A 124,718-nucleotide genomic window follows, 5' to 3' on the forward strand; every position below is an offset into this window, starting at 1 on the left:
CGTTGGTCGACTTTTGAACACACATACCCTTGAACTCTTGCACAAAACTCAAACGCAAGAGGTCCGATGGAACACGTAGGCGGGTCTAACCAGCGCTGTCGTTCATTGCCACCAGTCCGCCATGAGTGTGTGTATTTTGTTTCCCCCTTTGAAAACAAACACCTACTCGTTTGCAAACAGCTGAGTGATAACTTGATAACCAAATCGGGACCCTGAACGAAATCGTTGCGCTGAAACCCGGGCAGCCTTAAAGGTGTCATTGACACCGTATGGAAGCAAAAAAAAAAAAAAAGGAAACAAGAAAATGCCTGAGCTTTCAGTGTTCGTTAGCTTGAGGTAAAGAAGGTAAAATCCAATCACGTGACCTAAAGTTGTCTGTTTTCTAGTGTTGCCACGGCTACTCAATGTGACCGTTTTTCTTGTGTAATCACCGACAGCTGAAGAACCATGGACATTAGGTTCACGCTTCCTGCTTCGTAATTGGCTCACGGGCGTTCTAATTGGCTAATGCGGCGATCTGATTGGACACATAGCGATATAAAGATGGCCGCGACTCGCCGCATCTTCAGTTTCAACGTTACTAGAACCCTCAGTTGGGAAACTCACCGTTGAAACCTGGGCCGCTGACGTCCACCGAGACCGAGCTAAATACGATAACAGCGCCAACCTTTAGCGACAAGTTGAAACATCAAAGTTGGCTTATAGGGACTGCCAGAGTCACTGAGTGTTCCCAAACCCCGAAACTCCCAGGCTCGAGGTGCCAAGATGGCGGCTCAATCTCTTTTTCTTTACTGTAGTCCCCATGAGCTTATAGAAAGCATGTTTTTGCGTAAAAACAAACGGAAAAAAACTCTTTTTGTAGGAACTTTCATTGGAGATTAATACAAAATAACAGGCGAGTGATGTTTTCTAAAATCTTTGGTTTACAAGGTTTTGCGGGAAAATTAATATTGCTTTTATACAACCATGTCTCACCAGCGCGTTCCGACCTAGGCTTATCCTAACCTTCGTAGTAATTCGCGGCGCGTCCGCTTGGGAGACTGGGGTCGGTATCCCTGAAACCCCTTCCACCGTATGTTTCGGCGCCAAAATGATCGATTAAAGTGAAAATAAACAGTCACAGCGGACGCTGTCGAATGCGATACTTCCGAACCAGTACAAGCAGCCGTGCAGTTCCCCGAGTGGCCGCTGAGGGAAAAACGGCGGCGTTGCGATCGCCACTAGCTCGGTTTTCAAGTATTGATTGGCGCAACTTCTTCAGACCAGGCTCTATGGCAGTTTCCCAACTGAGTTGTTCTAGTGACGTTGCTGAGGATTTTAAGCTCTCATTCAATTCATTTTGAATTGGTTTCTGTCGACGATATTGGGAAGGCCCAGTTGCGTACATCTAAAATCGACGCTCTACACCAAAGACATTTTCGAAACTTTTATACGTCTTGAAGCGCTCGTTACAAACTTATATAAAAACCTTTAAAAAGTTTTTCTTTTTTTTTGGTCTAAACTATTAAACCTGTGTGGTCAATAAAACAAAACAAAAATGTACATAGCACTGCTAACACGTAAAATGTGCCGGTGTTGTTTTTTTTTGTTTTTGTTTTTTTGTTCTGTTTCTTTATAAGACACAATAAATTAATAGATGCATCACAGTGCAGAATGAAACTATATGAAGGATAAAAGTAATTGCATAAACTGTGCACACAAATTTCCACTTCGGGTAAATTTTCGAATTTCCCCCAAAACCCAAGTATCTGTTTCCAAAATAATAGCACAAAACTAAATAGCGTATTCCCGCAAATCGGAAGCAGGTTTATATTTTATATGTGCATTAATGCACTGCGCTTATCCTACACTCTAAGAAATGCCTGCGCGTCTACTTACCCGCAAAACACTCGAAGAGCCGATCTCCGCGATTTACGAAATCAGCTCAGCGAATGATGAGGCGGAACATGGGTTAAAGCGCCGTTCACACATTTTTCGACCGAGTAAAACGACGTCTTCGGACCAGCTCCGCAGCAGCGCATCCGGTCCTACTCCTAAGACGCCGCAAGAGGCTTAAAAACCAGTGTTTTTTTCCCTCGGTCTTACTCGGTTGCAGGTGTGTGAGCAGCGCTTTAAGGCTCGTCGTAATTTAGGCACCTTGAAAATTATGTCATAAGTTTTATTTTCATTTTATTAGTAGGAGCCTTGTAATAGCCAATTAAAATTTCGACGTAAACCCGCCCATTGCGGCGCGCCGACGGCAGGAAAGAACGAGAAGGGAAAGAAAAAACTAGCAAATGTGTCGTCATCACCGGTGTCAGATGATCCTCGCTCGCCACTAGCGCGGGGATGGCGTGAATGATATCTCACGACGCTCTAGGCAGATAACAGGTGGCGGAGATGATTGCAGTTTGCCCGGCGGCTGCACGTATTTTTTAAAAATAAATTTGGTTTACGTTTACTTTCGCCCAAGGTTAGTGCGATAACTGAATTCACAGGACAAAAAAGGTACAGAAGTTCGCTCACAACTCTGAAAGGCGGGTAAATACGTTTAGCCACGTATCGGCTTGAGTGGAGGATGACGTGTTATCGGGCCGATTGCTTTTTGTTTGTCTCGTTTCAAGTCTACTTGCTGAATGGCGCAGCAGTAAATATTTCAGTTGTAAGTCAGCGCTGTGTCTGTGTGTTTCCTTTTACTGGTCCTTCGTCTTTTTTGCGCTGTTTTAACCCACTCAATATGATCATAACTTTGATTTTTTTAAAGTGTTACAGCTTCCCTTTAACAGCCAATAACAAAGAAGTTACCCGAAAGCATTCAAACAATAATACTAAGTAGCTGTTTTCATATTTCGACTCTGTGTGAAAGATAAGAATATTTGGAAGCATAGGCTACAGTTGCAGTCCCTCTTTGGAGATGTGATTTGACCTCACAAAAACAAACTGCGTTAAAGACAAAAAAAAAAAAAACGCTTGCTTTGTTTATTGCGGTTTTGTTAAGCGAAGAGATCATCAAAACCTCGCTGCTTTGTTCTGCGGGCTCCTGATTTCACTTATACAATCACGCTGTGCACGCTCAAAACGTGTCTCACAGCCCAGTAGACAAAGATGCCAGCGCACAGGAGTCGTTGGAATGGTCCTATCACCTTCAGTCAGAGCGCAGTAGACGATACACGAGCCGATAAGGCCAATCAAGCATCGCGATAGGTACTACGTCACGGAGATCGGTGTTTTCTCGTGAGGGTGTTATCCCCGGCTAAACCAAATCAGAAACTCAAGGCCCGCACGGCCGCTCCGAGACGTCACGGGAACTAGTCCAGCGTGCGGAAAAGCGACAGAGCCGGCTGGGCTTCCCGGAGCCGGCGCGCTGGCTAGGCGGATTGTAGCTTCGAATGGACGTGCTTGCGAAATTTGTATTTACGCGTGAATGGCATAGGACCTAATTAGTGAGGTTCGCAATTATAACATTTAGAAGTTTAAAAAAAAAAGCTTTGATTCTTAGGCGTTGTGTGTCGAATACGAGCGAGTGAAAAGAAGAGCTTGTACTGTAGAAGAATCGGGGTAAATGTCCTCGGGGAAGCACTTGCCGCGATGTACAAATTGCCTTTCTAAAACCGCAGAAATTACTGGTGTGCAATCTCAATTACATTGATTCGAAACACCTTCTGTGCTATCTTCGGTCCTGTCATCTCGATAATTGGTTTTCTGGATCATGAAAGACTCCTGAAAATGCTACGCACGTATTAAAATATAAAAATAAAAAAAGCTTAAAAATTGGCGCAATCGTGCCACTTTTTCAACTAAGTTAAGTAAAGGCTATTGTGAGGGTAAGAAGGAATGATTAATGGCCTCTGCATAAAACATATTATGATATTACATAACAAGAAAGCATACACTGAAGAGTTTTCTTCGACAGACATTAAACGTGTTTGCTTCATTCGCAACGAAATGAGCCACAAAAATTGAATACAGTAAGACAAAAAAATTCATTGACGATGCAATAGAACTTCAACCAATTCTGTCTACAGATGCCCACAAGTGCTCGGATATTCAGTTTATGCACATTTGTACGATATACAGTTCACAGTGATGTGATAGGTGTTTTTTTTTTTTTCTAAAATTCGAACATAAATATTATGGACATATACAACTAACTACACTAAATCAATACCGATTTTAAAGAAAACCTATAGTGCTTTAGCATGCGTTGCTTCTAAAATACAAGGAAGAAATGTCGCATCAACAAAATGTTTTAAAACATTTCAGAAGTTGTAGCTCGTCCTACAAATACTTATTATGCTTCCCAGGAGATGGCAAAATGGTTGAGCATTACATACCTTAGCGAAACAAAGTGTCAATATGCAAGTGCGGGGATTCAGAAGAAAGCTGCGAAGCCGCTTGACATACCTTCGAAGAGCTCGCAACTTGAATGCCTTTCTGCGGTTGTGCCTAAATCCATTCGTCGCATCGTTGCTCGCCCGTTTGTATGAAAGAATATGAAGCTTCCGTTCCCCGGCATAATCTCTCCAAAGAACGCCCCCCCCCCCCCCTCCCCGCCCTCCCGGCACACAGTACTCATAAGACATGGACCCTCAAATTTGCACACTCAAAGACAACCTGTGTAGATTCTTGCCGCCGAGAAACGCAGTGAAAACCGGCCACACGTGTCTCGTCTCCGCACCTCCAGCGACCTTTCTACCGTTCTAAGTCGCAGACACAGCGTCGCTCTTCTCATTGCTCACGAGCTTTTTGGCGTCTGATAAAGATGCGTCGTCATGTCGCGGAATCTTATTTTTCACTTTTTTTTTTATTTAGTTGTTACAACCTACAACGCACTCCTGTTTTCGCCCGCTTCGAAAAAGCAAAACGAAGATGACGATGCATAAAATAAATAATATTACTCCCGCGATACAGTAAGCATGGTCAGCGTCGTTGCAGGTGGTCGGCGAAGGCCAGAGCCTCCACTATACGCACAAAGCCTGGCAGTTTGACGACGGGAATATAAGGTGCCCGGTCGCAGATTTGGAGTGCGAGGATCTCGTAGCACAGAGCATCAAAGAGTCATTTCTCGGGGAACCTGGACGTCGGCGCACAGCTTAATTTGCAGCGGCGAGGACCCGAAACGCACTTGTTCGCTCGGGAAAAGTGTGTTTTGGCGTCGTCGCCGCGACGTGGCGCCAGTCACGTGGCTCTCCTCTCGTCCGTTGTCTGCCGCTCCGTCTTCTCCATTTCGGCGGCCGCTTCTCGTGGCGATCTGCCAGGCTTTGTCAGTATATAGGAGGCTATGTGAAGGCTCTCTGCAGGCTGTCCACGCGTTACCTAGGAGCAGTGGCTTTTCTGATGTCATTTAACGAAGAGCGCGGGCCTCGATCCTTAAGAAGGTGTTGATGCATCCGCCATGACAAGCGTTACTGCTGAGTCACTTAACAATTCAGATAAGAAATTTACATTTATTAGTCAATTTGACAAGTTTTCGACGGTAAAAGCATGTTCTCACTCGTTTTGATATTTTGTTCGTTTCTCTTTATTTATTTGTATTCACGACTTTCAGCGATGATGGCACCGCACGCGGTGTGAGAATCGCTCACCCTAGCTCCTGAGTGATCGGCTTCCGAACGAAGGTGCTTTCTTACCTCTTCCTAGCGTTGTATGTCTCTTATATCGCTCGTATTTCGCAAAACAGTATTACTCACGAGTCGAAGACCCAACCTCGTATACTCCAGTTCTACGACGATCATCCAGATGACAGTCATCTTGATAGAAACTAGCGCGCCTCCTATTCCTAATCTCATGTTTACAAACAAACCGGAGCGCCCCTAGCGGATGCCACCGGCGCCGCGCATGTGCGATGGGGTGTGGGCAAGAAGTTCGCCGTCGCCCATAAACAAAGCATTGACATGCGATAATGTCGGCGTCAGTGTGAGTCCCCCTGCCATTTTTCACGTTCGAATTGTTGATTATACGTCTTCCTGGGGGCAATGTCTGACTACTTGAGCCGCCTCAGCGAAATCACCGAGGCTCGTTACACCGCAAAACTTCGCGTGAATAATGTGACATGCGGCGATTCATTCGCCGTGGACGCCGCAGAATGTACGCTAAAGACTGATTCGCATGAGAGATTTTGCTCGCTATTTTCAGTCGCGACGTCGCTCGGGCTGCAAAAGCGTGAACCGTAGCTGAGATGGTCGACGTCCATATTGAAAATCGTAAGCAAAATCGGACCAAGTGAATCAGACATAGCAAAGTCGGTGATGGCCACTGGTAACAATGATCAAGATCTCGCTCTATCTACTGTTTACATCAAGCCTGCTTACCAACCTTCAAACTTAAGTCTTTTGAGGCCTGCACTTACTTCTTATCGCAAGTACCGGGCCAACATTGGTTCCACGGGCCGGTGTCGTCAAAAAGAGCAGACGACAAGCAGAAACGTTACAAAAGCAGACGACAGTTCGAACGATCAGGCGGCCGTTTGAACTTGAAGACGCACTGAATGTAGTCCGCAGGTTGTCCGTAGAACTTGACGGTTTTCCGGCGTTCATGTGTCCGTAAGTATCCGTGATATCAACCCAAAGTGCTTAGCGCCCAAGCAATCGTGGTCCGACGGTGTTGATTTTTCCTTTTCACGGCACATATCATTCTTATCCAGCTCGCGTGCACCTTTGCATTAAATTGCATTCTAATTATAACCTTAAATTTCAAGCTTCACCCTTGTTGGTGTTAGACTGGTGGCAGCAGATAAAACCCGTTTGCTCTACTGACGTCTAACTCCTGGTTAGCTCAGTTGGTAGAGCGCTCCACCTGTAATGGAGAGGTCCCGGGTTCAATACCCGGACCAGGCGGATTTTTTCAGACGTCACCAGTCACCTAGCTGTGTTTGGAGATTTATGTTTGTCCTTTGTCCCTCTTGTTCCCCTTCTCCAGGGATTATTGTCGTCATTCTTGTCCAGCTCGCTTGCACTTTTGCATTTAATTGCATTATAATTATATCCATGTTCTCGGGCGAACCGAGCAGATAAAAACTGACCTTCAAACCTTTCTCGACTCTTTCGGTGCAGCCCCAGTCGCGGCATTTTGATGAGACGGCAGGTTTTTGTTTGGTTCCATTCAAAGCAACGCAGGAATACACGTCTCACGTGGGGACTTCCGCCCACAGCCCCAGACCGGAAGTGCGCTCGTGTATAGTCCACGAAAGTTGCGAAATTTTAGAGTAAGAGACAATGACTGTTGCGATAGGCAGCGCTGTGTGCTTAATCCTTCGAATGGTCTTAACATGCATTTTCCGCTGTTTTGCCTAATTCCGTTTTCTGTTTTTTTTTTGTTTTTTTTTTTTTTGTTTTTGTTTTTTAGAGTGCGTTTTGACTTACTGTGAAAGAGACTACGAAGTTTCTAATACGACCTGGGGAGCCCTTTGAGGAAGAAATCCGGCGCTTTAAGTCAACACCATCTAGGGTATTAAAATTCACAAAAGTGATGAGCGGCGTGGCGATGCAATTTTGATGCTGCTTATTGATTTGCTCCATCAGATCCTAGTGTTGCCTGCGGTCGGTATAACTCTTATTGCTTATTTGTCTTTTTGTTTTGTTTTTGTTTGTGTTTTCTCACAAGGTTAAGTTTTATTCCAGTCTCTCCACTAACGCTGTACGTGTTATAATTTAAGTTCTCGGAATATTAAATCGTTTCCCAGAACTTGCTCTATATTCGAATGTTCGTCGCAACTGTGTATCAACCCAATACAAAGTCCGCCCTCCAGTCCCCACGTCACCACAAGAAATATTTCACATTGTATCGTTTTTTTTTTCTTCTTTTTTTTTCTTTTTTTTTTCTCTCTGCGAGGGGCTAGTCTGTTGTTTTGCGGTGTGTGGAAGTAACTACCGAGCAATATTGACATAGCTATATGACCACACGAATGACAAAAGCAGATAAGAAGAAACCAGACGATAGGATTGTTCGCTTCTCCCATATAAAAGTTTGAACATTTACGAAGGTCTTCAGAGGGCGCATGCGGACCTTTCCCAGCAAATCGTAAGTACACAATTTTGCAATCTCTGTCATGAACACCGCATGCGCATACATTGACGCGTGTACCAAGTATGTTTCAAATACAAGGTCTCCCCGAGGATAACTTTAGCGTTATTTTCGCTGCAAAAAATAAAAAAATAAATAAAGTACGCATTTCCAAACGCCTCTACTCTTCATCCAAATGTGGCACTATAGAGCTTCGAACCAGATGCCGAAGTATCAGAACCAAGAGCTTTGCTAATCAAAAGTTAAAAGTGATTTGCTTAAGTTTTCCATGGAAACTTGGGGGCCCGTTCTTCGTAGCAGACACCATTCATCCCCACGTGTTCGTAGGCTTCGTCAGCCGCCATTTTCCGATTAAAAGTTTGGGAAAATCACTCATAACTTCTGTACAAGATAACGCTTAGTTCTGGAACTTTGGCATCTATAGTCCGAGCCGCTAGCGCTACATTCTGGTCGAAAACTGAGCGTTAGGCAATGCGTAACTCATTTTTACAAAAAAAAACAAAAAAATTAAAGTATATATATATTTTCTTCTTCTTCTTCTTCTTCTTTTTTTTTTTTTTTGAGGGGGGGGGTGGGTAGCACGACACCCTGTGTTGTTTGAAAGGTTGCAGTTTGGCCTTTTTGGCTAACAAATGACGTCACATGGTTAGCGCCACCGTCAAGAACCTCTGCCTTAAGCGCCGTTCACACTCTTGCGACCGAGTAAGACCGAGAGAGACCAGACCGGTTTTTAGGCCTCTTGTGATCTCTTAGAACTAGCTCCGCTGCAGCGCATCCGGTCCTAAGAAGTCGCAAAAGCTTAAAAACCGTTCTGGTCTCTATCGGTCTTACTCGGTAGCAAGAGTGTGAACGGCGCTTTACAACTCGTTGCTTCGGACATCCTTGCGGTAGGTCCGCAAATAAACCTGTCATCGTCACCACCGCAACTCACGCCGCGTCTTTTGTGTGATATATAAACAGCGTGCCTGCGGCTTACGAATGTTTAACCAACACGAAATTCCGTTTTCTTCTGTTTTGTTTTTCTCTACAGTCATATCGCTTTTGCCGTTTAGCGAGGAATAAAACGAGTTCCCGCTCCTGTTCGTAAAGCTCCAATCTCGTTTTCCCCAGGCCTCGGAAACCATGAAGTCTGCCTGTGCACTCATTGCGTTTCTGTCCGCGGTCCTCGTGGAGTCGCAATCATCGAAATGCAGCAGAGTGCAGACAACAAATCGTAAGCATTCGGAAGGAACGAATAAAATAAACTTGAGTCAACGACAACTTAAGGAACGCAGGGCGAGCCTCTCAGCTACCAGTCAATTTACAAATTATTATTTTTTTTTTCAAGTGCCCCCCATTTAGTTGTTGCAGCGTCTACTACCCGAGTCAGCCATTATTCGGAAGCACGTACTCTGATCACGTATTGGGCACGGGGACTACGTCAGCGCTCGGCGAGGACTCGGATCCAATCAGAGGCTCCGTGCCCAATGGTTGGACGGATGGATGGATGCTAACGGATCTGCCCTTTATAACGGGCGGTAGCTTGCGCCACCTAGCGCGATGGGGATCTTGAAAAAGGTATAGCCAGAAAGGAGATCCGGAGAACACACTACGGAGCAAGACGCGTGAACATGATAATCCGCGCACTGCATTTCTTGTGTTCTCAGTGATTATCATTGATTTCTACGATCAAAGGGTGTCTACCACAATCTGGTTTGTGAAAGTCAAAATCGGGCACGAAACACGTGCAAAAATAAAAAAAAAAGTCTAAGTGAAAGACAACAGTAATTCAAAACAACAAAAAAAATGACGAACTTTCTTTTTTTTTCGCATACGAATATCGTATTATAAACGTTTTCTAAGCTAGTGTTATCTCTTAAGAATATCAGTACAAAATAACAATAATTAACATGGAACCTTTCGTGTTGTCGGTTTTCGTAGTTATCGTGTCTCGACGTGCTTTCGCTCAAGGACTTTGAAGATCGATCGAACTATGAGACCTATAAGGCTTTCACTTTAATGAGATAAAAATACTGAATGTCAAATAAATTAATGCATCGAGCACTACTTGTGTAGACTTTTCGCCGGTCAGGAATCATAATATTCGGCTGTATCGTATCAATCATTTAAAAACTGTATTTTTTTTATGAACTTACGACTTCATTATTTCGGCAACAACCTCGTTTCCGTGGGGTGCTTTCTTTGTTGTAAGTCGATGATACTTATTGACAAAACCCCTAATCACAAAAAAAAAAAAGCATTTCCGTCCGTCTGTTTGTTCGTCCGTACACATTGACGTCACGTGAACTGACGTTACATGACCTATACATCGATTTAGTTTCCCGACAAAATTTGGCGGAAAATTGACGCCAGGTGACTTATGCACCAAGTTCGTTTCTCCCCTAGATTTAGCGAGGAAAATGATAAAAAAAAAAGGTTTTCTTCACTGCCCAAAACGACTGGTGAATGACTTCTAAAGAAATTTAAAGGATCGCTACTTAGATAGGGCATTTTATGCTTTCTGGGATTTTACAAGTGAAGGTCGCTGTCAATATTTCTTTCTCTCTTTCTTCACAGCACCGCGGGAAAAGCTTTTTCTCTGCTACTGGGGAGCGTGGTCCTACTACCGGGAAGGAGACGGCAAGTTCTCAGTGGAACACATCGACCCCTTTCTCTGCACGCACCTCGTCTACACGTTCGCCATTCTGGAGAACGACCTGATCACCGCGTACGACCCCTACCTCGATCTCACGGATAACTGGGGCTTGGGTGAGCGCTTGAAGGAGGTGCTACTACTGCACGTTTGTCTAGAGTGAACAGGAAATTAGCCAGCCCCAGAGGGCGCCAGATGTCTCTTCGCTGTTGAGCCACCACCTGTCGGTAGCGGGCCTCGATTTCAGAGTGTATCCCATCATTCGACCGGCGTCACGTGGTCTAATAATAATGATAATAAGAACAACAGTAACAAGATTCTTCATTTTCATTGACTACACTGAGAGACCCAAGGTGAAAAAAAAACTGTAAAGTACAGCTCGACGAGCCCTCAGGTGCCCACACTGGTCAACAGAAAGCGGGAAAAAGACAGAAAAATACCTAGAATTAGACCAAACTAAAATTTGGAAAATCAAGAATGATACGCCTAGAAAAACGGAAAACCCTAAAACAAAATCAAATACTTTGCTAACCTCATGTACAAAAAGAAACCTTTAAGTGTTTAAATGGTAGACCCTCTAAATTGACACAATTTATAAGAAAAAAAAATTTAATAAAAGTGGTGGTGTGAAATTTAACATATGGGAGTCGTAACTTGTTTGCGTAGTGAACATTCTCCATTTCTTTGTATTACGGGCTGTCTTGGGTAGTATCGCGATACTGTAATTCGTTACTTTTTTTTAAAGCTCTTATACTGTAACTCGATACATTTTTTTTTCTAAACACCTGTAACGATAACTTAAATACTTTTTTGAAAAAGTAACTAAAAAGTGTGTGCAAAAATATGTATACTTTTCGCAACAAAGAAAAATGTCCTTATTGCGGAGGTTGGGCTCCACATTAGTCCTCACAGAGTCAAATAAGAACTCGAAACTTTTTCGTCGGAGCAAAGTGCAGGCACAGAGGGCAGACGTTTTTCTACTTCTGTTTTCCCTTCTTTTATCGCGCGGAAAAGCGCATTTATCATTTGCTTTATTTGAACCTTTTTCTGCGTGGCTCTCTCACCCCGTCTTCACCCTTTCCGGCATCATCGAACAGCCCCGCCCCTGGATGGATGGATCGATGAATCCGGCTGAGCAGATCGGGCGGTAGCTTACGCCACCTAGCCATTTTGTTTTACCATTTAAGCTTAGAATATTTAAATGTGAAAACTATATTCACTTCGCACTGAAAAGAAAGTGAGGCTATAAAACTCCCTTGCCATTAGTCAAGCCTTCGGCCAAGCGACAGAGCTACCTCGCGGAAACACGCGACGCGTAGACACCCTAACGGTGGACTGTTTAAAGGGGCACTGACACATCAAAATCATATTTTTTTTTTATTATCCGAAACGATTGAAAACGATGCCGGGACATTACCCTCAAAATTTGAAATTTGGGAATTCAGTATTTGTGAAGTAAGAAAACAATTTCCAAATGCCGAATTCGAAGTTCCCGCGCGATCGGCGCCGGTGCCTTGACGTCAAAAATTGCGGAGACCTGAGAGTCCCCTTTCTTTCACCACTCCCTGCTGTTGCCATGGCGACCCAAAGCGAGGAGGAAAGGAGTGAGTGGCGGCGTTGCGGCGGACCGGTTTTGAGCGGTGTCGCCTGTTTTCCGTTGGAGGATACAAATCCAGGAGACGGCACCACAACGAACTCCCGATTTTTGGTATTTCAAAAAGAAGGGCCGTAGTGCGTTCGCAATTGCGTTAAAAAACATGTTTTAGGATTGCCGTAATTAAATGTTATAGAGATGTCGCCTACAAAGCTTCTAAATTTCCTGATTTTTGACGTCACCGATCAAAAGAAGCGAGGAGGCGAGAGGCGGGAAAATCAAACGCCAAAAATAAAAAGGCGCGCGCGCGCGCGGGAAAATTTTTTTTCGCGGTGCGGTTTTTTTTTGCGTGTCGATGACTGCAACTTGCATCGTTTTAGACAATAAAAATAAATACGACCTTCGGGGTGTCAGTGCCCCTTTAAAGGGATGCTGAACCGAAATCTGGATTCCTCAAAACCACTCTGCAAAAGCTTGCAACGGGATGCTACAAACACCAAAACATTACTCATACAGCGATATCTCGAACGGATGACCGTATTTTTAAAAAAAATTAGGCGCATTTGGCAAGAATGTTGACGTCGTGTTTCTCCAAGAAGGAAAGGGAATGGCCTCGCGTTTTCTCCGCCTCGCGGCCTTGAGGGAGCGAAGCGAAGAGTGGAGGAAACTAGGTATCTTGACGGTCACGCGCCTCGTCGGCCTGGTTCAATCTCGACTGCTTTTCCCAAAAATACGGCCGTCCATTTGAGATATCGCCTTACTATACTCCGTTTCACCTTATGTTGTACCGCAGAGAAGGCTCGAAGCGCGAGCTCATAGCGTTGGGAGCTGCTCTTAACGCACGAGAGCTAGTGCCGCCGAGATGTGCCCTAGAGCAAGGAGCTCGCGCTTGTAGCCTTTTCTGCGGTACATCATAAGGTGAAACAGACTATAGTAGTGTTGTAGGGATTGTAGCGTCCCGCCTACATCTCCAGCATAGTTTTTTTGAAATCCAAATTTCGGTTCAGGGCGGGACGCTACAATCCCTACAACACTACTAGTAAGGCGATATCTCAAATGGACGGCCGTATTTGTGGAAAAAGAAGTCGAGATTGAACCAGGCCGACGAGGCGCGTGACCGTCAAGGTACCGAATTTCCTCCTCTCTTCGCTTCGCTCCCTCAAGGCCGCGAGGCAGAGAAGACGCGAGGCCGTTCCCTCTCCTTCTCGGAGAAACATGACGTCAAAGTTCCTGCCAAATGCGCCTCTTTTTTGAAAAATACGGTCATCCGTTCGAGATATCGCTGTATGAGTGATGTTTTGGTGTTTGTAGCATGCCGTTGCACGCTTTCGCCGCATGTTTTGGGGAATCCAGATTTCGGTTCAGCATCCCTTTAACGCAGAACGTCTTGTGAGGGGTGATAACGTAAATCTCAACAAGTGAAATGAAAGTCTTCTGAAGGTTTCAAAGAAATATAAATCGTAGTCTTTGTCTGTTGTCATAAGTGTCGTCATAGTTCTTTTTTTTTAAACAAAAGTATCTTGAAAGTAACCAAGTTACTATGACGAAGTAGCCGTAACTGTAACTTAACTACATATTTTACAAACTACCTGTACCTTTAACTAATTACTTTTTTTAAAAGTAACTCACCCAAGACTGGTAACGGGCAGGGTATAGAGGTGAGTTTACCTTCAGCAACGCGAGGTTTTTCACGAGCACCAAAAGGAAGAAAGAACATAGATCTTTGAAATTTCTAGGTTTAAAAAATGTACATAGTCTGTATGGGCCGCCAACATATGCTTCATAATTTATTTTAGTCACGCCTACGAAGCTCAGAAGCCACGCACCCTCTCTCCCTCTCCCTATTTGCGACAAAACAAAAAAAAAAGTTTTTGGTGTAAACATTTTGTTGCCGTAAAACGAAGCCTCCGACATTGTTAAAAAACACTGCGTGTGCACGCAAAAAAAAAAAAAGAAATCCTCCTTTTGTTTAGCAGGCGGTGTGCAAATCAACCAGACGTATACAATCTTCAAGACGAACAAGTCGTGGAAATATCAAACAAAAGAACATGCGCCGACAAAAAAGTTTAGTAATAAAATTCGAAATATTCTTGCGAATCATTTTAGAACTAACTTCGCGCGCCGCAGTTACACAATGTTTCAGTCACGTTGTAGAAGATGCAGGGTGAACTCCATTCATATATATTTTTTTTTATTCTAAAATCCGTTCCAGCAGTTTAATTTATACGAACCGATGAATCCGTGTCCCAGAATACAAACATAGTGCCGCAAGCTCGAATTTCAAAATAACACGTTTTGTCGGCTTCGGGGGGCAGTAACTAGAGAAATAAAATATTAATAGAATAACAGAAACTTTAGTGCTATAAACTGTAGAAGCGCTCCTTGTTTTCAATAAATATTTCAACTCAAGTCCTGCATACTAAATTGCCTCTGATTCAACCTTGCTAGCATTATTGTACAAGCTTTCTTTTCACAAATGTACAATCCCATCCAATTCGAGCTCCTCTTCCTCTCGCCCCCCCCCCCCCCCCAAAAAAAAAAAAAAGGCATGTACAAGAAGTTTAACGATCTTAAGCGGCGAAACCGCGACCTGAAGACAATCATTGCCATCGGTGGCTGGAACGAAGGATCCGAAAAGTACTCCAACATGTCGAAGACGGCGGAGGGGAGGAAGCGCTTTGTGGACAGCGTCCTGGAATTCCTCGACCGCCACGGCTTCGACGGGCTCGACCTGAACTGGGAGTACCCGTCACGGAGGGGAGGGTACCCTGAGGACCGCGAGAACCACGCCCTACTGCTCAAGGTAAACACTCCGCGGGCATTTTTACAACACCGTTTTCCAGGGACCGATTCAGACGTAGGCACTGATACACGATCTCTGGACGACGTCAGTATTCGGAAGAACCTATTCGCAGTGACCCCCCCTCTTACGTCGTAGTGATTTCCATAGCCGGTTTTAGAGCGCAGCTCTTAGGCGCCCGTCTCGGGATTGAGCGGCGTCGGCATCGGCGTCGCCGTCGCCGTCGGCGTAACCGCGCGGTGCATTATGGGAAAATTTTCCCGACCTCGGGATAACCTCGGGTTCCTTCGGGAGGACCTCAGGTTCCTTCGGAAGGACCTCGGAGGACCTCAGGTTCATTCGGGAGAACCTCGGGAGGACCTCGGGTTCCTTCGGGTGAAGAAGAGATAGCTGAATATAAGCGGCGAATAGCCATATGCCCACAAAAGGCTGGAGGTCTCACTGAACCGCGGTACTCTTGATTATCGTTCCGAACTCTCGATAAACTGATATTACGACTGCGAACAAGAATTTAAACGCAATAGTCTATTTTAAAAGAAAAAACATCATGACTTATTTTATTTCGTGAAGTTGGATGACCAGCGAAGTTGTTTAGCACACGACGCAGACCCACCCCAAGGAAACTAGACACGCGCGACGGGACCGCCACCCAGCGGAAAGTAGACACGCGCGACGGGACCGCCACCCCGAGAGAGCGGAAGGAAAGGTAACTAGGCGCGCAAGTGGCTTGGAACGACGACAGAGAGAGCGATGCGAGAGTAGACATGGCCGACGCGGGTCGCACAGCGGCAAAATCTTAGAGAAAGCTCTAGTATCTACCTGAGAGTCTACTGATCTTGAAAATGGTGCCTATTGATAACTAATCTACTGAAAATCCATATCCAAGTGATGACCGTATAAGGTTTTGCACAGAATGAAGCGGTTGTGCATCAAATTCGGGACCTGAGTTTTCGTTGACGCACACGAACATCCCACGGGACCCTAACCATAACCAGCCCCCCCCCCCCCCTCCCCGCCCCCCATCCCTCTTCGCTGTAAAAAAAAGAAAACTATTACACGAAGTTTTGCGAGTCACCAATACGTAAATGGCCCTACCTAAACGTCGCCTTAGAGTCGTGGTTATACAGCTAATTCATCGTGCTTGAAGCTTGTTCGCAAATCATTCTGCCATCATATCTGCAGCGATCGCACTGTTTTTTTTTTTTGTTTTTTTTTTTTTTTGCATGATGTACGAGCAGCATGGCTGCGGCTTTACACTATTTTGTGAAGATTATTATTATTTCTTTTTTTTTTGCGATTTGTTCTTCGACTAATGAAGGATCCGTGAAGAGAAGTAACGGAGTTCGACCGGCCAAAGCACGAAATGAACAGGAGTCCCGGTCGAATGCTGACGCAGGGCCTCGTATCCAATCTGGGCCACGCGCTGGCCTCCGATAGATGACGTAGCAAATCCAGTGCGGATTTGTTCGTATTTTTGTAGAGCAACCCGTGTTTGCACATCGTTTACGTACATACAGCAATTTCGTTCAAATCTCTAATATCGCGGATGTTTAGAATGTTGAGAAAAAACCAAACTCGCCGGTTCAACATTTCTTTTCTTTTTTTTTTCTTTCTTAACTGAGGAAACAAAAAAGTACTAAAAAGAAGAAATTGGCTGCCGCTTTAGCTGCGAGACCTACTCCTTCGCGCTCGAAAATGTTCAGTTTAGCGTTACTCTCTATGCTAGGCCATCCACGAAGCAGAATCGTTTACTCTTGCACCATTTTCAGGAGCTCAGAGCAGCCCTGGACCAGAAAAACCGCATGCTGATCGCCTCCGTATCTATGGGAATCGAAACCGTAAACGTGTCCTACAACGTGCCCGAAGTTATGAAGTAAGTACACGCCGCTGTTCCATAGGTCGAGCCTCACCAGTCACACGATTCGCACATCGCATACAAAAGACACCGTGGTCGCTGTAGTCATGACAACATGTGCGGACAGGCCTCAAGAATGTTCCAAGCATGTTTGCCCCATACATGTCAAGATTGGAACATGTCTACAAACAGTTCTTGCATGACCAATCTGACAGAACGGTCATGCGAGAGAAGAAAAAAAAATGCTTTAGACAGTGTTTGCGGACTCGAGACAGACATATACGCGACGACAGTGATGCCAGACTTCGTGCCCGCTGGATAACGTGTATTTCTGCGATGCAGTCACAGAAATAAGTGCACAGTGGGACAAACGAATGAAAAAGCATCGATAAATTAAGTTGCTCTCTGCCTGCTGATTTCGTACAACTGCAGTCGATTAGAGCTGTCACAAAAGAGCTTAGATCTATGTGTATAAGCTATGATTTCTGATTTTGATTGAAGGGCTGTTTGAGTCGCAATCAGTGTGTTTGTTTGCTTGTTGTTGTTGTTTTTTTTTTTTTTTCGTGCGTACGCTTTTTAATGTTTGTATGTGTTCATTTTTTTTTTGTATTGTAAAATTCAGTAGCATCTTTTCTGGTTATGTCCCCAGCACAAGCATCTGCAGGCTTTTGCGGACCTGTACGTAATTCTGTATATACATATACATATATACATAATTAAAAGCACACATACAATATACACAGTAAAATAAATAAAATATATACATATATATTAAATTTATTTTACTGTGCAATACATTTTGTTGTTATTTTTGTTGTCGAAATGTTCACAGCCAGGACGAAATCGGAGATTCTTCAATGTTTGCTACGAGACTACGTCATCCCCTTTGGAGGTCACACTAAACCAGTGTTGCGCAGTTGCCACTCCAGATTTCGAATGCTTACAGAATCATTCCGCACTTTTGCGACCCCAGAACGAAATGGGAATAGAATGGCGGCAGTGTTGGGAGGGATGAAATGGATTGAGATCAGGTGCCTCTTGCCCGGAGTGGATTGGGAATAGAATGGGCTCGGTTCTTATGCGAGCTGTGTCGATCTTTAGCTATAATCTGGTCTGCTCGTGCAAAGCTATCCCGCACTCAGAGTGACCCTTGAAACAGCATCGTTGCACCTTAGGTGAGTGACGGCTTGATTGTCTGATCGGCTCATGCTTTTACGAGGATAAAAGTGGCGCGTCCAGAGTGAAACAACGGGAACTGAAAAGCTGTAGAGGAACAAGATGTTGTTTCAGGCGCCGCGAGACGTGACAGAGTGGCTGTTGTAACCATGCGCAATTAGCAGGTAGCTGTAACGTAAAACTATCCGCTTTCAGGCGGGTTCTATCACGTGATCCTACAGTCATTTTTGCCGGCACTGGCAGCACCATAGTGACTGCACTTTGTCAGCTGTTTCGTGTGCTTGCAGCAGTGCATGGAGATTTGTGGCAGGTATACGCGGCATCGCTTCTGACAGATCACTAGCGGTACTGTTGTGCAGGAATTTGAAGCAGAGAGCAAGATAGCTTCTTCGTGCGCCACGCATGAACTAAACATTTTTAATGCCTCGTGAAACATACAGCACGCTGACCATGTATGTGTGGAGGGTACGCGATTCGTTTGCGAAGAAAATGGGTAGTTTTAATTTCTGGTGTCTGTAGCGATACTTTTACGCTTGATCGCGCGATCAATGTCTGCAGCGACACAAGATGCCACGAAGCGATTAATGCGGCCATCGCTCGGGCTTAGTAGAATTAGTGCCTTGGGGAAGCATTTCTCATACTTTTTCAGTTGTCTGCGTTTAAAAACGTCAGCTTTATGCCGCTTTTTCTTTCTTTCGGTAACACAATGTAGCTAAAAAGTTCCACTTTTTTTTTTTTCTTTTTGTGGGTGTGTGTGTTTAGGAATTATCAGAACGGAATGGCAGCGTTCGGCCATTCCACGAATGAGAAGGGGTCCAGTGACTCCATTCCTAGATGTTGAAAGGAATGGAATTGTCGGAAACTCTGATTCTCCAGAATGGAGTTGGAATGGAATGTGGCTGTCTATTCCGCAAGACTGCACTAAACCACGGCTGTTCTTAATTGTAGTCTTAATATTCAGTGTTGCATTGGCTCAATCAATGTAAACAAAACACAGAACGGCACGATTTTACTCAATCTACTCTTTCCTGAGAAAAATATTGCAATGTAAGAAAACAGTTCGATAGATAAAATTTAGAAGCCAAGTGAAATCACGCTATCTAACAGCAATCGTCTGAGAGAACAAATCCTATTCCCAAAACGGTGACCATTTTGTATACACTTGCGCTAAACTCTGTCGCAGGTTAAAAGGCTGACGACCAGACTCGAATTTCTGCGAGGCAGACGATCCTCCTCGCCATCGGGGCGAAGGAAACAGGCAACTGTGGACAGGGTAGAAGGGAGTAGAGAAGGAAGCGAGGGAAAAGTGGGAAGCGCCAACTGGTCGTCGGTCTTTAAGAGAAGCAGGACAAGCTCTTCTCGCCAAGGCCCACCACTATTTCCACTTTACCAGAGCGAACGCTGGAGAGGACGCGAGGGGAATCGCGCTTTGACTCGCGTCTTCTCTCTCATCTCCAGCATTTGCGCTACTAACGTGGAAAGAGTGGAGGACTTTACGGCAGGAGCCTTTCCTGGTATTCTTAACCTGCCAACAGAGTATATAGCTCCCATTATCCGCGCAGTTAAATTCCATCTCATTGGTGACCCCCAGACCTGGACAGGGGTTCACACTTCAGTTGGCCCTGCTCTTCATTCGAAGAGCCATGGGGGAATAATAAACTAAACAGAATAAAGTGGAAAGAGGTGGGAGGAGCTTCCCCTGAACTGTTAACCTGACCCCGATTTAAAATAGATTTAGCTTGGTGGCATCTGTCCCGTTCTAGAACTCCCTGACTTGCCGCCTGTTTATTCAACAGGTCCGTTCACCTGCTCAACGTGATGGGCTACGACTTCTTCGGCGCCTGGGAGAACTACACCGGACACAACTCTCCCCTCCGTGCGAGGAAGGGCGGCAACGAACTGGAGCAGACATTCAACGTGGTACGTGTTTGAACCGGGGACGAACGAATTTTTAAGTGACACCCGACCGCACAAAGACGATCCGAAACTGCGCATAAAGCGAACACCCTCGAACCCGCTTGAACCCATCGAAGCCGACTTGCGCCGCCTAACCGCGGCTCGCGTTAATAGAGAAACGGGAGAGGCCTTGTTCCGGGTGTATCGGGCGAAAGTGACACCGCCTGCAAACATGTTCGAAACATACATACGTACGAAGCCAACATATACCTCGAACGAGCGTGAGGCGTGTTCGCAGGTAATGCATGCCATCACGTCTGCCCCGCTTGTTTGTTCGTCTGGTGTGGCCCAGAGAAAAAGGGGATTGCCAAGAGAAACGCCACATCTTTTGCATGGCGTATGGACAGCGTGTCAGATTCCTGATTGAGAAAACACGCCCCCCCCCCCCCCCCCCCGCCCTAAACATTTACACATACGAAATCCGAGGGAGGCGACATGACCATCCTGACCCCCCCCCCCCCCCCCCTCCTCTAAATTTGCCATCGAGCGCGGCATACTGCCCAAGTCTAGCAACTAGAGTGACAAACAGAAACAACACACACCGACCCACCACTAGCACGTGCAGCACCCAGCGAAGGTCAAGCTTTCAGTCTCGGTGTTTGTGAAGCAGGCACTCGAGTGTTTGCCAGCCTGCCATGATACCTTCGCGTGCCTGCTGCACATGTTTGAGGCTTGTCGGTGTCGGCTGTTTCTGTCTGCCGCGCTAGTGGGACTCGGATTGTGACAGCTTAATGGCATAAAGCGGCGACAGTCTACCGTATTGGCAGACAAGTCGCATGGAGAGTACGCTGTGGTTCGTCTACAAAGCATTTCGTTAAGGCGCGTGTGAGAAAAGAGTGAGCTCAATTCTGGTATGGTAAAACTCGATCGTAAAGCACCGTGAGCAATCAAAATCATAAATTGTAACATTGATGCAAACCGAAAAGCTCTTGCCATGACAACTTTCGCTAAATTAAAGGGACTGCTTGTTCTGCCAATTCATTTAGATAATTCTTACTCCTCAGGCTATTACAGAACATTAGTTTCCTCCACCACTACATAATATTGTGATATCGCACTTTATTTAACCCTAAGTTGTTTATGTTCTTTTTTAGAGCGCAGCTCTTAGGGGCCCGTTCCCGGCTTGAGCGGCGTCGCCGTCGGCGTCGCCGTCGGCGTAACCAAGGTCATCCCAAGGTCACGTGACCCCCAAGGTCATGTGACCCCTCCCAAGGTCATCTCAAGGTCACGTGACCCCGCGTGACTCCCAAGGTCACGTGACCCCTCGAGGTCACGTGACCCCTCCCAAGGTCATCTCAAGGTCACGTGACCCCAAGACCCCACGTGACCCTTTGAAGGTCACGTGACCCCCAAGTCACGTGACCCCCGAGGTCACGTGGTCTCCTCCCCAAGGTCACGTGACCCCCAAGATCACGTGACCCCTCCCAAGGTCATCTCAAGGTCACGTGACCCCAAGGTGACCCCCAGGTCACGTGACCCCTCTGAGGTCACGTGACCCCCCTCCCCGAAGTCACGTGACACCCCCCCCCCCCCCCCGAGGTCACGTGACCGCCCCCCCGGAGCATATTAAAGAATGAGGGGAGGAGGAGGGGTCTACCCTCCCCTCAGTACCCTTCACTCCTCCTCCTCAAGAGCTGCGCTCCAATTCGGCGTTACAGGGATTTGTAAACGGCTTTCACTTTTTTTTTTCACGATAGCTGCAGGTGTAACCTTGCGGTAAGGTTAACTTTGTATACTACTGCTACTGCACTATACATCTGTTTTTTCCGTCACTATATGTAACTCCCCGAATGGGCCTTTTTAGTGAAATCAGATCAATTAAATCAAACGAAGCAGAATTTAAGCTCTACGTTAATGGGACTTCGCATATGCTGTTCTTTAAAGGGGCGATGCAACGATCTTTGTACTTTGCGCAAATACAGGTTAGAACGAGTCCCTGACGTTAATGACCACATTCGTTTTTCACCACATGGAATGGAAGTAGCAGAAAAAATAAAAGGAAAAGGAGCAAAGTTCACCGCCTCAGTTGGCTGCCAGAACAAACGACCACGTGATCTAGAGCTAATTATATGTCGCCAATGTTGATCGTAGCCACGCGCTGGGGTTGGCGAAGCACAGGACACGCGCTGGCTGATTCCCAAACATTGTTATGGTGCGGATATTGTCACCATTGCAGCGATTGGACACGGGCCACTGCCCGAACGCTTGGCGAGCTATTGGCTATTGGCGACGTGCGCGACTGAAAGCGTCGCTGTGGTCGGCCTTCCACGATTGGCCGAACGCTGACTATGACGTCAGAAAAGGATTTATCATCGACGGAAATAAGAGGAATGAAAGAACTTTAATTTTGACGGTGTTGGCAGTGTTCCTTTGAGAGCGCAATGATTTCAGGCTTCCACCATGCTATTTACAAACACCATCGAACTTGTTGTTGGCAAGGTAATGACGTCACAAGGGGGAACCATAGGCGGGCGCCACCATAACATCTCGCCGCTAATCACGAGCCCAAATCGAGTGCTCACGCAATGCTCAGGTCCAGTCTGAGTCGCATTTAAATACCGTCACTGGGGATACTGCGACTCCCCACGCTACGTCATCAAGTTTAGCGGAGGAGAGATTAATGAAAACGCTCGTTTTTGTCCTTCGAATTACCCCGCAACAAAGGAGCTCCTTGGTTAGTGGCGTTGCGTGCGAGTACACTTGGGTTCCACTAGTGCTAAGCTCGTGTAAAGTGAAAAAACATTCCAAGCGAATATCGTTGTGCGGCCTCTTTAATGTTCCGAAGAATAAAAAGGACCTTAAAGCGTTTCAATCCAGCAACTTATCAATTAGTAAATACATTTATTAGACAGTTTGTAGAGCGTATGCTGTAGAATAAAAGCACAATCCGACTTCAGGATTTCGCTTAATCGCCGACACTCTTTTGATTTCTGTCAGCGTTAGTACGTTTTAATGTGGAATGGAGTGAAACGACCGTTTTTTGAAATTCTCTGAGGGTTACGCTTTGGTAGGGTCAGAAGCATTTTACAACACAATTTAAAAGGGCAAATGTTTCTAAGGGTGGCGCAAGCACCACCAACTTTATTTTACTTTTATATGGAGTTAGTCGTGGGCGTAAGTACCACCAGATAGAAAGGCTATCGCCACTACAATCCATCCATCCACCGCAGGAAACCGGCCTCCAGTTCTGGATCGACAAGGGAGCCAACGTCAGCAAGATGGTGTTAGGACTGCCGCTCTATGGACGAACCTTCACCCTGGACGACCCCAAGAACTCGGGTTACTTGGCCCTTGCCACTCAGCCAGGCCAAGCGGGAAACCACACCAAATTCGCCGGGTACCTTGGCTACAATGAGGTACACTATCTTAGTATATGGAATTACTATATACGGGCACTGTGCAAAGTATTTACAAGATAAAATAAATTCTATCTTAAATAAAGTAGTAAAAAACTTGTATGTAGATGAAAATAGACCTTTACATTACATTTACAATTGAAAACGAGCGTGTTGGTTAATAGATACAAAACTTGAAAGTATAAAACAGAGAGGACGAGGACGAGAACAGGACATCTTTCATTTAGCAACAACATAGAATGGCACAACGATAAAAAACCGCCCCCAAGGGTCTCAACGTTCTCAAAGAGGGAAAGGAGATACTAGCTATGAAGGAAAGGGAATACACTAAAAGAAAAGTTTGAAAAGCGCATCAGTAATCAAGTTATTTTCGATTAGTTAGAATTAACCTTGGTCATTGTCAGTGATAATGCAGAATTATTCTTGTTTGCAGTCCAAAAAGTGGTACAATTCCCTTTTTGGACTGCAAACAAGAATAATTCTGCATTATCACTGACAATGACCAAGGTTAATTCTAACTAATCGAAAATAACTTGATTACTGATGCGCTTTTCAAACTTTTCTTTTAGTGTATTCCCTTTCCTTCATAACTAGTATCTCCTTTCCCTCTTTGAGAACGCTGAGACCCTTGGGGGCGGTTTTTTATCGTTGTGCCATTCTATGTTGTTGCTAAATGAAAGATGTCCTGTTCTCGTCCTCGTCCTCTTTGTTTTATACTTTCAAGTTTTGTTACATTACATGTATCAACATTTGGATATTCAAAAACTTAGTGACTTACTGGAATTAAATATTATAATTCAACATCAGTTCAGCGATAAATATAAAACAAAGTATATCCCGATAAGAAACCTAAGGCCTAAAAATTTATTCCAAGAACCAAAGGTTAAGACGAAATATGGAAAAGCAGTCAGAGCATCATATGTAGCTAGAGTGTTCAATAAGCTACCACCAAGAATAATAGAAATTACAAAAATAAGCGAGTTAAAACGTGAGTTAAAACAATGGTTTATCAACAGAAAAGAGCTGCAATAAGCAGAAGAGAAGTCTACCAGGGGTTGGAATCTAAATTGTGTAGTATTGTGTGTGTTATTTTGTAGAGAGTTATGGAGTAAAGGTGTATATATGTCTTGTTTTCATTTTTTTTTTCGTTTGTTTGTTTGCAAAGAACTGAACAAGTGTAAAAAAGGGTTGTTATAAGTGACTAGAGCTCTGTCGCTGCCCTACGCACAAGCCGCTTAGGCTTATGTGGGGTATGAATCTCTGTAAAATTGTATGTGGAAAAAGATGAAATAAAGATTATTATTATTATTATTATTATAAGAAAAAAAATGGTCTCAAAGGACTAACGGCAGCATTTGGTCCTCTGAACTCTCGTTTGTTCCTTGAAGAGACCATCTGTTTCGAGCTAGGTACCGTGCACAAACGCTGAGGACTTACTGCGCTCGACCGGGGCTAACCGAGAGGCGTGCGCAAGCAGAAGCAGCTATTGGTCCTTCTGAGACAGGGCGCATCTGTCCAAACGCGTGGACAAGATGGCGGCGCCTGCTGCACCACCGATGGCCAGCGTTAACGACGCACTTACTGTTTCCGAATGCAGGGGAAATATTCACAGACAATCGCAGCATCACATATTGCAGGAGGGGCATATGTTTAAGGGTTTACGGCTGGTTCACACCTTTGCGTTTGACTGTGACCGAGTGCATTGCGGTCTCTCCGCTCAACACACTGCACGCTGGCGCCATGTATCGGATAGACCTAGAAGTATGGCCAGTACTCCGAGCTCAAGTATTTGAAATACGCATTTAAAATACTTTCAGTATTTTGTATTTCGTATTCAATTACATATTGGGGAATGTCTTTGTCAATTGAATTAGGTTGGCGATTCAGCCTACTTAATAACATAATAATTAGGGCACAAAATAACGAAGACGGAGCTTGCCTTGTGTACACCCGTCTACCTCGTCTTGTTTATTTTAGTTTTTTTGTGTGTGTTCTATTGTTATGCGCGTCGCCGAGCGAGTGCGTGCGTGGCCGAGTGGTTACAGTGCCCGCAACGCACAACCGCCCTGGAAAGAAAGATTATAGAAAGAGGGTGGGACCAAGTGTTCTGTTGTTTGTTTGTTTGTCTTTTTCTCTTTGTCGGCTCGAAATTTTTCGTGTATTATTTTAGTAGTGTGCATGCCTAGTAGTGTATGCAATCACTGACCTGGCCATGTGGCCGGTATGTACCAAATGTATACTTCTATAAAAAAAAAAAAAAAAAAAAAAAAAAAAAAGCCGAGTGGTTACAGTGCTTGGCTTTCGTGCGGAGGCCCCGGGTTCGATTTCTGGGAGCGGAGGTGTCTTTTATTTGTTCTTTCAATTTAGCGCTTTCGTAAGTTCGAGAAACCTTGCCGCCTTTTCGAGGTCAAAATGTTCTACGCCGACTGTTCCAGAAGCCCACGCGTGTAGAAAAAGGGGTGTACGTGGCGAGCCGGAGTCAGTTTCACCCCAGCGCTCGATCCTGCTGTTTAGCCGACATTGACGCCTGCGACGCAAGCGTTCTTCTATTTTATTTCGGGCACAAGTTCGCCCTATTTGATGTTTAGTTTCTCCAGTTAACCCATCGCCTTATCCTTTGTCATTCGTGACAATATTTACTGTTTAAGTACTTAAAATTGAATATTACAAATACAGCCCCCAATAACAATTTTTGGACACTGCTATTAGCAACCAAGTCTGGTAGTCGACACTCTTCGCGAAAGAAGCAGTATGCAATGAGCATGACTCTTGCTGCGCTTTGCTTAAAATAAACGTCGACGAAAAAAAGGAAAAAAGTAAAACAGGAAAATGGTGGGATGATTACAATTATTGCCTTTTTGGTTCTGTCATTTAATGTTTTTAATTTGTAAAATTAACGGTTTTTCTTTTCTTAGTGGATTTTATGCATTACCTAAGCCCTTTAAGTTAGGGTTACAGTTAACACATTCTTTTTTATGTTTTATTCACCTATAAAGTTGTGACAAATATTTCTTGTTTATCTTTAGAGCTGCAACATTCTTTCTAAGCACTTGATCCTTACTGTATGCAAACTCCGCTTTTTATTTGGGCATGGTCTTTTTTTACCTCTGTTAAATTGAAATCTAAGATGTTAACCTTTGAAAACAAAATGTATTTGAAACAGTGTTTAAAGTTGATCAAATACGCTCGTTGTATGTGTTTCTTCTATTGAAATACTTTTCTTAGAAGTGTAATACACTTTGTAATTAAATACATTTTTGTATTTAATTACAAAAAACCTTCCTTCAGTCCATAGAAGGTTGGAAGCCTTTCAGGTGGACCCGACAAATGGCGGCAGCGCGCGCCAGTTCTTTAGGCGGTCTCCAAAAACTCCAAAGCACTTGGTCACAGTCCAACGCAAACGTGTAAACAGACCTTATTAAAAGCAAGTAGTTCAAGGCTATATAGACTACGAGGAATTCCGCTCGTCCCTGCAGTCGGCACATTCGTGAGAATGAGGTTCAGCTGCTAGAAACAAGGGCCGTGTTCCAAAATTTACTCGATCTTACTCCATGGTAAGGGTTTTGTACCCTTTTGGCGTTCTAAGACCTACCCGTGTCCAGCGTTTTTCAATCTGTGCTGTCACGTGACACGATCCGCTGGAGTAACTCGGATCCATTTGGGTAAGATTTGGAACACAGCCAAGATCAATTCTGAGTCCCCCGCACAGTCATGCTCCGCAGTTCACGTCAGATTTCCGATCTCAGCCGACACTAAAACCCGATGGAGCCAATAAAAAAAACTGCGAAAGTGCATCGTCACAGCGCTGATCGTCTTTGTGCGTTTGCTATCGGAGCGCAATTTCGTCTGTTTCTCTTGTAGGGGTTGTGGTGGCGTTAGAACGCCGATCTCTGATTGGTTTTGAATGAAGGATAGTGGGTAGACCTCGAGACAGCTTGCTTTGAGGTCTCCCCGCTATACCCCAACAAGAGCCAATCAGAGCTCAGCGTCTTTCTGACGTCACTGCAACTCCTGCGCAACAAGCAGACGACTTGCTTTCCGCGTAGATTCCACAGGGTGGCCCTCTTGACTAGCTCTGCTGAGATTATTTCTTGCGACACAGATCTGCGTGTTGCGCCGCCCTGGTGGCTGGAAGGAGACTCGCGACCCCGACGTCGGCGCACCGGTGATCGTCAAGGGAGACCAGTGGATTGGCTATGACGACGTCGAGAGTTTGAAAAAGAAGGTGAGATTTCACAAGACCGATCGTGAAAGCGCCCCAGAAATAGAGAGATCGCTCCACTAACATCCGCTTATCTGAGAAGCTTCAGTCCCAAAGCCGCAGATGACTGCTGCTGTCTGTCGTCATGCAGCTCCCCACTCCAAATGGTAGATACAAAATTAGTATTCGTGCGCTTGGCTTGAGAATGCGACACTTGTTTTCAACTGTCGTAAAGCACAATCGCATAAAATTATGCAGGCAGTTTGAACACAGGCGGTTTCTACAGATGCAGCACCTAAAGGGCTGTTTTAGCAGGACACGTTTCCTGCTGAGCGCAGCAAAACAATCGTGCCCGCCACTCAAAAAAAAAACAAAAAAAAAGTTTAGCTTTTTTTTTTTATTTTGGGGAAGAAGGAAGAGCAGCGGAGCTGCAGCTTCTTTTCTCGGCGGTGGCTTTCCAGGCGAGCGATCTGCTCTTCTTTCGCAAGGGACTCTGAAGCGCTCGGCGCAGTGGAACTTGAGGCGATAGCAGCCTCGCGCCAGTTCCGGAACCATTCGTGCTGCTGCGCACATTGCCGCTCGTTCCGTTCCCGCTCTTCGTCCTCCGAAGAAATGTTGCCGCCATCTATGAGCGACGGCGGCAAGCAGACAACCGGCAAACACAACACTCTGGACAGCTACCGCCACCTATGAGCGACGGCGGCAACCAGAGTGTTGTGTCGACATTTGTTTGGTACCGGACACGATCCTGAGGGCACTATAGCCCTTAACAGCTCCGCTGTAAAAAAAAAAAGTGAACGTTTAGGCGCACGGGTACGTTTTCAGCGAGAATATAAACCACACAAACTGCACGGTTTTCCTTATCGCCTCTTTTTCGGTGTCGCCTCCTTCCCTTTCTTATTTTCGGAAGGTTAAGGATTGACAACAAAAGCAGAGGCCGCTTTCGTCCTGCAAACGCTCTGCACACCAGAAAGCGTGTCTTGTTTCAACAGCCTTTAAAAACAAGTTTACTCCCGAACCCAGACAAGGGCAAAGTACAAGGAACATATCGGAGGGAGCATCAGATGTGTAAATCGAAGGTGGTCTATTTGTGTGTAGCTTTTGCCAGCGCAATCGTTAAACCCTCGTGTTTTTTTGTTTTTTTTTGTTTGTTTTTTTTTTGTTTTTTTTTAATTAGTGTATCTACGACTTTCACTAATTTAGTGTACTAATATTCTTGTCTTTTGCTTTTTTGTTAGTTTGTAATTCTAATGGCCGGGTTAGTGTGCAGCTATCCTCCATTTCACCTTACGATGTACCGAGGGGGAGGTTGCGAGCCACCAGAGCCAGTCCATAGCTCGGAGTATGTCACGTGACCCTCCGGTTGGACGTACAGCACCCGTGAAGCACTGGATCGGCTAAGACGATTCGTCGGCCTAGTTGCGGTCACGGTGGTTGCGGTACATCATAGTGTGAAACGGACCACAACTTACGTGCTGCCAACTCCCAAAAACTCGGGGGATTGGTGGCCGAGTGGGCTAGCGCACACCAGCTCGGAGCACGTGGAGCTCGCGCTGCAGAACCCAGGGATCCTGGGCTCAATCCCCACCCCTGCCCGTTTCGATCGGTCGTGTATCACTACTGCGTGTTGCACGTTAAAGACCCCAGACTAGCGGTTGTACTGCACTGGTACAGGGGAAGTCGAAAAAGCGTTGACGGCGCCCCATCGGCCGTGTGAAGCCAGAAGTGTAGACTGCCGCGAATGGCGCTGTTGTCGAAATTCGGAGGACGTGGCTACTGTAGCATGGGATATGGGCTTGCGTACGTTTTCAGATGGTTTCTGTTGTGCCTATAGTCGTTTTCGCAATTTGTTTTCGTGAATGTCGAGTGCTTGGCATTGTGATTACATAGGTTCGAGTCTTGTCGCTAAGCAATGAAAACGAAGAGAAAAAAGGCAGATGCGCACCGCTACGCGCCAGCATGCAAGACTGGTTACCCCGGTTTTCACAACATTGCTCAAGTAAGCTTTAAACATTAATTCATAGACGTTGAAACACTCATAAAGCATACACAGGCCACACTAATGAACCGTTAAGATCAAAAACAGCTACGTTTGGCGCGAACTTCGCTGGCAGGAGTACTCCGGAATCGAACACCAGCGCTACCTGGTAGGTTCAACACGAAGCGCCTCACCTGGGGGCCGGCTATTTTTCCACTCCTATTCTAGTTCAATGCAGCACTGGCTAAATTGCTCATGTACAGCGAGTGACTCGTCGCAACTTTGAAATGGCTGACCAACTACACGCTGTCTAAATATCCACACAACCCCAATTATTCTTCCGAAAACTCCCGAGCAAGATCAACTGCCTTTTCACAGCGGCTGAGCTTCGGTTCAAGCAGTACAAACTGAAAGTGCGTTCATCTGCACGGCAATATTCGGGGCTTGAATTATTGCGTTCATGCTTCTCGCTCGTGATTGGTCCTTTGGCGATGTTATCAGCTGGTGCTGCAACCTCATTGGCTGCGATAATAAGATTCCCGAGACTCGACACGCCCTTCGTTTTTTAAGTTGTCAGTGACGCTAGGCAGAAACGGTGATAGGACACCAGACGCTCGTACTAAGCGGGTTGTCGGCACAGTATTTACGGTCACTCTCGCAACGCAGGTCGCATTCGCCTTGTCCAAGGGTCTTGCGGGAGCTATGGTCTGGTCCATCGAAACAGACGACTTCAGAGGACACTGTGGGGATACCAAGAATCCACTCCAGAGTGCCATCAAGGAAGCACTGTGTCTTACGCCGGTTCCGCCTGACCCGTGTGTCTCAGGTCGCCGATGTGTCCCGTGTGACCCAGACGACTTCGGAGGAGACTGTGGGCGCACTGAGAATCCACTGCAAAGCGCCATCAAGGAGACACAGCGCCCTACGCCTGTCCCGCCTAACCCATGTGTCCCAAGTGGCCGATGTGTGCCAGACGACTTCGGAGGAGAGTGTGGCCGTACCAAGAATCCCCTGCAAAGCGCCATCAAGAAGACACAGCGTCCTACGCCTGTCCCGCATGACCCATGTGTCTCAGGTGGCCGATGTGTCCCAGGTGTCCCGCCACTCACCACCAAGGCTCCGGTGGTGACCCGACCCAGTCGAAAAGTGACTCTACCCACTCAAATGGTGACCCGACCGACTCCAAGGATGACCCAACCCTTCGAGTGTACAAAAAGCGGTATCTTCGCCCACCCAAAATCGGACAAGATGTATATACAATGTGTCCTTAGGTACGATGCTTATCAGCGCCCGTGTCCTCCAGGCACCACCTTTAGCCCCGAGGAACGGCGGTGTATACACGAAGCGAAAAGTAAGCGGGCGAGGGGGTTATGAAGCATCATAATCTAAACCCTGAGACACGGATAAATAAAATAACGGGCAAGAGGACTCAATATCTCGAGCGCAGCTGGGTTTATTCGCAAAAGAACAGCCATTTATGGCCCTCCACACAGACAGAAAAGACAAAGAAACATGCTGCCGCAGAGGTTTGACACACCTGAGCCATAGACTGACCTCCAGGCACCGCACCACCAGCAGACACCCGCCATCAAACTACCCGACATGATAATGTCCGTCAAGGCTGTGTAAACCGAGCGAAAAACTGCATACCTACCCTCCGACTACCTCACCCCTCGACAAAAACAAAACCTCACAACAGTAGGAACTTTTTTCACGCGTTCGTTTATCAGTTTTCGTGGTATCTTATACTCAAGGTTTCCTTTAAGCTTATTTTACATTAATCTCTTTCTTTGCACAAGATTGAAGTTTCTTCCTATAATGGCGAGCGCGCATTACATTCAGAAATATGCTTGGCTAGATCAGATAATGTAAATCACAGCCGTATATGTAGAGAGTTTGGCCACTTATTAAGAAGTATAGGAGACAAATGAGGACGCGTCATTGGCCGAAAGCAGGCTGGCCGTGTTCCAGGTGTCTTCACAAATTCGAATGTGGCCAACCAGGAGCCGTAAATAATACCCTTGCGGTGGTCGCGAGAAACAAACTTAGTAAGTGCATCGGCCTAACTCTCTGTGACTGAAAATGTGGTGCACGTTATGTTTCAATAAGAGTCATTTAGAATCATGGTGGAAGAGTGCAACTAGCGGAACGATCGACATAATCCGTACGCCAGGCGCGGAGGGCCGGAAATCTGCTGGTCGAGCGGTCAAACTTTGTCCGAGCAAAACAGAGCTCGAGTGGTACATTCGTTACATCTTTCTGCATGATCATGATCGAAACATCACTTGCAGTCTATTTTCAACCATGAAGGGTTATTACACTTAACTCTTACGCGCTTATTAAAGCGATTAAAACGGTTTCTTACTACCACCGCTAGGGGATTTTTTTTATCGGCTTCTGCTTGGCCAAGAGAAGATGCCAAGCCCCCTTTCTGCGTCTGGTGCACTCCCTGGCTCTGCCCGCGCCTCCCATTGGCCAAAATCTCTGTACACACGGCTCTCATGTAGACATTTTGGACACTTCTTTTGTGTTCCAAGAGGCGGTCATTAAAACCGGGGTCACACTACTCATGAGTAGTGCAGAAGACAGTAGTACATGAGTAGTACAGAGACTCCGCACAAAAAGTCGACGCTATAGAAATGGCTGATATCGGTTTAGGGGGTCACAATGCGGTCATACCCAAAATATCCCGGCAAACCGACGCCGCATTCCCGATTAATACCAATATTAAAAATTTTCTAGCGGCTGGGTTAGCTGCCCGAAAGCGGGTGAGCAACGCTGCACCAGGTGAGCTAGTCAAGCAACACTGGGCAATGACGTAGGTTTCGTCCTATGCTCTCGTACGGACACCACGGACGCTTCGTTTTCCGTGGCATTATGCGATTCTGCTTACGGCAAGAGGTGCTTACCGCGTTCTCCTGTGTTTTCCTATTCTTGCTTGCGTCCTGGGAGTTCATTTAACTTCAGCATAGCTTCCGCGACCGAGCGAAAGAGAGCGAAGCGGTGCTGCTCGCTCACGCGCGTGTCGTGGAGCCCGAGAGTCTCGCCGGACTCGCGCTGGGCAATGCCCAGCACGATTTGTAGTGCTGTGGGTTGCCCCAACAATGCGGTGCGAAACCCGGAGCTGCGGTTCCACCAGTTCCCAAGGGACCGGAAAAGGCATAGGGTGTGGGTCAGTGCCGTTCGCCGGATAGACTTCGGAAGACCGTCGACTCCGAGCTCCAACGCGAAGCTCTGCTCCCAGCACTTTACGCCAGACACCTACACACGGGATCTACGGCTGCTGACTGCTGTAAGTTTCTCCACGAAACGCGCGTATTTAAAAAACAATCTGGTGCCGTTGCTGTTCGCGTACTGTCCGTCGGCTCCTTCAGAACAAGCGGCCGGTCGCAGCATCTCTAACTAGCGTACACATGAAGGCACCTTAGCTTTAACAACTTAGACCGCTTGCGGATACCATCTGTCCATGTGTCTCCCGTTATTCCTTTTTTTCTTGGTCCGCGAGCAAGAAACAAATTCAGACACGCTGCACCGGTACTGACCGCGTCATATTATTTATAGCAATCGGATTCGCTTTTCGGCCGACAAATTTCTTAATAAACACTAAAACTTACTATATTTGGTGCATGCTTACAAAGTGCAGCGGTAAAAAAGAAAATGTGCAACTGGCCTTGTTTTGAAACTCCGCGTGCGACTGAGCCGGCCGTGTCGTTGCGTCAACTCAGGAGCGCGGAACGAGATCTACGTCATGCCGTCGACGCGCCACTGATTATCAGTGTTGCCAAGCTACTTGAGTCGATAGTTTCGGTTTCGCCGTGCCGCTGAAACGAAACTTGGATAAGCGATATCTAAAAAACTATACACGCTACCGAAAAACAAATTATATCTCTCTAATTAGGCTCGCCGACTTAAACTAAACAGATCATACCCCCAAAATCAAAAATGAAGTGGAGTTGCCCTTTAATTAAGATTAGCAGTGCTTGTGGTGAAGATGGTATAAAAGCCCAGCCTGTAAAATCAGTTGCTCACTTAATTAGTACGCCAATCTCACATATATGTAATCTAGTTCTGAGTACCGGCATATTTCCCGATAAATTAAAGATAGCAAGAGTGTCGGTGATTCACAAAGGAGGTGATAAAAATGACGTAAACAACTACCCAGGCCAATCTTCGTTCTCCCCATTTTTTCCGAACCCATAGAGCAAGCTATTGGTGCGTGACTAATAAATTTCTTTAAACAAAATAATGTTATAGCGGAGCAACAGTACGACTTTCAGAAGCAAAAATCGTCTGAATGGGCGCTGCTAAATATTAAAAAGAAAATAATTGACAATTTTGGGCATAAGCTACATACAGTAGGAGTGTTTCTCAACTTCAAAAAGTTTTTGATTCAATCAAGCCCATTATTCGTTTCGGGAAATTCCCCATATATGGAATTAGGGGAATTTCACGTAGTTTAATAAAAAGCTATTTATCAAATCGTTTACAATATACAGACATTAATAACGCGAGGTCAAATAAAATACGGTGTCCCGCGAGGGTTCATTCTCGGCCCGCTCTTATTTTTAATTTACATAAATGACATCAGAGTACCTCAAACACCAGATATAATTTCATATGCTGATGACACAAACATTCGTTGTTGTTGTTGTTGTTGTTTTTTGTTTCAGAAAAAGCCTAGAAGTCCTGAGCGCGAAGCCAACGCATGTCTTGAAAATTTATCATCGTGGCTTGGAGTAAACAAAATTCAATTAAACACACAAAAAAGTATATTTTATTTCGATCCCGGAATAAATGTATTTATTAGGAAATTCAAATTCAGTTTCAAAGCGAAATCATCGAACATGTTATATCACGTAAGTTCAGTTCTGTTTCATGAAACTCTAAATTGGTCTTTCCATGTGCAGAGAGTAAGAACGGAAATGTAACGATCGATCGGAATTATCTGTAGGCTTAAAATGTAGTACCTCACTGGGGAAAAAAACAGCTATATTATACGGCTAGGGTTCTGAGTTTTCGGTTAAAACCGATAAAAGTACGCCGAATCCACTTTCGGAAATTCAGTTTTAACCGAAAAAGGTCAGTTTTTAGGTTCGGCATTTTCGATTTAAACCGATAAAAACCGACAAAACTACGTCGAATCCATTTTCTAAATTCAGTTTTAACCGGAAAAGGTCACTCTGACCTTCCAGTTGTACCGCAGAGCCGTGGCGAAAAAGTGGAACGACAGTGTTTATCGAAACGTGTCTGAACCTATGGGTTACAAGGGTGACATGACGATGTTTTGGTTTAATGTGCGCATCGTCGATCGGAACGTGAAGTCCGAAATGCCCCATGACTTCGCCATGTACGAGCATATTCCAAACTCGGAAGACTAACTTGATGCTAGGTCTGCATCTTGTGTTGTGCTTTAAAACGTCGCACCGTGTCTCTTTTGGCGGTCACTATTGGTTGATAGGACGATTTTGGCTCTGGCAGCGCTTCATATCCTCAGCCTGCCAGTGTCCAGTGTTTGAGAGGGCATTCTCGAAGCTCAGGGTCATATTAACGGGAAAGAAAGAGTGCGGATCAACGAGGAGAACCTGGGAAAGTACATGTGTGTCTACTAATAAGATCACGTAATCCTGATGCACAGAAGGTGAAGTTCCATGTTTTTTGGGCATAGGCTTCATATCAGACCTGTTTGTACTTCTGCGTTTTTTTTTTGTTGTTTTTTACAGTTGCACACATTTGCCAAATAAAGTGTCCATTTCTTTTTCAATGTATCTGTGCCGTTATTCTTTGAGTGATCACGAATATCAGAGCTACAAGGATCATCTGATTCGGTGTCCGTTGGTGTTTATTTTATATTCATCGAAAAAAGCCGATAAACTTCTGTGGGCATAACCATACGTCGAAAAAAAAAAACGAAAATTGAATTTTAAAATAAACACCAAAAAAATGACGCCGAATTTTGAAAAAGTAGAAACCGAAAACGCGGAACCCTACCTATGACGGCACGGCGTACCACAGCGATCACAAGGCCATGGTCACTGTGATTCCGAAATAAATAGCAACCCCGGATCGTTATATATGCATGTCTGATTCGTGTATCGTTCAAATAACCAATTTGAACGATACACAAATCCTTGAAACCTCTTACGAGAGGACACACTGGCACCATCTATTGGGTAGCGGTGTAAGCTTGGCGGTCCGGCATTATTTATATTTCTCTCGCGCATTATCCTTTCTTTCTTGGCTCGAAAAACTTTTATCAACGTTATAAACGAGCCTTTCTTATAGGTATTACGCACATTCGACCCCGGGAATACAGCAAACCCTTCGCTCTTGTGCAATGCAGTTCCAGGGTCACCACGCATGGTCGTACTCGGTTGCAAGTGTGTGAACGGGCCGTGAAAAAGCTCAAAGTTTTTTGTTTTCGTTTTTTTATATTTTAGAGTGCAGCTTTTAGGCGCCCGTTTTCGAGTTGAGCGGTATCGGCGTCGCCATCGGCGTAACCGCGCGCGTTGCAATATGGGACGTTTCCCCGCTAAAATTAGCGGGGAAATTTGACGTCACGTGACCTCCACACCAATTCAGTTTCTGCGCTAAATTTACCGGGTAAATGACGCCACGACTTCGCGTCACGTCCCCCATGAACAAATTCAGCGGCAGGAGGAGGAGGGGCATATCCTCCCCTCCTCAAGAGCTGCGCTGTAGCCTCGGATTAGAGATTTGTAGACGGCTTTATTCATTTTCTTTTTCCTAGGGGATTTAAAATCGTGTCAGAAGACTACCGGACAGTGTTGTACGGAACGGCGTTCCTGGAACGCATTCCTTTTAGAAGGAACGCCGCCGTTCCATTTCGCATTGGTGGAACTGGAACGGGAACTCGTTCTATTTTTACTGAAACGGAAAAAGGAATGGCGTTCTTTTTTTTTTTTTCGTCCAGTGGGGTACTTTGTATTTTATTTCTAAGAGGGAAATTCTAAAAGTATAAAAACAATATCTATAAGAAAGTGCCGGATCTCGTTAACTTTTTGGTTACTATCACATGGTTTATTTTGTGTTGTCCTTTCTTGGTAACAGTTGGGTGAAGGAGAGCTGGTGGACATTTGTATATATATATATATTTGTTTATTTTTTCTTTGCAAGCCTGCAGTATAACAAGCCAAACTTTTAGTCGAAGGAAAAAACACAAACGAAGGGACGTCTCAAACTCAGCTATTTTCTTTGCTTCCACGAATCCTCATACATCCAGAAATACGAGGCCGACTACAGCCATCCCTGAACTTCCACAAAAAAAGACAACCTAGTTACAGCAAAAGTACAGGTTACCCGACATCGAACGTATCCTTGTATCCCAAATATTAATCACTTAAAATAAACCCCCCAAAAAAAAAATTTGTTTCTTCTCCTTTTGTCCCCCACCTTCAACCTGAACGAATCCAACCTTGAGGAAGGACTTGTAGTTTTCGAGACTGACCTTCCAAAAGCCCCCTCTTCTTCACTTGCTCGTCTTGCAGACAGCAACATCGAGAAGCAACAGTTGTTAAGTTCGAACAAGGGTCTCTATTAGATGGAAACGTGCGAGGTTGTTGTAAAACGCCCGTGCAATGTGGAGTAACAGTACATTTGGCTCATCTGAATCGCCCACCACAAAATGTGCTTGAAAGCTGAGATTTTTAAAGGTAAATATATCAACAAATGAAACCGTTTCTGCTTGTCTTCTCCTGGTGCCCTTCCATCACTGCATTCAAATTCGTACGTTGCCATTTAATGGGACACATTAAAAAAAAAAAAAAAAAAACTTTGCTTGATCTAACTATGGTAATCAGCAAAATACAAATGTAATGTAAATGTAACGATGTAACTAACGGGAATGCGTTCCAAAAACAAAACGAACAACTTTCATTCCTTTTTTTTTTTTTTTGAGGAACGTGTACAACACTGCTACCCAATCAATACTTTGCTACAGAAAGCTAAAAAGAAAACAAAAAAAACACGCAACTGCTCGAAAAGGAAACTGGACTGGAAAGGGTCGTGTGGCTGTGTTTTTTATATATATATATATTTTTTTTTAGACAGTGTATTTGGAGCTTTTTAGAAACTACAAAAAATTGGCATTCTATGTTTTGTTTCTATTTTTAATATTGAGTGTGTGCCTTCGATGACCCACGTCTTCGATTATATTTGATGTATGTGACGGCACATGGCTCACGGAGTAGAGTGTGAGCGTGACTCAAACCGGCAAGTTCTTGATCGGCAATCTTTGGGCAGAAAAGAAAAAAAAAAAAAAAAAAATTTTGAGTCACAAATTATGTTCAGGATAGTTGGGCTCTCATGTGTCATGTACAAATAAAAACCTTCGCGAGCATAAATACCCTGTCAGTGTCCCTTTTTCTTTCGCATTGTTATCAATGATCGGACGGATTGGTCGATCAATCTGCAGGGTTCAAAAATGCATGAGGCGATAAAAAAATTGCTATATTATAGCTTCAGTGATTGAAATAAAGTATGAATTAAATCAAATAAATTTGATAAATTTAATTTTTCTAATCGTGATTTTGTTTCCACCCTGGTCAGTGCAGAGGTGCCAAAACTCGGTGGACAAGGCGAGTGAATGATTAAAAATACATTTATTGAGGGGAGAAAAAAATGTGGTTGAGCTATGGCATGGCCTAGTCTAGACACACTCTTGCAACCGAGTGCGACCGAGAGAGACCAAACCGGTTTTTAAGCCTCTTGCGATCTCTTAGGACCAGCTCCGCTCAGTGCATCCGGTCCCAAGAAGTCTTTCTCGGTCGTACTCAATTGCAAGAGTGTGAACGCGCCTTAAAGGCGCGTTCACACTCTTGTGAAGCGTTGACTGCACCACATGAGGTGGCCATGTTGGCTGGCGTTCAATCTCTGTAGAAGGTGCGTTCTGATGCTTCTTGCGTGAATTTAGGAAGAGCCAGCGCCGCTCTCAGTGCCTCGCCAGCCAAGTGAGGCGACCGCGTTGAACTGAGTGTTCGCTCTAGGAAATTTTCTATCCCACGCCCGCAGAGCCCGAGTATCGACATCCTTTCGAAGACCGTTGCCTGACAATCCATGTTTGCGCCAACACAAGATAAAAAAGAAAATGGTGTGCATGCCAGAAGAATAGGAAAAATGTGTTGCCTTACTCAGAGGACCTACCTTTTGGTTTACCTGTAATCGCTCTTGCGAAGACCGCTCGTATGTCCAACTGACTTGTGCGGTTCGATTTACCCTGCAGTTACAAATGTCAGAGGCGCATCGCCAAAGGGGACCACAAGAACTGTGGAAATGTTCGAAGATTTAACTAAATTGGATATCTTATTCTCTCTTTTTTTTTTTTTAGCTCTGCGATAAGGGCTACAAATCGTGCAACTGTATTTCTTCCCTGTTACGTGCAAGTGTTCTGACCACTTGGCAACAAGCAACTAACCAGTGACGTCATTGAGCCATGCCGGTGATCATTTGTACTTGTTCTTGCCAAGTAAGCAAATTCGATGGCGTATGAGGAGGTTCGCGCTCGGCAACCAGGCCACCAGAATGACTGGTGATGAGGCGTCACTGCAAGCCATGCATACGGTACTACTAATAGAGCAGTACTATGCTGGGCAAATGAATGAGCCCCACTCTGCAGGAGATTGGGTGCAGTACTTTAAGAACATAGGAGTTCAGCCTATGCCTTCTATGCTGCATGCTTTTAGCAGTCACATCTTGACTAATAGGGCTGAACCAACTAGTTTTTCACAAGAAAGCAGCAGACACAACATATGCTGGAATTCATACGATAAGCTGTATATTTAAATCTCTTCATGTATACATTGCTTTGTTCCTCTGACATTCATTATTCACATGGTGTCAAAAAGCACACACAACTGAAATTTTTGAAGAGTTAATTTGAAGAAAAAAAAAAACAAATAAACAAAAATGTGTTTGACTAGAAACCTGAATTGTTCCAAACACCAACGGCGAAGGGGATAATTCGGAACTATTTCGCGCAGACCAAGTGTCCTTGCATAGTTCACAGTGCTGTATGTAGAGTCCACGGTGGCTTGGAACACTGCAGCCCTGCTTCAGGCACACTTCCACAGCAAGCAAGCATTCGCACACCATAGTGCGCAATAAAAACTGTGCTCTAGCAGGAAGGACAATAACTTCCAAAATACACTACTAATCACCAAACCTAGAAATAGTCGCCTTTAATGAGTGAGGACACGTAAGTATGAGCAATGTAAAAAGACTGGTTCTAACCTTGGTTCGGCCACATTGTGACCTTTCACAGATGCGTAATAGGGTGGTGGCAAACTTCACAAAAATCACAGCATTTAAAGTCGCCATGGATAGAAGTAAAAATGTATGTTTCAAGGTTTGATTTCAGTTTAGTTGCCAATGACAAAAGTCACATTCTGTTGCAGTCAACAGGTGGCTCTATCAGCTTAAGGATCGGATGCTTTTGTCCGCTAAAAGAAGTGTGATAGCAGATGACAACTGGTGTTGACATGGAAGGATAAGAAACCAATGTTCTTTTCCTTCTGCTAGTCACCCGCGAAAGCTTGTTCACATCAAAATTTCTGGAATGTTGCCTGGTGCCTGAATATGCCTCCATGCAAACTTACAACCTGTGCCGTTATAAAACTAATAGTATGAGCACACCATCCCATCTGTTCAAAAATGAGGTGACCCACCCCATTGATTGCTCTTGTGGCCTTGAGAATGAAAGCATAAAGGTGTTTCGAAGAATCTAACAATTTCAAATCCTTGAAGGCATCGCACAAGCCCGTCACACTGCACGTGCCAAATTCCAGCAATGACACCCACTCATGATACAATCACACTATAGTACACTGGAATGCAATCTTTGCACAACTCTGTCGATTATACAACTGCCCCAAGATTTGCAATACCTACAAAAATAGCGTCCTCTACTTTGTGGAAGGTCAACCTCCGAGCGCACGAGGACAATTCACTCGCCACTCCCAAGTTCTTCGCAATGCCGCGGAAAAATTACTTGGTGGAGGAAAACAAAAGAAGACAAGTCATCCCCGCTCATCGTAACTCTAGAAGCACGACTCTATCGGGGAGCTTTGAAAGCGAATACCACCGTCTCAATCACGAGCTGCAAGCAATGTGCGTGGTTAAAAGCATTGCCGATACAAGGGCGCAATAAAAATGCAAGTGTGTAAAGCATCGTCGGTTTGATTCGAGTCTGGTAAAACAAATATCCGGTTGGAGCTACATACACTACTCTAATATATTTATGCAAGATGCCGCCAAACTTAACAATGAGTTGGATACAACGATTGCTGCTTTCGAAGAAGTAGGTAGCTCACTTCATGCTTGAACGTATAGGCAGTGTGAGGAACCGAAAAAAGGAGTATTCACATCGAACAATACTGGGACCGCAGTGTTACAATAAAAACATAGATCGGAAGGAATCACAAGTGCACATCGTTGTCAGGATAAACAGTCCATGCATTAAAGGGCCAACGTATTAAAAGAAAAAAAAAACTTAAGCAACTTTTTCTCTCTTTTTTTTTTCGTTTTGGCACTTTGTAAGTCACTTCTGTTGCACAATCTAGCTAGAAAAAATAATGAAGACCAAGATATAGCAATGTAAAGAAAAAAACTAAGAACTTGATGGCAACGGAAAAGGTTGTTCTATAGACCGATTTCACCGGCTTCACCATACACTGCTCAAGGAGCTCGTGGCATTTTGAATGCTGAAACACAAGTACAAAAGTGTGGAATTTCATAATGGTCCAAGATGACTACCTACTTACCTTAGCATATTAAAATAATCTTTCAACTCTTTTATGCCACCTGAAATATGATGGTGCAGCAGCTTGCTTACAAAGCCAACCGCACACACAAAGGCCGGTGAAATCGGTCTAGTATTCCGCACTCCAGCAATGCCATTAAAGCTAACCGATATTACAACTACTACTACTAAATGGAAATATTCCCGAGTAATGCCAACAGAGCATGAATAAAAAAAAAAGACAAAACAAACTGACAAAAAAAGCCCTAGCTGTCGTCACAACAAGAATCGCTACTCGTAGAGAAAATGATTAATACGTCGGCTGTCGGACGAGCGAATGGCTGACATCCCGCCGGTTTTCCGTGTCTCGCCGCACGAGCAGTCAATTTTTCGTCGGCGGCAAGACGTCGAACGACGGTGAGTCAGACGCCTTTTTTTTTGCACCCTGCCGACCAGCCAGCGCGTTCCTAGACAGGCCCTGACACCACCACTTAGCATGGCACACCCTCGAAGCGCAGTTCTCACTGGTTAGGACCTGAAGATGAGGAGAAAACACACCAAGATCGTTCAGGGATGCCAACCCCCAAGAACCTGATCCGCCATCGAAGCAGCTTTAGCTCATTGTCCATGTCTGCGCCTACTCTGTACTCAGATGAAAGTTAAGATTAGAAATATGTCATATTGTGTTTCAGATTAGTAAAATATAGAATTAACTATTGTGTAAATACTTCATAATTAGATTTTATTTCAGGTTGTGCACGTCGTCTGCCGCATTCAAAATTCTAATTTTTTGTTGGACCCATGAACTAGCCCTTGGCTATGGGTCCAAACACCGATTGTATAATATTGTGACATATTGTAAATAAAAATAAAGTCAATAAAAAAAATTTTAAGAACATACATACACACACCAGTTGGAGATTCATTTAGGGCAGTATAGTAATATACCATCATTACCACGACAAAGAGGAGCCTCACCTCGCCATCGTCCAGAGGGAAGAGCCCAATTGTTTCGCAGCTGCCCGCTGCTTCCCCGTCGTTAGGTCACCTTGTGGAAGATCTCCTCGTCCTCCTCGTCCTCTTCCTCGTCCTCCCGCGTCAGCGCCACCTTCTCTGCCTCCACCTCGAACCGGGCTCTGTCTGAAGCCGTCCGCTTGGCCCCGGGAAGCCGAGAGTAACCGTTGTTCCCGTTTCCGCGCAGCCAGTCTGCCAGGCGCACCTTCTTGCCGAGGATGCTCCCACCCTTCAAATCAAAGCAATTTTATTCGCTGTCACATAGCCACAAAAAAAGAATGGCGACGGGGATTGGGACAAAAAGTTGTTCAACAGCGATTGGATGAAGGTCTCAGCCCCCATGCAGATTGTAATGGCATTTAAAGTGTATAAAAGATACAGGAAGAAAGAGAATGCAATCATCAAATAACGAAAACAAAGATGTACACATATACCAAGCGTTTCTGCAAAGACTTTCAGAAATTTCTGCCAATTAGGTGGTTGAGAGAAAAAAAAGAGAAACTTTTTGGGAACAAACTGCCAGCCACAGCAGACGTTGAGAATTTAAAAAAAAATAATACGAAAATTTACAAGTTAATGTTTTGTTTAGTAAAAGCAAACATACTGCAATATCCTGAGTCACTGCCCTCCCCCCCCCCCCCCTTCTCCTGCCACCTGAAATTCATAAAAAAAAAAAGAAAGAATGGGTGGGCTATTTCTCAGTGGGTAAGCACAAAAAAAAAAAAAAAAAAAAAAAAAAAAAGCCTATTTCTTTGTACGTATCTAGCGTGGCTGCGCAGGAGATACATTAAACTCAAAGCTCGAATTAGTTTCATCGTTTTATGCAAGAAATGCTCATGAAAGAATGTTTTACTATCGCGAAGTTCATTGCTTGCATACGTGCAATGAACACCGCTGACCGGCACACAGCGCGAGTGTGTTTTGTGAAAGCACATTTCTAACACTGCTGTGTTCTCTTCGCTAGTGAGAAAGAGAAAAAAAGTCCACAAAAAAATAGGAAATTTAACCAGATGCAATGAGCAAGTGAGCGGGCGATCGCGTTGGCAAATATTTTTGTCGTCGGGCCAAGTCGCACATCTTGTCAATCGCAAGGTCAAGATTGCGACTCTTGCGTTACTTCCTTGTTTGGTGCATACATGCATGTATCTGTGCGCGACGTGCTGTAAATGCTGGTTGAGGCAGCGTTGCTGCGTGGTGTGGACGGCACCACAAACACGGAGCTAGAAATAGGACGCTCCACAAACGTCTGTGTGTGGCATTCCAGCAAATCTTTATTCACCCGTTGGCCTTGTCTTAAACTTTGCACAACCTTACCAACCGCGGTTGGAACATTCCAAGAAATGGAGCGGGTTCACGGTGGCTTACTTCGGTGGAGACAAACTTCGACCTTACTCTCTTGGGTTACATTCCATGACATAAATGTTCGCTGACCTCACGATTTCTGAATGGGTTACTGCTTGTGTTACCTTTTACTTTGTTTTTTTGTCCAAACAAACTTTTTTGTAAGCAAAACAAAGTTTCATTCTATTATCGCTATTGTTTTCTTTTTACATGCATGTACCATGACTTCAGAGTTGAGGAAATTGGGGAGGAAATGCGGAAACAAAGTGAAGTGTCTTTCCCTCCTTGGTTTACCTTGTCACGGACGTCCTCCAATTGTAAGGTCCGCGGTCGCGTCATTCGGGTAGGATGAATGTTCATGGGTCGCAGAGTCTGCTCTCTGGTATTTGTAGGGGTCTGCGATCACTCCGTGTGTTTTAGAGCGCAGCTCTTAGGGGCCCGTTCCCGGCTTGAGCGGCGTCGGCGTCGCCGTCGGCGTCGCCATCGCCGTCGCCGTCGGCGTCGCCGTCGCCGTCGCCGTCGGCGTCGGCGTTGGCGTCGGCGTAACCAAGGTCATCCCAAGGTCACGTGGCCCCCAAGGTCATCCCAAGGTCACCCCAAGGTCACGTGACCCCCTGAAGTCACGTGACCCCCAGAGGTCACGTGACCCCCCCCCCCCGAGGTCACGTGACACCCCCAGGTCACGTGACCACCCGGAGGGTCACGTGACCCCCGCCGAGGTCACGTGACCTCCCCGATGACGTCACCGGCATCCGCATCGTCATCGTCATCATCACTGATGACGTCATCAGTGACGTCACTGATGACGTCATCAGTGATGATGACGATGACGATGCGGATGCCGGTGACGTCACTGATGACGTCATCAGTGATGACGATGACGATGCGGATGCCGGTGACGTCATCAGTGACGTCACTGATGACGTCATCAGTGATGATGACGATGACGATGCGGATGCCGGTGAGGTCATCAGTGACGTCACTGATGACGTCATCAGTGATGATGACGATGACGATGCGGATGCCGGTGACGTCATCAGTGACGATGACGTCATCGGGGAGGTCACGTGACCTGGGGGTGTCACGTGACTTCGGGGGGGCATCCGCATCGTCATCGTCATCATCACAGATGACGTCACCGGCATCCGCATCGTCATCGTCATCATCGCTGATGACGTCATCGGAGTCCGCATCGTCATCGTCACTGATGACGTCATCAGTGACGTCACTGATGACATCATCGGCATGGTCACGTGACTCCCCAAGGTCACGTGACCCCCCAGGTCACTTCACCCCCCAGTACCCTTCCCTCCTCCTCCTCAAGAGCTGCGCTCTAATTCGGTGTTACAGGGAGTTGTAAACGGCTTTCACTTTTTTTAGAAACTGATATGCGCCTAAAAAGTGGGGTGGGCAATGACTTGGGGACAGGTGACGACTCGGGATATTAAGGTAGAGTTCCAATTAAAAACTTGCCAAGCGTTATCGAAAACCGCTAAATCAGTAAATGTTAGGAAGGTTAAAGCACATGTGAAGCGTGATGGTGTGTTAAAGTTACCCCCTGTGCAGCAGGCACAACATAGAAGATTCCAAAATGAGGACGATAATTCAAATGTGTACCAGCAAATTTTAGTTAATCATTCAGCTAACGACTAGGTTTCGTGCAATCCCGGACGACCACCGTGGCTGCTAGTTTGTTCCCGAAAAGAGTCTTTTTTCCTCAACCATCCATTAGCAGCAAAAATATTTTTGGTCTTTGCTGAAACACCGAACATAACAGAAAAGCGGGCGAATTCACCGCATCGATCGAATTAAACAGTTGTTACGAAGCCGTCAAAAGACAAAGGCTTTTGCGGTGCCGGGACTCGAGCTCCCGAGTTTCCCGACCGCAGGCCCAGAAATCCCAATCGCCGTGCACGTACCCCGGTGGACGACGACCACTCGAGCAGGCCGAAGAGGAGGAAGAACATGGCCACCGCGCCCGCGCAGATGCCCACCACCGTCATTGCCACCCGCTGCACCGAGAGGTCGTAGGTCCCCGTGGCACTGTCATGCACCAGCCACGACGTACTCCGCTGGTGCTCCGTGCCGGTCACGCACTCGTCTGCGAAGGGACGCAAACAGGTTCTTGTAATCGGTGCTTGGTAAACGCAGAGAATTTATACTACGGTCGAATCTCGTTAATTCAAACTCGAGGGAAATCGAAAATTTGTTTGAATTACCGGGAGTTTCCTCCCATACAGACGCGTAAGATGGAGCCTGCATGTTAGCTTGAATTATCCGCAAGTTTGAATTAAGTGAGTTTGAACTAACGAGATTCGACTGCATACGTCATGCCCAGGTATGGAACGTGTCTCCGACTAGTGCGTGGAAAGCTTCAGCAACCAGGAGTATGGACTCCACGAAGAAGGCGATGCTCACGGCCGCTTACACTCTGTGCCAGGGCTTCTAGCACCGACAGCCACAGCCGCGAGATTTGACAACACAAGGGTGGTCCAGCCAGTTTTAAGTATGGAGCAGTTTTTGGGGCAGAAACATACTCGTCATGAAACACCTCTGTACGAGAAAAAGAATCACTCTTTGGAGCAGCTTTGGAGCAGCACATATGCAAGTTTGGTGCAATTCGATGCAGTTCCCAATTAGTGATGCCGGCATGCGTTTGTGCGATCAGTTGCTTGGTGGCCATTAAAAGCCCAAAATTGGCAGTTATACCGTACTAAAATTGGCGACGGGTTAGGAGTCAAGTGGAAGCTCCTCCCAGCTCTTTCAATTTTAGCAGAGCGAACGCTGGAGGCACCCTCCTCTCCAGCATTTGTTCTGCTGAAGTGGAAAGAGGTCAGAGGAGCTTCCCCTTTAATCTTGCCCTTTGCCCTTTGAATGCTGTGAAGCTGTGCCATAAACATAGTCAAATTCGTGTTTTGTTTGTCTGTGCTAGTAGACAAAGGTTAGCCGGATTGATGTAAGTGTGCTAATATAACCTTTCAGAAGTCGATGTAGCCTACCAATTTAACCTTCCAGACTAGGCGTCCCTAAATGTTTTGGCTAAGGAGCCGGATTGGGGATCTGTCCCGGTCTCCACGGCCGGAAAATAGACAACATTGCATAAATGAGGAAATACTAAATAAATAAGCCTAAATAATGATTTAAATACAAAAATTTCAACTAGAGCAAAACTATAAGAAAATGTAAGAGGGTTGAATACATATACTTTATTTTTAAATGCAACATGTTGCTAATGATAACATTACAAAATAATTGTGACCCAGAGAACTGACCAAATATAAATCAAAGCTAACTTTGGCATATTAATACAGGGCAGAAGATGACTAATGAGTATGCTAGATCTGATGGTGAGAATATGCGAGAGTTACGACGCAGAGCATAGTTACACAGACATGAAACAGGGAACTATGAATAGCAATGCCAGTGATGACAATTTACAACAAATACTATAGCGAGAGAACCCACGTTTTGATGCAGATTTTCTCTCATTCTTTTTTATACCTTCGCCTGCACTTTTAAAACGCGTCGCGGCGGTAATTTCTTTTTTTGTTTAATGCGCGTTTATTTCTTTTTGTTTGTAGCAGTGGACAGTGGGGCCAGGCATTGCTGGAAAGACCGCAGCCATCTGCAGGCCGGATGGAGTGACTTCGCAGGCTAGGGTTTCGAGATTCCTGCTCTAGATAGAGAGGTAAATCGGAACTATACAAAGTCTTCTCACATGGAACAGACAAATAATCAATAAAAATATTCTTGGTTTTTTTTAACGTGTAGACATTTTAATGAGTAGTATGTACGATCCAGGATTCACATTTTTCAACGTGAAAAAAGGCCACAATTCGTAGCAAAGCAGTCCCGTCCGAGCATGCTAACAAAATGGGAATCATGTGCGAGCACATTGCTATAAAACAGTGTCAAGCTACTGAGCACGGACAAGTAGAAAAAAAAAAAGAAAAGAACCTGCGCTTCCTAACCTTCGGTAGTGCACTTTGAAATGCAACTGAAACTGTTAAAACTGCACTGCATTGGGGATGTCGGTAAAATTGATGCGAAACCCGTGAAACAATGCCTCGGAGGCAAAAATCTGGATTGGACTGTGATGGCCAAATCCCACTGGATCCCCACAGTTGGCAGGTGAAAGCGAAAACTCATCTTAAAACCAATTCGTCTACAGAATTGTTCATTTTGTCCCAGTTTGGCGCAATTTTTCCCTTTGGGCGCAGCAAGGTGCAGGCAAGCGGGAATTTAGCAAAATGGCGCAAATGGCACAACTGGACCACCCCTGACAACAAGACAGACCGGCTTCTAGGACGTCATTTGTTGCCACTTCGGAACCACTTTTGGTGTAGGGGCAAGACAGGACGCTAAGCGCACCAGTCAAAGACGCGTTCCAGGCACTTATACGTTAGGATCTTGTAGTCTGCCTCTGCAAACACAACACAGCAGTATTTTAACTAACATCACTCCTCGTTAAACACGCAGAAAAAAAGGACTGGTGCATTGGGTTTCTGTATCCTTCGAACTTCACCCAAAAATAAGCCAGAAGTGTTAGACCTAAAAAAATATAGATGCATAGCACCAAAAAGAGTCCCACTAAGTGAGAAACACAAACAGATGAAGGGCCACTCACTGGTCTCCCTATTGCAGACGCAGCAAGTGCCCGGAGTGGCTCGGGTCGCATCGCTCGGGCAACACGGCAGGCACCGCCACGTTAGCGGATCCAGACTGAGTCCGTCGACGCACGAGAGGCAGCGGTCCTCGCCGGGACCGGTGCACGACCTGCACGGGTGGCTGCACTTCTGGCAGCGCTGTTGGCACAAGTACACCGTGCGACGCCAGTGTCAGAAACAACCTTCGGCGAGAAGAGCGTTTTGCTTCAGCCGCATTGGCTGCTATTTCAATGCTGCAATACTTCGGCCACCTCCTAGGGTGGGATTAGTGTCCAACCTGCCGTATTAATTCGAATATAGGTAACACGTCGCTTCTGTTTTCATTGTTTTAAGGCAGAAGCTTTATGAGGCAAACCAACCTCCGGAGCCGCGTAAGTGCGAGATGTGTGGGTCAATCAGTTCATAAGCGCAAAACTATCTTGAAAAAAAACAAAAAAAAAACAGCAATTGGTGCCAGGGATTAAACCGCGGTCACCAGCACAGAAGTCGAGTGCGCCGCTGACTGAGCTACGGACAGAACACGCAGGAACGGGAGGAGCGAAGCAGGTGGAGTGAGAAAGCGTGCAGAGGGAAGGGGGTGGAAGGCGAGAAAAAGAGGAGCAGAAACAGGTTGTGTAGAAAGAGTGCTAAACGAGGAGGAGTGGAAAGGGCAAGAAAGCAAGCTTCCTGGTGACCCAGAAAATTCAGCACAAAGGCTTTGTATCCGGGTGGTGCTGCAGGGAAGACATTGCAGCGTTACAAAGAGACAATGGTGTGGCGTAATCTGTTTCCATACAAAACCCTGCCCTAGGCACCACCTAAACCAACAGTGCCACCCACCCCAGGCACTGAAACACTAAGCATCATCCTGTCCTAGGCACAACCCAAACCAAGAGCACCACCCACCTTGTAAAGCAACCGCATTTGAACGCATTTGACAGAATGACCGAACATGCAGCCAATTTTTTGTGACTATAATTCCCTGCAACGTGAGAAACTTAAGAGAGGCCACTTTCCATAAGACCCTCCATTCTTTTCACTTTAGCGGGTCGGAGAGGACGAAGCCACCAGTCATGGCGAGCAGAGAGCTTTGTGGGAGGGCTTCTCTTTCTCTTCTTACATGACAACATCATACTTAGGGGTCACCCTATAATCGTGACCAAAGAAGGCCGCCCTATAATCGCGAGCAAACTTGCCAATCCGTCGAGGTAAGCAAAGTGCTCCGTTGAATCAGTCACTTCTCCAAGCACACCAGTGCGATGCGGTGAAGCTCGACATGAAAGCACCGGTCCGAAGCAGTGAAGCCTGATGCGAGCGGTACAGGGCGAGTGCCGCAGCATTAAGGAACAGACCGTTTGGAGCGGTACAGGGCGAGTGCCGCAGCATTAAGGAACAGACCGTTTGGCAAGTTCGGACGATGATGTGGTCGGCGCGGCCGAGGAGGGGACTTCGGCTAAAGTGACTAGGAATGCTGTGAAATAAAGGTTTGCACAAATCTCCCTCCCTTCCACTTCTTGAAGAAATAGAGTGAACCTATATCTGAATATTTTGTTTATTGCCTCGGCATACTACACGGGTGGAGCTATCCTATGTTCGAAATCGACCTGCATTCCAGTAAATATTAAAGTTCTCGCAATGCCTTGGCATTGGTTTCTTGCATTTCTATAAAACAGATCAAAGGCTGTTGTTAGAACTACCGAGGCAGTCGAATCCACCTCTGCAGCACACGCGTAGAAGTGAAGTTTGGTGCTCGGCAAAAACCTGCACGAGTGAAGTGACCGCAAGCACCGACACTATAGGCCAAACCAAATGGTTTTTACAGAAGGTGCCTCGCCTTCTATTTACATTGGCAGTCAGCATTTCTCCAGCTCAATTGGGCAGGCTGCGGACTGACAGTGTCACGATGCATCAAGGCGTAACAGCCGCTATCATAAGAGGATCTGGTGAACCACGTGGGACCATTTGCAATATCCGGTGTGCCCAGCGCCGCAAGCTGATAAAGCCAAGTGCCTACCTTTTTGCTAGGAGAGAGGAACTCGTCAGCCAGGCAGGGCACGCAGGTGTTTTGAAACAGCAGGGCCTTCTTGGAGCACGCCGTGCACGATCCAATACCGGGGCCTGAGCCAGCAACGCGAAGGTACCACAGTTGCTTCTTTGCACAAAACGTAACCTCAAGGTGGGACACTACAATTTCGCCAATATGTTTTCAGTGAGGGCTCACTGGCCCGAGCCAACATTAACGGGTCGCTTTGGCTAACCGCATGCATCTAACGACATGACTGTGGATAGGATGCGTTTATATTTGCATATACTAGGTTAGGTGCGAGTGACTAAAAGAAAAGTAGCTGGAGACAAGAGATCAGAAGCCTACAATAATTCAAACTCGGACATTTCAAACTTCTGGTTACTGCAAACAAATTTAAAAATTTCGGTTGCCCCGCTATGTCTTTAATGCATTTATAAGCCACACTCAATTCGAACGGCATGTTCGTGTAATTCATCCTCTTCGTTCTCGGCGCACCATTGAGCGCGCTTCCGTATGAGCATGGGTGCATTGTGGAGAAGCAACACCAGCAGAGCTCGCTTCCGCGACAGTTGCTTCTCCGCAGTGCACCGGTGCTCGGTAAGAAGCGCGCTCAACGGGGCTAAAGCAGGGGACACACAGGTGACGAGAATGGGGACGCCGCGCAGCAGTTTTTATGGCAAGTTGCGCAGACGCTGCGACGTGGCTGCATGGCATAGTTGCATGTCGCAGCGTCCGTGCAAGCTGCTAGGGAAGCTGCCGTGCGGCGCCCGTTTGCATCGCTCATGCGTCCCCCACAAAATTGTCCACAATAGACAACTTCTTTTACGGCGTGAACAAACTTAAATTTGTCTTGAGGTGTCATGCCTAAACAGTCCACGACAAACCAAATTTTTGAGGGATGAATGTCACACATTTCACAAATGTATTATGTGTGGCATACCTGCTTATCATTAGTAGGCTACACCTTTGTATGTGTAGCCATCCATACAGCAAATCACCATTTTATCTCGAGTCATACTTAGGTTAATTTCTGATAATTCAAACTTTCAATAATTCAAACAAAATTCGTAGATTCCTGGATTTTTAATTAATGAGAGCCTACTGTAGTAGGTTAAATGCACTTGCTAGCAGTAAACACCTTAGGATGTCAGGAATTTTTATGTTAGGTGTTGACGTTGCAGCTGAATCTCAATTTAATCAAGTCGTGTCTTGAGCCGAAAACTTTGTTAAATTGTGGGTTTCATTGAACCAAGGTTTCTGTTGGTTAGCACTCCAATTTATCTCCCAGGTTCCCAAAACCCTCCAATTGCCTCACATTTTGCAAGTGAACATTTACAAAGAAGATTCCACCACAAACTGCAGCAGTAATACAAGAATGAAGTTCAACGACTCTCATTTTGTATGGTTATGGGACCAGTGCCTAGCACTGCAGGAAAGTATGCAGCTGAGAAAGCAAAACAAAACTGCTGCACCACCTTGGACATGGGCCACGCCTAGTGCTCGACCAAACTTTCCTTATGCGCGGTGCACCACTCATTGTCCCAAGTATAAAGCACAACCACTTCAAGCACAACACTTGAGACACAAAAATATTTTTGACGTTGCAGACGCAATGCACGTGTAGGAGCTTTTTTCACTCGGCATATGCAGAAGTTCATTGGCCAATAGTTATGGCGGACTCCCCCCCCACTTTTCTTTTCTAAAAGCTATTTTTGTTATTATCATCATCATCAGTGTGTCTCTTTTTATCTTGCAAAAGATATGTTAAGTTTAAGGCAATAAAGTTTATTTCTGTCAAATATTTCGTTTTTATTTTTCACCGAGGCTGCCGATATGTATACTACATACGATTTTCAAAAACTGAGTTAAATCGAAACTGCGGCGCAAAAGTACTTCACTAAATCGAGTAAAGAAATACATGGTCTTCAATGGAAGCAAGAGAGAGGGACAAAAAAAATTGTATTCTGGTTACGTTAGATTGAGGTTCAACTGTATACCTAATATGCAAGCAGTGCAACAGCTGGTAAAATGCATGGAAGTGCCTAGATGCGTTCAGATCATGTAAGTAATCAAAGGTGGAAGGAAGAAGGTGAAAAGAAACCCATTCAGTTAAATATGTAATTAGATGTCTTTTTTTGTATATTTTAATGTGGTTAGCTGTACGATTTGTTACGTGAATTGTATCTCCCAAGCTCAGAAAAGCTCAAAAACACCCGGTGTAGTTGAAAACACGCAGCACATCCTATGTCTCCAGACTAAATCCAAGGGATTAAGATGCGTTCACTTTTGCATTCACTTTTCCGATGAAGATCCCCAAGGCAAGCATGTGTGATCAGCTGCATCAAATCAGACGCACATCTAACCACACGACATCTGGTTAGATATAAGCGAGGAGACAATTCTAACTTGAAGGACAGGACACAGAAAGAAAGAGTGAGGTGGGATTAAGTAACAAAGGAGTCTCTGCACTCCTCCCACTTCGGCGGCACATCCGTGACAAGCCACACGACGCGCACCTGTGCAGCTGGAGCAGGCTGGATGACACTGGATGCACTGTGCTCCCAGGGCCCCGGAGAAGCGGAGGAAAGTTCCGCCGGGACAGAACTGCACGCACGTGGACCCGTGGAGCGCCCGCCCAGATGGGCACGACAAGCACCCCGTCGCCGACACGTTGATGCATGTGGCGCACGTGCCGTGGCAGGGCAGGCAGCGGCGGTTGTCGCCGCTTCCGCCCGGGTGGAAGCTGAGACGGAAATTGCCACCAATGAGCCGCGGAAAAACCTGCAGCCTTGAGTTGGACGCTCGGCGAGAAAGTCGCCAACCGTCGCGATTGGCCAGCATTGATTGGCCAACATCGCACCACGATCGTCCAGAAGCGTAGCATTGGCCAATCGGCGGTGGTCGGCATTGTCGCCGGCTTTGTCCGCAAGTGTCCAAATTGGAGCCCTCGAGCTCGAAGACTCGCGTCACGAAGGTAGACAACTGTCCCTTACTTACCGGTTATGAGTAATACCACACCGTAGTTAAAGAGTCTATCCAAAGTTGGGTCTCAAAATTTTCCACCTTTTCTGTATTTTCTCGTCTTATACTGCACCAGCCTGTTTCGATCTGGACGAGCGTTGTGCCAGTGTGCAGTTGCGTACCACTACCGCGCGATGCACATTAGAGAACCTCGGTCTAGAAGTAGCCCCGCACCGACTAAATTTCTCACCTACAACAAAAAGAACCAGCTAGCCTGCCCCTCGAGACAGGCTAGCTTCCCGACCTCTAAACGTCCGTACAACGAACTACCACCAAACTTTCCTCTCCAATTAATTCAGCGAAGCAAAGGTACCCTTTGTATAGTCAAAGCGAGCGGTTCCACAATAATTCTGTCGTTTAGCCGGCTGCAGTTCTTTCAGCCAGTCGCCTCTCTCGTGGTGCAGTTGCTCCGTGCGGCAAAGCGAGATTAAGGGCAATTTCAAAAGCACTGTTGTCTTTCGCACGCCGAGACGACGCTCGCAAGGACGTCTTCTCTAGCCGTTGGTCAACAATTCGATCGTGGCATCACCAGCCAAGAGCACGCCTGTAGTCAGCAACACAAGGAGAACAGCGAGGACTCTCCTTGCGACGCCGATCCTCCGGCCCGCGCCCATTTCCTTCAGTTGTGCTTTTGACCGCACGTGCAAGCTCAAGCTTTGGGGGACGCCTAAGCGTCCTCAAACGTGCGGAGCTGGCGCCAAAGGTGGGACAACCCGACCTCCACCCCGCCGTCCTCGTCCTGTCGGTCGCCGCAGTTGGAGACCGCAACTCAATCCGGACACCGCTATTTCTGCGCCCTTCCGTCGAAACCCGCGGCGGCGAGACTCACCCAACGGGGCACTCGTGGATGCACTGCCCGTTATGCAGAATGAGGTCGTGCATGCAGGCGGTGCAGGCCCCGAGTTCCTCGCCCGTGCACTTGCGGCAGTTTCCGCGGCACTGCACGCACGTCCTCTCTGCGTCGCTGTAGAAACCCAGCAGGCATTCGCTGACGCACCGACCGTTGCTCCACACCCTGCGAGGAACGACCGGTGACTGAATTCTTGCTCGTGGCACGAGAACGTGCTGCGGGGCACTGCGACACGGCAATATTATAAATTTATGTTAAAAGAAACCATGTTATCGTTGATTCTTTTAGCAACAACAGGAGGGCATGTATAGCAGCTATGACGCTGGGCCAAGGTACTGTACAAGTGCAGGGGATTTTTACAACTAACGCAGTCTTTTGTAAAAATGACTGGCCGCGTCATCCTATTTTCATTAGAACAATTCACGATGCTCTGGACTTAGAACCTAGCCCTAAAACACATTCTAGGTTAATAGGGTTGCAATCAAGATTCTTCATTCAAAATACTCCTCACAATTTTCACCGAGGTCCAGCAACATTCTGGCAGCAAACGAATCCTGCGGAGGAACATCCTCTCTTATAGGAGGCATCATACAAACTTGCCCCGCATCGGGGTTTAGGGCTAGTGAGTGCAAAATAGATTTTGGGAAGGTGGAGATGACCAATTCGAGGTCATCTAACTGGTGGCATAAGTCGATGGAAGAAGAAATATTCTACCTTTTTTTTCCTACAGATCCAGTGGGCAGAAGGTTCATGCACCCGGTTGCAAAGAGGTGCTTACTACGTTGCACTAATTATAACTTTTAGCAGTAACATTACTATTAAGAGACTCAACCCTCATGGTTTGCCTATTAAATAAAAATTAACCACCAACATTAAAAACACTTGGTAGGTGGCGCAAGCTGCCGACCATTTTAAAGGTTCCGGCCATATGCGTCCCTTTATTCGTCCATGCTTCTCGGGCGAAGGGGACCACTTGCAGAGAACAGACAACTCTGGCCGAAGACTCACTTGTTGGGGGGACAGGAGATGCACTGGTCCTCGTTGGAGCCGAAGCAAGTGGCGCATGTCTCGTGGCACCTGTTGCAGTTCCCTCCAGGACTGTAGAGGCCTGGCACAAGGCGACAAGAAACAGACACAACCTTCAGCACCGGACAAGCACAGCGTCCAAACAAGACGAGCGAGACTAGAGTCACTATAGATGAGCTATGCTTAGAGTATCGTCACTCCATTCCACCCTTTTCTCGAGGGCGCCGCCATCTTGGCACCTGACGCAGAGCAGGCGCAACTGCCGACCGTTACAATTAGAAAATGCAACTTCCTCGGCTTCGGATACGGTGTGGGGAAGCCCGGGTGACGTCGGTTTGCTTCGTCCCAAACCGTTTCGACGTTTCTGGAGCACGGAAAAGCGTTCCCCGCGATATTGAATGAAGCTTGATAACTGGAAACAGTGATTTTAAGCACTGAGGTGACTGAAGTGGTGTCCCTCTGAAGCAAAAACCCTCTTAAGCAAGGTGCATTTATTGGTTAAACCCTCCAGACCACACAGGTGGGAAGAGCACGTGGTCGTCAAGGCTGGACCTTTCACCCCCCAAAAATGGGTGAGTATAAAATATAGTTCTCAAACTGGGTTTCTACAACAACCCTGGGGTTCCTCACACTACCCATTTGGAGTTTCTGAAATTCGCCAAGATTCTCAATCTCATTGTTCATAAGTCAAATTTCTCCCCGGATTTAATTTAGCTTTGTGGTCAGCCACGTACCGATTCCCTGCACCAAGGCAAACAATTCCATTGTGTTCTCACTAGGGTTGTGCGAATATTCGAAATTTCGAATAGTAGTTCCGAATAATACACTATTCGATATTCGCTTCGAGAAGAACTGCACTATTCGCGTTTTTCGAAGTGCTGATTGCGGCGGGTTAGCCCCGTTGAGTGCGCTTCTCACCAAGCACCGGTGCGCTGCGGAGAAGCAATACCCGCGGAAGCGAGCTCCGCGAATGCTGCTTCTCCGCAGCGCACCGGTGCTTGGTAAGAAGTGCACTCAAAGGGTAACCTGCCGCAATAAACACTTGGAAAAGTATGAATATCGTAATTGCGTGCTTGGAAGTAAAGCATACATTCAAAGCGGGATGGAGCACCTGTGCCGACTGTGTGATATCTACATTGTAGTAAAAGTTTCAAAATTAAACTGTTACGCAAGAGTATACTATGTTAGGCAGAGATGCCCTTACAACCTGCGTTCATCATGCACGATTCATTCTTCTTTAACTCAAGACTAAAGAAAGTATATTTTATATAACAAGATTTGTAAATTCACTTCTTCGGGAATAGTTGGCCATCTCTACAGGATTCATTTTGTCAAATCTGTCGTTTACTTGCCATCCCAAGACACCAGACCTTCTGAGGTCACAGTTCATAAATATAGATAGATCAAACTTAGTTTATAAATAAACAAGTGGAACAACCTTCACAAGTTTAGCTGGGTTTTCGTCTAAGTATTATGCAATGGTAGTGAAAGGCGTGGGAAAACTTCGATATTCGAATCGAAAAAATTCGGGCAAAACCACTATTCGCTTCGTATTCGCTTCGAACTCAAAATCCACTATTCGCACAAGACTAGTTCTCACTATCACACGGTGGTACATGTACATTAAATAAAAATAAAATGGCAATGGATCTTTTTTTTTTACTTGCAAATGATTGTTACGAAATGGTTGAGGAAGTCAAAGTGTTCTTCGGCAATTGTTCAAAGTTACCTGAGGTTCCTTAATAACATTTTAGAGAACCCAGCTGCTTAGTCACACAGCATGTACAGTGGACTCCCATTAAACGAAACTCGCTTAAACGGAAAATTCGGATAAACGGAACTCTAAAGGTTGTTTCGGTTGGTTTCCTATGTATTTAATGATAAATTCTTCGGGTAATCGGAACCCCCCTTTTTGCTTACTTCGGTTAAACGGGATTGAAACCGAAACTACCCATGGCGACCGCGGACATCGGAAATAGCTACAGCAGTCTCACAACCACGGAGTACGCAATAGCCAAGACTGAGGACACTTTAAAGGGAAAGGGGTTGTGTTAGAACAAAATTTATACAAATATTATTATAAAAAAAAAAAAAAGTTGACGAAATGTTAGGCTAAATGACGCGAGGTGCCGCTCGTTACAAAGGGTACGGTACAGCCATTCATCCATCCATCCAAGCCATTATATTAAGGCAATCCAATCCAGTCTTTCTACCGCCATTAGGGTTAGCGCCTCGTCTGTTGCGCGTCACGTTTACCATCGAGTACGCAAACCAGCGTCCGCTTGCCGTGTTGTGATGGAAGCGGTAAAAAAGCGGCCGCACCAAGCGATCTCGCTTGCTACGAAAATGAAGATCCTTCAAGAGCTGGATCGTGGTGACCTCTCGAAGACGGAGATCGCAAGGAAGTTCGATATCCCGAAGTCTACACTCTCAAGGATATCAAAGGACAAAGAAAAGATTCAAGACGTTGTAAAGCGCGGAAGCTTTGCCACCGACCGAAGGAGGATGCGAAAGACGCCTTTTGAGGAAATAGAGAACGTCCTTTTTCTCTGGTTTAAGCGCGCGCGAAGTGTTAATTTCCCGATCAGCGGCCCCATCCTCGAAGAAAAGGCTGGAGAGATTGCGTCTCAGTTGGGAATAGATAACTTCAAAATGAGCGACGGTTGGCTCAGCCGTTTTAAAAAGCGCCACGGCCTAGTCTTTAAGACTATTTCTGGGGAAGGTGCAGCAGTCAACAGAAACCTTTGTACCTCCAAGGCATGCACACCTACTTCGTCAAAAAGCGATTACAAAATGCAAAACAAACTACCATTACCTCTTTTTTCTAGTCACCTACATTAGCTGGACATCATGCTTGTGAAATAAAGTCATATTTCACTCATTTTATGTGCTTTGCTTTATTGAAACTTCTGATAAACGGAACAAATTTTTCTGTCCCTTCGAGTTCCGTTTAAGAGGAGTCCACTGTATGTGCAATACCAAACATATGTTCAGAACTCAAAGCACCACGTGTTTTCTAGCCTGGCTAAGTGTGCTGTCAGGAATATTCGGTGCTGGGCTTCATTGTAACACATGTTTGCCAAATTTAATATGAGCGGTGTTACGCTGATAACACCACTCGTTTTACACTCATGAATTGCATGTTAGATATACATGCTTGCTTTTCACTTTCTAATATCTAGTATGCCACCCTATGGCTCCTCCAAAGGAAAAAAAGGAAACATTGCAAACATTCACTCATAAACCTCAGTTCTGGCCCTAATCGAGGAAGCAAGTGTTGGCAAAACATTCCAATAAAAGAATGGGTGACATTTGTCTTCTGACAAACCTCTTCTGCTTTCAAAAGTTAAAAATCTAGCCAAGCTGAGAGCAGTTCCATTCTTTGCTCTTACTCCAAACATAATATTTTCAACCAAAGTTTGCACAAAATAAATTAAAATCGAGGTCTATTGCTCATACCGTCCCCACAAGGAGTGTACGCCACTTCACAAGATGAGCCATCCAGTCTGTAGTACTGGACGCAGGACTTGCAGCTCTTCAGCGATGAACACTCCTTGCAGGGTGCTTTGCAACTGCACAAACACCGCATTGAAATGAGCATTAACACAAATTCCAACAGAGTAACAACAATCTCTAGCTCAGCAAAGCAATGTTAATGCATTGGATTGTCAAAGTTAGCACTCATGTTCAAAGGCTAGCTCACACAAAGATTAACTTCATTCAGTCTACCAATAAGAAATTTTGTGACTACTCTAGTAGTGCGAAACAGCAAAACAGTGATCAACTCTGCATCTTCATGACTAAAGCAATAAAATTGCTCGCTAAAACCCCCCAAACTCAGTGCAACATGTAGGAGGAGTGTATCATCCCAAAGCTGGAGAGAAGAGCAAATAACATAAAGATTGTATTAACTATGCATCAATTGCAAAAAAAGAAGAAAAAAAAACCCTTCAAGATGTTTTGTATTTTAAGACAAACTCAACCTAACATAGAGATTGTACTGACGAAAAAACAAATTTTAATGACATTTTACATTCTAAACTGAAAATAAAGACTGCAAAAAAAAAGCACCTATAGCACAGCATTCTGAGTTGGACTGGACCACCCAAAACATCTAAATTCCAAACAAGAACCACCTTGCACTCAAGCCATTCACCAGCGATCTCTAGATCATCCCAACTACTGCCTTGTGTGCACTGCCATCCTTGTTTACTCGGCTGTAGAATGCTTTCTAAGCATGTGCTGTCTTGAAAGGAGAAGTCACGCACGCGTTACGCAGCGTCCATAGAGCAGTGACTCAGCAATTTTTGCCTGGGTGATAAGCACCAAAAAGGTGTATAGGCCCAGTGCAATACTCGTGCGTGGCAATTTAAAAGTTGCAATCGGTCTGCCCACAAGCATCATCGCGATCAACTCATTCGGTTAGCGATTGGCTGACCTGCGGCAAAAGCCATCTTCTGTGCAATACTCGTGCGTGGCAATTCAAAAGTTGCAATCGGTCTACCCACAAGCATCATCGTGATCGACTCATTCGGTTAGTGATTGGCTGACCTGCGGCAGAAGCCATCTTTTGTGCAATACTCGTGCGTGGCAATTCAAAAGTTGCAATCGCTTTACCCACAAGCATCATCGTGATCAACTCATTCGGTTAGCGATTGGCTGACCTGCGGCAGAAGCCATCTTCTGTGCAATACTCGTGCGTGGCAATTCAAAAGTTGCAATCGGTCTACCCACAAGCATCATCGTGATCAACTCATTCAGTTAGTGATTGGCTGACCTGCGGCAAAAGCCATCTTCTGTGCAATACTCGTGCGTGGCAATTCAAAAGTTGCAATCGGTCTACCCACAAGCATCATCGTGATCAACTCATTCAATTAGCGATTGGCTGACCTGTGGCAGAAGCCGTCTTCCGTGCAATACCCGTGCGTGGCAATTCAAAAGTTGCAATCGGTCTACCCACAAGCATCATTGTGATCAACTCATTCGGTTAGCGATTGGCTGACCTGCGGCAGAAGCCATCTTCTGTGCAATACTCGTGCGTGGCAATTCAAAAGTTGCAATCGGTCTACCCACAAGCATCACCGTGATCGACTCATTCGGTTAGTGATTGGCTGACCTGCGGCAGAAGCCATCTTTTGTGCAATACTCGTGCGTGGCGATTCAAAAGTTGCAATCGGTCTACCCACAAGCATCATCGCGATCGACTCATTCGGTTAGCGATTGGCTGACCTGCAGCAGAAGCCATCTTCTGTGCAATACTCGTGCGTGGCAATTCAAAAGTTGCAATCGGTCTATCCACAAGCATCATCGTGATCGACTCATTCGGTTAGTGATTGGCTGACCTGCGGCAGAAGCCATCTTGTCCCTGGTAGTACTTGGGTGGGCAGTGAGTGAAGCACTGGCTCTCGTAAAGCCAGTGACCCTCGCTACAGGTCACGCAGTCGTGCGACGACTCTCCCGTGCATGTGTGACATGACGCATGACACGAACGACACCTGTCAAAAGAACAAAGCATCAGGTTAAGTGTCTGCCCAGCCCCCGGCAATTATCGCGTCTGCCTTACACCCTCAAAACAACGTAAAAGGAGCCTAACTAACACCTCGAGTAAATTATACCGAGTACTCCAAACACATTTTAAGTATATATATGTAAGCACAAAGCAGCTGAAGCACTTCCCTGGAACAAGTGGGCTACAGTTCCACTTCCAAAAGTCCCTAAACTTATTACTTCATTACTTTTGGACATCTAGATATATTCACACTTTGATTAAAGTAACCCACGTGATATTTCATCCTAAAAGAAAAACAGCTATTTCAGCCTAATATAAATATTTGTTCGTAATAACAACCCTTCCCCCCTGCTAACGGATCTTTAGACTTTTGCAAGGTGGGTATGTCATGTTCGAGCCACAAAAAGAGGAGGACCAAAATACACCTCGGCGCATTTCAAAGTTGTGTGAATTGTCCCGATGCCCACGACTCGCTACACAACTATAAGTCGCACAAACTGTTCTGTTCCCCCAACTATACATTCTCGTTTCTCCAAACTGACACACTCTCAACATTTCAGGATTCGCAAAAATCGGACGGATTAAGTGGAACGTACACTCTGCTGTCTGGCATTGATCGGGTTCCGTTGGGGCAGGACCCAAGGCACGAGTGTCCATGCAGGAAGTAGTTCTCCTTGCAGGCCGAGCAGAATGAGGAATTGTCGCTGCACCGCGAGCAGCTCCGGTCGCACTCCACGCACTGCCGCAGCACGGGGTCTGCGCAAGGATACTGTCTGCTAAGCCCGCGTCTCCTTCTTACGCCACAAGAGTAGCCCATTTGTCTCTCTATTATGTACTCCGCTATTGAAGGCGGGAGTACAGCTGCGGTATGCAGTCCTTCGTGACTCTGTCAAAGACAAAGAGTTCCATGATTTCTCAAATTTATATCGCAATATTTCGCCGCAGAAACGTTTGCGATTCTAAATTGTGCATTCTAGTATAGTCGGCGACAGGTTAAGGAGCCAGCAGATACTCTGCCTCGAGTGCAAACTTTCTGCCTTTGATATCACTTCGTCACACATGCACACAGCTAAAGCCCGGTGGAATTTAGCAGCATGGTGCAGGTGGAGCACTTAGAGGGCTCTAAGCCTGTTACCAACCATAAAAATGTAAAATCTTAGACTACATTTAATAAATAGGCATAGGATTAAAGTTACATCGATCGAATAAGTATTGTGTAAGTGGCACATTTTTCTAGTAGGTATTGTACTGTGTTACATTAATTGAACAAGTATGAAACTGTATCAGATTAACTGAACAAGTATTTACATTGCGGAGCATCAAGAAATTACTTTTTTTCTGGTGTTTAATCTTCAATTAATTATATGCAGGTGCAGCGAGCAAAAAAATTCAGTATAAATATAACCGTTACAACAGTCGAAGCACGAAAATATTCTCAACCTATCACTTCTCAGGCCACGCCAAAAGCAATTGGCACAAAAACAAACACAGTACCCCAAATCAACTCGATATATTCGAGGACCAGGCCCAGCTGGAAGATGCCCAGACCACTCATACCCCGGCTGGAAATCTACCCAACCAGTTGGTCCCACAACTGATCCCAGTTGGCACGACTCCACATCGGGAACGGCTACAACCAGTTGACCCCACAAAATTTCCCAGCTGGTCCCTCAGCTGGTCCTAGTTGAACCCCAATTAGTCCCCATTGAATCCCAGTTGGGGACAGTTGATCCCCAATAAGGACCAGTGATTCAAAGTTGGGACCAGTGACTCCCAGTTGGGACCCGTGATTCCCAGTTGGGACTCCAACCTGTCCCAGTTAGACACATCTCACTTCGGACAACAGGCATGCAAGCAGCACGTATGCAATGAGCACACAACCCAACATTTGCGAGCACGCACCGGCATAGCTTCCTTCAGGACACTCTCTCCAGCAGGCATTGTCCACGAGATACCGGCCCGCCCTACACGCCAGGCAGTTGTCCTCCGACGGACCGTAGCAGCTCTCGCAGTCCGGATGGCACGCCTCGCACGCCAGGCTGCCCCGGCTCCCGAACTGCCCCGCCGGACACGAGTCGACGCACTCGCCGCTCTCCGCGGACTGGTATTTGGCGTCGGCGGCGCAGGGGTTCCGCGAGGGCCGGTTCTTGACCGCGGCGTGTGCCGAGCTGGCACTGGTGTCGCGCACGATGTACGAGTTGTGCGGCCGCGGGCGTAGCTTCACCGGGTCCGAGTCCGTGCCGTAGAAGATGAGGTACCACTCCTTCAGCTTTCCCGGGAACGGGGACCGGCGGATTCCCTCGCTTCCCAAGATCAGGCGCCAGGTGCCGGCTGCCGGCTCGCCCCAGAAGTGGACCGACATGAACGGCCAGTTGTTGAAGGCGTCCTCCTGCAATGCAAGGGCATTCACGGTCTATTTAATGGCGCCGTGAACGATGTGTAGGTTCTAATTTTACGATATTAACTGCAATTTAGGTAGCGCTGTCCAATACACAATTCCCGATACGTGGATTCCGAAGCCCGGTTACCGAATCTGATTTCAATTACGCAATTTTTGCTCCAATTTAGCGGAGTTAGGAGCAGACAGTTTTTGTTTCGTTTTTTCTTGAGCAGTCTTTGATTTTATTGCGATCTGGCCATGTCCAAAGAGTGTCCATAGTCTGTCATGGTCATCATGGCTGGGTTTATGGGTAGGACACCTCTGGTGGTACCACACCTTTATCTCTGCTCCCCACATGGTGAATTCGTGAAACAAATAAAGAAAAAAAGACGCAAGCGTAACAACATCTAATGGCTGGTGCTCGGCAACCGAGGATCCTTCGGCGGACATTTGGGTTCACATTCGTGGCCAATTAGTACGTCAACAGAAATTTCCCAACTCCAACGATGTCCAGAGCACAACAAATACTCTGAGCATTGCCGACCCAGGTGCGCAGCTTTAATATTGGAGGCACGAACCGCTAAAAGAGCACCCAACAGTTTGTTCTAACCATAGGTAGAGGTTTAAGCCACTCAATTCTTTCGCACGTTTTCTGCACGACGCATAGTGCATGGAGCCAAAAGCGAACACATGTCTTAAACATATTACAAACAACAGAGATTGTGCCCAACAAATCGAGAAAAATGTTTCATGGTCCCTTTAAATGGCAACAGCCCTCTGCAGTCAAGCTATCTCGTTACTATATATCTGTACATTTTTAATCCCAGTGATTGAAACTGAAACAATACTTCAAGAAAGAAAAAAAGCCCAGCAGAGGAATGCAGAAAAGTACCAAAAAGAAAGTCTTAATTTTTTCAGCAGCATTTAATATGTTTGTATGTCTCGCAACGTGAAACTTTTCTACACTTAAGAGGGGTCATGAAACAATTTTCCAACTTTTTCCTGTTTAGCTTTCCTCCTCAACTAATAAATCGCGCATTGTACCAGACAGTTCAGGAAGACGGAAAGGGGAGGTCCCCTCTTGCTCGAACTCTCGTTTGTGTACCCGGACACAGCCATTCTCCCCCTAGAAGATTAACCCGTCGCTCCAAATTCAAACAAAAGTTGCTTTCCACACCTCGTTCACCCCGAGGCTGACAGTGCTGTGGAAGCTACGTGCTTGTTGGGCCAGCCACACTTTTGCCAGATGATGATGCTCTCTCGCGCATACCCACGCGCAGAGAATGAGGTCAAGTGATGAAATGGAGGCGGCTGATTGGTCCGGCAAGCGCGTAGCTTCTACCGCAATGTCAGCTTAGGGGTGAAGGGAATTAATCAGGTCCGGTGTCGTGTGACGTGCGTTTGGACCCGGTGAGTCACTTTGGGGACCGCGGATGTATCACAGTGAAAAGGCAGAGAGATTACGAAGGGAACGAGGTAGGAAATAGACCGCTGTGTTTTCAATTTTTCGTATCGAAAGTCAGGCTTTTGACTTTTGACTTTTTTTTCTTTTGGCCCACTGAACGATAAGCTACTAGTCAAATCCCAATCTAAATTGATTTATCCCAGCCCAAAATTTGTTTCATGGGCCCTTTATTATATGGCGCATCCTCAGTCAGGAATTGAAGTAAGATACCTATTGCAGGTGTTTGATTATAGCATATCATAGAAATGAATGATGGGCATCACACATAGAGATCTAAATTTCTTGTTAATTCTAAACAGCCTGGAAAAAAAAAACATATTTTAGGCATTTTAAAGAAAAGCGAGGCCAGTATCGTTGAGCACATTTATTTTCTCAACACCATCTAATCAAGGTGAGCTGTGCCCTCCTCAGCAAGCACTGCCTCAACATTTTGTGAACATGCTTTACAGGATAGCAGATGCTTCACGAGGTGTGCGGAATTACTAAAGTCACGCAATACTATGCAGTAGCATCAAACTGCTTCCTTTTTGCCAGTGGTCAACAATTCACAACAGAACATAAAGATGTTCCGAGACATTCAACTGCAGGCAAACCATTTTGCGCAAGTCCCCAGAAGATAGCACCCTTTGAAAAAAAAAGAGGTGATTGATGGTCGGGTGCCAGTCTCATTGAGTCACCTTGTTACTTTATTCTCAAAAGCTGCCTACAAAAGTGGCAGAACACGAAGAAAAAAAATTGTGCCTGGAAATTTTGAAGGCTTGATTCCGGACCTAGCCCACTAAAGAAAGACGCTAAGTGACTTTATTCTGAGCTTTTGGGGGCACTTAAGTCTCTAGTCACGCACCTTGACATCGTAGGAACGCGGCAGCAGCACATGTGAGGCGGTGCCACTGGGAGACACCAGGGTGATGCGCAGACTGCCTCTGGGGAGGAACTGAAGAGAGACCACCACCTGCACGTGCTCGATGTAGCGGACGGAGTCCCTCTGGCCCCAGCAGCCACTCGTGTTCATTGTCACCTCCAGGCTCTCCCCGGGACGATTAGGAATCACCCTGAGCAGAGGGAAACTCGCGCTCAATGTCACGACGCAAAGAAAGGTGAAATTGGCAGACGTCGGGAGATAGAATACACTTCCTTTGAGAAAGTATCCAAACACAGCTCTTTAGTCGGAACTGAATTCTAGTGCAAAGCTCGCGCAATGAGCCACGACAGTTTATGCCTCGTAGCTTCGAAATCGCTTCGGAAAGTTTTTAACATGTTCGTGCCAAATGAACATTTTTCGGGACCCCAGGTCGACGACAGTGAAAAGATAACTCCAGTAAAAAAGAATGTGTGCCATAGCTTCAATAAAAGTTGCGCGCGAGTCGACGTAAATTTAGAAATCACGCCTCATGCCAAAAATGCATACAATTCAAGCATAAGATTGTGAACTGCAGAAACTGGCTGTTGCAACTGATCAAAAAAGTGGATGGTGCATAGTTTAAAGAAATATATAAAAAGGTGCCTTTTTTGCCCACACTGTGTAAAGAAGTGAAAGCATAGCTGTAGCACAATCGCGGCATGCGAGCAAAACGGCGTCGTCGCATACCTGAGGACGGTATGTGACGACACAATTTTGCCCACATTGCATTGCCCACATCGCACAAACTTGCTAAAGCTGTTGCTTTCACTTCTTCACAGATCGATGGGAAAACTTGTGCCGATGGAAGCGAAGGCGCAGGTTTCCCAGTGTTGTTGAGCGGTGAAGGGGGTAACGTCAATGTTCAGCGATCAGCGGAGAGGAAGAGGCATGCAGAGAAACGAAAAGCTCTTCGTCGCTTTGCATACGCAAGGCGACAAGTTTTGGCAGAAAACATTTTTTAGGTTTCGAGTTGTACTCGAGAGGGAGAGATGTTATACAGTCCAAGCTCGTTATAACATACCTTGATTTTGACCAAGGTTTCGGTCTGTTGTAAGAGGAGTATGTTGTATGCAGATATGAAGTTGAGTCAATGGCATGTAGAGAAAAACCATCCGAACTTCACAAATCTGTATGTTATATCCAAATGTCTGTTGTAACCAGGTCTGTTGTAATGAGCATAGACTGTAGTGAAATCGAATGCGGTGGAAGTCACTAAAACTTTTCAACATTACGCGTATCCACAGTGATTGTGTATAACACGACTAATGTTTGAAAACACCTCATTTGAAGTTACTGTTAGCAGACGACGCTTCCTTGTCGTTCCGCTGCTGTCCGCGAGGCTCTCCTCTCTTCCCTCAGCGCGACCAATGGGAACACCCTACTTTTCTTTCCTTGTGCCACGAGGGGAGAGAAAAAGGGTTTTTCCATCTTCGCTGTGACGACAGACAACAAACGCCGACACCGATATCCCTGCAAAATGTTATCAGTAAAAAAAGATCCACCCACCACTCGGTGGTGTCACTGTTGGTGCGACAGACGTGCTGCGGTGGGGCTGTTGTCCACTGCTCCGCCAAGACGACCATGGCGTCTGCATCCATGAGTCCGTATCCAAACTTGTGGCTCACTGAAAAACATTTCACAAGTCATTTCTACCATTACAGAGCATCTGGCACGTCCAAAGAGCCAAGGATGAATCTCGACCACCTGGGCATCTTCTGACGTGCAACCGAAATCCTTCGCTGCAACACACCCCAGTCATAATGCAGGCAGCTCGACCGGTATTCAAACCCACTAAGTCAGGGTCCATAGGCCAGTGCTCGGAGATGCTAGCCACGGTCTATGAAATGCCTCGAAGATACCGAGGCATTATTTAAACCAGAATGTTTCACTTCGTAAGCAAGCACCAATAGGTTGCCCACTATGTTCCTACAGACATCCATCAAAACGTCCAAGGGAAACTTGAGAAGTTCTATGAATTATCACAAAACCACGCAACACCGTTAACTCAAAAACCACATTCCGACTTCTATTCTAGTTTGACTCTTTACTACCTATGTTGATGCCATACAGGTGCACATTCATCCGCAGCAGAGTGAGAAAAATAGAGGGTACCAACGATTCTTCATGAGCTATCTATTTAATGCCCAGTGCACGAAAAGGTGCACTGGCACACTGGCAAGCCAATGTGACAGGCTTTCATATTTTAAGGTAGGAAAGCAATTTAAGCAAATTTGGTGCAAAATTATAAAAATGACAAGCTCAGCTGACTCTGTTGCTGTAAATCCACACAAACTAGTGCAGCTGATACTTCCTCCTTCCACATGCTTACGTGACTGGCTTTCGCAATGTCCGATTCAATAATCAAATTCGACCATATAATGCTGGATTAATTCCCAGTTAGAATCTAACCTCAACCACAAGGCCCCTGACAAAATGTAAGCAGGAGAGTGATTCCTCCCACAATGAAAATACCTACTTATATTTCTCACCTCAACTCTCAACCTGCATAATTTAACATGTTGAAAGCTTTTAACGATGAAAGGCTAGAAACTCGGAAGCTCCTCCTTCAGAATGTCCTCGCAGCCTTCCACCAGGCTATGGCTGTGACTGAGACAAACTGTTATCGAAGGCAGAAAGCGTGCTGGAGGCAGTGCACCCACCGAATCCTTATCACATCGTTGACCATGTTGAAATCTCTACACCATACCGCACCCTTATGACATTCGTTACCGAGACGCTCGGTCGACCACCCATTTTGAAACGAAGCATTGAAGACATGTTCTCTTTTTACCTTTACGTCCCACGCCGGTGGTGGCCCAGCCCTCCTCTCCCAAGAGTGGCTCGGGACGGGACGTCATCACAACCAGGTGCTGCATGTCTCTCCAGGTCAGCTTAGGACTGCACCGCAGTGAGACCACGAAAACGAAAAGGTTACAATCACTCTGCATCCGACGGTTACACATTTTGCATTCCTCTGAATCTATATTGACCCGCATTTATCCGAACCTCTAAACTGTCACGCATTTAATCACCTGCACAGACAAATGATAAGAAAGGTCTTTCACTACCCAGATCAGTTTATCGTTGCCACTTGTACTACGCCGGACCAATGTTCGATGAATGGATATTTAGCGAATGTTAAGTGAAGGGTTACCAGACTAAAATGAGCAGTTTATTGTCTGTTGCAGGTTAAGAAAAGCAGCACAGCCCTCAAAACTTTCCACCTAAGCACAGCAGAGGAGGCAAGCACCAATCACAGCGAGCAGCAAGCTTTGTGGCTTGCCCCGCTATTCTTAACCCGCAACAGACTAAAAGAGTCATCAAGACGACTTGGAGCTGTCAATGCTAAAATAACGTCACTCACTTAGCTTCCAGTGCCAGGGCGCAGATGCCGGCAGCCAGTGGGGCAGAGGCAGATGTCCCAGTGTGAGCTTGGGTGCAGAGAGAGTCACTGTTGCGCTTGTGACGAAAGGAGAGGTCCATGTCCACGGTGACCTGGAAACCACAGTACATCTTTGATTGCTGCCAAAATAAAGAAAATGAGCGAAACGCCCTGCACCAAGAGTATCTGGCACAATAAGAAAGTTCCCAGTAACAATTGCATTTAAGCAGGCACTTAATCGAGCCAAGTGGTTTGAGTGTCCCGCTTATATGCTTTGTTGTGAGCCAAGCCTCCTGTAATGCTTTTTTCAAGTTTACTTACTCTGAGACCCTTGTGCCATCTTGCAAAGTCGGTGGGAGCACTTCTCTAAACCGCTTGCCGTTACGATACTCGGCATTATCCCAAGATTAAGCAACAGATCTAGAATCATTATTGCGAGTGTAACTCGTAAGCCTACAGAAAGCATTAAAAAAAGTTTTGCTCGCAACAAAGTATTGCAAGATGGCCACGTTAGTACTACAGTCTAAGCTCCTTATAACAGACCTTGATTTTGACTAAGATTTCGGTCTGTTGTAAGAGGAGTATGTTGTATGCAGATATGAAGTTGAGTCAATGGTGCATAGAGGGAAACCAACCAAACTTCACAAATCGGTATGTTATATCCAAATGTCTGTTGTAACCAGGTCTGTTATAATGAGCGTAGACTGTACAAAAAATATATAAAGAAAGTACTAGTAATAAGGGAGTACCTTAGTTGTACCAGATACATGTCTTCTGCACCCATGCAGCCTACCAAAACCAGCCCTGTATCATGCCAGTGACAATTCTATTTCCTTATGAATTTATAGAATGTGTGTAGTTAGTGCACATCCCAAGTGACGACATCTGTAGCACTGATGGACATACTAAATGGTAAAACTCCGCCGAGTTCTTCGGTTGTCTGTGCAGTGTGTAAAGGGCTATGAATAACAAAGTACATCCAAAATGTAGCTGTGTTTATCCGAGGTAAATACAAAAACCACCTGACAAGCAAGTGTTTACAAAACCTGGCAGCTGCTGATGACATGGCGAATCTCCACAAACTGAAATGCTTTAGGGTATGAAGAGGTCCGCGAAACATTTAGTTTTACTGTCTGGTACAAAACTTTGTTAAGAAATGCGCAAAATTCAGCTTTGAATTTCTATCAGAGTAGCTTTTTCTCAAAACCCATAAACTGAAACTCTGGTTCTGATAACCAGCTGCTTGGTGCATGGTGAACACAGTTTAAGAAACACACTAAAACACAGTGGCACAATCTACCAACTACTGATAGAAAAAAACAACTGCCGAAATAGCCCCCCCCCCCCCCCCTCCCCAAAAGAAAAAGCCAAACAGCGGAAAAGATGACACATGAAAATGTGCCCCTCTGGTAGATGTTTCGCTTGAAGAACACAGAAGTTATCTGCACCTCACTACACACTTTTACATAATTTTAATAAGACCTCTATTTAAAATATCTAGAACTAAGATGGCTGCATAAATAAAATATAGTATACTCTTAGACTACGAGAACATCTTGTTGCAATTTTCTGTGTCCTCAAGTGCTATACTATTCTTATCTTGTTATAGGCAGAACTTCTGCTGAGTGGGAGAACTCTGCATGGCTCCATTTAGAGATTTCATATGCCTCATTAAAATCATCAACTAAAAAATAGTAGGATATATATAACTTGATGAAAAACAGTGCACAAAGAAAGGACAGGAAAACAGAAGAGAAGAGCATAGATTACAGAAGTGCTGACTCGCTTCTGATAATTATGAGAGGAAGAGGAAAACAATGTTCATACATAAGAAAGAAAAGGAGGAAGTGCAATACATTCACACCATGTTCTATGTGTCTCTCCTGCTGTCCTGTCCTTTGTGCGTTGTTTTTCATCATAATGTCTCAATACCAAACTGTCCCAACTCACCACATCGCTCCAAGATATAACTTCCTCTGCATCAGTACTCTCCGCTAACAAAAAGCCACAAACAACAAAAAAGTGAAAGCCGTTTACCACTCCCTGTAACGCCGAATCGGAGCGCAACTCTTGAGGAGGAGGAGGGAAGGGTACTGAGGGCCACGGTTTCTCGGGGGTCACGTGACAGGAAGGAAATTTCCCCGCTAGATTTAGCGGGGAAATTTTCTCCGCTAGATTTAGCGGGGAAATTTTTCCGCTAGATTTAGCGGGGAAATTTTTCCGCTAGATTTAGCGGGAAATTTTTCCGCTAGATCTAGCGGGGAAGTTTTTAGCTAGATATAGCGGGGAAATTTTTCCGCTACATTTAGCGGGGAAATTTTTCCGCTAGATTTAGCGGGGAAATTTTTCCGCCAGATTTAGCGGGGAAGTTATTCCGCTAGATTTAGTGGGGAAATTTTTCTGCTAGATTTAGCGGGGAAATTCCGCTGGATTTAACGGGGAAATTTTTCCGCTAGATTTAGCGGGGAAATTTTTCCGCTAGATTTAGCGGGGAAATTTTTCCGCTAGATTTAGCGGGGAAATTTTTTCCGCTAGATTTAGCGGGGAAATTATTCCGCTAGATTTAGCGGGGAAATTTTTCCGCTAGATTTAGCGGGGATTTTTTTCCGCTAGATTTAGCGGGGAAATTTTCCGCTAGATTTAGCGGGGAAAATTTTCCGCTAGATTTAGCGGGGAAAATATTCCGCTAAATTTAGCGGGGAAATTTTTCCGCTAGATTTAGCGGGGAAATTTTTCCGCTAGATTTAGCAGGGAAATTTTTCCGCTAGATTTAGCGGGGAAATTTTTCCGCTAGACGAAGCGGAGAAATTTTTCCGCTAGATTTAGCGGGGAAATTTTTCCGCTAGATTTAGTGGGGAAATTTTTCCGCTAAATTTAGCGGGGAAATTTTTCCGCTAGATTTAGCGGGGAAATTTTTCCGCTAGATTGGGGAAATTTTTCCGCTAAATTTAGCGGGGAAATTTTTCCGCTAGATTTAGCGGGGAAATTTACCCATAATGCACCGCGCGGTTACGCCGACGGCGACGCCGACGCCGCTCAAGCCAGAAACGGGCGCCTAAGAGCTGCGCTCTAAAAAAGAATGTGTTGGCTCCTTCGATTAGACAAATATAGAAGTTCCTATTGGTCCAAGAGGCATTCTTGCGGAACCAGTAGTACAATTTTTTATCGGTCCAGCAGCTATTTCTGCTGGGTCAATAGAAATCTCAAAGTACAATGCCTAAAGACAGGGATAGAAGGAAATAACTTCTAACAGCAGATGCCCTATCCTGTTAGCATCTAGGGCGTGTACACTAACGCTTTGATCCCCCCTAGGACGGTCTGCAAAAATTGGTTTCCCAATGTACCGCGCTTGGATCTGCTACTGAGGTGCCCGAAGGTGGTGCATTCATTAATTGAGATTATGAACACATGAAACCTCCAAAGTCAAAAGAAAGAAGAAAAAAAAGATTTTGTCTATAGAAAAGTTATTACCAAGCCATTTTTTCGAAAAATTGTTGAAAAAATGAAAGCCGTTTACAACTCCCTGTAATGCCGAATTAGAGCACAGCTCTTGAGGAGGAGGAGGGGAAGGTGCAGAAGGGGGGGCTATGGCCCTCCTCCTCTCTTGCTCGCCCCCATTTAGGAAAACATTTTCCGCTAAATTTAGCAGAAAAAATTTCCCGCTAAATTTAGCGGGGAATTCTTTCTGCTAAATTTAGCGGGAAAAATAAATTAGCTTAGATAAGGATGAGTGGAAGCTTTGTGCAGTAGTGAAAGGATTGGAGAAACTATTTGATATTCAATACTCAAATACCTGGCCGAACCACTATTTGCTTCGAATTCACTCCGCACTCAAAATCCACTATTTGCACATGCCTAAAAAAACTATGAGAAAAGTGTAAAAAAAATTATGCAAGCTTGATTATGCTGACAAAGAATGGTAAGCAGAGAATGTGTGATAGGCCTTCCATGGAAGAAGAGGAGGGCTTCCGAATGTCACCACCTACCGAAGATTCACTCCCATTTCTGGCATGCACCGAAAGACGGCGCAGCACAACAAGAAAGGCCGCGAAGCGCGCGATCGTGCTTACGAGTTTGCTCTTGCGTGCTCAGACCACCAAGCCTAGATAGCTCGGTCGGCAAAACACTTGGCTCATAATCTCAAGGCAGCGAGCTCAAATCCTGCAGGGGAGTGACATCTTTTTATATGGTTTCCTATTGACATGACGCTCTTCGGTCTCGGTTTTTCATCGCAGCTGCCGTTACAGAAGTCCATAACACTCGGTCGAAAAAAACACATCCAGCGTTAAAAGCACACGGGAGAGAGCACTGACCACGTTGGCGTCCTTGCCCGGGGAGCCGCTGCTGTAGGTGGTGGCGAGAGTGGAGGAGCACATCTCCAGGTACCAGGGCTTGGAGCCGTGCTGGGTGGCGCTGCTGATGGACAGCGTGTAGATCGAGTTGGTGTAGCCATCACAGTTGCAGTTGTCATTGAAGCGGCCCCCGTTGCCCGACGCCCAGACAAAGATCGAGCCCAGACCGTGGCGACCCTGCGTCCGCGCTCTGTGTCAGTTAGTCCGCTCCTCCGAGCCGTGGTCGCGCTTACGAAAGACGGCCTGCAGACGTCGTCGGAGGCACGTTTTCTCCTCGTACCTGACGGTCCTACCACATTGGTCGTTATGCACATATGCATTTGAAGCATGCACGTGTGCAAAGCAAACATGCTTCGAACATGCTTGAGACACGTCTGCAGATCGTTCCGTCATTCTGTCTGCAACGAACACCGTGTCTTTCGTACGATGTACAAGGAGCGTGACTGACTTTGGGGAGGCCTCCAACATACTCTGAGGAAAATGTGTTGTTTGGTGTTTTTTGTGTGTGAAGTTCAAGAAAAATGGCACCAAAAGTCGAATTCAGGAGTTTTTACGTCTAGCCGAGATTTCAGCTTGCCTCCCGGCGATCCGTGGGTCAGCGCTTTGCCCCTTGGAGTCGCTAAAATATTGCGTCGAGACAGACCTAATTGGTTCCTCACAAAAAAGGTTGAGTATTTACAGTGAAAAATGGGGCTCTCCCGAAACGAGTGGATCAGCATGAAAAAGTCTGACGTCAAAGACGCTGGATGTCGCGTGGGTTTGTTTCATTCCTTGCAACTATATAGGCAACTGAGGTTTCTTGAAATTCATATATTTGTAGTATTCTAATAGATTCCATTACTTTTGGTTATTGAAGATGGATCTCCGACGGGGTACTTCCCAAATAATGCAGGTTCTGCATTGTCGTTACGCGTGACTGAGAAAAAAATGAGAGACGTTTACAATCCCCTGTAACACCGAATTAGAGCACAGCTCTTGAGGAGGAGGAGCGAAGGATACTAAGGGGAGAGGGTGGAAAGTCCTCCACGGGTGTGGATAGACGTGTGCATAATGCAAGTTGCAGAAAATGCACATCTTTGGTGAGAGCATTGCATGTAAATTTGGCGGAAATTTAGCAGGGCAATTTTGTCCCCTAACTTTAGCGGGGAATTTTTTCCACTGGATTTAGTGGGGAAAGTTTTTCCGCTAAATTTAGCATCCTCGTTATCATCATCGTTATCGTCATCATCAGCGTCATCGTCAGCGTCATCGTCACTGATGACGTCACGTGTGACGTCATCGTCATCACGCAATTACGCCGACTGCGACGGCGATGCCGCTCAAGCCGGAAACGGGCGCCTAAGAGCTGTTTTCTAAAAGAAAGAGAGGAGACAGCATCAAGAAGCCGGCTGTCAACTGCCAATTTTCAAGGCCAAAAAAAAAAAAAAGGATTTCAGAGTCAGAATTATTTTTCGTTGATAGCCACTTAGACCCCTGCAGATGCATTTCTTTAAAAGGGCGGTGCAAGAATATTCAGTAGGAATGTTTTTCCCTTTACACGCTTACTGGCACTGGTGGCACCCAAGTATACTCGCATGCAATGCCAGTGACCAAAAAACCTCTTTGTTCCGGCACAATTTCAAGAATAAAAGCGAGCATATTCATTCCATCTCTCCTTCGCAAAACTTGATGACGTAGTTTGGAGGTCACCGTGTTGGCATAATTCCCCAGTGACAATACAGATTGGACCCAAGCATCAAGTGAGCACTCGATTTGGGCTCGCGATAATCAATAGGTCGACAAGCATTAGGGTAGTGACACATATATCCAGTTGCTGCAGTGATGACGACAGCCAACCCTAACGACGTCTGGAACTCTGCTCGTGTTCTGTACTTTACCAACCGTAGCGCATGGCTACAATAAACATTGGTAGCATACAATCGGCTCCAAATCACGTGGTCGCTTGTTCTGGCCGCGAGCCGAGGGGAAAACACTGCTTGCTTCACTTTAATTTTTTTTTTTTTTACAGCGGAGCTGTTAAGGGCTAGTTTTCCCAGGATCGTGTTCCCCGCAAAGAAATAAAGACACCGAACTCTGGACACCTACCGCCATCTATGAGTGACGGCGGTAAGCCACATATCTGGTGGCCACCGTCGCTCATAGATGGCGGCAGCCTTTCCACTATAACTTGCCGACTTGCAGCCGACCATTGCACTTTCCATTGTACAGCTCCGCTGCTCTTCCTTCTTCACCAGAGTGGAATGGCTGAAAGTTCTTTTTAGACTACCATTGCACGAGGAGAAAAACTACCGCCTGTTTTATTGTTTTAATTGTCGGGAATTCATTTCAGGTGGCATTTAGGCAAAGTACAAACACTTTTATACTGCTCCTTCAAAAACCTAGCCATGTACAAATACTTCATCAGAGGCCAGTAAAGGAAGCTGAAAATTCTGCTTCCTAGGAGGCTCGACATGTTGTCCAAATCTGATCTAGGGGATTGTGCATGTGCAGCATGAGCCAATATCTTACCTTGGCAATGCCCTGGAAAAACGCCTGTTTGGCCAGCTTTCCAGGGCCATCCACAGTCTTCCCGTCATCTTCTGGGCCCCAAGAGGCGCTGTAGATGTCGATGTGGTGCGGGTTCAGGCTGAGGGCACGGGCCTCCACTTCATCCGTCACCGTGCCGTCCAGCATCCGTACCCCTGAAGAAGGACCGTAAATCGTAGCACAAATATACGGGTCACCTAAGAGTCCAGCCCCAAGAACAAATAAGGTAGACAGATCTGCTTGATCAGGACTTGAGCACAGTGGCACAAACAAAGAAAATTGACAGAAGCTTGCTTAAGGGGGGATACTAAACAAAAAAGTGAATGTTTGAACTACTTTTCTGATTTTAATGACAATTACAAGGCTTTTTTCTGTTGATGTTGAGAACATTTCTGCTAAATTTTCTAGACCCGGGTGGAGTACAAAAAAATTACAAATGTTCAAAGATGAAAGTGGGCGTGTCTGCGTAGAAAAACTATCGTTCTGAAATTACTCATAAATTTGTCGTTTTCATGGGTTATATTGCGTTAGGACAGTTCAGAGCAGATAGCCATGGAGCTATATTTCTATATTATACCATCTTTCATGATAAAAAAAAAAGCCCCATAAACACAAATACTGTTTTCTAGATTTCAATCCTCTGTCCAAAATTTTAGTTCTTGAACATAAAAAATGACAAAATACAAGCTCATAGCTATCTTCCCCTTAAGATTTCACCCCTGAATAACTCATAAAAATGAATCCGAGTTACATAAAACATAGTTTTCCTAAGGTGAACTTTATGCCAAAAAGTGGAATGGAGAAAAATGTGTTCAAAGCGTTCAAACCACTACCTTTTCTTTAGCATTGGTGGACAGAAAATAATTTATAAAAAATTAACTATGCAGTGTAAACTAATAAAACTCTCTAAACGTACTCTCTAGATATTGGTGGATGCAAATATGATGGTTTTTCAAAATCAACTTTTTTTTAAGAAAATGTTTTTGCTAGGTAGTGTCCCCCCTTAAAGCAACTCCCCTCGAGTTGTTCCTGCATCGAGGATTGTGAAGGCTCACCTCCAATGCTGGCGTTGTAGGCCACTCCGACACCGCAGTACTCGTTGAGAGCGGTGGCAGCCACTTCTCCTGCACATCGTGTCCCGTGCCTGCCCATGCGACCAGACAGAAAAAAAATTGCATCAGCCACTGAAGCAATCGCCTTCACTAGCGTGCTTTTTATAAAAATATATCACTGCATGTTTTCTTAGGTGCCTGCACAAATGGCTTGGCTAAACATGAATCCTGTTGTTTTCATACTGGCCCAGTATCTTAAGGCCCGTTCACACTCTTGCGACCGAGCACGACTGAGAGAGACGAGATCTCTTAAAACTTCTTAAATGTTTTCAGAATGACGGAACACACTGGCATTGCAGCGCCATCTATGCGGTGACCGTGGAACTGCATTTCACAAGAGCGAAGGTTTTGCGGGATTTCCGAGGTCAAATGTGCGTAATACCCACAGAAAGGCTCGTTTATAACATTGACAAAAGTTTTTCGAGCCAGAAAGAAAGGATAATGCGCGAGAAATAAAAAAAATATGCCGGACCGCCGAGTTTACACTGCTTCCCAATAGATGGCGCCAGTGTGTTCTCCGGTTTAAGAAGTTCTAAGGAACCCAGGTTTAAGAGGTCGCAAAAGTGTGAACGGGCCTTTAGTTATAAGTTCTATACCAATGCAGTATTCAGGCGATGGGCTTGATGGACATTGTATCCCAGCAATAGTAGCATTGACATCAGTAAAGGGTACCCCCCCCTCCCCTAGCTCCCTTTTACTGATGCTGGTGGTACTACCTATGTTTGATTGCCCAGCCTCCCCTCCCCCCCAAGACATTTTAGAAATTTTGTGTGAACAATACGGGAAGGAGGGGGGAAGGGGGAGGGGGGGGGGGGGCGGGGTTGAAAAGGAAAATTTTGCTCACCTGCCAGCTCCCAACTCCCGAATAATTTTGATGCCCGCATAGTACTTCATATGCAGTTGATATCTCGGTCATTAATGTGATTCTAACTTTGCTCTGCAGGTTATTGATTCAACACCAATCTGGTGTCTTAGTTATGGGTTCAATACCACACCAATATCTTGAACAGTACCTAAAATTAAGGATTAATACTAGCAATTATATTTTCAATTCTGTGTACTCTAACCTAACCAAACAGGCTTGTGTAAACCATTAACATTTAGAGTTCCAACATCTTTTTATGTGATGGCAACATGACAACCCCCCCACCCCCCCCCCCCCTTCCTTACCAGTAACTTCCTCCTGCTCCCTTTCCTGCTATGTCTTCCTTCATGACACTTAGGGTTTGTAGACGTGTACAGTCTCCAACAATTCGGAAGACCCATTAGACGAGTCAGTTTCAGGTGGCTGTGCTGGATTCCCTTGGGCAAATCCCACATTGCTTGAGGTGAGGAACTACCTGGAGGAACTTTTGTTCCCTTCTCCCCCTAACAGTCAACTGACCTCCAGCCAAAGCGCGCATAGCACCGTCACATAAGCTGCCTCAGCTCTGGGAGACTGCAGTATAGATGTAAGCGCAGTGAAGAGTAGGTTGCCTTCTCACTGAGGCACCCCGATGAAGTACATACTTGTTGTCGTTGTTGTCTTGGGGCATGGGATCGTCATCATTATCATTGATGTCAGTGCTGGCAAAGGCGTCCTTGTCAAAAAAAAGAGAAGAAACATTTCTAAGAATTTGTATGCTAATTCAGTTTATGCCCTTGAGGTTAACCTCACGCGGGCATTTGAGTATGATAGTTTATAATTTTCCCACTTTTAAACTCGGCTTTCGACAGTGCAGCACACAAGCAGAACAACTTTTCATGCATTTCTCTGGTAATATGTGCATGTCACAGCCACACTTGCATGCCTAAAATCTCGAGCTACCTACAACTTGCGAGATCAGGGCTGCATGCAACTTCCTACATTAAACTTTCAAGATCAACTAATCATGTGTGTGCTTGCCCTTTCTTGTTCTTTTTTTTTAAAGTTTGCTTCAAAGCAATTTGCAAACTGTCTTCACAAACGGCCACCGCAGAGTTAGACTACAGTCCCACACTCCGCCACTCACATAGTTCTGGAGGAGGTCGGGATGGTTTGTTTGAATGCCGTCGTCGAGGATGGTGACCACCACCCCTTTCCCGGTGTACCCCCTCTCCCAGGCAGGTGCCACGTTCATGTCGTGGCCTCCAAGTGCCCCTCCATTCTGTAGACAAAGAAGAACAATGCTCGCATTCGTACACAAAAACAAAACTAGAATCCTCACTCCAACGTCAGCATGCCCAGCTGTGCCCTTGTCTCAATCTCGTCGTTGATCATGTCTATAAATAAGAAGCTCGACTGACGTCTTTCTTCAACGATGGACCGCACAAATGACGCATATCGGTGTTTTGTCAACGAAAGAGCAGCAGAGCATTTTTTTTTCCAGAGCTTCCCTGGCAATATTGTGATGCAGGCCTTTTCTCTACGTGTAATAAATAAGGCAGAGTACAAGCAAGGCGAGACTGGAGATTGTGTATTAGTAGTAGCAGTTGACTCATTAACTGATTTTTACCTGCTGCCATTTGACTAAAGCTCTCTCGCATCACTTGAAAACTATTGTGAATGTTTCATGCGGGGAAGAATGTTGTAATCATTGACTTCTAATTTTACCTAAATATTTTACTCTTTCCTTACCGCACCTATTCAAATCTATAAATTTGATTGATGGAATTCAACCCCCATTTCAGAGTTTTTTTTCAGACATGTGGCACCATCTAGGGTGTTACAAAGGAACTCCACTTCGAGTTTCACTTTTGGATTTTCCACCAAGGGGCAATTTTTCACGCGACTTTAAAGTTCCAGGATCCCAAGCGACTGAACCAAGCGTGGCGTCGTCGTCACGCTCTCCAGGGCCGTACCCAGAAAAAAATTTCGGGGGGGGGGGGTTTTCGGGGACAACGGCGGCCATTTGGAAAGTGTTTATTGTCTTATTTTCGCCTATGAATCATGTGCATCGGTGGCATATAATGGAGAGTTACAGCAAACCGGAGGACCGGTCCCGGTTTGGTACCCGGTAGCCGACCAGCGCCACTGCGCGTGCCCTGAGGTGGAGATTAAAATTGGCTGGATGACAGTGCACCGACCAGGGCCATACCCAGAAAAAAATTTCGGGGGGGGGGGGGGGGGTCGGAACCCCCTAACCCCCCCCCCTGGTTACGGCCCTGGCTCTGACACTCCTCGAAAACATCATCTGACTCGCGATTCTGGGGCATATGCACTCAATTTTGTCAGATGAGTCGAGCGTGACGTTCATTCATTGGATTTTAGTTTCGATAGCGGCAGTGGGTGGAATAAGCCTGGACCATCCACAGGTGCCAGTCGGTATGTTTCGCATAGTACACCGAGCACATTGTTTGCCTCCGTGAGCTCCTGTGGAGATACTGGGCATGATTTCATGTTATCAGCAGCAAAATGAGTGGAGTTTTCTTTGAAAAGGCGGCCTTTCCCGATCTCAGCATAACGCTATGAAGTAGCACGAAACGCTTCAACCGGGGCTTCGGGGAATGGTAGTAATCACGGGGGCTAACCCCTTTTTCCGCAGAACAAGAAGTTTTACACGGGAGTTTTTCAAACTTGCAAGATTTGTTTCTAAAAAAGTAAAATACAAAATGTATATTTTTAATTCTTTTTTAAGGCAAAAGCCTTATTTGTTTTATAACACGAAAAGCCATTGGCGTTGTCCCCGAAAAATGGTCATAAAGCTTTGTCATCAAGCATGCGCCTCAGAAATAAAACACAAAGAAAAGCAGAGCAGCGCAGATGCTTCATGGTAGCCGACAGGGTGCTCAAGGTCAAAGCAGACACGCCTCAGAACTAAAACACAAAGAAAAGCACAGCAACGCAAATGCTTTGTCACGAAAGCCGTCGTGAGGCCGGCGGGGTTCATTGCACCTGCGTAGTGAGGGAGCGTGATGTCACCGCCGGAGCACCATGCGTGAAACGAAGATGTGGCATGCTGCTTGTAAGAATACGCTCCATGTAGGAATGCTTTAGCATTCCTACACATAAGCAGTTTTAAGGGGGGACACTACCCAGAAAAAACAATTTCAGCAAAAAATGTTGATTTTGAAAAATGCCACCTTTACATCCACCAACATCTAGAGAGTATTCCCAGAAAGTTTTATTAGTTTACACTAGATAGTTAATTTTTTATAATTATTTTCGGTCCACTGATGCTAAAGAAAAGTAGAGGTTGGAGCACATTGAACGTGTTTTTCTCAGTTCAGCTTTTTGGCAAAGAATTGCACCTTAATAAAACTATTGTTTCAGTATGAAACTACCGAGAGACTTAATATTTGCGGCTTATATGCTGAAATTTTATGGAGCCGGTTACTATGAACTTAGATTTTGCATTTTCATGTTCCTTTATTACAAAAAATATAATTTTCAAAACTTGGTAAACCTGAAAAAAAAAAAAAAAAAAAAAAAACATTTTTCATAAATTGTTTTTTGTTTGAGAAATGCGTAATGTTTGAAATTTATTTTCATAGTAACTGGCAACTGGTATTCCAGTATGCATTCCACCAGAAACATATGTGATTATCAACACCATTTCTCAATGACAGATTCATCGAGCAGATTCTAAGCAAAGCTATGCTTTACTTCGTTCTGGGGGTACAGTACCATATAAAATGGGTTCAGAGCGCTGACACTTTGCATGGCCTCCTTCTATATGCCTACAAACGCTACCTGCAAATATCACGTCGATTGAGTGAACAGTTCGAAAGTTGACATTCCCAGGTAGTGTCCCTTCGGCGAGTCTTTACTTTTAATTGCTTGCAAGGCACATTGAATTAAAATAAAAGCTTATGTGTTGGTTACACAAACTATGACATGACCTTTCCTTTTTTCTTGTGCTATGTAATAAATATCTTGTTTGTCATCTACATTGTTGAAAAGGAAATTTCTTTAGTTACATTTTGATATGCTTTGGTACACATAGTAGCGTATATTTTGGGCTAAACAATTTTTTTACTGAGACTTCTTCATAACTGCGATCTTCCTTTGATAAGGAACGACTTAACTAACATGAGCTGGTTCATTTCCGAGGATAATTAAAATAAAAGAAAACAAGTCGCGAGCTCTTGCAGCCTCACCATGATGAGAGGTTAGAAATCTAAAACAAAACAATAGCTCCGATGCTACTAAGTTAATCAGCTATACCCATGACCACAGCCATTCTTCTAGCCATGTGTATACTGTTTTAGGAAGCACTACTCTATACGAAGCTCTATTCTTTAACCGAAAAATCTAGCTAATTTTCAAAATCTGGAGAATCCAAGACACATTTAATAATAATATTATAATAATAATTTAATCCATTAAGCCTATCAATTTAGCCAATACATAATTTATTCTTTTTATTCCAGTACAGGCATGTTGTGTGAATGCGTATAAATTAAGAAACAGAGTACCACCTACCAGATACCATTGCTTCTGGTACAAGGGGTCAGAGAAGATGCGGTAGGACCGATGAAACTGTTCCTGGTATCGGACGTCATCCAGGTTGAAGTCTCGTTTCACCCGTCGCTTCACCACCTGTTGCTCGCACCACCGTACCTGCACGACAAGCAGTTGCCCAACTCAAAACTGGGGCCATCAGAAGACCTAAATCTTTGCAAAAAGACACAAAGCAAGAGAAGACAATACTCCCACCCCAGTGTCCCATTTTTTACTGTATCCTTTTCATGGGGCCTTAACCACCTATGACTGAACAGCTAATCTAAAGGTCTCTTTTGTTAGCGAACTTGTATTTCTTTAAGTGCTCCTTTTCTGCTTCTTACGTAACTTCGCTATACCTGCAGAAACTTTCTCTAGTGTCATGTGCAAGAAGAGTGTTTATAGATTTATGTGACAAACTGACAAAGGGCAGATGTTATGCTCTAGTTTAGCGCTGAAGATTAATTTGGACAACCAAGAGATTTTTCAGGGTAAACCAAAATCTCAGTTACTTGTTGCATGCATTAACTGAGCAGTTTGTGAAAATAAGAGTCTACAAAAATAAATATTTGGTTCTCTATCCTAATAACTGACACATCTGACACCCTATGCATAGACAAATTATTAAATAAAAAACAGCTGTTACTCGCTATAAAACAACAACAAAAAAATGCACAAACACAAATGTTACAGGTATGGTGTCTGTGACTCTTCATAAAGGTGAGAAGACTACAAAATAGAGTCAGTATGGACACCAGTTAGTATTGCTAATTTATTCATTGCAAAAAAAAATATATTTCCACTAGGAAAGTTTTGGCCAATGACTCTAATAGCAAAACCAGAAAGAGGGTACCAAAGGTTAATACTCATCCCAGCACGCTGACCCTAGATACCGTGCATTTATGAAATTCCTCAATGAGTCATTAATATTCTCTACACAAAATTCCGGTTTCAAGATCTTTTTCCTACAACAGCGCTATACAGCCTTCTGGAAACTACTTAATTTCCTGTAGCATATTCCATTGCACAATAAAGAAATTCCAGAGAACAGAGTAACGCTCCCTGTGGATACGCAAAAGGTGACGACAATCGTTCCGCTTCGCTCGCAACACAATATATTCTTACACTATTGCCACGGGAAAGATTAGCTGCAATCAAAAACTGGTTTTAGCTCCTCTAGAAAAGCAACATGCAGCTGTTACATCTTGTTTTCTGAATCCTTCATATTCGTTTGCAATAAAACCAAGATAGCATATCATACTTTATATTATATTTACAACAGAGAGATCTTTTTAGGCAACCAACCGTACGAAAGATTTTAGTACAGATTATTACTTCTCAATGATTAGCATCTTTTTCTATTCAATGGCGCCTCAATTTCATTCATTTTTACTCTTTGTTTAGTCTTAGGCTGAATAAGGAAGCAAGTCGTCGCATGAATGATGCAACAAGCAATTAAGCGTTTGCTTTTGCATATGTCCATTCTCCTTTTTGTTTTCTTTTTCAAGGAGAAAAGAAGCTTGCTTGTCTTTCAAGAAGGCACTAATTTCTTCTTATAGTTTGTTTTCTTTTTCAAGGAGGAAAGAAGCTTGCTTGTCTTTCAACTGCTCACCAAGGAAATGGCTGGAATGTCGGAGTTTGCAAAGTGTTCTATGCCCCATTATCCATTTCCGGGCTATGGGGTATTTACGGATCACAATCATTAGCCGTCGTTCTCTCTCTGTCTCTGTGCCATACGGGCATCATTAAGAAAAACAGCGATCAGAGGTCAGACAAACTGCTGTAATAATTAGGGAAAACAAAAGCAAGTAAAACATATTTTTAACACTTAAGAACAAAAATGTAATCACAAAGTGATAAAGAAGTTCCCAGTTATACATGTGAAAGTTACAGACGATGAGTAACTAAAAGCGAGGGCACCTTAGCCTTAACACAGCCTGAACACATTGTTTCACTTATTCAAGCAAGGCAAGAATACTGTAAAAGGGTAGATAATTGGGCTAATTGGTAATTAAACATTTAAACGGTATTAGCGCACACGTGGAGAGAAGAGAGAAGATACAGGATTTTGTTTTAGTTGTTTATTTTCCTAGCTCATAAACGGTGAGAAGTTTAAAGGCACGTTCACACTCTTGCGACCTCTTGAAGCTGGGTTACTTGAAACCTCTTACGAGAGGACACACTTGGCGGTCCGGAATATTTCTATTTCTCTTGCACATTATCCTTTCTCTCTTGGCTCGAAAAACTTTTGTCAACATTATAAATGAGCCTTTCTTATAGGTATTACGCACATTTGACCTTCGCTTATAGGTATTACGCACATTTGACCTTCGCACAAAACCTTCGCTTTTGTGAAATGCAGTTCCAGGGTCACTGCATAGATGGTGCCAGTGTGCCAGTGTGTTCTCTCGTCCTAAGAAATTTAAAGACATTTTAATAAGTTTCGGTTTCTTTCGGTCGTACTCGGTTGCAAGAGTGTGAACGGGCCTTCAGTAATGATGCACAGAGCCAAAAGGAGAACACGCAAGAAATCTATGGCACGTGCAACACCTAATATCTATTATGGAAGAACAGGAAATAGATAACAGTTAAATATCAGCCAATGAATGCCTAAACGATTGAATACTTCAGTTAAAAATGTCAATGCTGGTTGTAATGAACGTGTTATAAAAATGTTGGATGCGGTTCATGGGACTGGAAAGGATGATTTTTTTAACTAAAAAAGTGGGATTTACCCTCAAAAGCACTCGCGGTACATATATATTAATAGCTGATGCCACGAATAAATGCCATGAAGGCATTTAAACATAAACATTTGATTGTGCTCAAGTTTTCTCGAGCTTAGTGTAGTACAACCAGAGCGTCGTAAAAGCCTGTTATACTCATAGTAAACACTGTGGCCAATGTAGCGATCATAAATAATATGAAAGAAACGTCTCTGTACGTTTTTGATTCTTGCCTGGTTTGCACTACCTGAACAATTCCAAACAACAGAACTAAACTCAAGCTTGGTACGTACTAATGAAAAATACAAAATGAATACTATATAACCTGATGAAGGGAATTCACGCGTTATTCTCAAAATAACACCTAGCGTCCGATAGGCAGCATTTGTGATGTTGGAAACACGTTCATTGAATGACAATGATGAATCAATATATACTCCTGCATCTCTTGTGCATCCCACCCTACGCAGAGGTAGGTTCTCAAGATGGTAACAAAAACGTATGATTTCCAATTTCTTAGAAAAGAACATAACTACAGTTTTTTTAGGATTTAAAGTTAACAAACTACAGCAACACCAATGGTGCACAGCATTAACATCATTGAGTAGCATTTCACAGTCATAAATGGATGACACCTGCCTAAACAATTTGATGTCGTCAGCATATTGCAAGATATGTGAATGACAGACAGATGAACCCAGATCATTTATAAAAACATTAAATAAAATTGGCCCCAGTATGGACCCCTGTGGTACACCAGTAAAAGACACATAAGGTCTAGAATGACGTCCTAATATTCAAACAGTTTTTTTCTTTTCATATCAGATAGTTGAAAAAAAAAATTGCAAAGCTGGTTATTTCCTCTATATGCCCCCAATTTATGTACAAGAATTGAACGATTCACCAAGTCAAACGCCTCCGGCAGATCAAAGTATACAGCATCCACCTGCCAACGCTGATCGGCAATTGGCAAAACAAGGTCTAAAAATGACACTAGATTGGTCTCTACAGACCTGCCAGAGAAGAAACCATGTTGTGAAATGCTAATTTTACATTTAAAAAATTGTGAAACTTTCGAAAAAGCACAGAGCAAGGGTCTGTAATTCTTTACGTCATCGGTCTTGCCACCTTTGTGAACAGGCACAATGACAGAATTTTTCCAAAGCTTGGGAAAAGTAAAACTTGATAGAGACAAATTAAGATGAAAATATGAGTTAATATTGGTGTAAAAATTGAGGAACAACCTTTAACAATAAAGCTTGGGATGCTATCAAAAGCCATTGATAACTTGGGTTTTAGTCTTTTTATCGCAATCTCGATTTCAGCGTGTTGAAAAGACGTAATCGAGAGGTTATCATTATACTTATTACTATCCCCTGGCATGCATGACGCCACTTTGTTTGAAGAGTAAACAGATTCTAAATATAATCAGAAAATGCGTTTGACACAGATGCAGGTTCATTCAGCACTTTACCAGATGTATCACATAGGCTTATCGCAGAAGAGGACGAGGTCATGCGATCACTGATGTACCGCTATAAATACTTGGGGTCGTGGTTTAAGCTGCGTTCAACTGACTCTCGAAAAGATTCTTCGTCCCGCTTGATTAATACCTTAGCTAGCGCTCATGATTTCGAAAACTTATTATACCAAAACTGTGTTTGGTTTACCTTATATTTCCTATGATCCCGTATTCACTCAAGTAATAGCCACACTGTTTATGAAGAAAGCCTGAGGGTTTGCTTTTCCGCGGAGCACGCAAAGTGCCAATCACCGCGATGGACAGCATGATTTCAGCTGTTTACAGGACAAAGATAATGTCTTCGTGGAAAGATACCACCTGTGAAGATTGCATTTGTATGGAGAATCGTGTTCTCGATCTGGTTCTTCGCTATGCTATTTCTGCGCAACTGCGACTGTATATGTGTTCTGTGGGAAAGTAGATGCAAGGGCCTTGTTCATAAATAGTGTGGCTATTACTCGAGTAAATATAGCAGTGCACTTTTTTTTCTTTTAAGCTCGGACCTAAGCTTGTGCAAAAACCGATGAGAATAGCGGGACAAACTACGACACTTTTTTGGAACAAACATTTTGATGGCGTTCTTAACACAATTAGTAAGTAACTCAACAGCAAAATTTACATTACTAGTTTTATACACTGGTGCCCAATCAACGTTATCTAAAATGTGAAAAGTCCAAGATAATTACCCCTATTAAAAGCAAACGATTCATAGCTTGTATGCTTTGCTCTCCTGTAGGAAGCACAGAAAGAAGCAGAGAAGGGAATGTGCCACTCATCGGGCTTGACAAGGGGCTTAGACACTGGTGCGACGGTATGAGCGTGAAAGTTCACTACAGCAAGGTCCAGTACATTTCCCGCCGGGTTCTGAAAACTATTTAACTGCTTCAATCCTAGATAGCTCACAGGATAGAGTAGTGTTAACCCGAGGTCCAGTACGCTCTATCCTGTATCTTCTGTCTACGTGTGCACTAACACTGTTTAGCAAGAATATTGTATTACTTTAATACATTGGATGAATGAATGAATGAATGAATGAATGAATTTGTCTGAACTCTTTCAATTGGGTGGTGGCTTGTGCCACCTAGCCAGTTCTCTGGATTCTCACGTCCGTGACAGCAAAGAAGAAAAGAAGGAAGCAACGCAACGTGTGTTGGCTTACTTGCTCGTCTTGTTCCAATTTGGTGTGATGGCTGTGACTTGCCTCTGTCGAGCGTTTGTGAATGGAGTGGTGCTCGAATAAGTAGTGGTTTTCTAGGGTGCCGATCTGAAAGTAAAACCGAAAGAAGAGACGATTGTCAATGTCACATGCAGTAAAAACAGCATGAGAACTTCATTTGCAAATTTTAAGTTATGAGGGGGGAAAAAAAAACTTCACAACTGGTTGGAATTTTTTTAGCATCATTCCAATCATTTGATCTTCTACATGCACTTTCGAAATTCTTAAATAATTGCATATTTAAAATAGGTTTAGTAATAACGTCACCAAATCTGTAATCCATATATTGCTTTAAATACTGAGTTTTAGTCCTAAAATCAATTACAGAAGCATGTTATCTTTTATAGGGGTGCATGTTAATATACCAAATGGACACCAGGGAGCAGGTTTGAGAAGTTACAAATAAACGTATCACACTGCGAAGTGCCACAGAGGAGAGGTGGTGCATGATCATTATTTGAAAGTATGAAAATATGAGCTCACCATTGTCAAAAGAATAATAAGATTATGATTTTATTACAGCAGACAAGCCAATGAAAGAAAAAATATATTGGCTTCCGTTTTATATCCTCTTTATTTTTCCAAAGCAAATGCCACAGTGGCCCATTATATCATATCACTTGATGGTTCTGCACAACTAAACCTATAGGAAAAAGAAGTTTTGTCACTGACATTTTTTTTACATATATGTGAACACACTCTTCCATATATTTATTAAGACAATTTGCACCATCTTATTACACCTCTGCACTGCTTTGCATTGCAAACAGTTTATGCAGCCCCTTTAAAGGGCTGACGTGCCACTGGGCCCCATCCGTATAACATGTGTTTACCGCAAACATAATTATCCGAGGATGCACTTAGCAGAACACGCACAAGAGCCTACTAATGTCAGAGCTGTCAAGAACCCCACACGAAGATAGCGGGCCCCCCCAAGTGACTGCCATCCTAGCTAACAAGCAGTATTAATTGGAGTGCTGCCATAACTTTGGATGCATCGTTCTCAACACTTGCTCAAGTAGCAGTTCTTTATAATTGGTGCTGCGAGATGAAACACGAGTCTAATTGTTGCTGATGCCATTCGTACAAAACACGCCTTTGGCTGCAATTACACTTGAGCTCAGTTCCATTAAAAATGTGTCCTCAATAAGAGATAGCTGTGGCAGACGGTGTCACCCATTGGGTCAGTTAATGAATGGAACTGTATGATCCCACGTATGATAATAAAATGAAATAAAAAACGCGACGAAGAGGCCTCAAAGCTGCGCGGCCTTGCGGACTAGAAAAGCCACATTCACGAATGCTATGCAGGCTGCCGTGAAAAGCGTGGGTGTGGATCAGAACTTCCCTTTGAGCGATGCATAAAAGGAGGTGTGTCATGTGTCTGGCGGGCTGAATGGGCGCCCCGCCGTTTCATGACGCCCCAGCTCAAAAGAGTACGTAATAACCAACATCATACCGTTTCAGGTCGCAACAAAATAACTACGAAACGCCGCAACGCGCGCTCCCTTTATTTTCTCCGTTACACTTTCTTTTTTGTTTGTTGTTTTTTTTTTCACTTTTTTTTTTTTCTTTTCAAAATGTACCGCTCTTTCGGGCATGTCTTCGATACAACGAACTCGATCTAGCGCCGTTAATTTCGACATTTTTCCCTTCACATTTGAAGGGACGAAAACTGAGGTGCGTACGACCGCTGGCGTGTGTGCTTTATTTCCAAAGTGGAGCAAATGAAGTGACGTATGCTTTGACTAATCGTGTCGAACCCGAGGGTGTTTTTCGGCCTCTTTTTTTGGTACGGGGAGTTAGTTTCTTGTCTCGTCGGCCTGCAAGATACAGGTAGAGAGTCACGCCAAGAGACAGAGCGTATCTTATCGTTTTCTCATCGGGAAAACCACGTTCTCGAGATCGAAAGACACAGCCCCGGAGCTGACTCGGGGCGACGATAACCAACCTCGTCGTTCGCTTTATCGACAAAACACTTGACTTTTGACAACGGCGAAATCGCCGAGCGTGCATACAGCCGTGCTGATTTTCGGTTTCCAGGGAGTTGCGGGAGATTACGCAGCGCGCTTAGCTTCCTCTATTTGCTCTCCTCGTCAGCGTACTACCAGAGATTAATTGTTTAAACACGGAGGAACCCTGGTATGGACGAGGAAAAGGACCGATGACTAAACTTGTCAAACGAGCCAACCATATGCGCAAGTGTTTACACAGGACAGATAGGTGGGAAGAGCAGACGATATCCGCTGAAAACAAAACAGAAACTAAAACACGCACACTTCTCAATCAACGCGGAGGAAAGCCCAAAAAACAAACGAGGGAAAATTCGAAGAAAAGAAAAACAAGTTAAAACGCCGACAGTGCTGCGTGTATGCGCACGGAAAGCGCGAAAGGCACGACCGAAGGCTAAGTTCCGAAGGCGACGGCTGTGAAAGAGCGAGAAAAAGCGCCACAAAAATCATGCAACACTTTGGAACATACCTGTCCTTGGTAAATAAATCCGTGCCGACGAGCGACTTCGGCAGCGGCTGCCTCACCACCGTGAATTTCGACCGCGAATTGGTTCGTGTAGACTTGCCCGCCCTTGGAAGACTGGGTCCGATGAACTAAACAGGCGAGTCCGATGCACAGGAACACCGTCGGACACCAAATTCCTGTCCTGAAGCGGTGGTGAAGCGTGGATCTCCGAAGGGCCATAACAGCGCCCGAGAAACTGCTGCTATGTTACGTGGTCGGTATCCCGTGGCTACCGCGATGAGTTGACCTCCTCGTCGCACGTTCGTTCAGCTCACTGAAGATTTTGCACCGCCTGTGCTGAGACATGGATTTCTCTTTTTAACCCGAATAAGCAGCCATCGTGCGCGCTGCCCCACACTATCTCGACGACGGCAAAGCCTCCCGAGTCCAAGTAAAAACAGTCGCTGCACGTTTGTAGCATCGCCGATAGAATTTTGTGGCGAGCTCATTAGTGCGACCGCCGCGGCACCTTGCGGTTGGTTTCGATATCCATCGCGACGGCGTTGGCATCTTCGTTCGCGTAGTTCGTTTGTGACCCAATGAAACTCTTTGTTTCGTTTAAACACACCGACATAAGACGGTATCTAAATTTAAATGGCGTAATATTTTAATTGTCAGCCATAAAAAACCTTTCTGGAGGTGGTTTCTCCGGTTTTTTTTTTTCGTTTCGGATTCGGATACATGAGTCGACTTATCGTCTTGGCACACGTTATTTTCAGTTAAATATTTATTTAATTAAATGACCGAATATATATGGCACGATAGCGATAGAGAAGCACCAGCAAGCGCTTTGTTCCGAGCATAGGTTCCGAGTTCTCACGTGACTTTCACCGTCCCAGCGCGGTTGACGTGGAAGATAATTGCCATTTGAAATGTGTATGTCTTTTAACCGTGAGCTCTCATCCGAGAAGGCGTGATACGGAAAGACAGTCGCATAATTACAATTTATAATTAACCCACACAGATGCTCCTTAACGAAACCTGGGCCGTGCGCAAGACGAAAGCAGACAACGTCCATTTCAAGCCTCACCGACATCAACCACCCTAGGGCCTGGGGGCGTCTTTCAGTTTCGGTTTCAACATCACAACATCCGCGTTCTTATGTCGTGACGTATCATCCGTGACAGTCCTTGAGGTTATGATCAGTTGTGAAATGTAGGCTAAATCTCATAACGGCAAGATGACTAAATAACAGGGACCACCGAGTTGTGCTTTAAGGACAAAGTAAAAAAGCTAAATTTCTCAATTTTTTTTTAATTAATGAAATAATTAGAGCTTTATTAACATGCTGGAGGTTGACGAACAAGGTAACGTTGTTTCTTCAAGGGCAATGTTATCTTGCCCTTTTAACCTTATCGGCTAAAAGGTAGAGTGCTCATCAGCGCACCTTGCACATACCAGTCAGAAACCTACAGATAAATCACCTTGGACATTTTTTTGTTCTTGTTGTTAGCTTCCACGAATATTAGTGCCGTCGACATCAAAAAACGATTTATGCCCAACTGCTTAAGATCCGGTCTCCGGCCGACAGTGCGTCAAAGTGGGGAGTTCCTAGAACTGTCCCTGGCAGATGGCCAATCGGAAGAGTTCGAGACGAACCTTTGTTTGCAAACTCGAAACGAATAAAAAAAATAAGAGGAAGGTAAAAACAAAAAAGTAGCAGTCACTTGTGGAACTTGATCAAGGTCAAACAACCCGCAAAAGTACGAAGATAAAGAAGTAAAACGAGCCGTAAACAGGTTTTGCCTAGCAAAGCATCAGCAGGCCTACCCTCAATATCAGATGCGAAAAACGCCGTTAGATCGAAGGCCTCCAGCTCCATGCTTTTGCGGTGCCAGCCTCTCAACTTAAACGGGCGAGTAATTAAGAACAATTATAATTGATCATGTTTCTGTAATAATTAATGTGGCGCTGTGGCATTAATGTGAAGTGCTCCAAGATCTGGGATCACGATTTACAGCGCCTGAACTTGACGATAGCGAGCTAAAACATTTAAAAACATCCGCTAATTTGTCACCATTTTTTTTTTTTTTTTGTGTGTGTGTTTGAGTGAAAAAGTGAAATTTAACCGCTAATTTGTCACCGTTTTGTTGTGTGTGTGTTCGAGTGAGAAAGGGAAATCCAAAAGTGAAGAAGTTTGGCGAAGAAGCATACCTATATAAAGTAAAATAAGTATTTACTCAGATTATCACCGAAAAGATGGTGATTGATAGTGATCATTGAGAGTATTTTAAGTATTCATAATCTCTGTGCAATAAAAAACCGAAAATATTTTTTTTTTAACATGCAATCAAACTTTTTACCAAAAAGTGAATGCTGCAGTAAAAACACTCGAAGCAGCTTGATACTGTAGAAAATACACAAAAATTGATTCATGCAGAAATCGATTACATTTCCTTTATATCACATTTTTTTTAATAAAACTTACGTGAGAAAGTTGTAAATGACAGTTTGCCTAGTATGTACATGGAGCCTCCTATGCTCCCCTTCCGACTTTTAAATCCAAACAATGTCGCACACAGAGATTCCATTATCTCAACACTGTACAAAACCATCATTCAGAAATTCCGAACATGTATAAACCACATCAACGTGTCTAATGACAAACAAACAATAATTTACACGACAGCCAACACCGGCCTGAAGATCCATGAACAACAAGCTGGCAACAACAATGCTCGGAAACACGCAAAACATTTAGAATGTGGCAACCGAACACATCCTTTTTTTTTTTTCATACACAGCAGGCTTAGTCAAGGTTGCCAAAGAAACAAAACACGGTAACAATATTTGCTCGCTGTACGAGTTCGATAAAATGACAATACCCTTTCACACTCGCACACACAATACACATATAGATATAATATATATATATATATATTTCTTTTGAACACATTGGGAGATTGCGAAAAATGCAAATTATTATGGTGCATAAAACTAATGCGAACATCCGTAGGAAAAGAAAAAAGTAACAGAGACCAGACCTGATTGTAGGAAGTTAATTTCCTTACACGATCAACGTGGTCGCAGCTCTGCATGTAAGGAAGTATTCCCCGTCGTGAAAACTAACCTGCCATACTTGTGAAGAGTGTTGACAAGGCACACAGTATGGCGGATCGTAAATACATCTTATGACGTCTAACAAACGCCGATGTTCTAGCGTACTACTGCCTTCAGTGGGCTCTTGATTGTCGTACTCATATACACCTTTGCTTTTTGCACTCAAAAGGAAGACAGTGACAATCAAGTGCATTGGATAAATCACAGAGAGATTTGCAAACATGGTCATCATACAAGGGTTGCTATCAGTCCTGTTTCAGCAATCCAGTTAGTAGTCTCATGCTAAAACAAGCTACAATTCCCTGCACCAAAAAAAAAAATAAAAAAAGTTTGTTTTACAGTGTTTTATTTTAAAAGGAAAGAATACTCTTTTTAATATGAACGAAACCAAACCGTAACAAGCGCAGAAATAAAACTAAAAATTAAAAAATAGCTATGCCACAAAGGTTGAAAGAACTGTAAAACAACAAATCTATAACTTTTGGGAAATAATCTTTCCTATGTTCCACTTGCTTGACTCAACTCTGCAAGAGTTATTTGTTTGAAAAGCCTAAAATCGTGCCCCCTTAGCGTGACACCCAAATTCCCAACAGATGTCGCAAGTTACCACCAGATTGAACACTATATTACGTGACCTGGCATCGAGTAGGGTATGGTATAGACCTGCAAAAGAGCAGTCCGTTAAACAAGCACTACTGTAATTCCAGATGATGAAATTAGCGGTCTGGTGGTCTCTGGAAGGCCAATGCTAGGGCGACTTTATTGACTCCACCTACAGTGACTCTCGCATCTTTTCTCTTCCAATCGCCAAATTGTAGGTAAGCTATAAGAATCGCGCCAGAAGTTGCTCCTTTCTCGCAGTGTCGTCTGCTGTCACCAAACACATACACTAAAATATGCATATTTCCAACCCCTGGAGCTCTTGGTCGATATGCAAAAATATGGAAGCCAGTAATCATGCCACACTCAATACAAAATGGCCGGTCTAGACAAAAACAAGCCCGGGTTCCAAAGTTCACACCTTTCCCTTGTTTTCTGTTATTCCATGCTCACATTGACTCAACTTTTAAAATGATAATAATATGCAATTCATGATATGCTACTGACCCTTGTTTACTCAGGTTGCCCTTTCTCTGTTTGCTGCATTTCTTATGGCTGAATCTGCTCCATGAACTCAAGCATACATCTCCTGTTGAAATGTCTCCACCTGCATTCATTCTGATCGTACAGCCCCAAGACAGTGTTGCAACATCATCCCAAATGCCTCTAGTGTGCCATGCACAAAATACAAGTATAAAGTTTCAATAAACCGCATCCTCTCAAAGATTTAACTGGTGAGTCCGTCATCGAGCGATTGGTACATAACACAATTTATGTGTCGGAGTTAGTTAAACTAACGAAACTGAAGTTTTGTTAGTTCAACTTTGACACTTAAATTGTCAGAGCAAAAAGAGCATTTGACGTGTGCCTCCAGTAAAGCATGTCGTGATCCTGTCAAAACTGTCACTCCTAAAAAAACCATGTTACAATCAAAGGCGAAATGCTATTTCCCTTCTTCAGAAATCTGTGAAATGTATTCTTCGAGACTCAACAGGTTCCCACTCAGGATTTTGTAATACCATGAACAGTACATTTCTAACAATGCCACAGCAAGGGGATGATTTTATGCTCATAAAATTTACCCTGCACAAACTATTTCTGTATTTATTTCTGGCATTTCGTTTTGTCCCAAACTCTCTCCGTTCTGAAAGCTCGAAGACTCGTAAGCCAGGAAGCAGAAACAGGTCAAAGGTACACAAAAGATCACTGGGGTACCAGACGTTCCCAAGGCATGACGCATCCGCCAAGTTATGTCGGCAAAAATGTAGCGCTCCTCCCGCCCATCCTGTCATACTTTTAAAGTCCAATACCAAACCTCTATAATCCCTCTAATCACCAGCCACACATTCTTTCCCACATAACTCGAACAAACTCAATGTTGGCATTGTCACAAAACGTTGGATGTCCGAACGACATCTCAGAACCAAAATGCTATTGCACATGCAAGGCACTCTAAAAGGTGCTGAAAGAAAAAAAAAAAAAAAGCTTCATTAGTATAAGACAGGATCAAAATATATCCATCAAAATTACAGTGGGGTACAAAACAATGAAGGAACATCTTTGACCAAATTTTAGGCAGATGAGTTCCATTGCATCCATTATCTAATATACTTTCTATTTTAGATATTCTTGTTTTCATCTTATTGGCAAGCCCGACTGTCTTTTCTGAAGGTACCTTCCACTCTGAAGAGCCCGTGTCTTTTCTAAATCTGAAGGTACCTACCTACTTTACCTTGTAATCTTTTCAACGAAATATGGGCCAAATAATGCGGAACAAAAGAAAACGTTCAGCAGCTTTCTCGTAAAAGCATCTGGGTTCAATAGGCTTTAAAAACTATGCGGAGCACAAGCTTGTCCGCTTCTTACGCAGGGTTTGCGATGATGTCAGAATGCCGAGCTCTTATTGGCTGATTGAGAAAGATGGTGGGTAGACCACAAGGCAACTAGCATTGAGGCCCACCCACCATCCTTTCAATCAAAGCTAGTCAGAATTCGGCGTCATTCTGACGTCACCACAACTCCCACGCAAGAAGCAGACAGCTTGCTCCCTGCATGCGCATCGACAGGGCTAAAATGGCATAAAGGTCCTTGAGCTGTCCAGCCTCCAGCATGTGCTTCCTAACCTCGAGAATGCATCGGCTCCTCGCAAGCCTCGAGCGTGCACATGCAGCCAAAGCACGACGGAAGAAACCAAGCGTGTGCTGAAGGCCGGGCATCGGAAAGAGATGCCCTGCTGTTTTCATTCTGTCAGCGAGTATGCCATCTTCATTGCCACTTGCTGATGCGTTTTGCACGGCAAAACAGAATGGCACATCGTTGTTTTTCCCCGAGTCAAGACAAAAGGAAAGTGATGGTGCGGAGGTCCGGGCGGCGGAAAATCAGTCTGTCTTAGAATGGCGTCTCGAGTCTTCGCCGAGCAACGTAAAAGCGAACAGAGAGAATAATGTGAACTCAGCCGCCCCTAAAGAGAGGGCGGCGGCGGTGGCACAGGCACTTGGTGCTTGCGCCCGGAGGAGAGAGTGGGGCCCTTAGTGGCGACCGAACCACAGGCGCCACAGCTCCGTCGGTCACAAGAGGCGGCACATGTGGCACAGCTTGCCCGGGTTGAAGCGCCGGGGGCCGTACGCGTTCTCCTCCGCCTTCTTGCGGATCTTCTCTGCATGTGGTCACAAGTCACACAATGTGAATGATACACGCAATCAAGCCCCTCATCAATTCACCAACCAACTGGTTGACTGGTTGACTGGTTGACTAGGTGGTGACCAATCAATCAGATCTAAGGATCTTCTCTGCATGCGGTCACAAAAGGGTCGCATGATGGTGTAAACAATGTAGGTAATCCTGCCTCGATCGGTCCATCGACCTATTGATTTATTGGCCGATTGGTTGACTAGGTGGCGACCAATCAATCAGTTTTGTGGATCTCTGCATGCGGTCACAAAAAGACTTACATGATGATGTAAATAACATAGGTACTTGTCACTCAATTACTTCATCAACCAATTGATTTATTGGCCAAATGGTTGACTAGGTGGCGACCAACCAATCAGTTTTGGGAATCTTCTATGCATGTGGTCCTTTTAAGTGTAGCATGATGACAAAAACAATATAGGTAATCCTGCCTCAGTTAGTTCATCAGCCAATTTATTGACCAATTAGGTTTTGACTAATCAATTGGTTTATTTATATATTAATTATTAGTGAATGGGTTTATTGGACAGTTAATTGATCTGGTGTAATCATAGAATAGTTTATTGACATATCATTCAATTGTTTCACTGATTGACCAAACGGTGAATTTGTCAAAAACATATCCCAAAAACCAGTTCAACCCTGTTTCAACCATTCTGCACCAACGCCAGTGAGTAAACAGAGCATGTTGCAAAGCAATGCTTGTACCTAACTAGTGATGCACGCAACTTGCAGCTTACGCAACTTCCAACACACGCAACTCAATATGCTGGCAATTCGAGATGCACGCAACTTCAGACACAAAGCGCAAATGTTCATACCTGCTACGTCCCTCTTGTCGATGGCGACCAGGGCTTCAAAGAGGTCTTTCAGGGGATTCGATGTGGCAGGCAGCCCATGTAGCCAGATCAGCAGCATCCTGTAGCCGTGCTCCTTATAGCTCGACTTGCCTGCGTCGGCCGAGAGAAGCCAAGCAGCATGAGGCCAACCACACAGGTCGACGACTTGGTTCCGTAGCCCCCCCAGTCACGGTATGGTGCCTTAAGCGCGTCTTCTACTGCTGCGCATACTGCATCCTTAAGGACACTGACAGGGTATTTATGCTCACCACAGTTTTTATTTGTACATGACATATTAGAGCCCCACTACCCAGAACGCGATTTGCGGCTCAAAATTCGTGTTCTTTCTGCCCAAAAACCGCAGATCGAGAAGTGGCCGGTTTGAGTCGCGCTCACTCTCTTGTCAGTGGTCGCTTGTCGTTTTCTATGGTTTAGACACGCACACCCAATATGATCAAAGTCGTGGGTCATCGGAGGCACACACTCAATATTAAAAAAAGAAAAAAATATAATATCCATTTTTTGTGGCTCCTAAAAGCGGCATTCTCTGCCTAATTCTCAACATGGCATCGCATCGCGGCTGAACGAAGCAGACTATGCAATAGTGGCGGACGACGGGCGTCGGACCTCTATTTCAGAACTGTTGTTCGCGGTACCGGCGTATCTGTCTAGCTTCGAAAGAAAAATCGCTTACTGATCAAAACAATTAGGATTCAGGTATTCCGTACGACACGCCCGACCACCAAGTTGATTCGCATAATGATGTTGCAAAGTCGTTGCCCCTTCTCTTGGCCCGAAGACATCACTCGTCTTACGAACAGGAATTGGCAAGAGCTTGAAAAATGCGCAAAGGTCAAGCACGAAGTGCTTGGCTTTTGTACTTTCCGTGCGACACGCATATTGTTTGCCCGCTTTGCACAACCGAAAAAAACGAAGGAAAAAATAAATAAAAATAAAATGCAGTTGGGTGTAGCTGTGCAACTTCCGGATACTCTCTTTTCCTCTTCATTTCTTCTTCCTCCCCGGTCCGGTTTCAAGCAGTTGCGTTTTGTAGCGTTAGCTACACTGGCCGAGGTTGAGCAGTTTCGCAAAGCTCTCATAATGAGCGCGCAGCGGCGGCAACTCCGCCGCGCGCTTTGCATAATGAGCACAGCTCGCATAATGAGCACGGCTCATTCTGAGAGCCACGTGAAGCTGCCACCGCGCGCTCCGCCGCCGCCGCACCCGCCTTGCTGGTCTGCGCATTCCAGAGGAGTGGCATCATAGCCGAGGCAGACGTACTGGTGCCGCCGCGTGCCCAGCTGTGTGCCTCCGTTGTGCAGTGCACCGGAGCCGCTTGATAGCGCCTCTCATTTTGTGCGCATAAGCTCAAGCTACGTATATCCTGGCATAGCCGAGCTAAGCCAACGCAATTTTTATTACTTTATTAAAAATATATATGCGATGCTGTAGGAAAATAGTAATTTGATAGCCTTTCGACACCACATTAAATCGGCTAACAAAAAAATATATATATATATATTTTGGGGGATGCCTCTTTAAAAGCGGTTCCTCAATTTCAGCCTAATGACGTCGTAGACATACCGTGCTGCTGCCTGTCGCGATCCTGGACGTGGCACAGCAGCAAAGGCGGATGCAGCAGACGCCTGTTCTGCTGCATGTCGCCGTGCGGACGGTCGACGGAAACCAAAGCAGATGATAGGCGGGACGCTGCGACAACGGCGACCCTCGCGTCCACTCGCCTTTTGCGGCGGCATTCCTACGACCAACCGCCCATATCGCGACATCCGACAGCACGACACGGGGGTTCCAGCGACACCCGTTGTTGCCACCTGGGGACCACTCTCATAACACGGGTGGGTTGGAACGCTCAACATGCCGGTCGAAGACACGTTCCAGGCACCATGGTTGTGGTCTTAGAATTAATATAATGATCTAGAGGAAGACGCGTTCGGGCCGCTTCAGAATGGTGGCGCCGATAGACGTGGACGTCGATGGTCCCGGCAAATGGTCCTGACAGGCCTATATCGCTGGCGATGCCTTAACATATTCGAAGAAGGAGCGTATCATCACCTGCAAGGTCTGCATCTAGCTCACTTTGCAAGAAAACATGGGCATCACGCCATACATAAAACTAAAGTTGACTAGCGCTCAAACACCCTTGACTCGTCGTGGTAAACTGAACGTGCCTAACCTTTCGTCTGCTTTCTTGTTCCGTTTTTATGTCTATCTTTGTCTCGTCCTTTCTTTCGGAACCACCCATGTCAGTGCTCGGGATCTGCTGTTGCAACACCGCCGAGACCATGGCCGGCGACGGCATGGCACTTTTGCAGACGTCACTGGGTGGAAACCGAGGGACCGCCCTTTTGGACGCGGTAAGCACGCCAGTCGGAGACGCGTCCAACTGGCGTCGAACGAGCGGGGCCACCCACCTGTGTACTGGTGCTCGATGGCCTTGATGTGCTCAGCGGTGAAGCCCCAGTGGCGTGCCAGGTGCTTCCAGTCGTTGGGCGTGAGCAGCTCCTTGGCCAGGGTCCAGGCCAGCCTCTGCATCTGCTGCTGCTTCTGCTGGCGCTGCTTCTCCGTCTCTTCGGCTTCGGCGCCCTGCTGGGGCTGGTCGCTGCCCACGCTCTCCTCCTTGATGTCCACCAGGCTGTTGCAGAACTGCCGCGAGCCGGGCTGGGACAAAAAGATATACTTGTAAGGTCTCCATTCAGGATCTATAATGAAGGCGTCGCCAAAAATTTAGAAAAATTGAGAAGAATTGTGAAGACACAGGAGTCAAAGAAAGAATAAAAACACTTAGGGACAAGGACAGACAGCACAGTTCTTTCAACTAGCAACACAAATTTACTGCTGTCTCCTTCAATAGTTCTATCTCCCTCCTAACGTTTGAGACTAAAGAGGAAGATGCGGAAATTAATATATTTATATACACCCGGAAAAAAGTTAGTTGAAAGAACTGTGCTGTCTGTCCTTGTCCCTAAGTGTTTTTATTCTTTCTTTGACTCCTGTATTTTCACCAACACGCTCTTTCATCTTTGAATTGTGAAGAGTCACAATATTTAGGCAAAATCATTAATAATCACAAACAATCGAAAAGAATCACAAGTATCATGAAGAATCACCAAACTCAAGAAAAATCATGAAGAATCACTAATCTCACAAAATATTCTGAAGAATTGCAATAATCTCGAAGAAATACTAAATCCAAGAAAAATCATGGAGAATTAATGAACTCACAAAATATTCTGAAGAAATGCCAGAAATCTCGAAGAATCAAAAGACTCACAAAGAATCCCAGAACTCCCGAAGAGTCACAAAGAATTGCAAAATCCAAGCAAAATCACGAAGAATCACAAGCAAAATAATTAATAATCAAAAATAATAATTTAGAAGCACGAAGGGTCACTAAACTAAAAAAAAAAAAAAAAAGATTACGAAGGATCACTAAACTCACGAAAAATTATGAAGGATCGCTAAAAATCACAAAGGACCAGAAGAGTCACAGAACTCGCAGAAAATCCCGAAGAATCATTAAAAATTTCGAAGAATTACAAAAATCACAGATTCAGTAAACTCGTGAAAAATCACAAAGAATTGCCAAGTCATGACAAAATATTTGTAAAACCTTTGGTATGTTTATTCTGTCATGCACCTTTCCATGTAAAGTGTCGATGCCAACTTCAACTGGAAAATCATATAAATATCCGTCTTATAGAGTCTCTGTGTAAGTAATAGTAAGGATCAAGTTAAATTTCTATAGTGTTATTTTTTTCTCAGTTTGATGTTTTGAGGCACGAGGCCATACAAAGGGATCTTGGGATGTTACTTTAAAGTGACAACCACAAACTAGGAGCTGGATCTGTAGTGATAAATGTACCAGGTGGTGCCATTTGTTTTGCTTTATCATTACTCACTGGAATGCAAACTTAATTATAATTTCAAGGAAAGAAATATTAAATTTGAAATTTTACAGACCCCCATAAGTTTTTACACTTTGACATGACTCGAGATTTCACAAGATGCCTTGAGAAAAGTAAAACAAGCTTCATCAGCGTTAGAGACATGTATCTTTTGTTTATCGCTGTTAACCCCTTGCCTACTCATTTTTTGTTTCAAGGAACGTAGAGCAAATCTTTGTTGTGAACATTCACTTCCAGGTGTGGTATTTTACTATAAATCAGGACTTCAGGTCGTCTTCAGTACTAGTTATTTACAGTGTGATAGCACCAAAAAGATTCAGGAAGGTGGAGAGCACTGTCCACATTCCCATGCTGTTGTACGTCGTTTCTTGTTGGCTGTGCACACTTTGCATGCCTGCATCGGGCTCTTCCTCTCAGTGGGTGCGATGCGAGATATACCTAAGCCACCGACACTTCCCAAAAAAAGATTTTGTATCTCTCCATCGGCTAAAGCAGATATCCGTGCCGAATCCATGTTGTTTTAGCACAAACTCTTAAGGTCCATTCACTCTTGCAACCGAGTATGACCAAGAGAGACCAGATTGGTTTTGAAGCCTCTTGCGACGTCTTAGGACCGGATGCGTTGCAGCGGAGCTGGTCCTAAGAAGTTGCAAGAGGCTTAAAAACCGGTCTGGTCTCTCTCGGTCTTACTCGGTCGCAAGAGTGTGAACGGGCCTTTATGAACATGTTTTTTTCTAGATGAATGGCGCTTTTTTTTTTCTTCTGTCAAACAGGAAAACAAACGAGTAAACAACCCAAGGTAGGTGGAGCAACAGGGGTGCTTCCGCCGTCTGCCAGAGAGCCCGCTAAACAAGTGCCGAAGCCAAAATACAAGTCGCACCTGTGGTTGGACTTTGTAGTCCGTAAAAAGTGCCATGAGTTACACTCGTCATTAGTAGGCAAGGGGTCGAGGAAGTATGCTCTAAGGTACTGCCAAAACACTGAATATATTTAAAATGTTGTAAGCAACTGTGTACTTAATGCAGCTAACTCACTACAAATTCAAAAGGAGGTCTAAAACTACATGTCTACACGAGAAATTAGAGTGAAATGAGACACTTGCAAAGGATGAAAAAAGCAATAATGTTCACATGAACCTCATCGGGAATATGAGACAAACCAGCGAGCTTACCTGAAGCGTTGTCACGGAGGATTCTTTGGATCGCGTCTTGTGCTTTATCTCGCGCTCGGCCGTGATGAGCATGTCCACGATTGCCGTGTAGCTGCCCCGTGCCGCTATGTACAGTGCGGTTCGGCCACCCTGCAAGCCACATTAACCTCCCTCGGTCTGCTCGTACATCGAACAGGAATCGCCCAAGAGCTTGGCCTTGAACACACGAGGCGGACCGTACTGTCACATCCAAGAAACTGCTACCCCCTTTGGTCAAAACTGTTCCTATATTTGGACTCATTGCGTTATTTTTCAGTGTTCTAATTGTTCATTTCATGAAACAATGGTCAAATACACTTTTTCTTTTTTTCTTTTTTAACACCTCATGCTGCCTAATTGATCATTATCTGGTTACTTCTGTGCGCATCGACTGCACGTACACCCATAAAAGAGTGTAGTGCCTTAAGATGAGGACCTTCGAGGGAAAGTGAGTAAACTATTCAATATAACAGCAAAAAGCAGATGCAGATATGCTGGCTAAAGATTAAATGAATATAAACCTCAGCAAACCTCCAAGGGGAATGTTCTCTTCCGTACTTCCTTCTATATTTCTAAGTCTTACCTTTGACGTTTCACACGCATGATGGAGAAAACACCATGACAGGTTTGCCATGAGCCTTTGCAAACCAAGGTGAGCAAGCAGTAATAATAATAATAATGAGGATGAGGATGTTAATAGCCTCACCTTCTCTGGAAGGAAGAGATCAGCCCCGTGGCTGACCAAAACCTGGACTACTTCCGTAAAGCCGAGTTCAGCTGCCATGTGCAGTGGTGTCTGAAGCCTCTGGAAGAAACAGACATGCCGCACTATTTTAAAGGACACATGCAAAGGAAAAAAACATTCTTTTTAAACGGCTTAGATGGAAAAAAGACGCCATAAAACTATTTTACAACGAAGAAAAAAAATTTTTAGAGCTATATTTATGGCGCAAAACGAATTTGTAGTTGGCGCCCGCGGGCACCGCGGAAAAGTGGTCCGTATTTATCACGTGACTGGTCTTTATTTATCACGTGGTGCTTGCGTTCTTTCGGAAGCTTCCTATGGCCTCTAAAGGTAACTTATTCATCTTTGTTTGAAGTATAACAAAAACCAAGATGAATAAGTAACTTTTAGAGCCCAAAGGAAACTCCTGAAAAAGCGTAAGCAGACGTGATAGACCTGTGCGCCGGTCAGACGACGGCGGCGGCGCCCCGAAGCAGACGAACTTGTGCGGCGGCGGCGACGCCAGCGTGGAGAAACGCGTTGAAGCGGCGTTCGCACAACGCTCAGCGTGCGGCGGTGACGCAGCGCGGCGACGCAGCGCGGCGGCGCGCGGGCCTACTACGTGACCAGCGGCGGCTCCCACGAGCGCCAACTACAAATTCATATAGAGCCGTAAATATAGCTCTAAAAATTTTTTTTCTTCGTTGTAAAATCGTTTTATGACATCCTTTTTCCATCTAAGCTGTCTAAAAAAAATGTTTTTTTCCTTTGCATGTGTCCTTTAACATCCGTCGATGAACCGAGACACTTCAAGACTGATTCTGGCCAAGATGTGCTTGACCTGGTTAATCAGATAAGGCAGAGCCTAAAAAATCCCTAGGAAAAACAATTGCCAAGAATGCATAAATTTTGTCAAATTCATATTCTTGTGATGTGTGGCCTCTCAAGTACCTATCCACAATTGTCAGCATCCAATTCAATCGGAAAATACATAAAATGCCCGTTTTATGGATGCTCTGCCAAAGTGGAAGAAATGATGGGCTGAAACTTCTCAAGTACTTTTTTTTCGCAATTTTGCTTTAGGAAGCGAGATCACACAAGGGCTTTTCGTATTGTCAACTATGTGTAACTACCGTAAACCTATTGTTGTTATAACTGCATTTAATCAACCTATGCAGAGGGGCTATTTGTTTTGCTCCATCATTATTTCTTGCCATGCAACTAACAAGAACTTCAGAGAAAGGAATATAAAATTTAACTAGTGTCACAAACTTAAAAAAAAAAAAATCTGTATTTCTAGTTCTTATTGAGAAAAAAATGTCCCAAAGACCCAGATTAAATGCTTTATATTTGTAGCATCTGCTCTGAATCTAACATAGCTACCTAGCATACCTAGCAACTAATAGGTTCAAAACCAGTATCAAAAGAAAAGTTTGCACGGCTAATTGCACTGGAATTGTACCATAAATAAGAAGACGCATTTTAAAACCCAGATTCTCGTTTTTTTACAGAAGCCAATAGTACACGTGAGAAAAATTCAAACAGACCCCCACAAACTAGGAAGCACAGAACCTACGCTGTTGGTCGAGTTGACAGACGCCCCTTTCTTGACCAGGAGATCCGTCATGCTAGAGTGGCAGCCAAGCACAGCCAGATGGAGAGGCGTATTTCCATGCTGCATTAGAAAAGAAAGAAAGATTTGGCTGTCTATTTGCCATATGTAGTACACGTAGTCCGCTTTGCTCCCGAGCGCACACTGAGGAAAGTCCCCACTCCGAGAGCAATCAGCAACTGCGCGCTCTATCGAGGCTGCATCCCAGGCTCAGACACAAAGGCGCTAGGAGTTGGCTCTATGAATGTCATGCATTTAAAAAACCATAAAGGCTTCTCCTTCACTATCAAAGAAAGCAAGGACACCCCCCCCCCCCCCCTTCCAAACCCTAACAAGCGACCGAAAAAAATTGGACGTCGAAAGCCCCGCTGTTTTGACCATATGCCGAAACTAGCTGTCAGGAAATTAGAGCTGACGCCTCGGTGCAAGGACAAAGGATGAAACACTGGCGACGTACCTTGTCCTTGACCGTGAGTGAAGCCCCGAACCGCAGAAGCGTCTCCACCACTTCGAGGTGACCCAGGGACGCTGCAATGTGGAGAGCCGTCCTCGCTTTCTGCAAACGTCGAATGGGGTAAGGCTACGGCCACCCACACGTCTTTGTTAAAAGCGTAACTTCGATGGGAAACCTTTTGGGATGCTTTCACACTTTCCTGCTCGCCGCATATTTTTAATGGGAACCTCTTAATAGCGTCACTTGTTATCGCACTCGGAATTTTTACTTTATGTTTCAACTAGTGCGTTTCACACCCAGACTAGACGTTCAATCATCTTAAAACCAAGTTTCTTCTGTATTCGATCGAGACTCCTCTCATGAAACATACCTAGAATGGCGTTCCCAAGGAAATAAAATAACATGAGGTGGAATCAATAGGTGAGACACTCGCTGACAATAACCAGACTACACTCCACAGTAAAAACGAGGCAAGACATGTAGCAATTGCCTTTTCCCAGTTTAGCAACAACAGCGAAAACACAGATGTTCTGCTCACCCGCCTCTGAATAGGAGTCAAGACTCGCAAAAACAAAGCTGTACCATGCTGCAAGGTTCAGCGATTCTCACGTGTGCTCTATGCACAGCATCTAAGTTGAAGCGATAGAGCCGACACTTTCCATCCTCGATATCAGTAAAGCTAACACCCAAACGTCGAAGTACAGTAGGATTCCTTATAGCAAAAATATAGATAAGTATAGTGAACCATACTTTAACTACTACACTCATAATAATAGTACATACATTAGTGGTACTGATATTATACAAAAGATTACTGAACAAAAGACTGACTTTTTTATAGAGAAGTTCTACTACATCAGCATGAAACTCCCAACCCAAAGCCTGATAAACTAAATTATGCAGACTCATTTTTGCTAACAGAAACCATGGGCCCTAGGATACACGTCGTCACCAGGCGGGACCAGGACAGTGCCGCATGCTGCGATTGGTCTGTGCTGTGTCGACCAATCGCAGCGGGTGGCGCTTCCCAGACCCTTGGTCCAACCATGTACCTTAGGGCCCCAGGGAGCACACAATCTGTCCCACACAAACCACACTCCGTGCGTCGTTTGTGCTAGATTTTTTTTTTTTTTTTTTTTCATTTAATTCTACTTTTTAGTATTCAACTTATTATAGTATTTGACTGTCACCCAGGTTCGAGCCCCACAGGGGCATCTTTTTTACATTGATTTTAGGTGGGCCTTTGCAAGGTTTATATGTAACCTTAACACTGTGTAACACTCCCAGCGTGTCGGTGCTTCACAACGCTCGTTCCCAAAGTTTGTTCCAGATGTTCATTTTTGACACTTGTTTGTCACGATTTTCTCAGGAAAGGTGACTCGTAACACACGTTCTGCCTTAAAAGGTCCGCACTCACAGCGTCGATGATTGAAGCGTTGCACCGGTGTTCGAGAAGGATCTCAACAGCCGATTGATGTCCATTCTGCGCTGCCAGATGCAATGGTGTACTCCGCTCCTGTCAACGTAGATAAGAAGCACATTAAGAGAACGCTGAACACAATTCAGACGCTTTTGTACAGTGCATTCCCACTTTCTTGGAGGCTAACATGCAGTCCAATTTTTTGTCTACATATTTTGTGCATCTTTTTTTTTGCTAAGCACAGCACACAAAAACTGGAGGAAGCCAGCGAAACCCCTGCTGCGTATGTAAGAGCGAAAGCAGACATGTCATATTATTTGTACATAGGTGTTTTGATCCAAAACTGTTATGCTTCATCTATTAAAATAAAAGAAGTGTAAAAGATGTACGGAAAGGTCCCGCACAAACCACAAACCCGTTTGTCCTTATTTCATGGACGTTTACTCCTAACAAGTTTTTCTTTCACGCACAGACGTGCACAACGAAGCTACCGCTCCGAACGCTGCGGGACGTCATCGATATGAACGAGCCATGTGCTCGTCACACGGAAGACACATTCCAGCCTAGACGCAAGAGAAGGAGTTGCGTACATAGTTTGGCTCGTCCGTGTCCATGTTGCTTCGTAGTAGCCGCACCAGAACTAGGTGATGACCCCGCTGGGAAGCGTGATGCAGCGCCGTGCAGCCGCACTGAAAGTCGGCAGGAAAAGCAAGAAACCTTAGTCACATACACAGCAACTGCACGTTACATTATGAGACTTCACAAACCCCCAAGACATCTGTCCCTTCAAAGCAGAGCAGCAACCCCTTATAAACTGCAATATCAACATAAACCAAAGGAATAAAGAATGAATGAGAGAGAGAAAATAAATGAAGGCTGTGGAAGCTTTTGGAAACACCTTTCACAACCTTCAACTTTAGGGACTGAACATAACATCAATCAAATAGTTGTACTGGTATTATGTACAGACTATTACAGTATTATGTAAAGACTATCAGAAAATGCTTGACTCGTAATTAGGATCAGAGACAAGTTGTCTTTACTGATTGATGCTCTTTAATGGTATTCTTCAGATGAACCTCGTTGCAACATGAAATCTGCTATTTGTTTTTGGATCTTCCCTAAACGTAAGAGATGGATAAAGTCACGAAAGCCAAATGTAACTATGAAATTAACGGTTTGAATAACAAAACGCATGTTATTTACACTTAAGGTCCAACAGTTCAGGAAATTTTCATTTCTGAACATATACTGAATATTCAGTGTCTTTTTCTGTACAGCTCGAGAGCCTTGGCGGTAAAAGGACACCAACATTTACACATGAATACATTACAAACACGAAAGCGTATCATCATTCTCGTTCCTTTAAGGACTGATTTGTGAAAAGAAAACCCATGCTAGTGAACTGCAGGCTTAAAATTACATTGAGTGAACTGCAGGCTTAAAATTACATTGAATTCGCAAAAACAGTGAGAGATTGTGATTGAGGTCTGGATATCACTGAGATGTGAAAGAGAAGAGGAGCAAGAAGAGCAGGGATACCCAGTGAATCATAAATTTACCTCCGTAAAAACCTAACAACTCAAACAGACCTTTTGCTATACAAAGAGCACAAATGCAGTTAGGCTTAAATCGAATTATATTATGAATACCAATTTGACCACAATGTCTGTCATAGACGACGCCTACATATCGCTGTTGCACGTGCAAATTCTCGCCCCAAGCGCACATGAATCTGTAAAGTCGGAAAATGAAATTACAAGTACGACACATTTTAGTTAAAAGAGGCATTACTCCCAGAACCCCATGGAAAATAAACTGAGCATTTGGCATAAAAATAAATAAATAATTACAAAATAAATAGGTAATTAGAGTAGCACTATATAATTTTGAACATCAAAACAAAAACTGCCACTCTTAACATTAACAACGCATCAAAACCCCTAATGAAAAAAAAATTTTAAAAATTTGGGGTTGTGTGGATATTTAGACAGCGCGTAGTTGGTCAGCCATTTCAAAGTTGCAACGAATCACTCGCTGTCCTCTAATGCTCTTTTGCAAAACTATGGTAAAACTTTCACATTTCGGAGCAAAACAGAATTCTAGTAACGACTGCAATTTTCGCCAAACTTTTGTAGATGTGTACTGCAGGAATGTGGCTTCCGTTGCACCACTAACACGGGCATCACCTTGCCACAGTGCACCAGTAGTACGGGAGAAGCATACCCCAGAAAGCTAAACAAGTACATCCTAAAAATTTTACGCAATTCTCGAAATTATTTAAAAACATGGGACATTCATCAACACCACTCTTTAATTCAAAATACTAATCAAATACACTGATATTCATTAAATATAAAATGCAGAAAGCACTACAGAAGTTCACCAAGTTTCATCCGAATATTACTGCATGTGTGTTCTTGTAGAGAAGTGTGACACGGATAGAGTGACTCTACAATATCTGCAATGAGTCACCTGAGTAATTACCATATCTGTTGTAGTTGAACAGACATGCCCTCAAATAGAAACTATTAGTTTTCAAGGAGATGCTATCAATTTTCCCACACACATCAGATGAGTGGAATCGCCTTCCCGCACCTACGGCAGCCATTGAAGACCACAATCTTTTCAAAAGAACGCCTTAGCTATCATTGTATGATTAGGAGCCTCTTATTTGTCTTTATTAATAACTGCACAATGTTGTACTATCTTATGAAATTTAATCCACTCCCCTCTATAATGCCTCAGGCCTTGAGGGTAAATAAATAAATAAATAAATAAATTGAGCTGAGGCACAGTTGATATCTTTAGGAAAATTATATTTCACTTTCCCATCACATTAAGGCCACAAGCATTTCAGATGTCTGGTCAGCAGGGTCAAAGACCACAAGAGGACATCCCCATATAATAACAATGTTTTAGCATTTCCAGATAACAAGAATTCATTCCAAACATGGGCATGGCCTACACAGCCAGAATTGAAGCGGGAAAACAGAAACAAAAAGCAAGCAATTACCTTCGTGCAAACTCAGTGGTCGTGCAAACGCTGTCATCTAAAACAAAACAAAAAAGAAGGGGGTAAAACAAGTAAAACAGTAGCAGAATAATGAACCTGTTCCAAAAACTTCAATTGAAAGCAGGTAGGAAGCACGACAGAAGACACCAATATTCTGTACAAAACAAAACTTTTGCACAGAAGTATGCCCAATGTTGATGCAAAAGCTACAGCATACATGAAGTATAGTCTTAAGGGGTACACTCCAGCTATTTCTTGAACTACCCAAATAACTACATTTTCTAAATCCCCACCCTTTACCCTTTTCGGTATTCTATTTAATAGTTATTGTAAAATTGGCAAATGAAAATGGTGCCAAAACTAATATTCAAATATACCCGCGCTTTTCAGTGCCGAGATGTCAATGGCAGGCAGGCTTGCCAGTCGAGCAGGCAGTAAAAAAAAGAACTAGACCAGGTGTCTGTTTCGTATTGCTGCGCAAGTGCTAAAGTGAGCTTCCAAAGCATTCATCTAATATCGTGAAACTGGTTGCGATCAGTTGGGAACTAATCCTACAGTTCAAAGATTGAACCCCTGCTTGCCTCTGGCATCATCGTTTATTTGTTGCCATAGGGACTTCCACTTTGAAAAATACGATCAGGACGAAAATTGTAAATTAACTAAATTTGCAAAAAAAAAAATAAAAAATATTACTTTGGCCTAATATTTGGGATACTACAGTGCAATCCAATTATAACGATATCACATATAAAGATGTAATGCTTATAATGATATGTCTTTAGAGTCTCTAGACTAGAAACGATCAGTTTCTAGTCCAGGTACAACAATAATCAGTTATAACGACTGGAATTTCAGATTTTCTCATTGTTAATATAAATGGCTTACACTGTACCTCAGTCGTGTTTGTTGGTGTGTTTAGCAAATTTTCAGGCAAATCAGAGACCACGAAGAAAATGCTGAAGTGCCCCTCTAAGTGTCAAGCTGAATCAAAGCCCACAATGTGTTGACAAAACAGACAAATAAATGTTTGCATTGTTTGTATCTGAACAGAAAACGAATATGGAAGAGACGCAACTATAATCAGGTTATTTTGTCACCACCGTGAGCCCATCTGGAGAGCAAGTCGTCTGCTTCTTGCACAGGGGTTGCAGTGACATCAGAACAATGCCAAGTTCTGATTGGCTTTGATTGGAGGATAGTGGGTAGATCTCAAAGCAAGCTGCCTTGAGGTCTACCCACTATCCTTCAATGAGAGCTAATCAGAGCTCGGTGTTCTGACATCGCCACAACCCCTGCAAAAGAAGCAGAAGAACTTGCACTCCGCACAGTAACTGAAAGGATGACAAAGCCACAGAGGTCTCTCATTTGTCCAGCCTTCAGCATGAGCTTCCTCGATAACATCTCCCATCAATAACACAGTCAATGTATGATGGAAGGCAACAAGCGTATGCTGGAAGTCAGACATCGGAAAGAGTTGCCCCGTCGTTCTTGTCCCGTCATTGACTATAAACCCCACCGTCAGTTCAAGGCCTCCTCTACTAGTAATGTTTTTCCTCCAAATTATAGTCCCGAAGGGAAAGCCTCGATGAAAAAATGACCGCATTTACACGTGGTGAATGATGTTGATTGGGGCGAAGCTCTGGTGGTGCTGATGATACTGATTTTGTTCATAGGTAGTGCTGATGGTGCTGATTTTTTTTTTATTGCTCATAGGTAGTGCTGCGTTCGGGGTTGCGTTTCGACTTCATTACTGCTTTATGGTCGGTGAAATGCAGAGCCAGTGGTTCTTCTAACGGATCAGCTTCGATCCGCTAGGAGCCGTGGGAACGCATCTCTATCGCTTAAGTCAACGGTCCATGTCAGAAAGAGAATGTGTGGTATGGATCGTGGTTATATACGCATTTGAGCATTTGACCGCAGCGCCCTCTCGTCTATAAACGTTGAGCCAACGCATGCAAAGTTTAACGCGATTATATACGCATTTGACCGCAGCGCCCTCTCCTGTATAGAAGTTGAGCGGCTACATGCAACGTTTCATCCATGACATCCCCAGCTCTTGAGTTACTACCCCACCTCAGAGCCCCCTACTCGTCCCGCAGTCGTGGCCGAGTGGTTAAGGCGATGGACTAGAAATCCATTGGGGTCTCCCCACACAGGTTCGAATCCTGGTGACTGCGCAAACATTTTTTTCTTTTTTTAAGAAGACAGATGGGATGGCAATCCATGTGAGCATGGACGCCAGACGGACAAGGAGCTTTGCCCCTAAAAGCAAACTGTGCACACGCAGTTCAAAAGGTGCAGAAAAAATATTTTGGATTAACCAAAACTGCAGTCACAGAAAAGGAGCCTACCTTGTCCTTGATGTTTGGGTCTGCCCTGTGCTGCAACAGCTTCTCCACAATCTCCATGCAATTGTTGATGGCTGCCAGATGCAGTGCCGTCTGCCCGTTCTGCCCATCGTGCACAAGAAAATGAGGAGTGAAAGACGCAGATAAAAAAAAAAAGAGAGAGAGATCGGCCTTTTTCATTTCAGTAGTGTTGAGCAGTAGTATTTTGACATAGAAAAGTCGATCTACGACTTCAGAATGTTACAGAAAAAATGTGTGGTGTGGCGGGTCCACGCAGATTCTGAGCACTAATCAGTGGGCAACTTACGAAAGTTACAAGTATTACCTGAACCAAACTTTGACTACTATCGGAACATTTCCAACAGGAATATGGCAAAACAGAAAGCTAAAAAAATCAAATGAAAAATATTTACTTCAGGCAGCCAGAACAAAAGCACTCGAGCAAAATCTCCTGGTATTTCATACGCTCTGTCATCTTCAGAACCTATCATTCCAGATGGCGTATTTCCAAATTCCAAAGAAAAGCCAACAAAACAAAGAAACCCAAAATGTTAATTCGTTCCTTCATTTATCTAACGTGTTCCCACAAATTAGGCCTACATCTCTCGGCTCAAATGATGAGAAACATTTGCCGAGTAGTGGGCAAGGTATTTCTTTTACGATTTCCCACATTATGCCCCTTTCCTGCGACTGCTCTCCATTGCAGTATTTTCCATTGTGCCGCTTTCACAGCTTTCGGACAAAGGTTAGTTGATGGCTGGCGCCATCTAGTATGGGCGAGAGATGATAGCCCAGAAAGCTTCGGGGGCGACGCCTACCTTGTCGACGGCGTTCACTTTGACGGTCTCGGTCGAGTCAAGCATGAAGGCCAGTACTTCGTGGTGGTTGTTCTGAGCGGCGCAGTGGAGTGTCGTCTGCCCTTGCTGAAAGCAGACAACCAAAACGCATCAGCCTCCACCCTCAACCCGCACCTTCACCCTATTTACACAAGCACAGTCTGCATTCTGCATGTGTAAGTAGAATTCTGCTTGTGTGAGTATATGTGTAAGTGCTAACTAGCTGAAGATCACAGAAAAAAGTGAAGCTCGTAGGGTTCCTAAAGCGATGGTCTTAAAGGGTAACTGCAAAGAAAAAAAGTGTATTTTTAAACAACCTAATTGGGACAAGCATGTCACAAAACAATTTTTCCTCCAAAAACAAAATTTTTTATAGCAATATTTATTGTGCTAGGCCGATTTTAGTTAGCGGCTATTTCGTCCGTTTTAAATCGCGCGCCACAAAGTTGGTATTCTATGTCATGGAGTGGCTGCTATACGTCGCGGAGTGACATATAACAGCCACTCCGCGCGCGTCGAAAGAGCGGGAGTTTCAAATGTGGAGAAGTTGTGACTCCAACTAAATTACGTCCTATGGCGTAAATATTGCTAGAAAAATTTTTTTTTCGCAGAAGATTTGTTTTGTGACATGCTTGTCCCAATTAGGCTGTTTAAAAAAACACTTCTTTTTCTTTGCAGTTACTTTTTAAAACAATCACACCGAGACTAATCCTCGAACGTCTAGATGCTCGTTTTAGTAACTATGTAGGTATTATACGATGTTATTGTGTGTTCACTTGTTTTCTTCAGAGTGTTCTTTACTAATTTAGCCTTTTTTTTTTTTAGATATTTTTGTTTCCTCCAAATGTTGCATTTCTTCTACCTCTCTACTGATGTCCTTTCCTCATGGACCTTTAAGTATTTCAGTATATCCGTAAATAAATATATAAACATGTAAATAAACCAACAAAGTATATCTGGCGAGCTCCATCAAAAGGCTTAGAATTAGTTTGAACCACCTGGGTTCTTTTGAAGGGCAAAATAATCTCGGACACAAAATGCTTTCTCCGCCTGCTTGCACTGAATTGCAGGCAACGCACATTTGTCGCAACGGAAAAGTGACAAAAACTGAACGTACGCGATTGACGGCTCGACAACTCGCCCCGCTCTCGACTAGAAGTTGAACGGCGCCCCGATGACCAAACCAGGCGGCCATTAGCAGCGGCCGCATGCCGTACTGTCAAAGAAGCAAAGCGAGCCAGGAATTACACAGAGGGCACATTTTACGACAGAACAAGCATTTCTGGTTAAACGATACTTTTGCAGTTTGAGTTTGGTGGACACATATAAAACAAATTTAAGATGCGGTTCTCAACCTTCGGCAGTCCTGAGGGTAAATCCGGAAGCTTCAAACAGGTGTTACCTCGTGCCCTAAGTTTCAAGTATCCAAATGCCGATTATCACATCTGTAGTATTGAAGAAACGTTTGTCGTCTTCTCTTCCGGTCATACTGTATTGCTGTATGCATCACCACACTCACTTTGTCAAACGTATGCAACCTTGCTCCACTGAACAGAGATGAAAAAAAAAAAAAATGTGGTCGAACGTATTTAGTGCAAAATCAAAAACCATGTTTGCTGCGCCCGCAGGTGGTATATTTTGAATGTTCTGTAGCCAAAGAATGACAAAATTAATTTAAAATCTACAAGTAAAAAAAAAGAAAAATTTCTAATCAACATTTCCAAACAAGGTATGGGTTTTGTAGAAAACAAAAACGAGGCAATATTGAGATTTATTACATACTGAAGAGGAACACACGAGAAGGATGCAACAAGATGCAACTACTTACATAAAACATATTAATGTACATATGATAACCTGTTACAAGAGCAAATAACGCACTCCCTCTGTCCTTAATTTGCAATTTATATTGGTGACTTACATAGAAGTGCATTGCAATTTATTAAACTGTCCCAGGGTTACCTTGGTGAGCAAAAATTGCTGACTCATTTACCTTGTCCGTCACCTCAACATCACACTTCGCCTGGATGAGGGCAGCCATGGATTCAAGATGGCCGTGCGCCGCTGCCCAATGAAGTGGAACCCTCTCCATCTTTATAAACAGCAGAAAGAAAGAAAGAAAGAAATTACTATACAGTGCTAATTTGTAACTATTTTGATAGTCAATATGTTTTGCATGTTTCAGGAGTCCCAGGAGCTGGAGCACCATTTCTGTCAGGTAAATCTTCTGAACATGATACAACATAGGCTGCGATTGTGCAGGTTTCTGCTGTAGCTCCAAGCGGCATTACAGATGCCCACAAGCCTGACAAATAATGCCTACATATCACCCAATGTATTTAATGGCGACTGCAATGAAACAGGAATCTCTGTCCTTTATAGTTGTTCTTTCTTGTAACACTCACTTTCACCATCAAACCAAGTTCATGCATTATTATGATTCAGCCGACAGTCACTGACAGGATGAGATTGACAGCAGGAGTTCCAGTTGTCCCCACCTCCAGCGCAACCTTCAATAATGCTTCGCCGTCCCGAGCAAGTACGCACAACCAAAGCATGGTGAAAGTCAACGAGCGCATGCGAAAGTCAAGCCTAAAGAGATGTCCCGATGTTTCCACTTTGTCAGTGAGTCAGTGACTCTACCTGAGTAACACATAGCCATCCCAGGGACATCCCAAAAAGATCCCACTGTCCCTTATCCCGTATGGGTCATCCGCAAGACTTCTGAGGAATTACCTTTATTTGGACATCCTAACGCGTATGTTAAGTGACATCCCTGGGATGTCCTGCTAAGGAATGTCTAGGCGGCTGAATGTCTGGGATGTCCTGGGGGGAGGGGGGGGCTGAGGTGACTAAGATGGCCATGACTTGGGGTGTGGAGGGGGGAGGGAAATTCAAAATGCAGGTGTATAATATAGGGTCGGCTGGATTTCGGGGGGGTGTTAAAGCCCCATAAGCCTTCACCCTGGCTACGCCACTGATGCGTGGCCATCATGAAGAGTCAATGACCTCTTTGGGGGAGATAGTAGAAGAAAGTTTCGCGCTTGCCCGTGTGCTCGAATGGGATCTTCACTGCGAAGCCAACGGCAACGCATTCATCGATCCACTGAGATCGTGGCCAATCGAGTCCGGGGTCTCGCGCGTTGCACTTGATAAGCTTTTAGAGCGCAGCTCTTAGGGGCCCGTTTCCAGCCTGAGCGGCGTCGGCGTCGGCGTAACCAGGGAGGGGGGGGTCACGTGACCCCCCCCCCAGGTCACATGATCCCCCCGAGGTCACGTGACCCCCCCCCCCCAGGTCACATGATCCCCCGAGGTCACGTGACCCCCCCCCCAGGTCACATGATCCCCCCGAGATCACGTGACCCCCTCGGGGTCACGTGACTACCCGCAGGTGACGTGACACCCCTCAGTACCCTTCCCTACTCCTCCTCAAGAGCTGCGCTCCAATTTGGTGTTACAGGGATTTTTTTAACCCTTTGATGCCCAGTATTGCTCAGCAGCAACAACTCGAGAATGATGTAATTTCTCCAGTGCCATGTACGCCTCAATAAATTTAGTGCCTTCTGCTGCAGGGGCGAGGATACGCGGACTTAGCAGTGCAAAATCGAATTGCATCTTCAAAACAGTTCACTTGTTTTTTAAAGCAGTATAATGGCATGCATCACTTTCGTTGAAACTCTGAAAAGGAAAACAGGCACAAATATTGCCAATCCAGTTGCAAGTGTCTCTACCATGCGAAATGTGAAGTGCAACTGTGCCTACTAGCAGGTCCTAACTGCATTCAGTCACTGGACGTAAAATAATGCTGCAAATGCCAAATGTTACTCACAATCAACATTTCAAAGACATCATTATGAAGAAAGTAATCTTTTTTATACCAGATTTCTGTTCCTCTGTGTCGTCAGGATTTCTAGGTCTCCAGTATTTCAAGTAAGTTTTGGGGCATCAAAGGATTTTGCAGGCACACCCCCGCTTCTCAGATATTCCTGCGTGCGCTCGAACTGTGCTCGAGACACCCAGGGTGGCTGCTGCAGTCCAAGTTCTGGGTGCAGGCAAATATTGCCACTTTGGTCTCGGAGTAAGACTCCAACATGCTTTAGCCCATCCCTATGAAACACCAGACAATGTCTTGATCAACATCAATATTGATGGCCTTCCGTTCTCAAGGAGCACAAAGAACCAATTCTGGCCAGTTCTCTGCCAAGTCATCAACTGTGGCTAGTCGGCTCCTTTTCCATTTGGCCTGTACTTTGGAAAGGCGAAGCTGGTCCGTGTCAAAATGTTTATACAACCCTTTGTCAATGATATAAATCAGGTTCTTAGTGAGGACGTGCTTTCCAGCTTTGGACTCCAAAAAAGAGTGTTTACCTGTCATCATAATACTTTGCAAACCTGTTTTACTCTTGTCGTCCTCACTTTATTTTGACAGCTGCATTTTCTTCATTTAGTAGTATTAGCAGTAGGTCAGCAAGATGAAAATATATAACTTTTGTAGAAAGTGTTAACTGACCTCTGAAGTTGTCTACGCATCATTCAATTTCATGATTCCTTAAATCCAAACATTGGCTGCCTTTCAGAATGTCTCACACCAAAGAAAACTGAAGATAAAACAACCCTGAAAGATGTGGAGAAGACAATGATGTCCTGGCTTCAGCATGTGGCAGAAGAACTGGCATCACCGGAAAAGAAGAACACCTAAGTGATCTAGTTTTAAATGTATTTTAAAGGGGCACTGACACATCAAAATCATATTTTTTTTTATTATCCGAAACGATTGAAAACGATGCCGGGACATTACCCTCAAAATTTGAGATTTGGGAATTCAGTATTCGTGAAGTAAAAAAACAATTTCCAAATGCCGAATTCGAAGTTCCCGCGCGATCGGCGCCGGTGCCTTGACGTCAAAAATTGAGGAGACCTGAGAGTCGACTACCTTTCACCACTCCCTGCTGTTGCCATGGCGACCCAAAGCGAGGAGGAAAGGAGTGAGCGGCGGCGCGGACCGGTTTTGAGCGGTGTCGCCTGTTTTCCGTTGGAGGATACAAATCCAGGAGGCGACACCACAACGAACTCCCGATTTTTGGTATTTCAAAAAGAAGGGCCGTAGTGCGTTCGCAATTGCGTTAAAAAACATGTTTTAGGATTGCCGTAATTAAATGTTCTAGAGATGTCGCCTACAAAGCTTCTAAATTTCCTGATTTTTGACGTCACCGATCAAAAGAAGCGAGGAGGCGAGAGGCGGGAAAATCAAACGCCCAAAATAAAAAGGCGCGCGCGCGCGCGGGAAAATTTTTTTTCGCGATGCGGTTTTTTTTGCGTGTCTATGACTGCAACTTGCATCGTTTTAGACAATAAAAATAAATACGACCTTTGGGGTGTCAGTGCCCCTTTAATGCTGTTAGTTTTCACAATGGAAAGCTTTTATCCTAAAAATGTTTACTATACTGTGCTATCTAGTCATTAAAAAGTGGTTGTGACGAGCTGTGTTGTATGTTGTCCGTTTATTTGCTCAATTCGAATTGGTGGACTTGGAATGTTATACATAAGTAGCCTGAAGGGACACTAACATGGTGTCTAAGCTTCGCAAGATTTCGTTCTCTATCAATCTGTAATGTGTTCCAAATGTCGGCAAAAACATTTGCCACTCAAAATCAATTTTCTTTCTGAAAAAAAAAAAAAAAGAATTGCATTTTGAAATTGTTGCAGCTAGCCCATACTGGAACTGCTCTCTTCCTTCATTTGGTCATCTGCGGTGACATTCACTGGTCTTGCAATGTCTGAAGGGGCCAAGGCACAAGGGAATTAACAAAAACCAGTGTATGTCACACTGCAGCACGCAGGAGGTTTGATTCGAGCCAACTCAGCACTTTTTCCCTTGAAAGTATGCTGTTCTCTGATCAGATTTAACACGTCCACTGGTACGTGTCACCCCCACCACCGTTTTAACTCCCTTCGAATATTCAAAGACTGTGTATGTCACCGCACATGACCAAATGAAGGACGGGAGGTGAATACCGGAGCGAGTTAGAGAGCCAATTTCGATATGTTCACGGATTTTTTGCACAGAAAGGGGTTTACTTCCATGTTCGCCGGCATTTAGTACATACTTCGGAATGATAGAAAAAAAAACATCAGTAGCGTAAAATACTGCAGGAGCACCATCTTCGTTCAAGCGCCAGCTATTAACATTTTCCCAAACTTAGGAATTTTGCAAATCATACATTAAGTGCCCAATGTGACCGGACAAGCGCCCATGCCGAGGTTAACCCAGTTTTCAGTGAAATCGGAGTGGGCGCTCCCCCGGTACTTTACGGTAAGCTCAAATACTGTGTTAGGCGCTTTTTAAATTGGTCCACTCGGGATGTAATTTTCAGGAGCCGTGACATCTAAAATTGTGTTGCCTCAACATTAAAAAAAAACAAAAAAAAAAAATTTTTTTTTTATGGACACTTGGATACATTCTGTAACTTTTAAGTAAACAAAATTGCACACAGCCTTTTAAACACTTGAAATATTTTTTCAAAGCATTGTTTTATGCTTGGAACCATTCAGTCACACGCTATAAATGTTCTCCTGTATGTTGCCTTCCTTGGGTTAATTATTTTAGTGTTGATCCTTTTTCAAGGTATTTTCTAAATTTTATTGGGACACTCTTGATTTGTTTACTTTACCATACTGTTGTTGAGCCACTAAGGCACTGTATACTTATTTTTCGTGGTATTTTCTTCCTTTTCTTTTTTTCTCAATGAAGAATTTTAGTGCTTAGAAATATTAAAGCACGCAGAACCCCATGTTCCTACAGTATCACGGCCATGTTTATTCTCGCTAATTTTTAACTGAAGTCATGTTCTAGTGTTGCAATGTTAACCAACATTGTCGCATTTACAATATTTCTGGAAGCCCTGTGAATGATATTGTCCACCGTAATTTATAAAGTGATCAGATTTAATAAATCTGGATCTTATTTGAATGACCTTACTTATGCAGCATACCTTCGATCCATTTCATGGAACTACCAAACCATTGCAACAATTGCTAGTGTGACCGTAGAACCATGAAGAGCAAAGGAGGAGATATAAAACGTGCATGCTTTTGCCTATTCTAGCAGCATTAAAGCAGGTCCCTGCACAAAATATGACGTCCGAGAACGTCCTATAGAAACCCTCAAAAGCTCCCGTGAGATATCCCTGGGAGCTTCTCGGAGCATACTTGGGTGTTTCAAGGAGGATGTATTTGGGAGCAAACAGGAGCATGTTTGGGATGCCTAAAGGACATCCCATACATCCTGAAAGGACATCCTAAGGATGGCTCTGTGTTATCTGGGTAGGTACTACAGGAAATTACCCATTTTTTTTTTCTTTAGGGATTCTTATAACAAACATACTTTGTTATAAGCAGCTCAGAGACCAATTATCCCCAGCTTATCTACTTGTCTGTTTTGGCTTCAAAAGCATGTTTTGCAGAAGGACCTTTTAACCTTGCATCGGATTCGGCGAAAATTATATTAGCTCAACTTTAAGCAGCTGGCTTACTAAGAGCGGGTGAACGGAATGCAGATATTTTCTGTCAACGGTAATTGGCAAGAGGTGACTGCTCACGTGGGTCCTAGCGTTGACGTCAACTTTCGAGTCAATGAGGTGCTTGAGCGTTGCAACATCGTTCTTGATGGCTGCTTCGTGAAGTAGCAACTCATTCTTGATGCCTGTTAAAGTAACCGAGGAACAATTTTTTTTTTTCTCACATTCAACTCACTGTGCTATTTTCTGAAACAAGGAATTAGTCGTAGCTGAGAATATTACAATACCATATGCATTAAACAATACTGTAAATATTTAAGTTTTAACGAGACTTCAGAACTTGAAGCTTTGGGAAAATCTAGTATCTATGTTGTTGTTTTTTAACGTCCCTGAAAATAAAATAAAATACAAACAAACCCCAAAATATCTGCACAATCCGCGTAATACTAGGCAAGCTACAAAATATAACGTTTATCACAGCTTATCCAACAAACAGAAATGTAAGATCAAAAATTTTAAAAGCTTAGAAGTATCACACCCAACTTGCGAATATAGTATTTTTCTCTCAATCTTATTTGACGCTTTACGGCAGTCACACTGCAGTAAAATCTCACGTTTTCCCGCAGATAAAAAGCAAAAAAATTAGTTTTGAAACCGAAAACCCATCGCGGCATCAACAAGTGTAGCAAACACGAAAGCATGAAGAGACCACTGAAGTGCTTCCCTCATCCGCGATTCAAGCTTCGTACCGTACCCTATTTATAATGAGCGAGTCATCACGCCAATGAGATGGATATTAATAATATGTAAAAAGCATTGGTGCCTTTATCAAAGACTTGGCAAAACATGACTTCATCGTAAGACTTGGCGAAATGACAAGCCCGAAACCAAGCATCCCCGAACGCAACTACCGAAATTCTTCGGAAATAAAATAGCTGCGGTCAAACGAACCTCTCGAAGTGTGGCTGAAGTTTAGAGGAACCAAGTCGGTCTCGGGCACTCGACTTGACGCCACCGAAGTCCTTTTTGAGAATCGTCCAGAACCATCGGACGCAGAGGCGTCCATATTGGTAATATCGAAATACTCTCGTTGGCAGGCGGACAGACTGCGGATTTATTTTGATCACGTGACAGCAACGGGAGTCACACAGAAAGAGCGAGAGCTCGAACAACTTTTTCCCAAACTCAGAAGGTGGTTGGATGGATAGATAAAACCGGCTGAGCTCTTTGGATCGGGCGGCAGCTTACGCCACCTAGCCATTTTGTTTTACCATTTAAAGGAATACTTTAACGAAATTTGAAATATTCCCGTCGTGTTCAAAACTAGGTTGAATATGATCCGGCATCCGCATCGGCATCGTCATCATCACTGATGACGTCATCAGTGACGTCACTGATGACGTCATCAGTGATGATGACGATGACGATGCGGATGTCGGTAACGTCATCAGTGATGATGGCGATGACGATGCGGATGCCGGTGACGTCATCAGTGATGATGACGATGTGGATGCCGGTGACGTCATCAGTGACGTCACTAATGACGTCATCAGTGATGATGACGATGTGGATGCCGGTGACGTCATCAGTGACGTCACTAATGACGTCATCAGTGATGATGACGATGACGATGTGGATGCCGGTGACGTCATCAGTGACGATGACGTCATCGGGGGTCACGCGACATCGGCGGGGGGTCACGTGACCCCCCTCGAGGTCACGTGACCTCAGGGGAGTCACGTGACCCCGGTGGGGGGCTCGCGCGGTGCATTATGGGACATTTCCCATAATGCACCGCGCGGTTACGTTGACGGCGACGGCGACGGTGACGCCGACGGCGACGGCGACGCCGACGCCGCTCAAGCCGGAAACGGGCCCCTAAGAGCTGCGCTCTAAAAATTGTGTGGCATGCCAGGACCCCAATGCTTCCGAAAACACCTTCTTTTTGAAACAAAATTAAATTGCCTTTATGGTCCCTTTAAGCGAGCGCCCGGGTAATACCATGGCCGCGGAGTGCGCGCTTAAAAGCATGCTCCGGTAATGCGATACAACACGCGGTAGCGGCTTGCTAAAAACAGACTTGGGAAGGAATCCGTTACAAGTAACGAGGCAGTAATTTGTAATGTAAGTTCGTCACAAATATTTGTAGCGGATTACTTTAATTACTTGTTACTTTTTTTAATAGGAACATAATACAGAATTGCTGGAGCAATATGAGCATTCAAATCAGCAGCATAGTGTAACAAAAGAACAACCGAAAATACAATTGCTGGGAGAGTTTGGCCAGTGGGTGTGGCGGCGAAGGCGCCGGAGAGGAGAAAAGTAAATGAAAGGGAGGAGAGCGCCGAAGGAGCGAGAGAGAAAGAAGGGAGCAGAGAGGAGACGACCGCCATTTTTGAGCAACGCTGTCGGAGACTAGTCGGAGAAGAGCACTGCTGAGGCTACGCGTCGTCTGCTACGGGCCGACTTCTTTTTCGCCTGAATAAAAGTTTGTGGCCATACAGCGAAAAATTTTCATATATTAGCTTTTTAACCCACCGAGGAATAACAGAATGTAATTTTCTTGCCAGAGCCAGCGATATAAAAGGCAATAATCGAGATTTAGATGCCGATCCCACGCATCCTGCCGGGAGAATGATCGAAGATGGCGGCCTTCCCCGCTCAGCTGGGAGCAGCCGGGAGTTCACGCGCATGCGCTCATGCCTCTCGCTCTGCGCCGCGTGCTGACTGGCTCAGTCGGGAGGAGGGCGTTACGGCGGCGAGATCATAGACTGACCAAACTCTCCCCATATACGGCTCTGCAATTGCTAAAGCTGAACCACGTCGTTTAACACCTGACATTGTGGTGCGGAAAGGGAAAAAAAAAAAAAAAACTTTTAGTCGAAGGAACAGACACAGAACGGAACATCTAAAACTGAACTAACTCGTTTATTTCTCAGGCATCCCTATATATACCCACACAACCACTCTCAACCACCTTCAACGTGAAGATCTTCTTTGTTGAAAGCGCTTTCACATACGAAGGACATAAACATTCACAAGAGAACAAACGGTCCAACCCACGATACCTTGCATCGCAACCACATTCTACGCAAAGATTGTTCAAAGCATTGGAAGTTTTCTGGGTATGCGCGCGTATAGTTTAGGCCTGATTCCAGGCACGTAGCCAAGATTTTGTTTCGCCATAATTCTTGTCCAGCTCGCTTGCACCTTTGCATTTAATTGCATTATAATTATAAGTGTAAACAATGTTGGTTAGGAAAACAGACGTTGTGATTGCGGCTCAGCGTGTAGCAAAGGTAGGTTGAAAGAGCTTGTCCTAAAACGTTTGTGATTTTGAAAATATTATACCTTTTAGCTCAGTTGCGTCGTCATCAGAGATATATCGTGAAAAGTAGTTTGTAAACTATATTTCGCAATATAAGTGGGGACGAGGTGCCTATTTTATGACTTTGTGCACGGCAATTAATTGTTCAAGAGCACAACTACGGTTCAACTTTTTATACTGCGAAGCAAAGTTGTACCAATCAAAGGTATTTTAATCGACTTAAAACACTCATGGGAACCTTTCAAAATAGGTAAAATATATGTGACTGAGGCAAACAAATGAATGTTGAGTCCTATAAATACGAAGTTTTGTATGTTAATTTAGATTTTCATTTCCTGTTGCATCGAAATGAAATAACAGGAATAGTGCCTAAAGCAACGCGAGAAATATACTTTTAATTTGGCGGTTCGAACCCGTCTGAACTTTCGATGTTTGTTTTTTACCCGGTTTGAACCGTTATTTTTGCTCCCCGTCACTGAACCGGAATTGAACCGAAAGCGATGCAACCGAATCCAAACCAAACCTTTTAAAAATTTCGGTTCGACTCTGGTAGCGACACAGTTTCTAAATTTAAGCTCTTCATCAACTCCTCCTTGTGTTCATTTTTGCGCTGTTTTTTATTTCTCACATCTCGACTCTTTTTGTCTCGAAAATACTGTTTAAAATCACCCATCTAAAATTTAGTATAAAAGAGGCCATTCTGAAAGCGTCCCAGATGAAAACGGTCAGGCATGCAAGTGATCTCCAGCTGGCGGGACCAACGGTTTTCGTCCTGATAGTTTTGAGTAGTATACAAATGCATAAAATCTATTCGATGTGCCACCTTTTATCTTAGAAATCCACCGAAAACTTTTTTTTTGTTCCTCTCTTTTAAAACTAGAAGTTCGGACCTTAAATCCCTGCCTGAGTTGACATAACACCACC

General features: G+C 44.5%; 3 protein-coding genes across 3 annotated transcripts; 1 reads left to right on the plus strand and 2 right to left on the minus strand.

The window, feature by feature from the left end:
• The first annotated feature begins 7,981 nt into the window (after window positions 1-7,981).
• On the plus strand, window positions 7,982-30,977 carry LOC120847767 (chitinase-3-like protein 1). The gene is made up of 9 exons (XM_042288850.1): window positions 7,982-7,998; window positions 9,112-9,214; window positions 10,558-10,749; window positions 14,774-15,030; window positions 16,797-16,900; window positions 19,855-19,978; window positions 23,185-23,370; window positions 27,473-27,595; window positions 30,216-30,977. Exons 2-9 carry the CDS (start codon window positions 9,124-9,126, stop codon window positions 30,921-30,923), a joined length of 1,785 nt encoding a protein of 594 aa, XP_042144784.1. The 5' UTR covers window positions 7,982-7,998; window positions 9,112-9,123; the 3' UTR covers window positions 30,924-30,977.
• Window positions 30,978-39,314: 8,337 nt separating this feature from the next.
• On the minus strand, window positions 39,315-90,708 carry LOC8051403 (furin). The gene is made up of 24 exons (XM_029989211.3): window positions 90,199-90,708; window positions 87,661-87,765; window positions 82,236-82,373; window positions 78,844-78,978; window positions 78,362-78,432; window positions 76,796-76,884; window positions 75,723-75,895; window positions 73,176-73,391; window positions 68,845-68,975; window positions 68,272-68,378; window positions 66,987-67,104; window positions 65,424-65,631; window positions 62,637-63,123; window positions 61,331-61,490; window positions 60,568-60,720; window positions 58,685-58,797; window positions 55,208-55,307; window positions 54,179-54,364; window positions 52,845-53,071; window positions 50,317-50,420; window positions 48,284-48,461; window positions 45,576-45,757; window positions 42,280-42,544; window positions 39,315-41,836 (listed from the first exon to the last, which is right to left on the minus strand). Exons 1-23 carry the CDS (start codon window positions 90,412-90,414, stop codon window positions 42,341-42,343), a joined length of 3,801 nt encoding a protein of 1,266 aa, XP_029845071.2. The 5' UTR covers window positions 90,415-90,708; the 3' UTR covers window positions 39,315-41,836; window positions 42,280-42,340.
• Window positions 90,709-92,626: 1,918 nt separating this feature from the next.
• On the minus strand, window positions 92,627-121,549 carry LOC8051406 (ankyrin repeat and death domain-containing protein 1A). Its single transcript, XM_029989213.4, has 15 exons — window positions 121,418-121,549; window positions 120,548-120,651; window positions 114,943-115,041; window positions 114,067-114,165; window positions 112,932-113,036; window positions 112,117-112,215; window positions 107,340-107,438; window positions 106,747-106,845; window positions 105,333-105,431; window positions 104,840-104,938; window positions 103,246-103,344; window positions 102,522-102,650; window positions 99,857-100,103; window positions 97,407-97,535; window positions 92,627-96,550 (listed from the first exon to the last, which is right to left on the minus strand). Exons 1-15 carry the CDS (start codon window positions 121,530-121,532, stop codon window positions 96,462-96,464), a joined length of 1,710 nt encoding a protein of 569 aa, XP_029845073.1. The 5' UTR covers window positions 121,533-121,549; the 3' UTR covers window positions 92,627-96,461.
• Window positions 121,550-124,718: the final 3,169 nt, after the last annotated feature.

This window comes from Ixodes scapularis, unplaced genomic scaffold (genome assembly GCF_016920785.2).
Source record: "Ixodes scapularis isolate PalLabHiFi unplaced genomic scaffold, ASM1692078v2 PGA_scaffold11__112_contigs__length_91849675, whole genome shotgun sequence".
Classification (NCBI taxonomy): Eukaryota; Metazoa; Arthropoda; class Arachnida; order Ixodida; family Ixodidae; genus Ixodes; species Ixodes scapularis.

Coding starts and splice junctions, on each gene's coding strand:
- LOC120847767 (XM_042288850.1), top strand. CDS start 9,124: ATGAAGTCTGCCTGTGCACTCATTGCGTTTCTGTCCGCGGTCCTCGTG. Junction 9,215..10,557: donor CAGAGTGCAGACAACAAATC/GTAAGCATTCGG, acceptor CTTTCTTCACAG/CACCGCGGGAAAAGCTTTTT. Junction 23,371..27,472: donor GGTACCTTGGCTACAATGAG/GTACACTATCTT, acceptor CTTGCGACACAG/ATCTGCGTGTTGCGCCGCCC.
- LOC8051403 (XM_029989211.3), bottom strand. CDS start 90,414: ATGGCCCTTCGGAGATCCACGCTTCACCACCGCTTCAGGACAGGAATT. Junction 73,392..75,722: donor TTTTCCAGGGCATTGCCAAG/GTAAGATATTGG, acceptor GCGCGGACGCAG/GGTCGCCACGGTCTGGGCTC. Junction 45,758..48,283: donor CGTCTGCAATAGGGAGACCA/GTGAGTGGCCCT, acceptor GTCCCTTCGCAG/ACGAGTGCGTGACCGGCACG.
- LOC8051406 (XM_029989213.4), bottom strand. CDS start 121,532: ATGGACGCCTCTGCGTCCGATGGTTCTGGACGATTCTCAAAAAGGACT. Junction 114,166..114,942: donor ATGTTGAGGTGACGGACAAG/GTAAATGAGTCA, acceptor CTTCTTTGACAG/TACGGCATGCGGCCGCTGCT. Junction 103,345..104,839: donor CTGTCAACTCGACCAACAGC/GTAGGTTCTGTG, acceptor TGTTTCTTCCAG/AGGCTTCAGACACCACTGCA.